The sequence below is a fragment of the Aythya ferina genome (genome assembly GCF_964211825.1).
Source record: "Aythya ferina genome assembly, chromosome: 3".
In the NCBI taxonomy this organism is placed as follows: Eukaryota; Metazoa; Chordata; class Aves; order Anseriformes; family Anatidae; genus Aythya; species Aythya ferina.
Genome location: NC_140298.1, coordinates 79,565,572 through 79,688,753, shown reverse-complemented (window position 1 = coordinate 79,688,753; position 123,182 = coordinate 79,565,572). Strand labels below are relative to the sequence as shown.

The window sequence follows — 123,182 nt, the reverse complement described above, 5'->3', positions numbered from 1 at the left end:
ACAGGGGAGAGGGTAGTGGTCTGTTTGGTGCTCCACCCTTCTTTTTTATCTAACAGCTCACTGTTAGTCCAGTGCTGCTGGATTCTCTCCTGGATTTCAAACCCATGACTTAGGAGGTAAGGTTGTTTTAATATAGTAAGGCAAAACTTAACTATTTAGCAATGAAGCTGATGTGCTTTTCATGAAGCTCATCAAGATTCCTGAGGGATTCCAGACTGCCAACATCACTGAACTTTCAGAGCGTGTTTCACTCCATGCTCACCCAATTCCTGTTCAACTTTTTGAAGCAATAGCACATCATTTTGTTATTAGTCAAAAAAAAAAAAAAGTACTTTCAATGGCAGATAGATAGTTAGGTCTTTTATAGCAACAAGAATAAATTTGCCATTACTAACATTGTGATTGTTTTTTAAAATGGTGTGAATATTACTTAGAACTTGAACAAGACCCTTGAATATTTTTATTTTTTGGGTGTCAGGCTATAAGGTCCAATAGCATATTCTGTGAACTGCGTGATATAAATTTGAAAGGGAGGAAACTGTAGCAGAAAAGCAGCCTGTTTTACTTGCGCATTTTGAACTAGACATATGCTGACAGTAAGCGTAACTTAGTATGTGTATCTACTGGGGACCTTTTTCCAGTTCAATCTGTAGGCAATGAGTTTACTTCTCATTTCAGCAAGTGCATTTCTCCAGCTATCCTCTCTGATTTGTATCAAAGCCAGTGTTTGCTTCTAATAACAGCACAAATAATTAACTGGTGCTAGAAATGGCTAAGACACTTTCAGAAAAGGTTACAGAAACTCATTTTGTCCTCTGATCTGTTGGAATCACAAACATACCAAATGCTGCTATAGGAGATTCTCAAGGTAATTATAGGTGTTTGTTTTGATCAAGGATTTTTGTGCTCAGCCAAACACTGTATTCTATTATTATTTTTTTTCTGTCTTAAAAGCAAGTGTAGCCCTTGTTATGAAAACCAGTCTAACTAAATTACCATGAGTGGTATTACAAGGGCTCCAGAGATAAAATGGAGTCCCATTTTAGCAATTGCAAACCTAACTGCCCAGTTTCATACATCACTGTATTATCATCTTACAGTGACAAATACCTGTAACCAGTGGCTAATAGGCATTTAGGCATTTATTTTATATATATATATATATATATATATATATATATATATACATATATATATTACAATTTATTAAATACTACAAGCTTCACTCTTTTGTTCCCCTTAAGAAATGACCTAAAACCAAACAAGCGCTAAATGCACAGAATGAATTAGAAATCCATGTTCAAAATTGATCCTCCCAGCCTCCTAATTAAATGGAGCGCTAGCTTTTCTATTTCCTAGGGGCTAGTTTGCCAGCTCCCTCCTCAGCAAACGAGGTTTCACATTACGTTGTGAAACGCCTGTCTTGTTCCTTGCCTCTGTGTATTGGGACACCCCGAGTACTTAATGGGGGTGTGGATTGTGAGCTAAGCGTTCAGTCGCCTGATACGGTCACGCTGGGGATCACTTTTAGCAATACTGATACTTTCCCGTATTTTTGCCGCAGGAATATACTTACCAAATGGGCAACCGAGGTGTTCTTCCTGAATGCGTGGTTTGCTGGGTGTTTTTTACTGTGCTGGAGGAGTCCTGTATCTGTAGCTATCTGTTCTGGAACTGAAGAGATGCAGTACAGATTTTATAGTATTTTAATATCCTCTTTCCTCTCCACTCTGCGTTTCTATAGTTATTTTCTACAAGTTGAAAGATCGTGTAATGCATAGAGTTACAGAAAAAGGTATAATGCAGTGTGGCTGTAGCTTGGCTAAAATAGAGAACAAATATCCTACTGATGGTAATGATTTAAATGTGAGACGGGAATTACTGGTTACTGTGTCTTCCTAACTTGATCTGGGGTGTGTATTTGCCACTCTGATGATTAGCTGTTAAGCACTTACCAGCCTTACTTTAACTAATTTCAGTAATTCACAGCTGCGGTCAGCCAGCAGGAGCCAAAGGCAGCATCATGGGTGTTCAGAGGTTTGCCTCTACTTTGGTCAAGAACCCCCATGGATAACCACTAATAAAATTCACTGTATGTTATTTGTGCTGAAAGTCCTCAAATTGAGCATATATAGCAAGTCTTGTATTTTGCATCTTGCTGTAACAGTGCATAACCTCGTGTTAAGTGAAATGCACGCAATTATCAGAAGCATTCTTACTGTGTGTTTTTACAGCACAGTTAGATTTTGATTAGAGCCATTGCATGCTAACTAGAAAGAAAAAAGGCAGGTGACAACTAACAAATGGAAGAAAAGACGATCTAAGTTCTTTCCTTCCAATCACAGTACTGGCTCATTTCCTTTTGGAACTATTAAGTGGTAAGAAAGTAATGCTCCTTATTCCATCTAAGCCTCCTGTGTCAATTCCTTTGTTCCCTGGACTCACTGTCTCACCTTGCGGGCAAAAATAAACCCCAGAAACTGGAAGACTTGCACAACTTTATCCATGAATACACATTTATTTCAGCCATTGTTATAGTAAGGAAAACATCTTAGAAGCTTAAGACTACCATTTTTAGCACCTTTTCTATCACAATTTGAAATAATTACGTTTCAGCTATTGGCCCTTTCTATTCTGGGATATATGCACTAAGAATTGGAGTTTAATTACCTTTGTTTTAAAGATTAAGCCAAATCAACAGATGACTGACCACCATTTTTCAGAATGAGAAATAACTGCCATAGGAAAAAAAAAAAGACATTGTACTCTTGACGTTTGTAGAAACTGGGAGATGCAGTATCCAGGATATGTATTTCTAATACAAGCCCACAATTATCTTTTCTGTGCTGTTAGTTTTGCTATGGAGAAAAGATGAATAGCAATGTATTCCTTAACATGTGTTCTTTACCTTGAAGTCGGGTTTGATTATTCATGCTCTTTTATTTCAATGTTTCTGCTGTTAATAAATAAGACTGTGATAGTTTTGTCTACCATAACAGTGAAGTGAGTTGATCAGCTCTTCAGCTGAGGAGCGTTAAGCCTGTGTAAACATTAAGCCTGTAACTTGGGATTTTCCTTTAGAAAGGCACACTCCTACAGTGTTGTTTGAGATACAGTCAGTCAGGGATGTTAAGAACTTAGATACCACTCAAAACCAATCCTCCCGTTCAGCAAACACAGGAAGCTGTTTCATGATGGTTTTCTTTAAAGTTCCTCCAGTGAAGTTCAATTAAACTGGAGACATATCTAAGATTGTTACTGGTAAAATGTAGTTTTATTAAATTATAAATTCCGTAACAAAAACGAGACAGATCAAGAAAGACCTCAAAAACAGAACTACAAGGACTAGATGGCAAAGCCCATGAAAATGCCATGAAGTGTATAGGTACGAATTTGCAACGAAAGTTAACAGCATTTTTACATTTCCATTGAAGGAAGGTAAGTGATTGCTCTTTGTCTAGTAAAAACACATTTTAACTCCAAACTCACATCTATTTTTTCTCACATTAAATTAAGCATCCTGCTCACACCCAACATCTTGCCTGCTCCCACATTGCTTTAGTGTTCTTTTCATACATCAATCCATGCAGAAAGTAGTAAGACACTTAATGCAACAGTCAGATAATGAAAACAATTCAAGTTGTACAGTAGATATACATTGGCCAAAAAGGGACCGAGTATCTCCAAGGGGAAGATGCTACAAAATAAACACAAGACATTTTCAAGAAAACTGGGTATTGCTAAGCAGCTTTCAAACCATTAACAGGATGACCCAGTTTCTTACACTTAGTCTTCCAGCTGAGACACGTTAAAGAGACTTAAGTTAGGCCAGATCTGGTTCTCCCCTTCACCCCACCCTCCCACCAAACACACTGCTAGGTTTGAGTGCAATGCCAATGTGGACAGAAAATTTACAGATACGGGACTGAGTTTTTCAATCGCATGGCTCCAGATTTAAACTTCAGTGACTGTGCACTGTCCATCCGGCCTTCTAGACCTTACGCTTGCGTTTACCACCCCTCCCCCTGCCACTGGTCTATCCGCTCCTGACTGGTTTGCGTTGGCATTCAAGTGTCTCTGCTGGGCAGAGGATGGCTGTTGCTGGAGGTGGGCAGACACATCCTCGCTATCGCTGCTAGCATCTGATTCGGTCTCCTCCACGGAGGCGTCAGGGGCCGGCACCCTACCAGATGATGACGATTCATGGTCTTCCTCCCCCTCTCCCCTATGGCTCCTTTCGGCCATACTGTCTCCATTTATTTGCAACTGGGCAAAAGAGTTTTCTAGAGAAGTGCTTGCATCAGGCGATGGTGTTGAAGGACTCAGCAGCTGACCATCGAGTGACGGCAGGGGCCTAGCAGAAACAGCTACCAGGGGCTGTACGGCTGCAGCCCCCGGGGTCGCTGTGCTGTCTGCACCATCAGCGGAGCTCTCTCTTGCCAGGTTGACAGTGTTAGCGTCACAGTCCAACCTAAGCCCAGCCACTCCCTTCTTTGGAATATCTATAATGTCCCGTTTTATTTTCCTGCGGCGTCCATGCTCGTTTCTCCTATACTGAACCATATTTTCAAGATCTGCTACGTATAAAAACCCAGCGATCAGCATTTCAGTGCTCTTTTTACCTTTGGAAAAGGCATCTTCCAGCTCTCTGCTGGTACGTTCATCATACTGCCACCAACCATTTCTACCTTCATAGTACCAAGCATATTCTCCGTTGCCTCTGCTTGCTGCTTTGAGTTCTTCCGGTGATAATAAGGTTGGCTTGTCAAGAAAATCCTCTGGAATCTCCTGCCGGCAGAGTGCACATCGTTTCCCAAGCCAAGAAGCTCCCTTCACACACAGATAGCAGAAGACATGTTTACAAGGCAGACTTACTGGATGGACACACGTTTGCAGACAGATAGCACATTCAGGGACTGTCAGGGGAGGTGCTGCATTAGCACATGACTCATTTGTCTTCCTATTTGTGGGAAGCATGTTGATCGAATGATCTATTTCACCACAGCCAGCCATCCTGCAGAAGATCAAAGAGATGTAAATCAGTTTACTGTGTCAACCTAAACTGGCACCTTACCTCACCATCCACAGAATGAGACACTTGCCTTGTGTTAAGATGAGGTATCATTTATGAAGCTCAACTTCTAAAGTAAGGGATAGGTTAACACTCTGTTTTCTGAGTCAACAAACTAAGCTGAATTTTGGTAGATTTCTTTTTTTCCCCCCAATCGCTGATCTTGAATCTTTTGTTTCATTTTTAACACAGTACCATGCCAAACTTTGGCATTTCCTGTCCTTTTTCTGAAGCAGTGCTCATCAGATAGCTTCATGCAGCCTAAAGGTACTATGAAGTGTCCAGCCAGCCTGTTATTTTGGAAACTCCTCAGAAAATCTGAAGAGGCTATGATTCTTTTCTCAAGAGGTGACCTACCCACAAAACAATCCATCTGTACAGTACTGGTGATCATCAGTTTGACTAGGGGATTACCAGAACAGTACTTCAGGCTAGGTTTCCATAGTACAAAATATGCCCGGCAGCAGAACCAGGCTGGAGTATTCCCACTTGCTGTTTCTTAAGTCACCACAGCGTACCAGCCCTCAGACAGGGCTCGTAACAACCACAGGGCTACAGGAGGAACTGGATTTGAAGACAGGTGGCTTTTTCAAAAGCTATCCTGGATTTCTCTTTCCTAAAAAACAGGTGAACTTGCTGATCTAGCTGAGGGTACCTCAAAAGGAATTGTTCCAGACAAGCAGAAGGGGCAGTGTATCTATCACAGGAGATGAAATATGCAGCCATGATCGTTTGTGAAGTCACTGCCTGTGCCTTTTCTGGCCATGTATTATCTCTGTTATTAAACAGAAATTTTGTAAGCAACTACAGTGTTACTCTGGCATTTTATAGGATTTCAATAGGCAAAATATTCTAGCCTAGACAATAAAAACGCCTGCTAGACTACATTCTACCTATGGCAATCTTTCACAGTCTTTTTCATGGTTATTTTCCTTTTATGTTCTCTTTTATTCTCATCAAAACAAACCAATAGATACCAAATGAGGGAGAAGAGCGGGCTTTGGGGGAATGGGGCCTAAAAATGTGCCTTTTTCATTTTAAATCTCCAAGGAATTTGGCAGCATGGTGCTGACACTCAGCAAAATAGCCTTTCAATATAACTAGTCCTCTTTGCACAAACAGCAGAGATTAGTTCATCCAAAGGCATCACAGAAGGGTGGGCCAGAAGGGACCATTAGAGGTCACAGGAGCCCAGATTCCAGCTCCACACGGCACTACCACCAGTATCAGATCTGATCAGTCATGGCTTTGTCTAGCTGACTTTTGTGAAACCTGCAAGGATGGTGGTATCACAACCTCCCTGGACAGCCTGTTCCAGTATTAGACATATTTCTAGTAAAACACGTTACCTCAAGAGAAAATCCCTCGTGTTACAGTAAAAGCCTCCACTGCTTTATACATCTTATGAACGCATGCTGGGATTAGAAAAAAAAAAAAAAAAAAGATTTATGCTTCTGTGTCTATATTTATCTTTACAATAATGTATCTCTATATGCTACCCATTCCCTTGTTACTGTAATTTCCCCTCAAAAGAGGAATGCCTTTCTTTAATCTAATTCTTTAATCAAGTCGTTTTTTTTAAGCTCTACTGTTCATATATTTTTTTCTGAAGTGGCATATAATTGTGTCCACCTTTGTATCTGAATTTCCTTCTCTGAGATTAAGAACAAATATGCATACTAGCTCTTCAGTCAGCATGCAGATACAGACAGCATTACCACCTGGTAATTGTCTTTATTGTGCACATCTACGTGTGAGACACATTCTAAAAGTGTTGTGAACTAGTTGCTCCCTGGCAACTTCACACTTTCGAGGTTATATTTGGAAGCAGAACTTTACACCAAAACTAGGTTTTTATGACGAGAAACTTATTAGAAAAAGGAGAGAAGAAAAGCTATTCAGATTTCAGAATACCCACGAACACAAGTCAAACGCTATCTCACAACAGAAGAGCTGAAAGAGAAATCCATGTATTGATTAATTTGTGCCAACCATGGCTGAGGAAAAAAGATCTGAATTTTCAAGTGTTCCCATAATGACATACTACTGTGCAGAAAGGCACAGCAGCTGAGATTTTTATTTCCATGCTACAGTTTTACAAAAGGCTTCTTTTCCCTAAATATGTTTTATAAGGTTATCCTCTTCAAAGAAAATATAAAAACAACATGAAGATAAGTAACTTCTATATAATTTGTGTATAATAATTAAGAATTTGGAGACTGCTGGGATTAAAATGAAACCCATTTTGACAAATCAAATTCTGGTATTGTTACTATTATGAGTAAATGTATTACGCTGTATCATGAGTAAACAAAAAGCAGTGTGAGAGTTCTCATTAATATTTGAGCTGTGCTAAATACGTCACCTTTTAATTTGAAGGTTCTTTGATTCCTTACTAGATCAAGCTAATAATGCAGCATATGAACGGAAAGGAGGAATAAATGCCTTATTTTGAAAGTCTTAACTGATTTTTAATGAATTAGAGGAAGACAGTATTTGTAAAATTAATACAGCTAGAGGAATACCCTTATCTCTAACCAAGCACTACCCGCAACATAAAACTTTTAATAAAAGACAAGCACAACTGCAGTTGCATGTGTTCAGAATGCAGGACAATTATCCATTTAAAGATTTAGATCAACTGAACTGAGGCTCTCACTTTTTGTTTCTAAAAGAACATACTAATTAATCCTTTATTGTTTATCTTTTTAAGTATCAAATCTAGTTCATAGAGTTTGTCTATAAATTAGTACTAGGGCATATATACGTAGATTTTTATCGAACAGGTAAGCCCTTTGGAAAAGAGGAAAAACATCTAGAGCTGCTATTCTGCTAAGTTATGGCTGTGGGAGCACATTCATTCCAGCTTCATGGCATTAATAACTAAACAAATCTGAGCGCAGAGTATTTTCCCTGAAATTAACAGTAATATTTTATAACAAGATTTAATCACAAAAGGATTCATATTTAAATGGTTTTCAAATACTAACCTCTGTTTTTTGGAGAGATGGGTTACTTTATTAATTTTGGCTAACAGGGAAAATTACATTATCGAATAAATTAAAATCAGTGACAGGTTCTAAAAATAAAATTATTTGAAGTATTTGGATCATCAGTTCAGATATAAAAAAGGGAACAACAAGCATCTGAATGCTACATTTTAACATAAATACAGCCTAAAGCCAACTGTGAAGGAGCTGGTCTACAATCTTGGCAGATCTCACTTCTATTATCTCTCTCTTTTTTTTAATTAATATTAAAACCTACATTTCATTTGGTAAGCTTAGGATGCATAGCCTAGAGTGCCTTCATCAACACACAAAGTATGGAATAGGTAATGTATAAAAATTATACTAAAATTCCCCAGGCCTTCTGGAACTCTGTCCAAAGAGCAAGTAAATTCCCATAACGCTACCCCAAAAAGTAATTTTTCAGACTCCAGATCAAATTCCAGCTACAACTAAGCAGTTTGTCAATGAGCTGACACATGCAAGACCATTAACAAAACAACAGCAGCTTACTTTCTCAGAGTAATTTCTACTGACGCATGCCACGAGACTAAGATGTCCTCTCTTCAGATGGCTCCAACTAGGATGGCAGGTCCTCTTTCCCAAGGCTGGCTCATTCCTTGTCTGTCCTGCCCAATGGTACACTGCAGTGTTTCAGCTTCTCTGCACGCTAATGGAAAGCAAACAGTATCACCATTACAACAGCACTGTACGCAGGTATGAGTGAACAAAACCCAATGCCATGGTCCTGTTACAGAAAAGAAATAACTATCCTTTAATTTACTTGATGCAGACACCATCAGACATTGTTGCGTTTTTTGCAATTGCCAATTTTGCCCTACAGTTTGATGTCTATTATTCTGATGTCTAACTTATGCAAATTATCTTTTTCTAAAGTATTATAAAAGGCAATTATCTTATTACATCTGAAGTTAATGCCTCATTTCCATAAAGTAACCATGTAGACAAAATGAGAAACAAGACTAAAGTTAGGAGTATGTTACGTTTGTGCATATTTAATCTCTAGTAAATGACTTCCTGTTTTCAGAGAGTTTAACAAGTAACAACAGCATCCTAAACCTGTATCTAAAAAGAGCCATATCATATTATTCCAAAGGCCTATCCAGCTTTGTATCTTGTCTGTAAACAAGGGCTGTTTTGGGATGTTTGAGGAGAAAACAATGCATACAAACAGGTGATTTCCCTAGGTCCTGTCCACATTTCAAGCAGTCTGCAGCTTACAGCCCTCTTTATGAAGTGCCAAGTGCTTCTGAGGTTCAATCCTGAAACAAATACGTGTGATCTCTGAAAAAGAGGACAAGGGTGTAGTTCAGGCTCCGCAACTCTGAGGTAACATGCCCCTCTTCAGGCTACCAGTTAATGTCAGCCAAAATACATTTTGCAGTATGTCACCAGCCAGAATTTGAACCAATTCATTTCACAAATACAGAACAGTCACTAGAAACCAGTGTCTTAACAATTACCTAAATAACTCTACAGTAGGCAGGTAGGAATCTGCAAACTGGGCAAGAGCAGGGAGACCACCAAGATTTCACTGTCCTGTTCTCAAGCTCTAAACAGGAAGGTCTTGACCTGAAAGAGCCACCCTTAGTTACAGAAAGTATTTTGGGAATCGTATGTAGGAAGACTGGTGAGCCATACAGCTGTATCTTCCTCTCTTCTGGGCTGTCGCTTTCAAGATGTTTCTCAGGCATTTTGAATTACAATTTTCAGTTGCTGCAAAATCTTACACTTACGAATGCTTTGAAGCAGACCCAAGAACGTCACGTATTTGATTTCAATTTGCTCAAGGAAAGAATCATTTTGGTGTAAACGTGGTGCAGATCAGATTTATGCACAGACTAGAGCAAAGTCAAGGAGTGGTAAGTCTCAGAAAGAACATGGAGCATTTAGTATTACGGTGTTCTGTGCTATGGTCCATCAAATGACTGAACATTTATCACGAATAATGTCAGATTGAAATGTTCAGATGACTCCAGTGTAAGATAAATTACTCAAAGGTGTTTTTTTCCTTATAGCTGAGCTCCACGTAGCATTCAGTCCAGCTATTTTTAGCAAACGTTCAAAAGGAAAAATGCAAAAATGAACATGCCTATCTACTTGTCCTAGCACCCCTTCAAAAGGGAGATGGCTCTCCCCTCATCAATCCAGCAACTTCCCCTTTCTTCACACATTAATCTGAAATGGAGAGCTGCAATCACACTGAAATTTTGGCTCTACTAATCCACTCAGACCAAATACCGTGTTTGCTACGATCAAAGAGATGGTTGCAACAAGCTTGATGCTGTGGGTGTGGTGCCCAGCCCTTCAGCTCAGACCCTGGCTTTCTATTCCTTCTGCAGGTTTTATCTGCTACCTCCTCTAATCCACTGTCAGAGGTGGAGCATTCTAACACCAAATGTTACGTGGGCATGGGAGAAGGACGCTGGGTCAGCTCTGACAGATTTCCTATTAAAAAAAATGCACGCACATATACGATGCATGTAATTATACTGGGAAGAATCCAATTAGGGCATAATTATGGGATTATGGTAAGGCAACTTTCTAAATGCTGCACAGCTCTTAAAAAGAACTAGTTCACAAACTGACTTCAGGTAACCTCTACTCTTCATTACGTTGTTATTTATGTAATAAGCCAGCCATGAAAACTTTACAAAACGGGATAAAAGACGCTGGTGGTTACACACACCCTTTCCCGGACTCTGCTCCTTTGAAGTTAAGTGGCTAAGAGCCGTGTTCTCTACGTAGCAATTAACTGCCTACGTTAGACGAGCACCTCGTACGGGGAGTTACGCTAACTGTGGCAACCTGCAAGAGTCCCTTCCCCTTGCGCACTGACTAAACCCACACGTCCCATCACACGTGGATTTGGAAACGTGCATTCAACACGCAACGGATGCAGGACAATCCCACCACCCAGGAGCAAGGGCTTCGACCTGGCACCGACCTGGCATCAGCAGCTGGCCAGCAGCTCCTCCCACGCTGAGGCTCAGGCGGTGTCTGACTGCTCTTTGTTCCCTTGGAAGTCTCCAGGGACGCTTGCTGGGAGAAGTTGTGCCAGCCTCTTCCATGCAGCTTTATGACTCCAAAGTGGCTGACCTCCTACCTGAGCTACCATCCAACAGTGACCCCAGGTCTTCTTTGAGAAAAACGTCGAGCTTTTACTAAACCAAGATGGAACAAAACCTTTCTTGTCAGTTAACTGCTACCCATCAGGTTCCCAGTAACCTATCAGAGCCCAAACTACTTTTTTTTTCCCCCATTTTTCTTTTGCTTTGGAGACCAGAGCGAAAAGAAAAACAGCAATAATAATTAAAAAAAAAAAAAGTACCCCAGAAATGCACATATTTAAGAAGCCAGCTCCTGAATGTAAATGTGGTGTTACCTACAGTCTTATTTAAATCCTGCCTCAAATGATAAATTCTGCAGCACTCTGCAGATTACTTAGAATAGTTACCACAAGCTAATCCTTTGTGTCCCCATATGCTGAAAAATCAATGGGTGCAGCACTACAAAATAAAAACGGTAAATGCTTTTATGTAGTTTAGTACTTGACTGTTTCCATCAAGCTCCCTATCTCATACCTCGATTCCTGGGGGCGGCGGGGTGGAAGGAGGTGGAAGCAGGGGATAGAACTCTGTCCTTCCCTGCCAGCCACCATTGGCCAAACACTGGGGAAAGAAAGAAGGGAAGATTTTTGCCTTTTTTTTTTTTTTTTTTTTTTAATAAGGTGAGGGAAAAAAACTCATTCTCCCAGCTGAAGGCCTGTTATCGTCAACGCAGTGTCAGCTAAAGGTACTGAGCCTTTCAGATATTTTTCAAACCATCACCAGGCAATGCACAGCAGATAAATAACCTGTCTCCTGTCCACGGTGACTTCTCTGTACCTCTTTCTTAAAGTTAGAGTATCTTTGAGAAATTAGAGATGTCATGAGGGCTCAACTTCCCTGTCATTCCTTATGCAGTGCCATTACACATTAATTAAAACAAAACAAAACACACCTTGTATAGATTTAGAACTAAACCACAGAAAAATAGTCAAGTGCAGAACAGTCAACCATTTTGCTATTGAACTGCTGCATATTTATTCAAAGTGAGTTTCTTGTCCTATGCTACAATTGGAGCACTGAATTTGAAGTAAATATTTCATTTTATTTAAGAGAGCAAAATATTAGCTTCTTTCTCAAACAAAACTGATAGTGTCAAAGCTGCCGTAGGGAAACAAAGCAAGAATGGGTTCATCTGAAGTTATCAATGCTTTGGAAACACAAAGTAAGCACAGGAACATCTCTAAACAGAGAGAGATTAACATGCACAGAAAAAGGAGGGGGGGAAAATCAATTCCAATAAAGGTTTTTACTTCCACCATTTCCAAGAGCCCACCATGCAAACTCCCTTGAAATCCTGCAGCTCCATCCCTCTCGGCAAATGACAACGGCGTGACCGACACCCCAACTGCTGCAGCGGGTTTGGGAGGAAACAAAAAGAACTTTTTTCTTTTCTCCCCGCACAGATTCGGCACTGTAGCGATTTAAACAATCGGCACTTTGATTCCCTCGGACAGCAACCACAGCATCAGCCACAGGGCGCTGCCAAACGGGCTCTGGCCAGCACAGGGGATTTAAGATTAACTCAAAGCGGCCAAATCGATCCCGGGGCTTCGTAGCGGGCGCTAGGCGCTGTCACGGCAGGTCGCTTTCGGCGACGCGTTTTGGGAGGCACTTCCAGGCCTGTTTTCAGCAATCCCCTGCGGTAGGGGAGGCTGCGCTTCTCCTACCACAGACCCGACAAAGGCTCAACTTTTCGCAGCGCCCTCCCCTTGCGATCACCGGGGGCACGGTTCACGGCACGGGACCGCGGGCTGGGCTCACAGCAAAGCGGCACCGGCACGGACACCAACACCGCAGCGCGACGGGCCGCGCAGGGCCCGCACCGACACCGGCACCGACACCGCCGCCCCCCCGGGCCCCGCCGCCGGCCGCCGCCTCCCTCCCCACGGCGCTGCCGGGCCCGGGGGGAGCCCCGCCGGCACCCCGGGGCCTGCCCTTTTGTTCCGGGCCTCGCACAGCCCGGCCCCGCCGCGGGGAGGAGGGTGGGAAGCGGGGGGGGGGGAGCGCGGCCGTTGGCGGCCGTTGGCGGCCGTTGGTGACCGTTGGAGCCCCCCCCGTCCCCCCGGGCTGCCGCCGCCGGGGACTCACCCGCACGGCCGGGTCGGGTCGGGTCGGGCCGGGCCCGGCGCGCGCCGCTCCGCCACCTGCCGCCGCCGCGGGACGCGCCGACGTCACGCGCGGGGAGGGGAGGGAGGGGGGGGCTGCCGCGCCACCGTGACGCCACCGGGAGGGAGGGGCCGTAAGGGGAGGGGAGGGGAGGGGAGGGGAGGGGAGGGGCGCGCGCGCCGGTGGCGTCACGGGGCGGGGGGTGGCACGGCCACGCCCCCCGCCTCCCCGCCCGAGGAGGTGTCATGGCGGCGGGGTCGTGTTCTGCTTGTGGGCAGCCACACAGGCGTTAGGGCTGGGAAAGACCCCCGAGAGCATCTGGTCCGACTCCACCACCGCCGGTGTTACTCACAAACCCACGTCCCTAAGCACCGTGTCCCTAAGCACCGTGTCCCTAAGCACTGTGTCCCTAAGCACCACGTCCAGCCTTTCCCCAAGTCGCAGCCCCAGCTCTGCCCCGTGGAGGGCTGGATGCTCCTCTGGCCTCCTGCCTCTGGGACAGGACCCGGATGTAGCTGGGGGCTGGGCTGACCCAAAACTGGGGCTGCTGCCTTGGAGGCAGCGTACGGGAAGGAGAGGCGTGTTTTCTGCAGGTACACCGTAAATAAACCATGATGTGAAACAATAATCGATGTATCACTTCAGATGGAACCACAGAAACATTAAGGCTAGAAAAGACCTTTGAGATGGTCTGGTCCAACCCTACTACCAATGTCACCCACTAAACCATGTCCTTATGCACCAGGCCCAACCTTCCCGTGGCTACAAAGATGATGAAGGGCCTGTAGGGGCCTGAAGACGTATGAGAAGAGGCTGAGATCACTTGGCCTGTTCAGCCTGTAGAAGAGGAGGCTGAGGGGAGACCTCATAACAGCATACAGCTTCCTCACGAGGGGCAGTGGAGGGGCAGCCACTGACCTATTCTCTTTACTGACCAGCGATAGGACCCGAGGGAATGGTGTCAAACTGTGACAGGGGAGGTTCAGGCTGGATATCAGGAAGAGGTTCTTCACCAAGAGAGTTGTTGCACGCTGGAACAGGCTCCCCAGGGCTGTAGTCACAGCACCAAGCCCCAGAGTTTAAGGAACATTTGGACTGTGCACTTAGTCATATGGTCTGAACTTGTGGGTAGAGCTGTGTGGTGCCAGGAGTTGGACTCAATGGTCCTTGTGGGTACCTTCCAGCTCGGGATGTTCTATGATTCTATGATTTCCTTCAACACCCCCAGGGACGGTGACTTGACCACTTCCCTGGGCAACCCGTTCCAATGCCTGACCACTCTTTCCAAGAAGAAATGTCTCCTAGTTGTTTTAACTGTTGAAGAGTAGTGCTCATTGTTCAATTCTTTGTTTTAATTGTTGAAGAGTAGGGGAATGACATTTTCCTTTTTCCACTCACAAGGGACATGGCCCAACTGCCAGTGCATTTCAACTATGATGGAGAGAGGCATGGCAGCTACATCATCCAGTTCCCTCAGGACTCTGGGATTCATGTCATCAGGTCCCATAGACTTGTACCTGTTCAAATTCATCAGGTGGTCTTGAACCTGCTCTTCACTTACAGCGGGTGGGACTTTGATCCCCCAACCTCCATCTGTGGGTTCAGGGAAATTAAAGACTTGGGAAGCCCGTCTACCAGTGTAGACAGAGGCAAAGAAATTGTTGAGTACCTCAGCCTTCTCCATGTCTGTCGTTGTCAATTACTCAGGTATAGAAACTCACTCCTAATATAAGAAATTAGCCACCTATAATTGCTTACACACTACTATTTTTACCCCTCAGTCTATTTTCACAAATGTTAAAGGAGCATGGTGGCCCTCAGGGACTCCTCCTGTCACCCCAGCACAGCAGCCCAAAAGAAGCTGGCTCCTCTCTCATGCTCTTCCTCAAGGCTCTGTGCAGAAGGGATGCCACCTCTTGCACAAGGGCTGGGGGATGGGAAAGAAGCACTCACACAACCCCTGAGAATTGGCAACAGAGTTCTTAATTGCCGGGACATCTTGCAGGTAAGCCTGCAGGATGTCTGTGGTGTTTGGCAGGTCCAAGCTAATGCTTGGGATGGAGTCTGCGTGACGAGTAGGGAGCTCTCCAGGCAGTGCTGCGACGCTGTTGGTGGGCTCGGATGACAGAGAGTGAAGACATGCTGGGGTAGCCGCAGGGCCAAGGTGGATCCACTTCAATCGGTTCCTCCACATCTGCTGGTGGATTCACCTGCATGGGCCCCACAGTGTTTGGCAGAAGGATAAACCACTCCTTGTCTGGGACTGCCCAAACAGGATGCCTTCCATCCAGAATGTTTTCAGGCCAGGGTGCCGAACCAGGGGGTCACCCAGTTCCACCCCTAGGTCCCATGCCACTGTCTGGCTGATTTCCATCTGTGGGTTTCATGCTGCTGTGTGCTTTACAGCCACAGTTGGGTCCCACACTGTGTTCTGGACTATGGGCAGGCCTCTGCTCCCTGTGGATGTCTGCCTGACACTTCTGCCTTCGCCCCACGCTGCCATTGTGCCACTGGGAAGGCCCAGGCCCCCTGTCACTGTGTGGCTGAGGAGGCGGTCTGTTCCCTGCATCATTGCAGTGCCAGTGGTACCGCTTGTAAATGTCTATGGGCTGTGTGCCAGAGGTACCTCAGGCACTGGTGTCAGTTGTGCCACAGGCGCTGCCCCTCTGCCCATGACACTTCTCGTTAGGTGCCTTCATTCTCGGTGCTTCCTTGGACTGCATTGCTGTCCTCTCACACCGAGGAGGCCTGCCTCTCGCCTTACTGCTTCTGGACTTCTTCCTGCCACACAAGCTGGCTGTCAGAGTGCCTAGAAGCTCAGCGAGTGGTGGGCCAGCTGCAGGGGTCCTGGTTTATAGGACCTGGATCAGGGGCGGGGCAGTGGTGGCCACTGTGACCTCAGCAAGCCTCTGTAATGGAGTGGCCCACACATGGCCAAAGGCAGCTGTGTTGGGAGCGGCCTGGAAGATGCCCTCACATGGACAAGGAGGAGGGTTGTGGGGGCTGAGGGCCCCTTTTCTGAGGCTGGCTCCCCCGGGCCATTTGGCTTGCCAGAGAGAAAGGCTGCCCCTCGCCCACAGGGACTGCCCTCCACCTCCCATCCTGTGCCCTGAGTTTATTTTTAACTTTTTTTTAGATAATTTAATTCTATTCTTTACAGAAAAGATCAAAAGTGAGGTGCAGCAATAGGACCCGAGGGAATGGTGTCAAGCTGCGACAAGGGAGGTTTAGGCTGGACATCAGGAAGAGGTTCTTCACTGAGAGGTGTGCTATCGCGCACTGGAACAGACTCCCCAGCTATGTAGTCACGGCACCAAGCCTGTCAGAATTCAAGAAGTGTTTGGACTGTGCACTTAGTCATATGGTCTGAATTTTTGGGTAGACCTATGTGGAGCCAGGAGTTGGAGTTGATGATACTAGGAAGAGAGGCCAAACACATCAGAGTACTCATTCCACATAAATACAAAACTAAATCTTTCAACATAACTAAATGAGCAAATTGTCTCATCAAATGCTTGCTAGGCCTAGAAGTGTTGTCAGCTGCACTTTTTCATGTTTTAACACACAGAAATCACAGGTATCAGAGAACACAGGATATCACAGATCTAATGCTGAATTCTAAATTTAATCAGTAATTATAAAACAAAAACATTTGGTTAAGCTGCTGAGTTATTTATAAAAGCCTAGAATGGCCTGGCTGTAATTCATACTGTTTTTAGGAAATGTGACATGATTGTATCTAAGGACAAACATCCATGTGGCAACCTGGCATTTGTGTCCTGGTAGCAGGGAATGCTGAGAAGGTGGAGATAGTGAATGCCTTCTTTGCTTCAGTCTTTGCTTCAAAGACTCCCCCTTGGGACTCCTGGACTCCTGTGACTAGCGGTGTTCCCCAGAGGTTGGTGCTGGGTCTGGTCTTGTTCAACATCTTCATCGCCGACCTTGATGAGGGAATAGTGTCCACCCTCAGCAAGTATGCTGATGACACAAAGCTGGGAGGAGTGACCAACACACCAGAAGGCTGTGCTGCCATTCAGCGAGACGTGGACAGGCTGGAGAGATTGGCAGGAAGAAACCAAATGAGGTTTAACAAGAGCAAGTGTAGAGTCCTGCACCTGTGAAGGAACAGCCACATGTATCAGTACAGGCTGGGGGATGAGCTGCTGGAGAGGAGCTCTGAAGAGAAGGACCTGGTGGACGACAGGTTGTCCATGAGCCAGCACTGTGCCCTTGTGGCCAAGAAGGCCAATGGGATCCTGGCATGCATTAAAAGGAGCGTGGCCAGCAGGTCAAGGGAGGTGATCCTCCCCCTCTACTCTGCCCTGGTCAGGCCTCACCTGGAGTATTGTGTCCAGTTCTGGGCTCCCTGGTACAAGAAAGACAGGGATCTCCTGGAAAGAGGCCAGCGGAGGGCCACAAATATTATATGGGGCCTAGAGAATCTTCCCTGTGAGGAAAGGTTGAGAGACCTGGGTCTGTTCAGCCTTGAGAAAAGAAGATTGAGAGGGGATCTTGCCAATGTGTATAAACACCTGAAGTGTGGGAGACAGAGGGATTTGGCCAACCTCTTTTCAGTGGTCTGTGGCGACAAGACAAGGGGCAATGGCCACGAGATGGAGCACAGGAAGTTCCGCACCAATATGCGAAAGAACTTCTTTATGGTGAGGGTGATGGAGCACTGGAACAGGCTGCCCACGGAGATTGTGGAGTCTCCCCTGGACATATTCAAGGCCCGTTTGGATGCCTACCTGGGCAACCTGCTCTAGGGAACTTGCTTTGGCAGGGAGGTTGGACATGATGCTCTCTTGAGATCCCTTCCAACCCCTACAATTCTGTGATTCTGTGATTCCGTAACCTATCCTGCTATTTAGAAAGGTCTTTTTGGTGCTGGGCCAAAGAATAGAGATTATAAAGGAAAAGTCCTTTACTGGCAGTGAGTTTGTTCACCAGCAGTAGGCTTAATCCTGTACCAAACCAGACCTTGATCCTGTGGAAGTTATTGAGGCCAAATTCATGTTGGTTTCAGTTGAAATCTGACCTGAATAAGGAGAGCAAGTCAGGGTTCTCGGGGGATATAGGAACTTAAAGCACAGCTACTGTCATCGCATACAGCTTCATAAGAGAAGCAGCACCTTGGAAAACTATATTTAGGGGGGGAAGAAAGTCCCTGCCTGTGTTCAGGAGGTTTGTGACAGTTTACTGCAGATCGACTGAGAAAATGTACTAGTGAATGCACAATTTTATTTTCCACTCCATGAATGGCAGTTAAAGGCAATAGCAGATTGTGCCAAAGCTGGTAACCAAAGACTTTTAAATGTGTTACACCTCACTGGACTAAAGGAATAAGGAACACAAAAGTATCTAGTTGAAGAGTTTGGAATAAAGGGATAAGAAATGATCTGCTTAAGATCTAGTAAGATTATACCTTCTAAAATGTTACCTACACTATAAACAGTCCTTATTACCAGCTTTTATGTCAGTCAGAGTGCAGATGGTATCTTTTTCTGTGCTAGTGCCTTTTGCATGGACACATCCCATCTACTCCAGTGATGGTTTCCTTAATGCATATTAGTTCATACCTGTTTGTTATAACACATGAAAACACCTCAGTTCTGCCTTTCTACATCTTCTTCCTTCACAGTTCTGTTCTCCCGTATGTGTCTCTTTGTTGTTACCATTGTCTACAGTGTCATCAATCTGGAATTGATGTCTGATGCTCACCACTAAATTATTAATGAATACAGTGGCTTGAAAAGTAGATTCACCAGATTAGTCTTTAAAAGACACTGCTTCCTCTGGTAAGTGTCTACACGCCATTAATATTTGCTGCTGCTTTGACAATGGAGAACTATTAATCCATATTTCAGTGATTCTTTTTATAAAAATTTGCTTCTGGTTCTTCAAATGTACTTGATACTATATAAACCTTTGCAGATATACCAATGTCTCATATTTACCAAGAGCTTGACCCTTGCTGCACTTGGCACAGTTAGAGACAGATGGGAGAAAGCATTTTCCTCCTGCTGTGGTTTTGAGTCAGTTTATATCAAAGCAGATTTGGGAACCTCAGAGTAGCTGTAAGTTATTCTAGCACTAAAGGAGTGGATGATGTATGGTATCATGTCCCCCTGTCCACACCCCTGCACCTTCAGCAAACCCTCTGTACAGAACAGAAGCTGTGAAGACTCCACTGTGCCGCTCAAGTGACAGTGAACCCTGGGCTCTTTGCTAGCGGCCAGAGGATGGGCTGAGGGTTGAATTCCAAAACACAACTATATTAAAAACAAATGCTGATTGCATTTTGAGAACAATTCTGTTCTATGAAGCCCTGTTGCTTATCACTCACTGCACTCCTTTCCTCTAAACTCTTGCAGAGCGTGGGATCATATTGCTGCGCAATATGGAAATCCAACTACTTTACCTTGTGCATTTTTTGTGTTTTGCTTACATAATGTAGAAATGTAGCAATGCCTGGCAAATACACTGCTATTTCATACGTTTGGAAGGATTGCGTTGTTTAGTCATGGGAGCATTCCCATTTTGCTTCAAAAAAAAGAATGTTGCATGATGCTGAGGAGCAGAAATGGGAGAAGCTGAGGGTGAGTTTCATTTCTCAGTTCTCCTGACTTGTGACTCTCAGTGGATCTGTACCCGTTCTGTCTGCAGACTCCCAGGGAGAGATCCGGATTGTTTTGCTTTCATTTAATAGCAATAAAAAAAAATCTACACAGCATACAAAAATTTATTTTATTGTCCCATTTGGCAGGCAAGGTAAAATTTTCTTCCACCAAGTAAACGTTGACTTTTTCCATTACCCCATCTGTCAGAATCCGATCACAGTATATGTTGCTGTTGAATTGAAATCGTCCGTATGGTGATGCAGACAAGCAGAAAAAACAAATAAACAAACAATAATGACAACAAAACAGCCACTGCCCTATAATTCAGTGTATTTAAATCCTTTAGTTTTCCATGCAGAGAGTTTCCAGGATTAAAGCCTGCTTTTCCCAGTAGTGAATCTTGTATCCTAGTCTCAAGACCACTAAGAACTCTTTCTCTTTGACTTCCTTCCCATCAACAGAGAATATTAATCTAGTATTTTAAAAAAATGATCTTCAAAATAACAAAGTTTAAAAAAAAATAACAAAATTAGACTTTGAGTTTCTTTTAAATTTGGCCCCTGAGTTTTACACCTTTTTAAAATGTATTTCTGTAGTTATAAAAATGACTGTTTTTACTTTAGTTGAAGCTGAGATTCTCATATAGTCAGACATCTTCAGAAGTTACATCTTGAAAACTAGCTGGCGTCACAAGATTTTTGATAGAAAATCTATTAGAGATAGCACTATCGTGACTACATTTTATTTTAATGGAAGGAAAGCAAAATATCTAAAATATGTTGTTGTCATCTTTCGTTCAAAGAATAATGAATTAGAAATTGCAGTTTCCTTTTGTATCACTAGATGGTATATGGTAACTGTAGGGAAGCTGAGCTCTTCAAAACAATGTTGATTAAATATAGGTACTGCTGCTTTCTCTCCGGATCCAGCTAATGCATTGAGCAGACTCCTGGCTTGCAGAGAAAGCACGTGCAAAAGCATTCCTGACAATGCAAACTAGTAGTTACACCAAAACCCTGGTCCTAGTGCAGTCAGTGGCAAAAACTGTCTGAATGGTTCTGTGCAGATGTTTTCTGGGAAAGTACATGCTACATAGATCTTTATTGTAGGGTTATATTTGGAAAGAGGAACTCTCTATTGAAATGCTTGAAAACATCCATGCTTCCTTGGAAAGTTAGCAAAGTCTTTGAACTGCGTGTATCGACCCCTCTGAACTACCTGCTGGTGAGCTCTCAATAGCTGTTAAAGTCCTTAAAAAGACAGAATAAATGGAAATATAGGCTTGTGATTTTATTTATACCTCTATGACTTATCGTATAATTGCTATGCAAGCAGCTAGTTTCACACTAAAGGATACATTATTCTTTTTACAGGCAATATTTTTGAATGCTACAATAACACAATCAAAACAGCATCTCCTATAAAAATATAAAAGAAAAAAAATGGATAGAATGTGAACATAGATGAAGCAAGAAAATAATAGAACAAACAAGCAAAGAACAGCCAAAGCAAACTCCATAATTACTTTTTTTTTTTTTTTTTTTTTTTTTCTCGAAATTGTAAGAGGTTGAATGTGAATTTTAGCATCTTGAGAAAAACTCAGCTTCTGAACCCTTTAAAAGGCTGACATGATTCAAGAAAGCTTCCTTGCCTGAGCTCATGTTAGGAGCTGATAACAGTGCAACCTTAGGACATAAAAGTGCTCCAGCAAATAAGATGGCAGCTAACAAACACCCCAGCATTTTGATTTATAAGTGAAGTAGTTTTCCTACTATTTTATAAAAGAACCAAGAGCATTTTATGCTGTTCTGTTCAGTTCAAGAACAGTTCATTAGCTTAAATGGAACCATTTCCAATTACAATAATGATATTTCAGCCTGAAAGTTTTTGATTAAAAATTAAAATGTCTCTGGATGAATCTGTCCTCTGGGCTTTACATGTGTGAAAAGGGCCCCATGGGTAAGATCTATGGACACTATTCTGCAGTTAAATCTTGCTTCTCTTGTTCCACATAGGAGTCAACATTTTCTTAGTGCTTTTTAGAAAAAAAAAAAAAAATAGAAAAGCCTAGTTTTCAGAGGCTACGTTGTGAGGTCATTTTTTCTTTTGTTTTGCTTAGGCTCTGTGACTTATTGCGTGAGACCCTTTCATTATGACGGGCAGTATCATCTGAACCTCTCATGTCAGTTTCTCACAATGTCACCAGTTTCCACAGCAGCATTAAGCATTCTGGGGAAGGACTCGCTGTGCTGAGGCTAGAAACACTCAGCTGTGGGGGGAAAGAGAGGCAGGAACCAGGTCTCAGGAGAGAAGGGAGTGCAGAGTGGGGCCATGCTGTGTTGTGGTTGATCCCCCAGCACTATACCAAGAAGGTGAAAAAAGAAAGTCCCTGGACAGTCAGTGTCATCTTCCGTTACAAACTCTGCAGTGGAACAGGAGTCCCCTAAAAGCAGGTTTCAGTTTCCAGCCTCAGGGAACAGACCAATTTTTAACTTAAAACCAGCAACAAAATACGTGTTCTGAAGACACACATAGAGCTGCGGTACTGAAAAGTGAGAGAAAGTAGTTATGGCTACAACAGCTAGCTATGTAGAGTGACAGCATCTCTTTGTTTCTTGAGGAAAGAATGACGATACAGTGCAAAGAATATTACTGGGGTAAATGTTCTTCTTTGAAGTCCAGTCTCTCTTTGTACACTCAGATCTTGCAGCGAGATGCATATGATGGCTGACATTACAGAAAATGCAGGATTAGTTCAGACTTGTAATGCATTTCTCAGATAGGCAATTGATAGAGTTCTGCTATGCAGAAATACTTCGTAATGCCATTTGAATCTTTAAATGTCAATAATGTTAACTAAATCAATGTCTGTAAGAAGGAGTTTCTTTTTATGTGGCTTCACCAGTCTTTTCTCCATAAAGAAGGGAAAGAAGACAGAGTTGTTATGACAAAATCTGAGTAGGAAATGAATCTCAATTAGTACTTAAAATAATCCCACCACTTTAGATGTTATAATTGCAATTTTAGTGACTACCACCTCTGTGAGCTGCACAAGGTGGAACTGTTAACACAAGGATGGTGTTGAAGACAGAAGCTATGCAGTATCACCTGCTTTCACATTTATTTTATAAAGCATTCTCAGAAAGTAGGATAGCAAAGAAAAGAACATTTCTTGGTGGCATGAACTCTGAACTGACAAGGTTTCACAGAGGACTTGAGACATGAATTGATCAGCAGTGATGCATTGCCTGTTATAATTTAGTATTTAATTAACAAATCAGTGAAGGGAAACAGCATCCATAAGCACTGATAATGGGATGTTCAGCATAGCTTGCAAAGTAACCATTTGAATATTAAGAAAGAATAAAGTTAAAGGCTCATCACACAGCTCCAACCCAGTACTTCCACACAACCTTATATTTATGTTTGCAAATAGTCTCATTACATCCATCAGGATAGACTGCCCAAGTGAATAGCCACGTGTTTTGCTGCCTGCTGCCTTGCAATCTCCTTACACTGTTCCAAGCCACATACGAAGGTTTTGTGCCTTCCCCTTCCTATAGGAAGGAACAAGAAAGGGTTTGGAAACAAGAGAGTGCTTTAAACCCTGTGTAGATCTTCCCTAGGGGGAGGAGAAGGACAAGTCGACATCCTGGCTGAATTCTCCAACAAACTGGTTTTAACACAGCATGAGCAGGCTCCCCTGCTAGCACTGTTCACCAGGAAGGGGTACTCCAGTAGAAGATAAATGACTTGCAATCTCAAGTGAAGGGAGGCATTTTCTGCAGCCCGGAGTGCAACACTCTTTCATGCTTTATGCTCAGTGCCTTAAAGTCAGCCACTTCCTGCTCATCACGATAGCTCTTGTAGTGCTAAATGTTCTGCTGGAGTGAGTCAGCTCTGTGGATTTCATAGGGTGACAAAAATCAGCCGTAGCATCACTGTGTTCCCTCGCTGAACCCAAAGGAGGAGGGTAGAAATAATAAAGTACAATGCAGGGAAGAAAAGTTCTCAGAAGTATCGCAGTGCCTTTGGGACTACAGCTTTCTGATATCTGCTCTGGCATCAGCTTTACCAAATCAGTAGCCAATTTAGCTTTCTGTGAGGCGGCTTAAAATACTTACCGGTCTCACTGGGGCCTTGTGAAGGTTCATTACTTAAAAACCTTTGCAGATGGAAATGCAAAATGGGCGCATTCTGCTGATGCCATAATCCTCTCCAGGCTTCAAAGCATCGTCAGGAGACCTTCTGAGGAAAGCAGTTGTTTCTCAGCTATGGATACTTGCCATGTATATTTCACTATGTTTGCTTGAGTTTGTAACTGCTTGGATTTTGTTTGCTGCATATTTCTGTTCAGTTTGTTTGCTAGAATCTCAGGATGAAATACATTTGTTCAGTTTGTGGTGATGCTTCTCTGGGGATTGCTACACCTGAGACAGCCTTTGTGCACATCAGTTCATAATTATTGGTCTCATGAGAAGTAAAGTGAGATAAACTGTTCTGTGGCAGGACTTCTTGAATTAGATCTCGTGGTGCATCTGGAATATTAGCTTGGAAATTGCTTGTGGTTTTAGGTCCGTTTTAATAACTCTGAAAAGCTTCTGATGTATTAATGCATCATTGATATGCAAGAATGCGTGTTCTTTCCGATGGCTCAGGTAAACAGATTCGGCATTTTGTTATTACATTCAAAGTTCTCACATGAGCTGCATGTCAAAAAGCTCTAATTACATGGAGTATTGAAAGCTGGGGGGAAGAGCAATGACATAAGGGGTTCTTGTATCTTGATTTACAGAACTGCTGCGAGGGGATCGTGTCACAAACAGATGAGGAGCCTCGGTTCCTCTTCCTGGCTTTGAATAGGATGTTACTCTGGGCTCAGTTCTGGCCCTTGTTCTTCTGCATAACACTTTCCCCCAGAATTAGTTTCACCGATTTCAGCTAATTCCTTCAGATGTGGGATAATCACTTCTGCCACTGCTGTCATCCCTCTCCAAGGAAGTTGTGATATAGTCCTTCATATTCGGGTACAGGCTTCAGATTTTCCATTATCTTTGAAACAAGCTCTGAAAAATCTCGTTCTGCGTGTCTCGGTTTTGTGTCACCATTTGGCACTGCTGACTTAGCTGTGTATTGGATAATGCCACAGGGACACGTTCATGGCTGGCATAGCTGAGTGCAATTCCGGGGAGTTTAGCAGACTTTCAGCTGCTTACATCAGCCATGAATAATGTGTAGCCTTTCAACCAGAGAGCACGTGAACAGCAAGACAACTCGGTTTCATCCATTCCCAGTATGAATTCCTAGATTTATACCAGGGCTAAATTTACGATATCCATTTACCTGAGCGCTCAAAGCTGTCCTCATAATTCATGTTGAGCAGTGTGCTGCAACTATGTTGTTCCTCTGAGCGTGAATTAGATTCATTGCTGTTATAAGAACACATAACTCCCTGAGCTCCAGTGAAGCGACATTGGGTTACACAAACTGAGTCCTATGACTTCATCCAAGGCTCAGTTAGAGGTAAAACAATTGGGTAGTGAAACAAAGTCGAATACATCTGTAATGTCACAAAGAGTGAGCAGTAAGGCTAGAAGAGGTGATTGGATATGGTTGAGTGAGTTAATTTACTTCTGATTTATAGTACAGACTCTGAAAGTTTAGAGATTTCAAAGATTAAGTAGTACATATTTAAGGAGGCATAGTGCTTTTGTTTGATAAAATATGATTTGCACTTTTACATGTGTTTCTATAGCATGAAAACTATCTGTATGTGTTTAAGGAATGTATGCAGTTGTACACATCCTCATGTATAGAGCTGTGGATGCTTCGAGGTCTGTGATCTGCAGAAAAATTTCTGAGATGCTCTGGCCCAGGAAAGGAGGCAGTCTGTGAAGGTTCGGATAAATTAGCACTGGTGGGTTTGGTTCAGCTAGATTTGATGTTGAGTAATTGCATTGACAGGGCAATTCTTTGCATTGTCAAGCTTATTATTGCTCATTACTCCCATATCAGTTGCTAGTTTGCTGCAAAATGACAGCAGGAGATATAAATTGCAAAGCTCTGCAGAGGAATGCTTTGGACACAGGGTATCTGTACAGATGTGGTGGATGGGTTGGGATTACTGAGTGAGCATGGAAGCTGGATATTTCTGCTGAAAAGTTTGGCAGAGGTTTGGTTACTTATTTTATAGTTTTACCTGATATCATCAGGCTTCATCCTTCAGCACAGTGTGAAAGGTCTTCAGGGCAGCTGTGAGCAAAGGAGAGGCTGTTGCTACCAGGACTGGTAGCTGCCGTGCTGTTCAGAGCTGCAAAGGTATTTTTGCCTTGATGGCAGATGCTGAAGAATCACATCACAGGAGATTACCCTTGTGATCTCTTTCATGTGTAATGAGATGCACACACAAATTCCCACAGTGTGATGGCAGCAGGGGGCTGTACAACATACACAAGGAGCACCAAAGTTGTCATCTTTCCACTGTCCGTCTGTGGGTAGAGCGGTGGAATAACACCATAATAGGATAATTACCATAATATTATTTGACACTGTCAGTCTTGCTGATAATTGAATGTGTTTAAATTAGGAAATGCCATTTCTTGAGATGCAATGAAAGACAGCATTGTTAACCACCAGTAGCCATAGCTTAACAGGTAATTGCAGCTATGTATGAGCCGTGCTTGTTTGATTAAATTGGTTTACCCAATAATTGAAGGCTTATTGTGATATAATTGTAATTGTAACATAGTGTGTTATTTCTGAACAATAGAAGAATAAAGGCTAAAGGGTATCCAGTGGAACAAACTATCTCCTGCATGCAAATAAATTATCCTGTCACTGCTATAAACAAGAAGCATTGTGTTCTGCCAGACTCGCAACAAAGAAATCATTATCTGTCTGGCTTTTGCATTGAAGAACAATAATCTGTATTTCCAAAATTAAAACCATAATTAAGGTATTATTATGAGTCCACAAAACAAGAATGAGGAAAATGATAGAGTTAGTCCCCTCTGAGTCTCACATCCCCAATTAGCAACCCCTGAATCTGTGGTTCACATTTTTCCCACATAAAGATAGCTTTGCCTGGCTCTCTGTTGGTTATGGAGGCATCACCCCGTGGGGCAGCCAAATCACAGCAGCACTTCTCTCATTACTCACCTGCCAATGAGACAAGGGACTCACTGGGATGTCCTTCAGATACTTTGGGATGGACATAGTCCCTGTTTGGTGCTGGAACCCAGAAAACTGCACAGCAGCTGTCTGACTGACAACTGGTCACAGATATTTTTGAGCCAGTGGAAATAGGTTGAAATCATTCCTAATGCCCTTCTTCAGGGTTGCTTTGACTCTCCTTTGTGTGTGGATGGAAGTCATGGTCTTAGTCAATGGGTCTATACAGAATCATGGCAAATAAGAGTGAAAAAAGACAAAGATGATCTTTCAAAGCTTTTACCACAAAGCAAGGCCTCTGAATTACAATTGAGAATACATACCTGTGTAAGTATGTTTGCCCATATTATTATTATTGTCAGAACAGGCCAAGATCTTCACAGGTGTTATATTTCATATACTATTAATTTAGAAAGAAGAAATCATTCAGCTCATCTGGACACGGTGACAAATATAAAAGTTGGGAAGAAGTCCCCCAGTCAGTCTTTGGTATCTCCTAAGCTTCCGCAGAAAATGAGCAAGTTACAACGCTGTAGCTAAGGAATTTGCTACATTACCTAAGATGGCTGACGGTGCAGAAAGAACTTCAGATTTGGAAACTCGAGTCTGCAGTGAGTCAGAAAATATAGAGAACAGTCTTCATTTAACGTGACTCACTCACATCCTGTCTCCAGATTTAAGGCTGAAACTGACTGAGCAAAGAGTGCGGAATACAGTGGAAGGCTAAGGTCAAGACAAAAAGCAAGAAGTCTTTTTTTTTTTTTTCCTTCCTGTAATAGAAACTTTCATGGAAAAACATGATCCAGAGCAAGTAGTAATGAAGTTGCAGGTAAACTGTGTTTTTTAGGGTCTGTTTTTGCCTCCTGTACCTGCCCGCTGACTTTCTCAGCACTGCTACCTTACTTGTGCCTGGCTGTCAGCAGCTCTGCAGCCCCGTCAGCTCCTGCCCTGCACCTCCGTGTTTTGCTGCTGAGCACACACAGCACTGCTCAAGCAATGAGGCCACCTGCGTGTCCAAGGGCTCTTGAAATAGATCTTTCTAAAGCAGATCTTCCTTTGCTTCCTGGCCATGTGATGCTAAGTGCTTCAGTGTGCGTGGTCTAAACGGGGACAGCTGCAGGTCAGGAGCACCGCTATGCTCACATCTCAGCTCTGAACTGGGCCACTGGGCTGTGACCCCAGCTGGCCTGCTAGCCCAGCGAAATGTCACCTGCCAGGGTTGTTCTGCTTGTAGTAGAGGCCTCTCCCCGTCCCTTGGCATGCGTCTTTAACCTCCCAGTCACAACACGTGCATGAAATGTCACCTGCTGGGGTGGACATAGGCATTGTTGCACCCTGCTAGGCATTTAGTCGCAGGTTTTGCTTTTTAATTCTGATGGCATTAGGCAGTTCTTTGCTCTGCTTTCTGAGAATTCCTGTAGGGACCAGGAGATGCTGTGGGGGAGCTTGTCTCAGTATTGACAAGTGCCATTTTTGACAGGGGAGAAAGGGGTTGGGTTTACAATCTAACCCTAAGGCTTCTGAGAAATCCAAGGCAGTCATTCATTTTTATTATTTTTGGGTATTATGTATATGTATACCATAAGATGTCAGAATCATTAAAATGATTCATTAAAATTTCATCTCACTACCCAGAAGGGGACTGTTGGGGTTGCTCTGCATTGCCATACCCCATACGTCCCTCTCCTGAGCGATACCAAAGGGCTGGACCCAGGAGTGGGTTTCCACAGGAGTCAGTGGGATGGGCAGAGATGTGTGCGTGCTCCCTCTGCTGTCTCTTCGTGCTTGTTGGAGCAAGCTGCAGCGCTCATCCTCCTCTGTAGAAGTCTGCACTGGAAAAGCTTTGCCTGAGCTGGACAGGGCTGCAGTGTGTGCATGGCACGAGCTGGGTACAGTTCAGCTGATGTGGTCATTAAAAAGGTCCTACAAAGCCTGCGGTCCTGTCTCTGGCTGTGGGGTGGGCATCTAGGTAATGTTAGAGAAGGCTCTGCTCCTCCAGGCAGTGTCTGTCAAAGTGCAACGTAAAGCAGCACTCCTGGCTGCTAACAGGTATCACTGGTCCTGTAGAATTTATTTTTATTTTTATTTTTATTTTTATTTTTATTTTTATTTTTATTTTTATTTTTATTTTTATTTTTATTTTTATTTTTATTTTTATTTTTATTTTTATTTTTATTTTTATTTTTATTTTTATTTTTATTTTTATTGTGTGTGTGTTAAAATAGTACTATCCTACTGAGGATTTAAGAAATTGCAATTTGGTTGTCTGCACCCTTCCTCTTCTCCTCCAAAATCGTGAAGACAAATTACAATTTTTAAGTTCAGAAAGTAAAACAAGTCACTGCATGAGCAACCAAAATAAGGAAGCCAATATTCCTTTGAATTCTTGTCTTCTGACCGCAGCCCTTCCCTTCCTGTCTTCTTCCCTTTTTCTCCGGTAGCCCTACTTTAACCGCTGCTCAAGAGCTCTGTTTGTGCTGACTGGCAGGCCAGGATATGTCTGTCAAATGCATACCTTGTACAAAACATATATATATAATTTTTTTTTATTTTTTTATTTTTTCATTTTTTGTCAGATCAGGATGAAACTGTCCAGCAAGCTGATAAGTTGCTGGGACCCGCAGCTGACAGATGCCTAGCATGACAGCATAGGTTTTGTTCCTGTAAGAAAGGGGATTATAGAGTTGATGTTTTGTATTTTTCTTCTGAACTTGGAGGCTTCAGTGTTCATTTGAGTCACTGAGAAAAGGGGAAAGTAAATTTAGTTTGGAAAGCAATAGGAAAAGCTGTGTGGTTTTATTTTCCTCAGTGTATGAATGTGGAAGCTAGGAGCATAGAGAAAAGGTAAAATTATAAACTGGCTGCAGATGGGATGGAAGCAGTATTTTAGTTTTACCTAACTAGGTTTCTTAGAGTGTTTGGCATGTGTTGCCTTTTCCTTTGCTCCCTGCCCTCAGTGGGTGTTATTGTTTATTATATCCAGAAAAGAGAAATGAGTTTTAGACTTTTAAGGAACCCCTTTAGTTCAGTTTCCTGCAGCTGTCCGCTGAATGATTCCCGTTTGTGGCCATACCCATCTCATCCTCGGCAGTGTTGCTATAAACATGTTATCTGCTTTATAGATAGATAGATGTGAGAGAATCATAACAAAAGATGGCAAAAGGAAACATTAAGAGATAATATAGTCCATCCCTCGGTTCTAATGCATCACCACCATACACCTTTGTTGTTTAATAGCTATTTTTCTAACTTGTGCTTGCTGAGGTTTATTGACAGAGGCTCCACAGTTTCCTTATAGCATTATTTCGACCGGCTCATCCCTTTTGCCATTCAGTACTGTTTTTTAATGCCTCATCCTGATATCCCTTTCTGTAGCTCAAAACCATAACATCTCTTTAGCTTGTGTGTGCTGAATGACCAATGGTACATACCTGAAATATGTCCATGTGCCCTCTCCATCTTCTCTTCTCTTGCCTAGCAGTCCAGACCCCCGAGTCTCTCTCCTCACGGAACGTTTTGCTGGAGCTCTGACCATACTCAGTGCTCTTACCTGAACTATTTCCAGTTACACCATCTCTTTCTTGAACTGTGATGCCTTAAGAGGACAGTGTATTTCAGCTGAGATGTTTAGCAGTACTGAGAACAGAAGAATTGCTTTGTTTGTATGTTACAGGCTACATCTTTGCTTGTGTGTGCCAGCATGATGTTGCTTGCTTTCTGACACTTGCTGACAGCTGTTACCACTGCTGCCTAAACGGCCTGTTCTCATTCCTCTGTGCATTTGTATATTCCTGCCTATGTGTGGTGCTCTGCATTTTTCTTCTTGAATTTCATCCTGCTGCTTCACAAGTACCCATGGGTACGTTCAGCTGTTGGCTGAGGACTTCTCAGAGACTTGTTCTTGTGCTTAACTGAGCAGAGACACTGCGCATGTTTCAGACCAGCCAGACACCAAGGAAGTGGTAAAGCAGCCCAGGCACTTATCATAGCCTGGCAGCAGAGCTCATGCAAGGCTGACAGCTTTATTTGGAGTTGTGCTGATGGCTTTGTATGGGATTATTAGTCATTGTTATTGCTTACATAAAAGTGGCATGAAAAGAAACCTTAACTTCAGATCTGTGTCACTATATTAAAAAAAAAAAAAAAAAAAAAAAAGTCAAGGAAAAGGCTGTTTGAGAAAGTACGCAGTGTTATCAACGTATCCTCTAAATAAGCTTCTATCTAGGTGCTTTGTGTTGCTTGTTGCCTTATAGCTCGCAAAGAACATCCACTTTTCAAACTGATATTGAAATTCCTCATGGTACTATCAGCCATTTTTCAAGCCATGGCAGTTATTGCTTTCCTGCAAGGGGAGATAGCTGAGGGATGATGAGGATGCTGCTGCAGCTCTAACTCTTACTAATAAATAATACAGTGCTATTAGTGCTATTAGTGTGATTTTCATGAAGTAACGTTTCCGTAAAAGCTGGTTACAATACACACTAAGTAGGATTTATAGGCCTGAAATTATAACTATCCAGCATTCCTGACCAATGACTTATTTATTCTTGTAGTCGGAAGACAAAGCTTTCTATATTGAAAAATAGTTGATACCTCTTTAATTCCAGCTTAGGTACAATGTGGACATTGTGCTTTTTAACCACCCGCTGACAGTAACTAAAGTGCAGTGGACCTGCGTTTTGTGATGTATGAAATTGCTCCTAGGATTCTGCAGGACCCATGAGAAAATTGCAAGGAATTCTTACTTATCCCTGGGCTGAATAAAACAGAAGTCTTTCTAAGAGCTTCATTCTTAAGACCTTATATTAAGATGGCCCCCTAATGGTGTACCAGAATCTCAGTTTAAGGTGCCCAGCTGACTTTCAAATACTTACTTTTAATTACCGTCTTTTCTTTCCCCAGGGATTATTTTTGAAAATGTAGGTCTCAGGGTGCATGTGCTTAAGAAATTATCTCATGTTGACATTTCTCCCTTGTACAACAAAGCAAAATGAACCAAAACAAGAAAATGATCTGTCAGGCAAAATTTCCACTAACTTGAGAAGTCTTGCTTCTCTTTTCTCCTTCCCTTGTGCAACGAGCACAATATGTCTAGACTTCACTAATGCATTAGGCACAGAGAATGCAAAGTTGTAGGAAATAGGATGTGAAAAGAAACCACAGATCAGAGATGCTTATTACAACATTTGATGCACTACTGGAGCTTAGATAATGCCAATTAATAAAAGAACTCTTGTAGGGTAAGATGTGTGCTTGTTCTTATCATCTGGAGAGCTATCAGCAAAAGATGCTCCTGTAAGATTTGTCCAGATAGAGAATAACAGACAATAATGCAGACCACTTCATTAATATGTAAATGCTCCCTTTCAGGATTTCAAGGTGTTTAAAACTGGTGGCTCATGTAATGTGTTTCCTTTTTTAGATAAGTGTGATCCGAAACCCAGTCTTTGCCCAGTCCTTCCACCCCTGACCCCATTGCACAACACACGCACATGGGGCTTCCAAGTCATGCTGTCAGCAGAGTGGAGTTACCTATCCTGCATATGACCCATCTGCTGAACAGAAGGTGTCTGAGGCAGGGGTTGGTGAGTAGGAATGGATTTTAGGGAAACGTAACTTGAATCTGGAAAAACTAGGTGCTCATCACACTCCAGGAAAGTCAAAGTCGCTCTTCAATGGAAGGGAGAGATGGGAAGAGCAGTAATATCTCAGGTACAGCATAGCAGCAACACATACACATCTGACAGAGGCATCATCACCAAAGGTGGCAGAACTGTGCCCTTATGCCAGTCTATGAGAGATCTCCTGGTTTAGTAACAGTGAGTGACAGCTCCTTCCCAGCTAGTGAGTCTCTTGTTTGCAAGAGCAAATACTACTCTCCTATTAGCTAGCAGACAATTAACAGTGGGGAGAAAAAGGGCTGAAAGGGTGAGCTTTGTTTTATTTAATATTTTGGGCATTTATTTTCCAATAACTAACAGTGGTACACTGACATTTGACAGTGTTACGTAGAGGCAAACTACCCATTTTTAGTTCCTTCCCACTGTGTGAGACTATCAGTTTTGTTTCAAAGAGCAGAATTATTAGAGTAGCTCTATGACAGATTTGCTGTCATTTACTCACTGGAGGTTTCTTTTATGAGCAAAGTGTCACAGTGGAGGAAAAAAAAAAAAAGACTATCATTTTTAATTTTATTTTTTGCTGTAAGGTGTTTTTCAAAGTTTGTTCCTTTGACAGCAGAATAAGACAACATGCCAGTTTTGATAAGAAAAGAACATACCCTTGCACTGGTTGTGTTGACTTGCCTATGAAATTTTATCTATCTTTTCCTTATTCATAGAAGCCTATTTTAAGGACTGAGATATACAGTGCATTAATAACACAGTAAGGATCAAACCATCAGCATGGTTTTTGTGATATTTTGTGCTCTAGCATAAGGTAGAAAGAGGAGCTACCTTCCTGTTTTTCAGTCATACATGCACACAAACAAACACAAAAAGGCAGTTCCTTCATTTCTTTCTCTGTGAGAAAACCTGTTTCACACGTTGGTTGCTCTACTGGTTCCCCCTGGGCAATGACTATACAAATGTCGCTAGAACTTCATTAACCTGCTCGGCCCTGGGTATGCTGGAGTAGGCTATGAATCAGTAGAGATCGTTTCATGCACAGATTAAATAATCATGAGAGTGTGTTTTACAGTCTCTTCCCTTAGCCAGTCATCCCTCTGTTCCTGTATCTGCCTTAATTTGCTTTTTTTCCATTTTTCTTCTATAGGCACATCAAGAATAAAATAAATAGAAACCTGTTGGTTCAATTTGGGGATCATTTATCTTTGTTCCTTATTCCCGTTATACAAGAAAAAAAAAAAAAAAAAAAAAAAAAAAAGGTTGCTGTTGCTAGTTTAATTTTATTCACATCATCCTTTTAAAGGTGCCAGACCAGCTCACAGCTCTTCACCCTCTTGTTCCTGTTATATTGCAACCTAATTTTTGTGCCTGCATTTTCTTCTGCCTCCACAGTACCTATTACTGAAAAAGTTGTGTGTAAATTTCATCCAAGAGAGCTTCTTTCCCTAGGATGAGACTCCTTGATTACAAGGAAGCCTTGTGTTGGAACAGTTTGGTTTTGCTTTACTTCCTAGCCTTCATAAGATGAAACAACTGAAGTAAGATAAGCATGAGAAAGGTGCAAAGAGAAGGAAAAAGAAAGAGGAGCCTCAGCAGTCAAATGCAAGGAGAGGTTTGTCATTCAGGTAGCAGATTTGTCTGTCAGGATACCCAAGGAAGAAGATGGATTAGAAGAAGGAGAGGATCAGTGTTAGTGCAAAAGAAAGGGAATAAGAAAAGGACACTTAGGATTTAAATGGAGGGGACAGAAGGAAGAAACAAGAACAGAGGAGAATGTGAGACCAATGACCAGAATGAGTGACCACAATGACCAGAGCTCCAAAAATTTCAGACAGGCAGGGAATCCAGAACGTATGTGTATGCAGCTGAATAAATGCCAATCAGAAAGGAAAATGGTTAAAGACCCACAAACGAATCCACTCACAAGAGTGGCCGTGAGCTAAGAATAATGTAGATGCACACACAGAGTAACTGCAGGCTTGTGTGTGTATCGAGAAAGCAAGTTGGAAATATCCTACCTTCTATTGTGTCCCATGAATGGCCCCAATTGGATAAGGTAAGGATGAGATGGAAACGGAGCCACAAGGCACTGGTGTACATTTCAGATGACTGCTAGGAAATACTTAGTACATTCTAAAGAGGAGAACCAGATGGACAATTTCAAAGTTCCTTAAAGGTCTGTTTTCTTGCTGACATGTGTATGATCATTCTCAGACAGCTTTATATCTAAAAAGATGGTTAACAAATGTTACCCAGGCAAGATGATCTTCCAGCCAGCCTTCTGCACGAGTGCAGAGAGTTTATTTTTAAGAAATTGAATGACTGTCTTTGAGTGTGAGGGATTCATGTGGACATTATTAGTATATTGAAATACTTTAGAGAATATTATCAAGAAAAGTTTCATCCAACCATGAAAAAAGATAAATTTCTGTGCCAAACAAATCAATGCATGCACTAGTTTCTCAAAGGCAGATACAATTAGCATTCTGGAGCTGAAAGAGCAGACCTAAATCCACTAGGAATATCACAGCTAAGTTAGGAGAGAAAGATGTAAGAGACAGATGGGCTATCGTAATAGTGAGCAAACACGCTGACTTAACATCTGTGCAAATGATAGCAGTTTATCACAGAATGCTAGGAAAGGGCTGATCCCCCTTTATCAAGAGGCCGTATAGGAGAATTATTTGAGAGTGTATACGTGCAGAGTATTCTTGCTGCCTAAGAATGCAAGATCCTTAGTGTTCAAACTTTGTTCTAAATAATGGCAGTGAGGTAGCAGATGTGAGCCTGGAAATGTGACAGTATCACCCAAGCCCTCCCTGTTGGATTTAAGCTACCCTGAAACTGCAGCTCTAACTGCTGCTTGCAGAACGTCACTGCAAGTAAGGAGTGACTCCCATAATCATCTCTTATGTCATGCTATGCAGATTTATTGGTTAAATTATTGTAACTTCATGTGAACCATACTGATGAAACCCAGTGCTGTCTCTGAAAATAACAATGCATAGCAATTAAGTACAAGACTCATTGTACATTCATGCTGCGTCACAAAGTCAAGCCTTCAATAAGCTGCAGAGCCTAAAACCACAGAAACAAAAAAGAGATGACAGTGACTCATGGGGCTATAGAGGAATACTTCTGAATTAATAACAATATTCATGTGCTGCTTTCCCATCAGTATAACAACCACAAATATCCAAAGGCAGTTGGTAGAGAGCATGACACAAGACCTTCATTGTGAGGGCTGGCTGGTGATGGTCCCACTCTGCTGGTGGGTCCTGCTGCTGCCGCTGCTACCGCACGCAGCTAAGCCCAGCTGAGCGGAGAGTCATTTATTCAGTGCTTTAATCAGCCCAGCAATTCTCCTGTGGTGGTGGCTGAGAGTAAAGCTGCTGGCACAGTTTCAATGAAGGGTTCAACAGGTCACAGCTTTAACTGTTCATGATGCCTTACCACTGGATTCCCATATTCAGGTCTTCACTAACATGGAGCCAGGTGAGGGAACCAGGTACAGCTTGGTTAGACAGGTCTGAAACCTGGGACATAACTGTGGCTTTTTGGAAATATTATCCCTTTTTGCTAATTATAATTCCCTAAATGGTTTTACTGTCAGAAACAGCACATCATTTGTGTTGTCCTACTGTTCATAACAGATACTTAGTATTTTATTCCAGAACTATTCTTTAATAATTAGCATACCGTGAATTTGGCCAACAATTAACACCTATTCAATTAGTCCCCATTTTGAGAAAATCAATCATAATCCTACCGTGTTCATAATGCGACTCTGGGAATTACTTAAAATTGACTATTAAGGTTTTGAGGTATTTTGTAACAATCGTCAGGAAAGAAATTTCCCACAAATTTAGTCACAGTTACGTGCAGCACTTAATTAGCATTTCTGCAGTAAGGTCATGAGACTCCCCATTAGCTCTTAATGAGTTTGCATGTAAGATCTTCAGCCCCCAATTTCACATAGTTATTGCTTGGTGGGCTGTGAGTGCCATTGCAATATATCTGACCTACAAAGACCCGTATTCTTCAGCTTCTTGGTAGTCCCAATGGAGCAGTTCACCTGCAGTCAGTGTAGTTTCCATTCAGTGCCAGGGCTGGAGAAACTCGTAGTTGCCCAGATGAGTTGGATGTACTTTTTAGTGCTTCACCATGGCTACAAGAAATATTATCAAACACTACTTCTTGTGGGAGTGAACAACATGACGGCAGCTTCCTCGATCATTTCCAGGAAAAGTTGTATCATGGTTTTTCAGGTACTCTTCCTATAAATTATTACTGCCACAAGCCAGATTCCTTTTACATTTGTATGCCTTGATGAAAAGTTGCAGTATTCCAAGTCTTGCTCTTGGTAAGACAAGCCGTCTCTCTTGTCACTGCCACTTGCGTAAGAAGGGAGAGGCACTCTGGAGTTTCAAATAAAGGTTTATATGGCAGTGTACAACAAAGCTCACATTTGTATCCTAACTTCTCTTCCTTTGGCCCTCTTTTTTCCTTCAACCTGTTGCTCCTGATACTGCTTTTCCAGTCTTCTGTCTGTCTTTGCTAGATACATAGCACTCCTTTGTTTCCTCCAAATGATGTAGCAAAAAACAACTGAGATCAGGGACATTCTTAGTTTGGCTCCCTTATTTTGCTTTTTCCTCTTTTTAATTCCCCTCTGAACACTCTTGTTTGTTTTTATAGGTTTTGTTCATAATTCTATCAAGAGACATTCTTCCGTTTGAAAGCCCCTTGCCATTTAACTCCTATGTTAATTAAGGAAGGGAGAAGCCACCATCCTAGTGGTCCTTTTTAAGGGCCACAGACAAAGCGCTCTTGGGTTCAGTTATTCATGTGGTCAAATTGGTGGTCTAGCTTGAAGTATCCGTAGGGATGGCTCATTTGGCCATCAGTCTGTCCCTGGAGGAAGTAAATTGAGCAGTATATTTCTCCTGAGCAGCTGAATATCCCTGTCTGCCCACCAGCACCCCAGATAGATGGGTTGCTACAGCTTGAAGCACTGAATGCTGCTTTCTGTTGCGATGCCAGTCCCTCTCCGCACAGAACTGCAGCTGGAACCTCATCTTTTGGTGGCAACATCTGAGCCTGACAGCAGGAGGAATTCCCCTTCCCTCTCTCTGCCTCCCCACAGCATCACCTGGAGCCTCATTGCAGAGCACAGGTCCTGCACCTTCCACTTCTCTGACACCAGCTTCTCCTGGGCTGGTGCCGCCAAGACTGGGAGAAGATGCTGGTGGAGGAAAATATCTGCTGCTGCCAAGATCAGTGGTGGGAGGTAGATGCCAGTGCACTGTGAAGGAGGGTGTAGATAAGTTACTTGGCGGAGGCACCTCCTTTCAAGTTTCCCACCACTGGGTACCTCGCACAGGCATTCAGCACACCCCACTTTTCCCTCATCTGTTCAGACATTGTTGTACACGAGGAGTGTTACACACGTATGACACTCATCTCTGCAAAACTCAGCCTTTAGTGTTTAGTTCTTCTCACCAGCAAAAATATGACATATGCACACAATCTGGGACCAGTTACACAAAGTTTTGACTAGTTCTCATGAAAGATGAAGCCAAGCTGTGGGAGCCTTAAACACCCGTGTTATTAGAGTACTACATCTATACACATATCATTAAGAGACAAAGTTCTTACAAAGCAAAATGTAGGAAACTATCCTGCATCGCTGGTTGGATGATTAGTATCTTCCTCCAGAAGTCACTGAAAAGTCAGTGTTGGGTAGGGTCGTTTTCAATGTCCAAGACAGACTGTCTAGGCAAAATCGTTGTGAGAAAGAGCTAATGAGTAGGGACAGGAACTGGCGAGGAAGGCTTGCCTGCCGCGTTTTCTAGACCACACACCACACTAAGCAGCCTGCTACCCTTATGGAATCTACCCTTGGGAGGAGTGTGGCAACAAAGCAAATGTGATGAGTTGGCTCCTCAGTGTTTTTCTGCAAAAATAAACCCATTTCTGAGCAGAGAGGCAGCATATAGTATAGCCTGTGCTTCTCTTGAGGGTCACTCTAGCCACTGAAATAACTAGAATGATATTCAGAGGTTTTGCTTGTTCCCTGAGCAATGGAAATTTTCACCTCTACTTTGTGAGAGAGAAGAACTAGGACAAGAATTTAAGTAAAATTGGACAAAAGTTTACCAATTCTTTTTATCAGTAGAGTTATGATTGTGGATACCCTTTCACTAGATGCACATCGTGGCTGAAGTTGTGTCCTTTTCTCCCTGTGAAGCTACTAAATTCTTCCCCCCACTCCCTCCAGCAGAAAAGGAGACAGCATCACTGTGAAAAACAAAGAGGGTTACGTGGTCTATTTCTCTGTTTTTTTATTAACTCAACATTGTCTCCTACAAATACGATTTGTCATTCACCAGAAGATTTGAAATGTAGACTTAAGTTACACATAGGTATAAAAAGCATAAAACAGCACACATGGTACCACTGTTTAGACCAGAAAACATTGTGTTGTCCCATAGATAAGAGCTCAAGCTCAATATTCAAGCTCAGCACCGTCACTTTCTACCTCAGGGATTCAGTCTTCAAAGCTGCAGATGTTTCTGCTTCTTTTCCCTCAGTTTTTGAAGCCCTGCAGGCTTTCCCCTGGTGTTTCTCACCCACATCTGGAGCGCGGACCAGGGAACCACAGGCAAACCCACTCTGCTCCACCAGAGGTTATAAAACCTTGGGTTCCTACTGGCTCTTCAGAAATGTTTTCCTCCTTCTCATAATATTTATGTACAATATATGAAGGGATACGATTTGCATCTTTGACTTAGACATATCTTTTGCCTCATACTTAAACAATAACTTGAAAAATATTTTACAAAGAAAAAGAACATTGTTCATCTGAATGTCATTCATTATTATATTGCTATATTTTATACCCTATTATTAATATATACAAAAATTCTTATTTGCCTTTTACAGATGCATGGAAGCATATAATATAACAGTTTTAAAGTATCCCATTTTTAGATTTTATTTCTTGGCTCATCTCAATCTCTTTAATAAACTATGGTTGCTTGGAGAATATAGGAAGTATTTGGAATGTTGTTTAGAGTTTAATAATAACTGGTAGCATTGTCCATTTGCAGCCTGAATGGTTGGAGCACCTGTCAGGGCGGTCTGGTAGAGATAGCAGCATCATAAGACTTAAACAATCATGGAAGGCTGTTAATGTGCAGTGTCGACGGGTGCCAGGGTCTCTTCTTTATTGGGGGCTTTTCGTTTCTTCGGCTGCGTTTTGTTGTTGTTTTCCCTCTGTTCTCGGTTCTGTCTTCGGGCTACTCGCCCTTTGCTTTCCTGTCTTGTCTCTTTACTTTCGTCTTTGTTGGACTTTTTTCTTTTCTCCTCCCTATTTTTTTTCCCTGAAATAAAAATTATGACACGTTAGAAGATTTGCTCAGGCTGCTGCAATTTCTGACTCCCTTGCCCGTAAAACCTGGGATTAGCACCTCCCGTTGGAAGCTGGACACCAGTACTAGTGCCTGCAAGTGTCCAACGCTTCATCAAACCACTAAATTCAGCAGCTGGCCTCACACCTCCCATCTGACTCTAAGCAAAGAGGTGGAAGTTCCCTGGAGAGTCTCAGTGTTTTAGAGCTGGTATAAATATATTCCTGTCTCTCACAGCCAAGGGCACAGCTCCAGGTACTCCACCAAAACACAGCAGGTTTGAGGACTTCTATGGCCTAAGCCAGGTTGTGCTAACTATTGACTGGTCTAACTTTATAAACAGCATAAATTTCAATAATACTGTAAATAATCTATCTCACTTAATTGCAGCACAAATACTTTTTGCTTTGAAATATCAGCAGAGATAACTCAGGCTTTCCTACACCAATGCTAGGAGAGTTAAACAAATTTGACAGTAGCTCTTGTGGTTGAGGATGCTGAATACTCACACTATGCCCCTTCCAAAACCAGAGCTGGGATTTTTTGACAGCTCAATGAGCTCTGCAGGAGTAGGCTGTAGTAGGGGAGTAGGCTCAGGGCAGTGGCTTGCTCTTAGAACAGATGACCATCCAAGGTCAGACAGAGTAGAGGTACTCTACCATCCAAGGTCGTGTACGTCAGATAAAGGGAGAGAGGTTCAAAGGAGGGGAGGAAAAAGCAAACAGCAAGAAGTAAGACTGAGATGTGAGGATACACCGCACCCTCTTCTTATCGTGTAGCATAGAATGGGATATTTTACAGGTTCTTCATTCCTGACCAACTCTGAGATCAGAGACCAAGGGAAAGTTTAGATGCAGCTGTTGAGTCAAGCAGGGACAAACATCTGATTTTTTCATCTGTTGCTGTTGAAACACACAGTAAAGCTTTAAATGTAAAATGGCTCCTCAAACTTTCAGTAACTAGTCAGATATGACCCCAATACACACACACACACACACCTGCATAGTCCCTCTCTGGATTTGGCAGTGCCACCTATGATACCCAGGGGTGAGCAGGGCAGACCTGCAGGATGGGCATGCGAGGCTCGGTGTAAGCTAGCCACCGCTGGGAGAGCTCCATGCGGCAGTGAGCACACGTCTTACTCCGCCATAACGCTGTCTCTGACTAATGGATAAATGACAGTATGGAATTTCATTCCAGTGGTTTGTAAATACAGTTGGCCCAAGATGAAATGTTACTTGAATGGAAACTGTCCAGGCATTCAGTGTTTGATATTGTTCACTTGGTGATTGGCCAAAATCCTTCAGCTGTGACGTCCTAGCCACAATTCCTTAAGCACGTTGGAAAAATGCTTAATGGTTTCCCTTTTTGTCAAGGATCAAGATGTATTTTATTATTTTTTTAAATCTGCGTGTGAATTTATAAAGAATGCACACGACTGTACGTCTGCAAGTTTTGAGGGAGACCTGACATCTAGCTAGACCCACCTAGGCATGCTTTTTTCTGTTGCTCAGCCTACATAGGATGAGCAAAACTGATTTCTGGTAAGTACTAAGAACTCAGTCTACTTTTCCTCTGCTCTGAGGATGACTAATGTGAAGTCCTCTGTGTGGTTTTATGTGTGGGTTAATGCCAATATGTCCATATTGATGAAGTTTGTGAAGGGTCTGCCTTCTACTCCTGTGCTGTTCGGGTAATGTGGTAGAACACTGAAGGGTCATCTTTGTCCAGGCTGGTTGTTCACCTCCTTTCACCACTGTCTCAAAAAGTGGGAGGTGTTATGTTGGAGTGATGCTACTCCATTTTATCCCACCCAACCCTTGGTTCAGCATGCACCCGAGGGAAAAGTCTCCCAGCAATGACATCTTGCCATGATATCTGCTGGCATCATGATATAGCCAGAGGCAAATCCCTGCATTTATCCCCCTCCCTGCTCTCCTCCGAGAGCATACCTATATCCTCTTCCCTGAGATTTGTTCCCGAATATTTTTTTTTTCTACGGCAGAGAAGCAGTGAAAACTCTTCCTAAAAGCGGGCGCTGGGCCGGGTGAGAAGCACAGGAACAGCACGGGCCGCTCCAGCCGCACGTCTGCCCCCGAGCTCCTCTACACGGAGGACGACAAGGCGAGGAGGGCAGGGGCCGGGCCGGAGCCCCCGGTCCCTGGAAGGGGCGGTCGGGGGGCGCGGGGACACCGCGCTGCGGCCGCGCGGGGGCGCCCCGGTGCCGCGCCGCGATCGCTCCCGCTTGGTGCGGGGACATCGCCGCGTCCCGGGGACTGCGGGGACCCGGGGAGAGGTGAGCTGCCCCTCCTGGCGGGTCAGCGAGCCCTTCTGAAACAGAAAAATGAAAAAAAAAAGAAAAAAAAAATAAAGGAAAAAATAGGGGGATAAATCTTTTTCAATAAGAGATCACCAGATGTTTCCGAGTGAGTCTTTTCCTCGTGGGTTCGTGTTGTGTGAAGCAGTTAATTCGTCATTAAAACAGCTTTTATTCCAAAACCGAAACTTTGGACGGCCATCTGTGCTGGAGGAATTAGTCTACAGGCACTGTGCTGTCTTTCTTTGTAGATCGGAGATGCTTTGCTGCTTCTAATGCTACAGCTTTGCATATTGAAGTAAATCTACAGACATGCCGTAATGTTGAGAAGTGCAGTAGTTCAAATTGAATGCAGATGGTGAAATTAATTCAGAGAACAATATAATTACATGTCAAAGCAGCTTAAAGGTGCTGAGTTCTTGTTAACCTAATTTATAGCCCACGGTCTCAGAAATCCCCACATCTGCATTTATGTAATCTGTGCTGGAATACATCTTTAAATATGCAAACCAGACCATTTCAGTGACATCTTTGCATTACTTCATCAGATGTGGGGTTTCCACTAAATCTATAAGCACATCTTGTCGACTAAAAGGAGCAAAGGTTGGTCACAGTTTGGGAGAACTTGGGACTTCAGTACATCCTAGAAAAAATCATAGCTGAAGTGGAATAACCACTACAGGTTCCAGATTTTGTCATCTTTAGGCATTGTCCCTTAGTCTCACCCTGTTACATTGGGCTACAGTTAAGACACATATTTGTTCATATCACAGAATCACAGAATTTCTAGGTTGGAAGAGACCTCAAGATCATCGAGTCCAACCTCTGACCTAACACTAACAGTCCCCACTAAACCATATCCCTAAGCTCTACATCTAAACGTCTTTTGAAGACTTCCAGGGATGGTGACTCCACCACTTCCCTGGGCAGCCTGTTCCAATGTCTAACAACCCTTTCGGTAAAGAAGTTCTTCCTAAAATCCAACCTAAAACTCCCCTAGTGCAACTTTAGCCCATTCCCCCTCGTCCTGTCACCAGGCACGTGGGAGAACAGACCAACCCCCACCTCACTACAGCCTCCTTTAAGGTATCTGTAGAGAGCAATAAGGTCGCCCCTGAGCCTCCTCTTCTCCAGGCTGAACAAGCCCAGCTCCCTCAGCTGCTCCTCGTAGGACTTGTTCTCCAGACCCCTCACCAGCTTCGTCGCCCTTCTCTGGACCCACTCAAGCACCTCCATGTCCTTCTTGTAGCGAGGGGCCCAAAACTGGACACAGTACTTGAGGTGCGGCCTCACCAGAGATGAGTACAGGGAGAATATATATTATATGCATATAATATACAGGGGGAATATATATTATATTTATATCGTATATATCATATTTGTTCACTTCTCCCTTCTGTGGGCACTGAAATCCCAAACCACCGTAAGAAGGCATTAGATCTGATGGTGCAAGAAGGCTTTGCTTTGGTGGGGGCTTGTCACAGGGTAGGTCCTATGGGGTGAGAGAGGGGTGAGAGTCTGGCGTCAGGCACTGGGGATAATTGTATTTCTTTTAGAGAGATTGCTTCTGTGAATAAATTTACCCTGGGAGAGAAGAAGGGACAAGAGGAGTCCCAGAGCTGCATCTGGAGGGATTGCAGGCACCTACGTAATAGGCCCCTATCAGGAAGGGTCCTGGCACTTCGACTGTGCATGTCACCACGGACCACAAAATCCTCCCCACTACACTGCTTTCAGCTGAAGGGCTATAATAAGAGACCACAAGCCACAGCTGTAACGTGCCACAGTGTTCTTTCACACTCCTCACAGCCTCAGCTGACCCCTCAGTGCTTTCCCTGCTGCTGGAGCACGGTTAGCACCCGCGCTGCAGCCCCTCACGACCCCACAGGGCAAGGGTACACACTCTGGGGGCCAATTGCTACTACTCCATGTCCCTGCTCCTTCCCACCTATCTGCATCTTTTTCAGAGACATTTTCAGTCTAGTTAGGGATGTCACCCCTTCCTCACCGCACTGCATGGACAACAGCATGATAACCTGGAAGAAGCTGTGCAAAGTGAGGATACCAGTAAGAGGAGCATGCCCCAGGCTTTAAAATCACTTACTACAGCTCTGTCCGTAATCCAGTCATGTTGTGTTATGCAAATGGACAGCTCACTCTCATTTCCATGAAAAGTGACACTTTTTTTTTTCTGGAACACGAGCTGTAGCATGTACTCATACTACTTGCCAAGATAACAAGCCTCCAAAGCTGCAACTGCCCAGTGATGCAGAGGACATTGTCCTTTCATTCACAAGCCATTAGTGGCTGATTCATCTGGTAAAGCTTCTGAAGTTTAAACAGCATAGCTTTCTTATCAGCGATCATTTCTTTCCTAGTATGGTGGCCCTATTTCATAATCACCACGTCTGCAGGTGACCAAAATGGCAAGGGTTACCAATTTCAGAATCACCTAGGTTCTACATGGCTCAGTGCATTTCCTCTCCTTGCTTTTATTCCTCTTGAAGATGAACCAACTGCTGAAGCAAGTGATAAAAAATTTAAAGGAGCTACGGTCCAAAGGCATTTAAGGAGCAATTACTTAACCCAGACATAGGTTCTCCTGCTGTTAGGATGCATGAGGACAGCTGACCTGGCCTCCGTGTACCAGTCCAGATGGGTACAGATCTTAAGGTACCTGTATGTTTATATCCACTGTACTTGGATACCTCAAGGTACCTCAAATGATGCAGACATACGGTTGAGCAGCTGCATTAGGGGACTTGGTGACTAATGTACTTGCCTGTCTCCTCTAGAAAATGGAAATAATTTTCTAGATGCAGACTGGAGGGGATGTTGGAGCCTGAGACCCACAGTAGTGTTTCCATGAGGTTTAGGGTCCTTGAACTACATTTGCCTCTGAAAATTTAATTTGCCTCTGGACTACTAAATTGCATTCACTTGAAAAATATACTTGCTAATGTTATGTGCGCTAACCTGTCCTTGCAAGGAAAGGACAATGCTGAGGCAGCCACATGATGGGGAATGAGAACACTGTGTCTAAATACAGGAATAGATCAGGCCTGCACAGAATCCATTTGCATAAAGCAGGCAGAGGGGAAAGGAAGGAGGCCGAGCAGATTAACGATGCTGAGGCAGGAGATGTCAGAAGTTGCTGCTGTAACAGATAAAGAGCAAGAGCAAGCTGCATCCCATTTAGGCATATAGGAAGTAAGAAGGGATCATTTCTTCCATGGCCTGCTTGAGAAATGGCACTGCTACACTCATGAGGTCATAAGCAATGCTTATGGAAAGTCCCTGGTCTGAACTGAACTCTGCAGTAGGAATGGGCTGGAGCTCTCTTTCTTGTGCCATAGAAAAGACGTTGCCAGCGCCTGAAAATACAAGAATATCCTCCAGTCAAAGAGAGACAGAAGAGGAGGATTTCTCTGATGAGTTCTGTTTGCTGTTTGTGGAGGCATTTATTGCTGTCTGTTCAGAACAGAGCCTGTAGGCATCCATTTCCTTTGCACTTGCCTGTTGGGACTGAGGAAGTTTCTTAGCAGCCTTGTTTTAATCAGCACTAATGTGCTAACAACAGCAATTTTATAATTACATAACAGTTTGCATCTTATAAGATCCCACAGCTTATAAAATCTCAACAGTGCTTCCAAAGACAGGAAACTCATGGCTATTTAGCAGAGCAGAAAACCGCTCCACATTGTTTAAGATGGGAAGTGACATACAACATGCTGGTATTTAGGAAAGTGGTGTTCTCCCTCTGACCTTTATGCTGAGCTTGCACTGAGATTTTTAACAGTGATTTCCGGATGGGATTTGATTTTTACAGCTTTCCTAAAACCTGTAAAAAGGTAGATGACCGTCCAAAACCACCATATCATTCTCGTTTAAGACTAATGCAATCAGATGACAACAGAAATATTGGAAATAGTAGTGATTGGTACCAAAAAACCTTACCCTGTTAAAGTTTCAGGATATTGGCAGAAATCTATAATAGTTGATTTTCCTTTTAGGCACCAGTAATCCAAGTCCTCCCACTAGCCCAGATTGAGGTGATAAATATAGTCCTTTTTAGAGACTTAGTTCAGATGGTGCAGGCTTTTGGGCAAACCAGAAATAAAAATGTGATGCTGCATTATGTCAGAGACTCATGTTTAGTCTGCCTCTCTAGAAATAATCAAGAAAAGTTATACATGATAAGAGACAGATGCTTGTGCCTCAGCAGACATTTGAACTCTTTCTAGTACAATAGTAAAAAGGAGAGAGAAAACACCCGAAGAAACTTGTTTCTTTAGTACTCAGATTTCTACTCAGAGTTTTTAGAAGAGAGGGATAAACAAGAGAAGCCTTTTTCCTTGGCTTTACTTATGATGATATTGCATTGATGTAACCTGACAATTCGTAAGATATTCATACAATTCAAATGTTTGGATGCATCCCTGCACAGGCAATGCAGAATGCCTTTTTCCCTAAATGAACATGACTTTGTACTGGGCTACATTGATGATCGATCCTAAAGTGGATTTGCTGATGCTGACTATAACACTTGGACCAGGTCATCAGTTCCAGCCACATAATGGGACCTTCATTTGTGGCTAGCACTGTGCGTGTGCATGCGAACAGAAAAGTGTGCGTGCAATACATATTTGTATAGATATAACCCTGCTGCTCTGAAGCTCATGTAAAGCACAAGAGTGCAAGGTGAGAAGCCCCAAAGAAGGGAGGTGGTTCAGAAGACCTCCAGAGGTCCTGTCCAGTCTTGAACACTGTGTAATTCTGCGGCTCTGCTCCCAGTGGGGAGGGCCAGGGCTGGCCAGGCTGGTGCTCATTGCCTGGAGCACTGCTGAGCTGTCAGAGGGGAAGCCAAGGAGGGGAAAATCCCACCTTGATACATCACTGGGAGCTCAGAAGTATTTCTAGCCTAGCTGTACTCCTAGCCATGTCTACTAGTGCTTAAACACAGCCGTCAGGAGGACTGCTTCTGCCACCTGTACTGTTGAGTGGTTGAAGAGGTCCCTGGCATGGGTCAGTCTCCAACATTTCCCTGGCGTGCCTGAGAGACAGCCCAGGCTAGGGATAGTTCCCATGTGGCCCTCTGAACCAGGCCACTCAGTTCTGGAAGCAGAGAAAAAGCTGTCTTTGGCATGCCAAATGGCTCTGAGTGCTGAGTGGCCCACAGCATGGATGTGGCCTGGCCATGCCATCCAGCACCAGTGCCAGGGAACCTGGGGATCTGGCACTGTTTCCTTTGCCAGGATAGGCACAGCCATGCGTTCCACCTGGAGCCCTTTCCTTACATCTCTTTAAGTTTCCCGATACCCCAGGAAGATGAAGGAAGATGGGGAGTCAACAGGATGCCACGCTGGCCTTGCTCTGCACGGTTCACTTGTCCCGTCTCCTCTGAGCTCCGTTTGTTTGCTTTCCCACCTGTGGTGATGCCTGTGCTGACAGGTGGATGGGCGCCCCCGCACATTTCGCAGATAATCCTGGCCAGCCTGGCTGATTGATCAGCCAGTCCACAGAGGCTGATATAGGTGCAGGAGGCAGCCTCTGATGGATCCACTCAGCAAAATCATCAGCCCAGAGCCAGGGTGTTATTACTTCAATTTGCCAGAGGCCCGATTCTGCCCTCTGTTCTACCTGCTCAAACACGCCAAGGTCACCAAGGTTGTTTTCTGGTGTAAGTGAAGGGAGAATTTGCTTTCAAGGAGATTTTTCACAAGCAAGGTGTTGAAAAATGACTGTTTCTTTCTGTTAAGTGCCTCCAATATCTGTGTACTATTTCAGTTGGCTGAAGCACCGATCTTCCCCTCTCAAGCAAGTGCCAATATTTCCAAATACATTTTCATCCTTAAAATGACAGGTCAGATTTCTAAATTTCACACAGATCAGTGACAGCAAAGGTCCCCTTTCAACAATAGTCATGAAACATTTAACTTTGACCACTCTACATTTTCTCACCTACCCAGAAGATACCTGGCAGCTCAGCAGGCAGAGAGCAGCTTGGGGAGAAGGGGATTGGGAACACCAAGAGTCCTGGGCTGCCTCTGAAAAAGGCTCAGGAATTTTTTTGTGCCAAAGGGATTCGGAGTTTAGCCCTATGAAGCTCAAGGAGCTCAGGTGACCAAGATGTTCTCAAAGGGATCTCAGGTTTTCAGGCTCTTGAGTCCTTGTCAGCCTGCCAGGTCGGCTGCCAAGGGCCCTCCCAACAGACAAACTGGCAGAACGCTAGACAGAAACCTAACACAAAGGCAAAGCTGTTTCAAAACCTGCCTGCTTTCCACTGGGACTTCCTTGAAATCAGCATATTTCTGGGAAATGTGATGACTTTGACAATTTGGTATTTTCCATTCCTTTGGAAAATTCAAACCTATAAAATACTAAAAACAAAGATTTCTAAGAAGGGGTCATGGAGGACATGCATAAAAAAATGAATGCAAATATTTTAACGTTGCCCATAAGTCTTCAATTTGAAATGAATCACAGATAGAAATTGTCCATGTAAATTTTATACAGGCCTTTTTTTTTTTTTTTTTTTTTTTTTTTTTTCCCAAGAATGTGATAAGTTTATTCATTTTTAATCCCTCTGGGAATGAACTGTGAGTCTAGAGCTGTTTGTAGTAACACAGGCTTTGCACACTGAAGTTAGCAGCTGGCTTTATGAGTAGCTTGAAGTGGAATGTGAAGAATGAGTATTGCATGTGGTGATGCATCACTGGAGTCCACTTTATTTGGTGTACTTTATAAACTGACCACCACGCCATTTAGATCCGGTATGAATGAGGTTAGATGGCCCACAGGCTAGATGAGATGCAGCTCCCACCGAGATGAGAAAGCAGCCTTTCATGACATGGGGCACCAGGCAGCACTAAACAAAGCCTGTAGCCCCCTAGCCACCCCACCAGGAGATCTGTGCTGTCCCCTCTGACACCGTTCCTACCAGCAGTCTATAATGGCAGCCCAGCAGAACTTGCTGCAGGCATGTGTTTTTCTGCTTGGTGCTCGGGGGGTGCCTGAAGAGAGCTACAGCAGTGCTGGTAAAATGGTAATAAGCCTGGGCCTTACACTTCTAAGCATGCCTGTGGGATGTGCGCTGCCTGTACTATAGGGCCAGTTACAGGCGCCAAACTGTAGGGCTGCTGAAAGGTTCTAGGGAACCAGATGTAAAAACAGAGTGAGTGATATTTTCTCTAGTAGGACACATGGCAAGAAGTCAGGACCTTTTCTAGACCCTGAAAACTGGGACTGTGGGGACCAGCATTCTCTTTCCAGCCACCTCCTTCCTCCATCTGAACTAGAACCTGTACACCAATCAACTATACTGAAGAAAATCTCATGCCTCTCTTTAAAACCAACTAACTAATCACTTTCCCACCTGCTCCAATAATATTTAAATTAGTCACAAACAAAACTACCCACTGTTTCTACAAACCTGACTGCTGCCAGTCTTTGATAGGAACTCCTTAAGCACTTCTATAACACCTGAGACCAACCCCATAGCCACTAAAACCAATAATATTTTTCAAGGTTCTGGTATGACATAGTCTGAAACACTTCAGAGACTGTCATACAGAAGTGTAGAAATCTCAGGGACAAAAAACAACAAAAAACAAAACCAAAAACCAAAACAAACAAACAAAAAACTAACAGTAAATACTTGGAGCGTACATACACAGTCAGATGTATCCCTGTAAGATATCCGTATAAAGATACATTACAGCATCCATGTAACACCAACAAACTCCAACACCTTAAAGTAGACTGTGGATGGAAATGTGATCCTTCATCTTGGTGATAGACTCTTTTTTCTTTATAGTACAGTCTTTATATGATTCTCTCATGTTCCACAACTGTAAAATGCAGATAACTCTTCCTTAATTTTAGTTAGTGTTTTTGGAGCTACAGATGAAAACCACTACTGGTATAAATCAAAGCCATTGAAATGGATGGAAAGGCTCCTCCTTACTTCAGTTAATGTTTTAAAGGACTGAACATCATGCTTCAATCACACAGAGAGCTCAGGAGCCTCCTTTAGAGTATCGTTTTCTTGCTTGTGCTTAAAGGTAGCACGGGCTAGATCTCCTACTGGCATTCTCTCCCACCACCCACATCTGTACAAGAAATAAAGTCAGTTCCTCTGGATTTAAACTGAATCCTTCTGGTTTAGCAATGCACATTTCTACTTAAGCAATAAACATCTGTCGTCTGCCATTCATTAATATTAATTATAAATGGTGACTAGCTCATGAGATCCAAGTCCACCAGCTGAGATTTTTCCAACTGTGACCTTGTTAGGGTTTGTATAAAAAGTGTTCAGAAGGGTCCTTCCGAGCCTGAAGCCAACAATAAGTGCAATTTGCAGAGTACATACAGCGTTTAGATTATGCACTTAGAACAAGGGAAGTTGGAAAGGGTGATGGGGAGTGGGGGAGGGAGGGAAGGAGAGAGTACAGGGTCTGAAACAGAGCTTCTTTAAATGCTTAAGTGTTTTAAACCTTTCTGTAGGCTAATGACAGGGAGAGGCATTGTCCATAACTAGACTGGGCCATCCATTAAACATTACTGTAAATGAAAGGTTGCGTGAATTAAAGGTTGTTCATCTCATGTTTCAGGAATGTAGCTGTGTTTCATGTCTGAAGCCTGTTTTCCTTTTAAACGGAGTTCTTCAGATGACAAATGAGAGAGAGAATTTCAGAAAGCAAATGGGCAGAAGTAAATACACGCTTAAGAACAAAGCAGAGACATAACCATAGCTGTAAATCTTTATGCTGGGGCTACTGTTTGCCATAGATATTGGGGAGGATTAGGTTAAAATCAATAAATTTCATTACTAGGTCATTTTGCTTATAAGCCAAAAAACAGTAGAAAAATCCCCCCAGTTAATCATTAAATTCTTGCCTGTTTATGATTCACTTGTGGACCACTGGTCAATTCTTTTACTATCATTTCTTGTTTCAAGGAACTAAAAATAGAAAATTTTGGAAATGCTTTTTCTGAATTTTGCATTAAAGACATGGCCACAGAACTGTTGTGACAAATGATCTTCTTTCTTCTCTTTATTTTCTTGCCACTGCAAAATTACTTCAACAGAAATTAGTGAAAAATATTGTTTGCATCAGTTCTTAACATTACCTCGTCCCTTTCTTTTTCTTTCTTCCTTTCTTTCTTCCTTTCTTTCTTCCTTTCTTTCTTCCTTCCTTCCTTTCTTTTTTTTTTCTCTTTCTTTCTTTCTTTCTTTCTTTCTTTCTTTCTTTCTTTCTTTCTTTCTTTCTTTCTTTCTTTCTTTCTCTCTCTCTCTCTCTCTCTCTGCTTTCTCACTTTCTCTTTCTCTCTTTCTCTCTCTCCTTCTCTCTTTCTTCTCTTTTTCTCTTTTTCTCAAGCCTAAACGTGCAACAATATTCTTCTCATGGGCCATACCCTCACTTGCTTTTAAAATATACATAGCTTCATTGACAAAGTGGGGCTAGCTTCCATCTCTGGTGAATTAATGTGATATGCCAACTGAAGTTTTCTCTTTCTATCATAATGATTCAAAGCAGGTAAATGCAAAGGGGAACATGGCAGATATACTAGCAATGCAGGATGCATACACCAAACAAAATGGAAGGAAAGTTGGTTTCAGTTCCCTGTTTCAGACCCAAAAGAAAATCTGAACTTGGTAGAGGCAGCAGGAGGCTTTATTTTGATGTCAATGAACAGAGGCACTTGAACTTTTGCTCTGTAAATGTACAATGTGCTGTCTCTCTGTGGAAGCCTTACAGAAGGCAATAGGCGTGAAGAAATTTCATGGACAATTTGTGGTAATTTCAGAAATGTAGAGAAGCCTGTCAAAGCATTATCTAGTCCCTTACTGGACTCTGTGGCTGGACTACTATACTCAGACTGTCTCTGATGGATGTTTGTCTAACCTCCTTAAAAATCTTCCATGGTGGAGATTCCCACAACCTCTTGCCTGATCTTTATGGTCTCTGATAATAACGCTGGATATTATCTCATTGGGAATAACCTGAAGCTCCTTTGGAACTTTATAATTTAAAATTATGGCAGTGAGTGTTTTCTTTTTCAGAGCTATGAGGCTGGAAGAGAGCTGGGAGGTGGCAGCTTAAGCAGACCAAAGGCTACAACAGGTGTCAGAGCTGGCAGGGAAAGTGTGTTGAGAGAGACAAGGAGACTGGAGATGCAGAGACCTGGCTGGGGAAAAGCAAACAGAGCTGCCTGGGTGGGGAAGAACAGACAAATATCTAGAAAGATGAGGAGAAACTGCAGCCAAAAAGTACTTGTTTTCACTTTGTTACAAAGGAATGTTGAAAATCTCTTCTTTACAGCTAGGTCCAAAGTATTCTGAAGTCAATGGGATTTCAGTGGGCCTTGGATCAGGCCCTTTAAAAGAATTAGGCAGCTAATACAATACTGAATGAGTGCTATTGCTTTCCACAATTTGCAATGTTATAACAGCATTGCTATACATGGAAGTGTTCCACAGCCCAGGATTTAGCTGATTAAACAGTGCTGTGAGTGTCACCATCAGGCTTGAAACACCCACTGCCTGATTTACTCTGTAGCTTGCATACCCCAAATGTTTTGCATTCTCAGACTAAATTCGATAGATGTACCAGCAAACTTCTTTCTTGCATATGTTCTTCTTTCCAGGTCATACAAGCCAAAATGGTGAGGGGTTTAGATCTCCAGATGACAAGGGCTGGGTGAGACTTGCTGTCAGTAGCCGCTTTCCTACATCTTTATTTTGTGGTAATATTGCCCTAAGACAAGTAAAAAGCTTGCTGTGGTCTTCTGCAGAGTCAAGAGAAAGAAGTTGTCAAGGTATTTTACCATGGCACGCAGCCTTGAAGAGGACGATTTCAGCTCTGATAAAAAAACATCCCTCAGGAAGAGCTCCTTGAATTGCTAGAAGTTAGGGTGAGGACTTTGGATGTATCAGCCTTGAGAAGTGAAGGGAAAGATGGATAAAGGAGGATATGCAGGCAGACCAAGGAAGTGATGTAGGGAAAGAGAGAATGGTATTCTGCTCTTTCACAAGAGATTTCCCCCCTGCACCTTCGCACCCACAGTAGCCAAAGTTTCCTATTTTCACCTCCCTGAAGCACAGTGATATGATGCTACCAAAGGTGAAGGTGCCATGGATTAGTAAAGTATGATGAGCAAAGGAAGAAGGGCAAAGAGCAGGCAGGCCTCTTTGCGTCTGCACTGGTGTGGGACTCTGGTCTGCAGCAGCTCTCTCTCTTTTGTCTCTCTTTCCCCAGACAAATCTGCAGAATAGCCCCAACTAGTCTGGATGCAGATCAAAAGATGCTCCTTGACCTTGTGGTCAGGGAATACACCTTTGCCTGCTTTTCTTTGGCAGCGTAGACATAGCTGCAGATTTCACCTTCTAAAACTGTAGCTACTCCTCTTGATCTCAAACATTTCTATTCAGGACAGAAAGGTGGGGGAAGTTTGGTGCTGAATGGATACCTGATGGGCACTTTGGAAGGGTGGAGGGAGAGGACTTGGTGACCTCCTGTTTTTTCTACAGAGCTCAGACTTCTAAAAGATAGCCTGCCAGCCACTTCTGGAGCACAAAGAGTCTCCAGAAGGGAAGATCAGAAAGAGACAAAGAGCTGACTTCTATCCCTTATTTGGTTTGGTGATCTGAGGAGAGAAGACCTCGTGTCATCCACACTTTAATAGAAGAATGCAGTCAGATTTTTTTTTTTTATTTTATTTTTTCTGATTTACTTTCCTTACAGGAACAGTTGACCACCCACTCCTTTCTCAGATTTGACAGGACTGCCACGGTGCATAGTAATGTATGTGCAGAGGCACACAGCATGTTTGTATTACCTGCTTGCACAGTGTATATGTGTCTGTCAGAACTGGGAGGTACGATGAGAATTTAATGTTCACACTAGCACAAAGTAAACGTACCTGAAGCAAAATGCAGTATTTCTATTAATTAGCTCAGATTTTAAGGTCCCAGTTTGCAGCTAGTTACCTAACATGACTTTCAGAAGTGCTTAACCATGATTAAATTTGGAAAGTGCTGTGATTAAAGTTTAGAAATAGCTTTTTCCTATCTTTTCAGCCCTTGAATTCTAGTGCCAGTACATCCTTGGATATAAGCTATTTTGGATTCACAAATCTCTCTGACTCATACCGATCCTCTTTTTCCCTTCTTAACCCTTCTCACCCTGGTCTCTTTTCTAGATGGCACCTATTTGTGCTGGCCAGTGGTGGTGGGCAGCCTTATGCTGTCCACATCCTGCCTTGCTCAAAGTATTTCCAGAAAGTCATTTCCCTTGATGCTGGAGGTAATGGATTCCCAGTCTCAACAGCCCTACTCTTGGAGGCTGGAAATGTGTTAAAGTTAAAGAGTCAAAACCCCTACGAGGAAAGGAAATGAGAGGTCCTCTTGGCAGGAATAAACAGAAAATAAACAACCAAACTCTTTGCAAGACAGATTCCTCAATTATAGTAACTCAGGCTTGCAAAGGCCAGAGTTATGACCCATTGGCGTATGCAGAATGTAAACACGGGGATGCAGTAATTAGCTTTGTGTTCATCTTGAAACTTCAGAAGTCCTGTGACCCGCCATGGAGTAAGGTCATTAACCATAACCACACGAGTGACCTTCACACAGGACACCCCATCTCTCACAGTTAGACTAGAGAACTGTGCACTGCGTTGTCTCTGTGGCTCACATGCTCCAGTCCTTCTGCTTCAAATGTCACTGAGCTCTACGTAAGGGAGTGGATTTGACTTTCAGGATGAGCTGTGATCAGAATATCTTACTTTCCCCGTGTAGCTATGCTTATCACAGAATCACAGAAGGGTGATTGGAAGGGACCTCGAAAGATCATCAGGTCCAACCCCCCTGCCAAAGCAGGTTCCTCAGAGCAGGCTGCCCAGGTAGGCGTCCAGACAGGCCTTGAATATCTCCAGAGAAGGAGACTCCACAACCTCCCTAGGCAGTCTGTCCCAATGCTCAATACTTATGACTTAAATATGGTTAGATAAAAATTTGAAGTATCAAAAATGTCTAGAATTGCCTTTTTTAATTATTATTATTTTAATGAGAAAAAAAAAAAAAAAAAAAGATTAAAAATAGTACACTAGGGAACTGTTAGCCTACCTTGGGCTTCCCTTGCCCTGGGAACAGACTTTTCTCTTTAGTGTGTGGAATGGATAGGACCAGACTACTTATAGCTTGCTCTGTAAACAAGAATTCACCTTTGAATAAGCAGGTGTCCAGCCATTAATAGATGTTTATCAACAAACACAACAAAACACTGCCTAACCCTGATTTTGCCAGCACTTAATGAAATGACTATTGCAAACAAGTATTTTTCAGTTCTACTTTTTGTTTTACTTTGACTGACCCATGGATCCCCTGACACACACTTGCCTTGCTTACTGAGTCAGCCTGGGTGAACCCTGGGTTAGATTTTGCAGTGTTACAAAGTCATTACACTGCAAATGGGGAAAATGTGTCATTTAATTAAAAATATGTAGAAGTTAGCAGGTAAAAGGCCACATCACTCACCCTAGACTGTACTTAGCTGAGGGGAAAAAAGGGCACCTTCAGGGGGCAAATCATTTTGCCCTTCTCCGAATGCATCTAATGGGGCCATGAATCCTCCTCCCTGGGTGCAGTATCACACATTTAACATGACCCATCTATAACTTGCTTAGACATAAACATCTGATTATTAGCATTTTTTTTTTCCTTTTTCCTTTTTCCTTGTTCCTTTTTCCTCTTTTTCCTTTCCTTCCCATACTAAAGGGCCTTCAGTGATTCATTTTTACCTGGATCCATATGGCATCAGAGTGTATACATTAGGGTGGGTAACTCAAGGAGTTTAAGTTAAGTGAATGTAATTAGTTTATGGCCTAATATTTTAGGCTTGTTAGTATTAAGTTACACTGTTTTCAACTAAAGTAAAATCTTGATAAATGGCTTGGAATTTTTAGCTGAGTGGTGGTTTTGGAAGTCTAATGGGTGCCTGATAGGACTCCTTCCTCACACCATAGACAACTGAAGACATTTTCAGACATAATCTGATTAATATGTTTGAAGCATTATGTGGACACATACCAACAAAGGGTAGAGGAGTTACTTCACAGAAACAACAGAGATGACCTGAGTATCAGCCTTCTTAGCTATTAAAATCAAAACTGCATTTTTATATTCACATTTACACAATAGAGTATAGAAACATTTTTTACACATAACTTTAATAGTTCTCCCAAACACATATGCTTCCTTCAATAAAACTGCTCAACACAAAATCCTGTTCCCTTAGTTCCCTTATTTCTGGCAGTGTGCATCTAGAAATCAGCTCCTCATCTCAAAGGCTCTGCTTTCTGTCTTATTCTTGCTGCACACCAAAAAAGAAACCACACTGTAACAATTATATTCTCCTTAGAGCACAAAGCACTTATTTTTATAACAGCATCCTGCTTTCAGACCATGTGGGGTGACAATTACTACACTCTACAGTGAAAAAGAAATGTATCATTCCACATTCATCTCAGCATTTTTTTTAATTTTATTTATTTATTATTATTTTTTCCACATCTAATGCTTAAGTTTTTGCCATTTAGGAAGAGAACCTTCCATTGGTTTGTCTTTGCACAGAATGGACACAGTTAGCATTCATTCTCTCCTTTGAACATACGAATGCCACCAACATACAAATGAGTGAATATATGAGCAGAAAACAACTGAAATATGTTATTTATTTTTTATAACAATATAATTGTGTAACCAGTGTAGCCTATTAGCCTGAATAATACCCAGCTTTCTAAGATATTCTCCCTTTTTCCCCCTTTTTTCCCTGTTTTTCCCACTTAGTCTTTTGGTGAGTGTTTTCAGTCTCTTCCAACTGATCAGAAAATGTTATCTGAAAGCATGTAAAGGTGACTACTCTGTAGGGGGGTTAGCTGAATATTCTCTTCCATTTGGATGTGGGGTCTTGGTAGAGTTACTTGTGCATGAAAACATGCAATTCCTTCCCCACGTACTTCTGGATGCAGTTCTGGCATTTGTCTTTTGACCAGTAAAAGTTAATCTCATCCCCATTTGCAGACCAAAAGGGCTGCAAATTGTTTGTGTTTGGCCAAGCACAAGTAATTCAACCAAGACCCCACATCCAAATGGAAGAGAACATTCTCCACATAACTTTCTGTTCAGTCCCAGCTAACCTCCCATTTTTACCTGACATTTATTAAAGCAAACTAATAATATAGATGGATAATTTGCAACATTTCTCCTGCTCTGAAAACTATGCTTTTCTAATGTATCTGAAAATACATTTGCCATTTATGGACATGGATACAAGAAAGAGTTGACTATCTATGTATGCCTTCTGCCAGTGCAGAAGGAGATGTTAAGTGTAGAAAGGTAAAAGCAGCAGTGCATTGTGCTGAGGGCACTGAATTATGGAAATATGCTGGAGAGAAAGGAATAAAAAACTGGAAATTGAAATCATAATCTTGTGGACTAAAAAGAACTGTACATTGTGAGTTTTAAAAAGGACAATTATGAAATAAGTTGCAGTGAGGTTTCAATTGGACTGAATTATAAAAGGAGCCTATATGGGAAACACATGCAAAGTACCATGTCAAAACACATTGGAATCAACTAATTTAGTGCTAAAATGAATAAGAAGAACCTTTTAGTCTAGTAAGGCTATTGGTAATCTAATTATTCCCATTTGTTTGCATTCATTCTGGAAAAAAAAACTAGCATCTTCTCCCAGTAAAACTTAATTTAATAGCCAGTGAGGGGAAAAAACGAGTTGTAGCAGATTGCACCAGCTTTAAGGACACACCAGCAGATGGAAAAAAAAAAAGAAAAAAGAAAAAAAAAAAAAGCTGTATTCATTTGTTTTATCTTGCTTTGCATAGCTGTTCCAGAAACATGTTCTTTCTTCTGTGAGATAGCAGCAATTGAACTGACTAACATCCTGTCTCTGGTCTCAACTTCTTGAGCAAAGTCATTGAGGCATCTCTGACGGACATACCCCATCATCATGTGGTCTTTGCCCTTACTCCCTCGGCCACAGACATGTATTCAACATGGAAACGGCAGAGGCTGACCAAGCTAACTGTCTTTGCTGCCGTGGAGGGAAGATCATTAGCAGTGCTGTCAGTAATGGCCAGCTCTGCTGCCAGACTTCAAGCCAGAGCTGTGGAAGCTGGGCTCCAAACCAACTCCCAAGTGGCAATGTGGAGTTATACAAGGCAAAACAGTATTTTCAAAATTAATTAACAGTAAGTATTTACTTTCCCTTCTCTGTCCAAAAGAGTTTTTGTTGTTAACTTGCCTTTCCTTCATTGACTGGACCAGCTAGCCATAAGAACAGAGCCTGGCTTGGCTTCTTGTGCCAGCGCTCTCATGTTCAAAGGGGAACAGAAGTTTCTCTTGGAGTAATATGGGACAGTGGCAGTAAGCAAGATAAGTTGCCTGGAGATTTAAGTTGGAAAGCTTCATTTCCCTACTTCAGTAGGAACATAAGGAAAACCTTTAGCTTAATTCTCGGTTTCCTGGCTTGTGTCACCATAATCTATCTCTTCAAGCTATTTTAACCTAATGTTTTATATGTGAATTTCCTTGGTTTTATTAATTTTTTATTATTATTTTTTTAAATAATAAATTCATCTCCCTCTGAAGGTGTGCAAAAGTAAGACATTTGTGGTTAATGTTACAAAGGATTGTACAATGGTGGATTTCAGAGCAAAAAAAAAAAAAAAAAATACTTCTAGCCATAGACATGCAAATCCTAAGGGTACAGGTAGTGTTGGAATATATGTTACATCTGGCTGCATTTGTTTCATAGGAATTGTCTACCAAGAGTAGAACAGGCTAGGATGTAGTCTGTGACTTGCTCAAGAGGAAGAAAAACAAAAGAGTTTTATGCATATTGCAGGAAAAAAGAAGATTCACAATTTTAAAGGAATTCTTGTGGTATGCAGCATTTTTCAAATATGGCTTGGCTCAGGTCCCGTAAAACAAGAATTGACAGTAAAATACATGAGGAGTTTCTTTTAAAGTACTTACTACACAAGAACAGCAAATGAAGAGCAAATATTTCTCAAAAAGAAATCTTTTGTCCAGTCTGAAGATGTTTCCATATTGCCATAACAAACACAAAACAACATTATCACCTCAAGGAAAAACAACAGTTTTCAGTTTCAAAATTAAAGTAAGTTCGGAATTATGTTTTCAGTTCTAGCAAAAGTAACTGGTAGGAAAAAAAAATACACTTTTTGGCCAGTTACAGTGGGCTAACAGGGCTGTGTTTTTCAAGCTGTGCTGCTGTACATGAGCAAAAGTGATAATCTTCATGGACATTTTGAAGATAGAGTCTTAAGCATGAGGGAATCTGTAAATAGTTTGCCTTGGCTGCTCCCTTGAGGCAGCCACACTGCTCTACCTCTCCAAGGCACTGCTGGACACAGGGAGGCTGAACCAACCTCAGGAAGGTGAAATCTGCCCCGTAGGTTCCCATAAATCAGTAGATCTAGCCAGTTCTTCAGTGAGGGAGAGGCACCTGAAGCTTCTGCTTCATAACATCTTCCTTCTAACATTTATTTCCTCATGAGGTATATTCTGAGGGAACAAGCCATCCTTCAAAAGGATTACGAGCTCCAAAACCTTTTCACATTTCTATCAGTAATCTGCAGCAATTCTAGTGATAATTTAACAATAGACACTGAGTTACTTCTTGCTGGCTCACACACATTCAGCTGCTGCACCCCTTCCACTCATCCTCAGAATAAAGCCTGCTTTTGAGTTTGAAAGGTTTAGGGGAAATAGAAGGGATGGAGAAACAGGAAGGGTGGGGAAAATGGGAGAGACAGTGAAAAGGAAATGTTCCCGTGGCACTCCTGTGTCAACCACAGTAACTGCACTGGAGACAGAGCAAGTAACTTCCCTGTACATTAAGGGGAGAATATCGAATAACAATCTCTATTGGGTAGAATTTGTATAAATTATTGTTTCATACACTTCTGAACCATCTCCCATTCTTAACATGTTGGATGGCATCCACAAGGTCCTGTGATGGGAAGTAAGCCCGACACGCTGGCTCATGTGGAGGGACAGTTCTGCTGGCATTCCTGATAACTGGGCAAAACCAGGTGGAGTGTCCCTTGGCTGCCAAGCAATGCTGTGGTCTTTCTCCCATGCTGGAACTCTGCAAGCCACATGTAGATGGCAGGATCAGGCCACATTGTTCAGCCAAAGCTATTATAAAGAGGTCAGGGTGGGAGAGAGGCCACAGCACTGTAACTACAAGAATTATGGGCATACCTGTAGGGGAGCATGAAATAGGAACCAGTTTGGAGGAATCCTGTGGTTGAAGCATAAAATTTGACTGCCTGATACCCAACAAGCAACTCCCACCATGACATGTTTTATGACAGACCTTTTTGCTCTGAGCTCCACATGCAACCCCTCATCTTGGCAGTTCTTTCAGCAGAACTTAGAGAGAATGTGCCTTCCCATCCAGCCCACCCTGTCCTCTCTAGATCACACAAAGCACATTTTTTCAGCAGCATTAGGACTTTATTTACTCCAGGCAAGGGCACGGCTCTCTCCAGCCCAAAGAACACCACATCAATGGGAACTTTGGTGAAACCAGCAGTCAAGGCCTGGGAATTCAGATGTGAATTATTAAACAAGCACAATACCAGTCTCAAATTATGATGATGATAATGTGGTACCTTTTCCTTCCTTCTGACATCTCTTTCTTTGTACAACACATTTTCTGCTCTCGCTTGTAGCTGGGCAAGGATTGCCCCTTGCTGACGGATGTTGTACGATCTCTCTGACCCTTATTTCATTTCCTCTTTTGAAACCACATGTTTTTCCTTTCTTTGTGCAAGGGCTCCATGGACTCCACTCACTAGCTTCACAGTGCACTGCAACAAACATAGGACAAGCTGAGCCTGGCCAATACCTTTTAGTATACATAATGCATATGGTACATTCATTTTATTCTGCATCAGCCAAAAGGCAGCAAAAAATAATGGAATTAATCAGGATTTACAGCAGTGAATTGAGTGAATTTGGACTGCTGAAGGTATATTACATAAAATAATGTCCAACAATCATGTCAGACACTCTTTTGTACCCACTGTTTTGTAATTCTGTTCCTGAAACAGGGCAACATAACAATTGCTTTCAGTGAAATCAGTTACTAGGTTGCTTTGGTTCTGTGGAGATATAGATCCTTATAACCTCAGCAGAATTAAACTTTGGTGTGACAGGAGATTGAAATCATTGTGTCAAGCTGCTGCAGTTGGTCTTAGAGGTACTGAATTTGGAAATAAATAGAGTTATAGTGAAACAACTAATATCAAAAGGTATTACATTAAGAGTCAAGCATCTTTGGTTATCTCTTGCTTGGTATTCAACTTAAATAATGAAAGAGCCAACATCTGTAATGCATATAATATTTAAGTAGGCAAAGCAGAGGGATGTAATCTTTTAAGAAAAGTACAGGTTGCCATTTCCAAACTACAGTGACCTGAACGTACATCCTGTACTATTGGGAACTCAAAGGTATGCATATGAACACTTGTCCTAAAAATATAGACAAAAAGGGGAGCAACCCTTGGAGCTTCAAAACATGCTCTTAATAGCTATGCTACTCTTGTGCCATCTCCTCAGTATCCTTCTCTTAACAAAAAGCAGTAAACACTTATAGTTGCTTTATATTCCCATGTGTGCTTAAGACTATAAACGTCCTCTAAAGAAGGAAAGGATTCTTGCTCCTCTATCAGGAGGATTTTGTAAGTCAACATTTTTCCAGCTCCAGAATTTACTTTCAAATTTTTCAAAACCTAAAACTATAACTGACCTCAGGCAATCTCTGAGCCCTCCTCCAGTGAATCGTCATGTGGCTCATTTTGTTTTTAATATTACACTGGAGCTCTCCTGTTAAAATAATTGGCCTTCACGTGCACAAAAAGGTTCTGTTTTTCCTCCGTAGCTTTAAATGGCTTTTCCGAGTTGAGACTGAGTCATTGTTAAAGCAGCTAAGTCTACGGCACTTGGAAAAAGCCACCAAGAAACAAAAATGATTTCTTGAATTGCTTTCAAAGATGAAAGTCTTTGCTAGAAAATAAAACCATAAAAACCATCACTGCCACCTGAACTAATAAGCGACAAACTACTTCACATTACTTTCACTCCTGCATTGCTTGCCCTGCAAAACAGGCCATGCCAGGGTGAGTTATGTGCACGACGCCGTGGGAGAGATTTCCATCGTGGCCAGGCTGCGCCTAAGTGCTCCCTGGTTGCTGGTGGCTGAAGAGGTTACCGCTCCCACCGCAGCTCCCAGCCCGCAGCCACCACAATTCACAGCCCGTGCACTAAAATAAGCTGAGCCCTGACGCAGCCTCAGCATGCCCGTGGCAGCGGATGTGAACTGCAGCAGCCCACAGGCAAACACATAACTCTTTCTGCTCTCTCTCAGCTGCAGGGGTGGTGGAGGGATGGAGCAGACAGCTAGGTGTGGTGACCTCCAAAATCACCCTGGCCGTGAATAATCGGAGCTTGTGAGTCAGAGGCTGAAGAGATACAAAAGCAGTTCTAGTCTCTGCAGCTGTGAGTCACTGCAGCAGTGCTGCCAGTCTCATTCCTTCGCTGACAGCGCTGTGCTATTCGGCATTTTGTTTTAATCCTCGCTGTCTGCAGTCAGGTGATTATACAAAAATATCATTTGGAATTTCATCTTTATCTTATTTTTTTAGCTTCTAGCCTTTGCTTCTGGGAAGGTAAGCTTCAAAATGCTCTAGCACACATGCTTGGAAGAGTCAGGTAGCCTAAGGGACTGAGAGCAAAGTAGTTAAGTAGTTAAGTCTTTAAACTAGGTGCAGGGCCTGGCTCAGGATTTTTGAGCCTTTGATGTTAGCGATGCTGCATAACGCTGTAACAGATCATGCTTGGGATGGATGTCCTTCTACCTCAGGGTAGGCCAAACAGGTGTGATGACATGGGCCATAAGTCCTGAGGCAGAACTGCTCTTAGCTTCGGGGCTGTGTTTTGGGGCACAGCCAAGATTGGCTTTTGTGAAATGTCATGAGTTTGCTGTGCTGAGGAATACACCTTGTGATGCAGAACTTGTCCAGGGCAGATTTAAGTTGCCCTTCCCTGGTGCCGTGACTGATCTAGCAGTTCGTGGCCTCCACTGACCCACCACCCCCCTGAGGAAACCGGAGAGGATCAAGCCGTTATGTGACGGGGCCGGACTTACCGATACTGGTGCACTCCATCGTGTGGTTGTTGGCTTCCAGCCCATCAGGGCACTTTTCAAGGCACTTTCCACTGTACAAGTAAAACCCACTTTTACACTTTGTGCAGAAGTTTCTGGTGAAGCAGGTTTCACAGTCAGCTTTACATTCTGAAATGCAAACAGACAATAACATTGATGCTCTTTGCCATGAAAAACCACAGGCTCTCTCACACACACTAGAATTCAAGGCAAAATCACTTCATATGAATCACACACAGAATCACAGAATCACAGAATTTTCTAGGTTGGAAGAGACCTCAAGGTCATCAAGTCCAACCTCTGACCTAACGCTTACAGTCCCCACTAAACCATTTCCCTAAGCTCTACATCTAAACGTCTTTTGAAGACTTCCAGGGATGGTGACTCCACCACTTCCCTGGGCAGCCTGTTCCAGTGCCTCACAACCCTTTCAGTGAAGAAGTTCTTCCTAACATCTAACCTAAAACTCCCCTGGCTCAACTTAAGCCCATTCCCCCTCGTCCTGTCACCAGGCATGTGGGAGAACAGACCAACCCCCACCTCTCTACAGCCTCCTTTAAGGTACCTATAGAGAGCGATAAGGTCACCCCTGAGCCTCCTCTTCTCCAGGCTGAACAAGCCCAGCTCCCTCAGCCGCTCCTCATAGGACATGTTCTCCAGGCCCCTCACCAGCTTCATCGCCCTTCTCTGCACCCGCTCAAGCACCTCCATGTCCTTCTTGTAGCGAGGGGCCCAAAACTGGACACAGTACTTGAGGTGCGGCCTCACCAGAGCCGAGTACAGGGGGACGATCACCTCCCTATCCCTGCTGGTCACACTGTTATGACTCTAGCATTGCAAAACAATCTTCAAAGGTAGCAAATTATTTTTAGATCTTCCCTATGCCCTGTACACGCACTGTGGGAAGCAACAAGTGGTCTTAGTATGAGTCGGATTTTAATAAGGATGGCCTGATGCTGAGTGGTCACACACTTCTTGTATTCTTGCAGACCTGTTCAAACTGAAAACAGAGCACAGCTCATCAGAATAACAATATAGTACTTATGATCTACCTTGACATAGCACAGGTAGTAACTAACTCCACCAGCTACATGTACTGGACCCAGTTCCACGCTATTTATCTCCATCCATCCAGAAGAAATAAAACATGTTTTATGTCAATGTAATTTTCATATTTTAAGTGACTTTCTCATGTTTGACCAACAATCCTGTAGTATTTCACACATCCTCTATATGATTACCCAGAATGGCATTAACAATATATTTTCCAGTTCTCAAGTATTTTTAAAAGACATAAGCAAAAACTGGTGCATGACATAGCTCGTGTCTTATATTTAAGGCCACACACTGCTAAAAAGTGAGCAAGTACTTACAGTGTCAAGTTACTCTGTAAGATTTTACTCTGGGGTCTGTTCATTAAATAACTTTTATTACCAGGTAAAATCTGGGAGAGTGGCTTGGCTGTCGCATGTATGTTTTTATATTACCTGTGGGGTTAAAAACTGAACTCAACAACAAAAATTACAGGAGGGAGGGCAAGGAGGGGAATGAGAATGCTATTACAATCTTTTCCAGTTCATTTATGGTTCAAAATACACAGTAGGGTCAAAACGTTGCCCAAATGGTAAAGAATAGAATTGAGTTCTCTGTCTCCCAGCCCAAAAGCAACATGGATTGTTAACCTCCCCCAGATCAGGCTGAGACCTTGCCAGCTGGTACAGACATTTACACTGCTTGTGAGGCAAGCTATAAAGAGACCAGGGCAAAGCGCATCTCCACAGAGTGCCACCTTGTCTTCACATCTCGGGGGAAAGGCCAGGAACTGCCCCAGTCCCTGAGGCTCAGTGGCCTTTAGCCTCTGCTTTACAGAGCTGCAGCTGCTCAGCCTTGCTGCCCCAGCCTTTGGAGGGCAGTGCCTGTCCCTGCTGCTGCCCTACTTCTGCATCAGGGTGTAGAGACAGAGGCCACCTCCCAGCTCCTAGGCAAGTCACTCAAGCAGAGCTGGGACCCTTGAGCATTAGGCACTTTTCTAATTTTTCAACTTAACTCCTTGTTCAGGTTAATATTTATTGCACTACTATAACAGAACTGAAAAAATAAAACTCGGCCTGTCCTCCTGCTTCTCTGTTGACTCGACTCCTAAGGAGCATTCAAAAGAGGACAAACAAATCAATGTTCTTCCCCTTTCCCCAGCACTTACTTGCACACTTATTAATATCAGGATACCGTGTCCCATAGTATCCGCTTGGACACGAGGAAAGACATACTCCAATCTGTTTCATGCCAATCCTCTCCAGAACAAAGAAGAGTCTGGGCTTACATGACAGGCATCCGTTGTAGTCCGAACACGTAGCACACCCTCCTTGGCAACCCTGGCTCACGTTAGGATGCACTGCAAAGAGAAGTATTAAAAAACAAGGTGGAGAAGGAAGAGAATAAGAAATTAGAAAATTTCTTTCCAAAGAACAAGAGCATAATGGTTCCTCTGTACTTGGAAGGGCGGACTACCCTCCTCCCCTCTGACAGCTCTTTAAAGATTGTTTTGTGTTTTTTTTTTTTTTTTTTTTCTTGCATCTTTTATTATGACCCAACATTTCATTTCGGTGATTACTTCACCTGCATAAAAATGAGAAGCTTAACTGACATGCTCACATCTTGCAGAAATAACAAAGTGCAAATTAAATTTAAAATAGATTTTGTAGAACAGCAGCATCCTAGAGAAAAATTATTTTTCTTCTAGTTATTTCCAGTGTTTTTCCTGCTGCTTCTTCAGTTAACCTTGTATGCACTTGACTCAGCAGATAAATACACATTCATATATATTTGCTTTTCAAACCTGGATGATTAAAAAACAACCCAGTATATCATTTCCTTCATTGACTAAATGTATTTTGATTGAGTTCTGCTGTGCAGAATATGCCCCTGTTAGATCTAATGCTAATTTGCTCTAATAAAAAGACACAGGAGAGCCATCCTTCTCACCCTCCTTCTTCCTCTGGAATGTTCTCTCTGGCATGTTTTTAATCTCTAACAATTACAACCTGATGTTCAGACTTAACTGTGGCATTTACCCTGCTCCAATCCCAGCATGGAGCATAGGTAGGATTATATTTTCTTTTCAATTGGATTGTTATAATTCTTCAGACAACGAAACGAAACCTTAGTACACTGACTGCTTAAGACTATCCAGTTTTTATTTGGAAGTAGCAGAAAAACGGGAGATATTGCAGGCTGTATTTTCAGCAGCAGACATTAATCAGTGAATTACTTCTCAGTGGTACAGAGTAATGTTTTGTATCTCTCAGTATTGCAGAAGTTCTTACCTCCTTCTAATTCCTTCTTGGCTGCATTCTTAAATAGGAGTTTGATAATTAAGCATCAAGTAGCTCTAGGCCTGTGTCACTGTTTTTCTGGCCTCTTCTTGTATGACAAACCCAGACGTTTTTCTAACTGTAAACTTTAATTAAGACATCTGATTCTATTTTATATGTAAGATAAATCCAGTCCTCATTTATATTTGTAAATCCAATTCGTAAATACTGCCATCTTCCTGTTCTGCTTTGTCATCAGGCTTGTGATATTATTATAAATATGCATGTTCCATACTTTTATCACCTATTTTAGTGTTCTGAACTTATTTTTATCTGCAGACGCTGATAAATAGTTCCCATACACAATGAACTTGCTTTTGTCATCTCCCTTCTGTGGATCCCTTGGAAGTGGACCAGAAGCCCATATGAATCCATGGCTTACAGGTTGAAAAGCACGACTCTTGCTGCTAGCCTGGGGGAGTTTGCCTGGTGGCAGGGAAGTTTGGGAATACCCCTGTACATTCACTTACAGCTTTGGTAAAAATACATAGCTCAGAAATGAGAAAGGCACTCCTTTATACTCTGAGATTTCAATGGCCAGTATCACAATCTGAGAAATCTCAAAAGGAGTTCAAATTCACTTTTCCTCTTCAATTAACAGAATACAGAATGAAGGTTATTTCTCTCAGTAGGGCTGAACAGGTAGGAAAAAAGAAATCCTTGGCCCTGCTTAGGACAAACAATTTCAATGAGAACATAAGAGCCTAATTCTCTGTGCCCCTAAGGCACTCTGTGGAACAACCACGAGGGAAGTGTATTTACCACCAAGACACACCACTACCATAAGAATAAACAGCATTCTGCATAGTGAGAAGCTGCAAGCACAAACCATTTATCAGATATGTTTTCACCAAAGTAGTGAACTCAAAGTACCAAAAGTAGTTTGTCACTTCAAAGTAGTGAATGCTCTCTAAATACAGGACAATGTTTTGCTGAGAAGATTCCAAAGGTACAGAGTGTATTGATTCTGAAATTAAGAGCCAGAAAAAATTGCTTTTAAGAGTTTACCATGTGAAAATGTCCTTGTCTCTCTCAACCCTGTGTTTTGGTTCTTGCACGAGGCTACTTTCAAAGGCAGACATCGTAATGTGATCTAAGAAGCTGACATTATTTAAAAACTATCCATGACTTTCCTTCATTAAGTCTGACAGAGGGAAGAAAAAGCAGCTGAAGTACAAAATATTTGTCATCAAAGCTGCTATATAAAATATGGATGATCACTTTTGACAGGAAACATATTACGTGTGAGCACCTGTGACAGATCATTATGAATACATTCACTTGACAGAGAAAACATTACGTGCAACTGCTCAGAGGTCAAGCTTTGTGTGTGAGCCCTTAAGACAGGCAGTGCTTTATTGCCAAGAGAAGATAATTCTCTACAGCTAAAATCCATCACATGGCCAATTTCCATCTCCACTAACTTCAGCAATATTAAATATAAAATAACATGTTTGCATAGCCATTTTCACACTTTCTCCTCTTTTATTCGTCTCAGATATATCTAAAAAAAAAAAAAAAAAAAAAAAAGCACATAGTTTCAAATGGAGAATCATGTTGTTAGTGTTACGGAGGAAGGAACAGGTTAACATATGTAAGTCAAGCTCCATTTAAAGGTTGATTTCATGCCATGTTATAACACAACGTGTGAAACAAAACAAGCTTCTGGTCTTAGAAATGCAGAGCAAACGTCTCATTGAAAAGTTAGAATTGATATTTTAAATTAGGAGGAGTATTTTTTTTTTCTTTTTATTTATTTTTTTAATCTTAAAAGCTATTAAAGGGATTTTTTTTTTCTGATTGTCTGTTGTGCTGGACATTTCTTTGAGCCTGATAATCTGTGTAATGAAACTGTGTCTCATTAAGCTTGCTTCGAATGCAAGGTAGGCCCCTATGCTGGCTCAGGCAAGGAGAAAATCAGGAACAGACAAGTGCTCCAGAAATTGGTACTGTCTGAAAGCCCAGCACTGTGTTTTGTTAATGAATCTGGAAAAAAAAAAATTATGGGTGGAGGGAAAATATTTGTGTCTAGAAAATGAGGGAGCATGCTGGAAAAGGGTCATCTCCAAGATCTATCTGACAACCTTACCCTCCATAACTCTCAGCCTCCACTCTCTCCAGTTTAGGGCTAGGCACTTGCCCGAGGCCTGCAACACAGTGAGCAGTGGCTGCTAGGGCTGGTCCCTCCTGTTCCTAAGGAGGCCAAAACGAAATGGGACAAACTCATGCTTCTGACCACCTTTGTGCCTGGGGAGGGACCTTACTGCTGCAGGGCAGAGAGCTGGCCTTTACTACTTCTCTCTTGGTGCATCAAGCTGCTGAAGCCTGGAAATCTCAAGCATTTCAGCAGTTGCACACTGTAACCATGAGGAAGCAACCAGAAGTGGTGAAATCTGGCCAGTGGTGAAATCAGGCAATGCCTGGCACAGGCATTGCTTCAAATTTCTATACTTACTATACAGTAAGTAAATACTATACGGTATTACTATACAGTAGCAACAAATAAGTAATGTAAAGAAGTGCTTTGAGGTCTACAGGTGAAAAATTACTAGGAGAGCAGCAACCGCTCCTGTTAGCCACAAGTTTTAGATGTGGTAGCCAGGCAGAGAGAGGGACGGTGCCTTGGCAGGGGGTCAGGCACTGTGTCCGCACAGATTAGGCCCTGGCTGTACAGCCAAGTGGTCAGGGTTTTAGCATTCCCCAGAATGCTCTCACTTGTAACCATGTGGCCTTTGGTGCAACCTACTTAATTACAAAGACATGATAAAATAAAATGTGTTATAAAAATTCCTCCATAACCCTCAGAACAGTTTTTTTTTTTTTTTTTTTTTTTTTTTTTTTGTGACTTAAAATGGAGGTATGCTGTGAGCAGCCTGCTAGGAGCAGTGCCGGCAGTCAGAGGTGGCCCAGCAGCAATTGAGCAAGCCATCCTCTTGTTTTCCAGAGCTCTTTGAACACAGTGAAATCCTACACTCTCAGGGATGGAAAATACAGCACAACAATGGGCAAAGCAAATGGTGGAAGCACAGAGACCCACAGAGATATCCTTACCCACCTCTTACACAAGGATCAACCAGGACTGCTTACTTGCATCAGATCCAAAAGTATGTGTGTGCAGGCTCATGACTGGTTTTAGGTCCAGAATCCATCCATTATGTTTTTCTCTTTAGAAAGCCTAACTACTAGAGATCAGAGAAGACACTAAGCTAATCTTGAACTATTCCCAGCCCCTGTCTGTCTTTAAGCTCTTTTTGGCTTGAATGCTGTTTTCTGTTTTTGTTTTTGTTGTTGTTGTCATTGTTGTTGGTTGGTTGATTGATTGATTGATTGACTGATTTGTGTGTGTACACTGTTTGTCCAAATATTAGTTTTCAGCCTCATTAGTGAATGAAATCACTGGGGATTTTCCTTTCTCAGAATATTTTCCAAAGTACTTCTCTGAAAACAATGAGTTGTGATCTCCCTATTAAAAATAGAAAGTTAAGGACAAGGAGCTGAATTTGAGTCTGAACTTTAAATCCTGGGATGATAGGTGATTTTGATGGCACGCAGCAAACAAATTCTAACACCTTTGGCGATGAAATTTTGCGCTTAGTTTTACTTCATATACATATTGAAAGTGATGGTATTAAAAAAAAAAAAAAAAAAAAAAAAAAGAGTATACATGAGAAATCCAGGAATCCAGGCAGGAGTATATTTTCACAGCCAGGGGAAAAGCTTGGGGTAAAAGAATATTCTTTTCCCATTTGCTGCAGCTGAGGTGCACTGTCTTACCATCAATCTTCAACTACAAGAAGTCCATTTAGAGGGTCATTCTTGAAATGGATGTGCTAGACAAATGAAATCCATCCGTGCTAGGAAGCTGTTGTTACTTCTGGTTTCTCAGGCCTGTGAGTGCTCACAGGAAATATTTTCACAGCAGAGTTACTCTGGAATTCAGCCTCTCCTGGGTGGACCTCGCTGCAAGACCTGAGCCCTGCTTCAGCTTCACCTACCAAATCACACCCCATGGGTACCAGCCCTGGTGATGGGAGATTTGTGACAAGATATCCCTTGAGTTCTTGTAACACTTATCACTCTGCAAGTTCTTTGGCGTCTGTTTTTCTCTCTCTTGCTTAGTGTGAAGCAGCTGTCTGTGGCAGTGGCCTGAAAACAATACTTCGTGTGAAGCACAGTTACTCTTAATCATGTGGACTGTCCTTTAGGCAAAAGCAAATAGCATTTGGCAGTGAGCTCTTCTAATGAGAAAGTCATTAAGGAATTCAGTTTGCAAACCACAGCATATTTCCTCATACTCTTTCTTGGACAGCATTTCTCTGTGTGCAAAATACATTAGAAATGGAACAGACAATTGTGGGGCAAAACCACTGAACCAATGTGTAGGTAACATACAGTGCAGAGCATGGGAAAAGCCCAGGGGTGGTGGAACAGCACTGGGAGAATAAGTACACATGGGTTTGATTAGCTTGTATTATCACTGCTAAAGAAATCTCTTCAGCCAGCCTGGGCTGAAATGAAACCTGAGCTCAATCTTACAGGCTAAGCTCTGCTTGATAGCTTGGCCTTAAATCACCCACACAGAGGCCAGGGACTTGATGTGTTGTGATGGGGCAGCAGCTGGGCTCTGTAGGGGAGGTAGACCCATTGCACAGTAATTGCTACGTTTGATTGGCCATAAGTTTTCTGGGATGCAACGGAACCAGTGGTGATGCCTGAGGAATGTGAGCTCTCCATCCAACCTCCCCTGGATTTAGAGTAGTCTGAGGAAACCTTGAAAGGAGAGACAGCCACAAAAAGAGCAAACAGGAAAACCAGTCTCAAAGTCAAGTGTTAAACTCTTAACATCTTCTCTTCCGCTTTGTGATTTGTGCTTCACAAACACTTTTAAGATTTCTTTCTAAGAGGATGGCATCTCTTCCAGATATTTGTCCTCTTCCAGATATTTGTCTGACTTCAATTTTGCTTCAGAGTATTGCTACCTTCTGTAGTACACAACATATAAAAAAGATGATCGTCAAGTGTTTTGAAATAAAAAGATCCCATAAGGACTGAAACATCTGCCTGGCCTGACAGAACATTTTCCTCCTCCCTCAGTTACATCTGAGGATAAAGAAACCAACCTTTTTTGTTCACCAAGTGTCAACAGTTCTAAAGAGGAACAGAAAGATGAGTATGGGACTGTCCCACAGTCTGAGGGAGTATCCGTGACCATTTTGTAGTGGTGTCTACCAGCAAGGAGGCCCTCATCACAAACAGCCAAGATCTCACTGGGGGATGCCTCATCTTTATTAAATACATGTCTGGCAAAGTGATCCTGAAAATTAAGTACACTGGCTGCCAGAACACATTTCCCCGGAATTTAGTTAGAAAGAGCATCAACAGACTGAAAAATCTCACCAGGGGTACAGAGTTTTGTGCAGTCTCCTAGCATCTTCAGTGCAACAGAAATGAGCCACAGCAACCACAGATGGCTCCTTCTCATTCCAGAGAGTTTTGTAAATAAACTGAAAAATTCTTTTCATGGAGAAAGAAGGGAAATTGACTTTTTTTTTTTTTTTTTTTTTTTTTTTTTTTTTTTTTTTTTTTTCCCACGTACTATGGAGCACCACTACAATTCAGGGATACAGGAAGATTAACCACTATAGGGAGCAAAGAGGATTCCAAAGGCAAGTTGCCTTAAGCACCCTTGTGATGATGGAAATGGTAGGATCAGGTCATGCAATATCTGTTTACATCAAGTTCTAAATCCTATAAGCAACTACAGATTTTACAGGTAGAGCCAGCTATATTTATTTCCAATAGCCAACCTTCAAGACTACATTATGAGTCTTCTATAAGGGTAAGAAACTGAATGACATTAGCACATCCTTACTGTCTAGATAAGATTACATGTTACAGAAGGAAATGTATAGGATCTATAAAGAGTAGCAGTAAGAAACACCTAGTAGCTCTTTAACCAGTGTGTCATGACATATGCTAGACTCGGCTATATGCAAAGCAAGCATCTGTGCTGAGGAGAAAGAAAGAGACATGAGTTTTGGGAAGAGATTATACTTTCTGTATGTATATTTGGACAGTATTTTAACAGTCTAAACCTGCAAGATGACGTCATGAAGCTCTCCAGTTGATTCTGCACTGTTTTTATGGGCACAGAACTCCAAAACCAGCGGTTTAAAAATTGTCAAATGCCACCGTGACCCCCATGACTCCCAGATCTCTTCATTACAAGAGGTGCAGACTTTATTCAGGTAAGAAAAACATACCCTTATATTGTACATGCTCATTCTCTCAAATATGCAGGCACATTTTCTGCCTTATGCTAGCCTTCCATTTATTATTCATATGTTTCTAACAAAGCTCATTGGTGATAAGGTTGTCGTGCTGGCAGCAGAGACTGTCCCCCCAGTTTACCTCTCTTTTTTTTTTGCTGCTCCAGCATACTGGAGACTTTTATTGTTGCGTATTACACAGATGCTCGTGCACTTCCAAGCTGTATAAGGATCACTCAGCTCATACTGTCAACATTACACAACTACAGTAGCATTTGCAAGTTTCCCATTTCCCACAGGGTCTTTGGAGACCAGAGTTTTTCTCTCAAAGTTTTGTTTCAGAAACCACAGAAAGAACAGCAGGATGTAACAGATTTTACTTTCCGTGCTGGGGACTAGGGAGAAGGGTTTAGACAGCAAATGCCTGTAATCCCATGTCAAAGTTATGATTTTTCTACTACTATGTTTACAGCGTTAAAAAATTAATAAGCTAGACAGCAAGCCAGCCCACTGCCTTGGCGTTGCTCAGATGTGCCTTTGGTCAATTACTTAATATCCTCTCAATTTTGTATATTTTCATAAGTGGCATTGATCAGAAGTTTGTACTGAATGAACTAATTTTTTTCTGTGTGATGATTAAATTCATACCACGCTGAAACTAACTGGAAGCCCCAAATTATGTTGTTTGCAGTGGAACTATTCTGGATCGATGCCTGCAACCATTGAATCAGAACCTGTCTCTTTAAATTCAAGTCTCACATCAAGATTTGGACCCAGAGTATAGATACTAAGAAATATTGCAGTGCTGGAAGGTCTCTAAAAATTGGGTTCTACAATTTGTAACAGTGATAATGATCTCAAATTTTCCTAGAGGAAAAAGGGTAAATTCTTCAGGCTGACTGGCCTATCAGTGACACAAGATACCGTCCAAAATTCAAGTTTAAGTTAATGGCAAAAATACTAGAAGCAGTCTAGTGACTGCTTCTCTGCTGCAGCATTGGGTAGTGATGCATACGCTATCAACACCTAGCAAATGAAGACACAACTATTTTCATCTCTCTCATGCCACTGGGACCTGTGCCAGTTAAAAAAAAAAAAAATACCAAAGGTTTCTGAATGCAAAATGTGAACAGTAACGATATGAAATCAAATTCAGCTCTGGTAGAAAACAGACAAGAGACTTCACCACCAGCTGGCTCAGACTCTTTGGCTGCCATCCTGGCCCACCAAAGTCAACAGCACAGATCCTCTTAAGAAAGGGGGACGAGGATCTCACTCATTTGTTAATCAACAGCTTTTGGGTAGCCCATGATTTGGAGCGCCCTTATCTGATTTATAAAGGTCAGTGTGATTAGATGGCCTGTTTTGAGTGGGATTAAGCTTTAGGTTGGGTGAGATTTAAGTAAGTGTCTGATTCCTGACAAACTGACTCAGTTCAACAGCTCTGCAAGTCTGGCCCTCCTTGTGAAGTAAATATGAATGGCACGTAGTTAGGGCTTGTTTCATCACCCTTTGTGCCTTCTGCCCTCCCTTTGAAGTCCGAGCCTCCCCCTCCCAACCTTCTCTGCTGCCTCACACACTGGCCCACATGAAAGACATTTCGCACTCACACCAAGCATCCTTCTCTTCCCTAAGACCATAATAGATCCAGCGTCACTGCCCTGATACGCAGCAGGCAGCTTACAGCCAACCCAGAGCCATGCTGGGCAGTATTTGAGCTGAATTACTGGGGCACGGGTGATGAAATCAAGGCTAATATCCACTCTGGGCATGAGCAGGGACACAACTCATTTGTCACATGGTGGTGGTGCACCACCACTGCCTGAGGATTTGCACACCCATCTCCTCCGCTGAGTGCAAGAGAAAACAAAGCATCTTTTTCATTATTGTTACTTAAATGTGGCCTCTGTAAACATACGTCCTTCATCCCAAAACTAATTAATGGCATAATGCTCACACACCAAGCTCCACAGACAGTTAAATCAATCAAAAGCATGCAGCAATCCCATTGGGTGCTGTGGTGGCAGGAAGAGGCCCAGGCAGAGGCCAAGGTACCTGGAGGCCAAGGCGCCCGGGGGGAGGCCAAAGTGCCCAGCTGCCTCCTTGCTGGCAGGGTGGAGGAGCCACAAGCTGCCCAGGGTGGGGGTGGCCTGGAGAGGAGGCCAAGCACTGGGAGTTCGGTTCTGGTGGCTGAAGGGCACCCCTCATTTGCTCTGATGCTTGTCCCTATGGATCAGCTGTGGAGCAGAGGATGGGAAGGCTGTTTCACAAGGTTTTTTAAATGTGGGATTCATGGGAAATTGTCATAAGAACCAAAAAAATACAAAATATTCCATTTAAAAAAGATCTATTTCACTTTGTTGGAGATATTTGGCTTCAGTTTAACTTTTTCAAAATTCATATTACATATAATAAATCCAAACGAAGCATTTGATATGAAAAAACAGTTCAGAATATCTCAAAAAATCAGTTCCAGAAGATGTTACAGGTGTTTTTTTTGTTTGTTTGTTTTTTTGTTTTGTTTTTTTTTTTTATGGTACAAAATGCTTCTTATTCATTCTCAGACAGAATTCTGTCAAAGTTGTTTTATGAAATATTTGAATTTTTAGAGAGTGGCATGTTCAGTTGGAATGTTTTTCTGTAAGTGATTCTCCAAGTGGCTTTAATTTGTAATAACTAAAATGGTATGGAATGGTAAGATATAACATTTTAATTTGCAAGAAAAAGGAAATTCTAAAGAAAAAAAAATAAAAATGAGACCACCTATTGACAAGACTAGGTAAAGAAAAAATAACCAGAAAGGCATACAATTGTATATGAAACTGGTAATTAAATATCTAGAAAAATTTGGGTTAGCATTATGAGTCTGATTAAATATTTTCAAGTAAGAGTTATAAAATCAAAGTTTTTTAAACTGCTTTAATGTTCTTTCTTCAATTGGGACAAATTACCCCAAAACCAACAAAAAACAAACAACAAAGAAAAAAGAAAAACACAAAAAACTTGTGTCTTTAAAATCAATTTAACCTAAAGTAGAAATTAAAAGAAATAAATTAAAAAAAAAAAAAAAAAGAAAAGATTATGAATTGTAGCTTCTAAAGGTGGCTCGTTTTTTATTTGTCAGATATATTATTTAACATTGTTGTTGAACAGCAAATGTGACGTCCAACACTTCTAATTGCACAAATTGTCTTAAAAATATACTTTTGCTAGTCTTTCGCCTACAGCAGTAGTATGTGTCACATAATTTAGACTGAATCACAGCAGCATCCTGAGGGCATGTCACCCTACACTGCACAAGTACAATTTGTGAAACACCTCTTCCTACCCAACTTGCTTCACAATGAAGTGACCCATTTGCTGAGATGGCTGCTTTTTCAGGTGTCAGATGCCTTAGCCAGCTTGAAAAATATTCTTGGCACTTTGCAACAGTGCTCTGTTGAAGAACGTTTTTCTAATAACTATAGCAATGAGGAAGAGAGGACTGTTCTGTTCTGTTTTGTTATTCTGTAAAATAATTAACAGGATGCAGAATAAATTATAGAAATAGAAACCATTGCTGCAAACAGAACTGTCTAATATAAGCTATACCAACAATTAGTCAGGCTTCAGTGAAAACCAAACATCCCCCAGATATTAGAAAAACATGAAATCACAGCAGTTATTTTTAAAGCATCCAATACGATGAATATTTGGCAGCTCAACTGGTGGCTAGTGGCTTGCGGCTCCACGTTAGGCTGCCATGAGCCAGGCGTCAGATATGAAATGACCACAACAACACCACTCCAAATGCTGGGCTGCTGCAGCAAAATTGTGATAAAAAATGACACATGCGGATGCCAAAAAGGACAAAGTGAAAGGAAAGGTTGAACTGTGCCCTAGTATGAAAACATCCGCTTTAACTGACTCCTTGGATTTGTGGAGTTGCATGAAGCAAGTCAAGTGACTTGCTGTTACAAAGAGGTATCAGCTCCTCACCAGTACAGTATCTGGAGACAAAAATTCAAAACAAGCCAAGCTGCAGGTTTAGGGGATGCTGTTCTGATGCAGAGTGATGGACCAAGTCATCAACCTGTAATCTGTAGAGCACTAGAGGTCTGCATCGTTTTAGGTATTGAAAAAAATGATTGAGATGGTTTTGGTTCCCAATGCCAAAACAAGTTTCCATACATTTCAGTACAGAAAAAAAAATGAAACAAATATTGTGGAAGAAAACAAAAGGAATAGGTAAACTTTCAACATCTAGCCTACTATTTCCATATATCTGAAGACCCTCTAGCAGCACCACAGATTTTTGTACTTTTTGGAGAAAGCTAGGAATTCTTGTATTTGAAGGTTGATGAAATTACCTCCATATTGTCTGTTTCAGAAATATTTTCTGTTTTCTGTCATTGGAAAGCTGAAACTATTAGCATCAACATTTTCAAATCCAGGGCCTTCAGTGAGACAACTAATGCCCCCACTTCATTCCTGAACACATAACCTGATTTTCGACATGCCTGTGGAAGATGCAAATGGTCAGCAGTCTGAAAATGCAGCTATTTATTTAGGATGTTAATCAAAGGGTTGTTGCTTCACTTGTAGAGCCAAACTTAAAAGTTTTGGCCTTGTCATATTTGGGCTTCAATTTCTTCAGCTGCAAAGAAGAAATGATACCTATCTCTTAGGAGTGTCGAGGTGTTTAATTCATAGATGTTTACGATATGTTCTCAGCTTTGGCTGAAATTTCTGGCTTCTAACTTTGCAGATGCAGGCCTTTATATGTAACTCTGTGCTTGGCACTACATTCTGCCTTGCTTTATATGGGATTCTCTTATATACATCAGATTGTTACGAAAACATCTACTGAGTCATGGGTGCAAGTGTGGTAACAATTTATTCTAGTTACTTGTATGACGTTTCCAAGCACAGATTTCAGAGGCAGATTGAGACAAGTTGGGAAGTCATTTCTTTTAACTTTCTGATTTCTGCTCTTTGACTGAGGAGATTAGATTATTGGAAAACACGCTATTAGCGCTGGCTTGTGACCAAAGGATCTGCTTTGCATTCTGCAAGGGGTGCTGTACTTGCTGTAAATGAAGGAAAAGAGCTGGTTAAGTTACTCCAGCAAGGAATGTTCCCTTTGGGAATTGTCCACAGAAAACTAGAACTGTGGTTGGTGAGCAAAGAGCAACAAGGAGAAGAAAAATAACAAAAAAGGTCAGAAAATTCAGGGAAATAAAAGGCCCTTTTTCTTCTCTATACCGAGCACCAAGTTAACAAGATTTAATGTTTGTTGATCTGTTTTATGCTGCTTTCTGCGTACCCAGACCCAACAGAATAAAAACCTAAACGATTACCATGTCAGCCCATGCTTAAATTCCTCCCCATTCAAAAACTCACATCAGCATATGGTTACCTTCACACATGTGTTACAGACCCCTTGACTTCAATTAGACCTAAATACCTGATTAAAATTAAGGACACATTCTTGAATAGAGGCTCTTGTGCTTGGAGCAGACACATATCTTCCTGAAGTAGGCAAAAGCCTGACTGTTAACCCGAACTTTGAAAAGAATGCATAGCACTTCTTATCCTTTAACTAATTCAAAGATTCAACTTTTTTTTTTTTTTTTTAACTTTTCAATATTTTAGATAATTTCATAGTAAAGAACAAAAAGCTTCAAATATTTGCAACATGACTGTGTTTTCATTTTTCTTCAGAGGAGCAAGAATATTATTCTTCTTTCTTTAACAGACAAAAAATAAAAATAAAAATAAAAATAAAAATATATTTTTTTCCTTATTCTACAGAGAAAAGCATGGCTATGGGAATACAAAATTTCTTATTAAGAAAAGGGTTTGGTACTATTTTAATTTATTGGCTCTTTAAAATTAATGTTCATGCTTTTAAAATCACTTTCATAATATCTGGGAGTAAGATTCCCCTGGTGCTTACAGTAAGTAAGCAGCCCTGTTTCTTTGTGACTGCAGGAGACAAAGCACATATGATAGTTCTGGTGCTTTTCAACATAAAGGTTTTCAACTTTGAGATTATCAATTAATTTTTTCAAGTAACTCCTGAACTGTATTCTGGTAGGAAGGAAATCAGATTGCTTTGATTTCAGTAAGAATCAATCTGGTGTCCTAGACAGTGTCTCTTTGTTAATCTTTAAAGTATCTTTTTCAGCTTGAATCTGCTGTTTACTGTGTAATACTTTCCATACCAACATCATATGTAACACTTCACATGGAAAAAAGCCAGTACAACAAAGGTGTTCTCACAGAAAATTAGAAAGAGGTGTTCAAAGGGAAACCAAGTGAAAAGGAGGTCAAATGATTGGGGAAACTGATTACAATGTTTTCCACTGATGTGAAAATGAGAAAAAGTATAATTATCACAAATCATATTGTGATTTCAGCCATCCTTAAAAAACCCTGAGAACACGATATGATCAAATCACAGCAGCAGCAGTAACAATAACATTCCAGATATATGTGCAATTCTATAGGACCTGTTATCCTGAGGTCCTTAAGGCAATCAAGTAAGATCCAGTTCTGTGATGTAAGAGCTTTTACACTTTATTCTTTTAAGGGGTCATATTACTTTTTAGGTCACTGAAGCAGCTCTTTAGTAGCACATGGTTGGAAAAGAAAGAGAATGCGTTGCCTGTCTGATAACCACCATAACCAGTCTGAACTGATTAATTTTGGGACACTCTAGAGCTGTTGGGCTCTTACCAGAAAACGCAACAAGGTTGCTATATTGGCCTCATTATGCTTTATATTACAGTGAAGAGATGTGGCTGTCCCAATGCCCATGATGAAGCAATAGTCCAGTACTAGGAATTCAAAAGGGCCAGTGAATCACCCTGCTGCTGTTTTCTTCCTCTGAAGAACTTTAAGCTTTGAAGTATCTTGATGGCACATAATTCCTGAGAGCTGCTGAGGCAGGGCACAGCATTAGGCAAGCTGCACAGGGACACCTGCTTTCAGGCTACATCTTCATGGCATTCACTTAGATCAGGAATACAATTGCTTGGTCATGACGCAGGAAAAATTCTGTGCTAGACCTGATTCTTTCTTCTGTTATGACATTTTAAGCAAGGAACAACTCTATGAAAGTTTAACATCAAAAAAGCTATACTGGCACAAAACAGGTGTGAGAACAGATACATTAATGCCTCAATCATGCTTGCTTTAGAGATAAAAACACAGTAAAGTCTGTATCTAGGTCAGAGTGTTTTCTTTAAAACCAGCCTCACCTGAGACTCCGGAACAGCACCTCTTTCTCTAGGTGGAAAAAACAATTAGTGTGTAATTAGGAGTTCCGCCTAAAAATATCTGATGTTATAAAGCTACTTGTTATTGTTAGTAAGATACAGCAGATCAGTGGTTGGAAATGGGAATCAGTGAGTCTCAACCACATTATCCAAAGCCAATTCAGAAAACCTTGCAAGTTAATCATTGCAGTGGTCTCAGGGGAGGCAGTATAATCTCATTCATATGTGTGCTTCAAATAAGAGGTCAGACATCTTTGTAAAAGTATGCTGTACCTCAACCATAAATTATTATGCCTGAGAAAGGAACCATTGAGTGGATCCTAGATTTTTGCTAAGCAGGTGGTCATGTTACCCTCTCCCAGCAGGCCCTCTGGCCTTAAAACCCACAAGATCTCTCAGGTAACACAGTCCACAATGCACTGCAGATGTTGCAAGTGCCAGAATTGCTTCTGTGCTCTCAAGTGTGCAGTTGTGTCTGCCTGAGGAGCACCTTCAGGCATCCATCCCTGGTTGCATCCTCTGACAACTCGGCAGTGTGTTAACATTTTATCTTTAGATAGCATCAGCAATATCATCATTTTCTTACTCACAGTGAGTTGTGTTATGCTCATCAATCTGATTTTGATGACATAGAAAAAGAGAATGAAATAATTGTGGATAAAAGCAAATAAAAATGCCATATTTTTAATATGGGGTGATGATCCAATATTTTCTTTGTGATTTGAGAACTACTTGCTTCACGGGAGTTTTCAGAAATAAAATAAACTTCAGTTTCCTTAAAACAAACTCCACATTGTTGCCTTATGAACAAAATTGGATTTTTATGTCTCATAAGGTTTCAATGTAGCATATCTGCTGGATGAGGCATCAGTGTAAGCAAACAGATGGTAGAAGACTTGTTGATTTTACCACAATATATTTGTGCAGGATAGAGAAGCAGAGAACCTCAAGAAAGTATCCTTTTGATTTCAATTAATTTTCTCTTATTGTGTTGTAGCCACTTATCTAATGCAGTTTAACATTCATATGAAATTACTGACAAAACAAAAGAAAACAGACAGTACCTTTTCATTTTTTAAAACCTAAACATTTATCTAAAATTCTTCAACAGTATGGTCTCTTCCTCAGTTTGTTTATTCTTTATATCTGAGAAATTTAAGAAAGCACTGATAAATTAGTATTCTAAAGAGAATGTGAAAACGGAATGTTGTTTCATGTGTAAATGGAATGAAATGATGAAATACTCCCCCTCTTTCAAAAAGCAGAAGGGATAACAAGCCAAGTTATTCACTGCTCCTGTCTTGTCTGAACTATGCCATGCATTCCACTTGGTTTCTTCAAACCAGCATCTCTGAGGCATGTTTAAGGTGCTGTCTTATATAGAATTTGTAGACACTGTTACCTTAAACAGTATAGCTCCTCATCCAGCATGGCTATGAGCAAAAGAAAAATTAACTACTTTATTATAATCTCTCTTTTTACACTTTTATTTCTTCCCCAGCAAGCTGGGGCTCCTGCTCTGGAAGTGTAAGGCTGGACCTCTTGCTGATCCTGGAGTAGTCATTCACATCTGGGCTAAGTGTCTGTAAAGTGCTTCTATTCTCAGTCACTGGTGTCACACTGAAATTGTGCATGCTTATGCTGTGACCAACTGTATTGTAACAGAATAGCAAATTTTGAGAAATTGCTTTCATTGTGATCACAACATCGAAAGATAAGCGAGAATGGCTCACAGCATCACAAACTAAAAGGAGACGATATCCCAAGAATTCTGCTGAAATGCTGTATAATTAAAAAGTCTGCTGCCCTTGAACATTCAAGCATGACTCTAAAGTAGAAATTAGGATTTCTGGAGGTTCATTTCCCTGTCAACTACATTGTAGTACCTCTGCAAGATTTTGTCCAATTTTAAAAATCAAAGTGCCTGCACTTATGGACCCATGCTGGGTATCACTTTCCCTTTTTGTAGGCCGTGAAGATTCAGATATCCATGACTAATCCAGCAGTCCAGTCTCCTCAAATGAGTCTTGATGGGTTTAACTCTTCTATGGATGGAGAGAGGAGATCCTCTGGGCTTGGGGACAGAAGGCTTTGTAGTCACTGAAGGCAATAGACATTTCTAGAGCTCAGTATATCTGAACTACCTTAAACCTCTAGCTAGAGATGAGATTGTCCAGTAACTTCCATTTTATGTCCAATGCCTAGCTTCTTATTGGTGTTTATGCTTTCAGTTCCTGCAGTCAAGGAAGATGATCAAATTAGTTAATTATTTGGGTCAAATTTTCACAGTCTTATCAACATCAACAAAGCCCTACCAAATTATCCAGTGGAAGTTTTGTTCCTTGTTTACTGAAGAGGTATGACCACCTGGGCTTCAGCAAGATTTGTCAGTAATCTGTGTCTTTAAATGCGATCACTACTGTTGACTGGTCTTAGAAAATAACTTCTCTATCTCCTTTTTGCTTTACATATAATCATTACAATGGCTTATTGAAAAGTTGTCAAGAGGATGAATAAGAAAAATGAACTGATATTTGTACATTTGTATTTGGTTTTGAACGGTGCATTCTTACTGCTGCTTCTTATTGATATTATAAGGAGAATGTTTACAGAACTGCTGATGCAAGTGGAGATATGTGTGAAACTAAGCTCAACACCTAAATTAAATTGACTATGCTATTAAAAATTTTGCTGTCTGTAATTCTAAGAAAGATTCTGGATCATCTTGATCCAACAATATCAACATGTATCAGAAAAGAAGCTATTTCTCCAGACAGAAAATCAAAAATTGCCCTCAATTTCAGATCAACAGTTCCTTAGAGGAATTTTCTGCAGAGCAACTCCATTTGCTTTCAGCTATCCAAGCCCACTAGCTTAGAAACATTCCTTACTAATGTTCCTCTTCCTTGAAGAGACTGTCTAGTCTGCCCTTCTGTAGCTTTTCCAGGGCATGAGCATTGATTCTGTCTGACTTCCCAAAGCTCCCACATATGCACACATGGAGGTACAGAAGAAGATAATTCCCCTTATCTCCTACCTGGCATTCATCATCCTTGCCACTGTCAAAAAACAACACAGCACCCTTGCTCTCTCCTCCTGCTTCCTGCTGGCTCTTGAGGTGGAAGAGTCTTGGCACCTGGAAGCCTATGAACAATTTCAGAAAGACCACAGCCCAAACAAGACTTCACGACTTCCTGTTTCCTGCTTTTGGATGTGAATGATGGCCAATGATAGTGAAAAGCCAGAGCTCCCACCAAGACCCAGTCTGCAGCAGTCATTCTCTGACAGATGGCTACCGACTTCAACCAAAAGTCAGAGAGGGCCCCGCCTCAGCAGCACCTTGAAAAATGCACTGCACCCACTGAGTCAGGCACATCACCACCTATGCTTCGAGTCCACCTCATGCTTGGGAACCAGTAATAACAACATGTTGCTTTTTTTGTGCTGGGTACTAGTTGACTACACAAAGAGGAAGCTGGAGCAGACATCACCCTCCTCCTGAGTCTAGACAGCAGCCCAGCATCTGAACTAGTGAGGAGGGTGTTAATTACTTCTTTTGCTATCTCTCTTTCTGTTTAACTTGCTGAGGCTTGCTTCAGGTCATCAAAAGCATTGTTTCTTCTCCTATCTTTTCTCTGGGCAATGTGCACCATTAGTCTTTACCTTAACAAGTTTCATACTTCTTCCCTGCTGCGACACAGAAGCCTGTGGCTCTGTAAGCCACAGCAAGAAGTGATGAGAGAATCCAATGAACCAGCATGTTTCTGCTCAGCAGCTCTCACCCAGCTCTACATATGATGAATATTTGGCAGCTCAACTGGTGGCTAGTGGCTTGCGGCACCACGTTGGGCTGCCAGAGACAGGCATCAGATATGAAATGACCGCAACAACACCACTCCAAATGCTGGGCTGCTGCAGCAAAATTGTGATACAAAATGACACATGTGGATGCCAAAAAAGACAAAGTGAAAGGAAAGGTTGAACTGTGCCTTGGAATGAAAACATCTGCCTTAACTGACTCCTTGGGTTTGTGGAGTTGCATGAAGCAAGTCAAGTGATTTGTTGTTACAAAGAGGCATCAGCTCCCCACCGGTACACTCCCCTGGAGACAGAATTCATGACAAACCAAACTGTGTGTTTAGGGGATGCTGTCCTGATGCAGAGTGATGGACCAAGTCATCAACCTGTAATCTGTAGAGCACTAGAGGTCTGCATCATTTTAGGTACTGGAATATATATATACCTAATATTCACCTAGTCCACTGGAAAGTAATTTCTGTCAGCGTTACTTAAGTATCTTACTGTCAGGCCAGGAACACCGTTGGTGTTCATTCTTTCTCTGCTATCAGTATCACTCTGCACAGTGAATGCTTCAGATACCGTACAGTCAGGAGAATTTTGCAATATGAAAAAAGTTAAAAACTCCACCAAAGTGGTGCTTGTTTTTTCCCCTTTAACATATGACAATACTACAAAGCCTTTTCTTGATGCACTAGACTTGGGGGAGGGCTTGGAGTTGCGCTTTTTCATTGGCAATGGTGGTTTGTTTTGTTCTGTTTTGTTTTGTTTTGAATCTATTTTTCAGGGGCAGGCCACAGAAAGACAAAAGAGTCCCAACTAGGGCTTTGAGTACTTTTGCAGCCTGATACAGATCAGTTAAAATACATCACTTAGGATACTTTCTTAGCATACTCTACCCGTTGCTGTCTAGAAGATTTGCAAGCATAGTGCACACATTAGAGAATGCTGTCTCTGCACTGATTATTTATAATGATAACACACTGACGCTCAAATTACACTGCGTTCTGCCTGCTGCCTTCTATCTTGTCATTCCCTACAAGCAGCCCAGAGGTAGGTTCATATGTGCTTGTAAAGTGCCTATTGCTGCAAACATTAATAAGAGCTATCACTTAGGAGCAGTTACTTACACTTTGTTTAATCTCTAATGGATTCTTCTAAATATTTACAGTAGAACAGTTGTCAGACCAAATGCTGGAAATCACTGGCATCTTCCCAGAAGCCAAAAGGAAGGAGAAAAGAAAAGAAACCCACTCGTTGCATTCTTCTGTGGGGTTTTAGCAAGTCAGGGTTTGCATTCTGTAATGTGGTGGTGCTGAGCACAGGTACCTCTGGACAGTTGTATACACACCAGCCTCGAGCACTACAGCTGTGCTTCAGCCACATAAATTTGCCTTTACTCTTTCTAATTCTGAGGGAAGTGGCTGTTTGTTTTGCAGACCCTGAAGTAAATAAACTGTCTGAAAGGACAGTGTCTGCTACAAGAGATGGAGGATCTCCAAGCTGTTTGGGGTGTTGAGATAGGACAAGATACTGTTTGTTCTTGGTTGTGCTGCACACCACACGTGGGGAGTATCTTGGCTGTTAGATTTGGAGCCTGCATCGCTGTGAGGGAGGTGTGCAGGAGGGACACAGGACGGGGCAGCAGTGAGAGTGTGTGGCTCCTGGGAGGGACCTCTGTGCCAGGCAAGTGACCGGCACGTGGGGCCCTGGGCAGGCAGTGAGGAAGGGAGGCAGGAGCAGAAGAAGGATGGCAGTTGCACCACTGCCATAAAGATTGCAGAAGTGCCAGCACGTTGGAGGGAGACCTGAGACAGAAGGTATTTGTGCAGCTCTTCAGCTCCCACTGTGACACAGCAGGTCATAAAAAGGCTCCAATGGTTGTTGTCTTGCTTTGGAAAAAAATTCAGTGATTTTAAAATGAGAGCTTTGCCTGAGTAAAACTCAGTATCTGTGATACTTGCCCAGTTATAGAAGTTTTCTGTAGTATTTGCTATTGTAAGGGCCTGCCCTCATTTTGAGATGTGTATGTGTGTGTGAATGTGTGTGTGTGAATGCATGTGCGAAAGAGAGAGAAATCTCACTGCCTAAAACGGTTCTGCCAAGATAAACTTTGGAGCATTTTATAAATTAACTCTGCTCTATGTGTTTATTTTTCTTTTGGAGATTCTAAAAGGAGACTGTTCAACTCATCTTATTAGGGGCAGCATACTTTTTTAAAGAGAAAAATAAGTTCCTGCTCTGCACTGGAAAGTATTTGCTATTTTCAGCTAAAAGTATTCTTTCCTTCTGACCTGGCATATTAGATAAGATTTATATTTCTGACCTGACATTAGGTAGTTAAGATTTATTCTTTTATATTAACTTTACTGAGCTTGCAAGCTATTCATTTACAGCACAGGGAATGTATTTATGGCAGAAGCAAAGAAAGTTCACTACAAAGTAGTAAAATATGTTATTAGGAGTGTCCCGTAGACTGATGAAAATTGTGAGTACCCTTGCAGCTGGCTCCCTTCTGGATCTTTTCTCCTTTGTTATTTCAACTTTAAAATTTGAATTTGAAGTCAGTTTCAACGGTGAATAACTTAAAAGAGTCCAGATGATTCTAATATATCCACATATATATATGTGTGTGTGTGTGTATGTTGTGATTGAGAGGTGCAGGGAAGGGGATAACAAGTGACTTGAATTCTCTCCGTGTTCTGCTGGCAATGACCCAGGCATAAGTAACACTGGACCTCGCTCTCCTGCCAGTATAAATCAGGAGTAACTCCACTGAGGTATGAAGCTGGTGTGTGAGTGAGAGCTGAATCAGATCTATAGCTCTCCTATGTCCAAAGGTGTGGGTCCAGGCAATCTGTTAATGTCCAATTTACTTAAAGAGGAGAACCGCAGACTATGATGGAAACCTGGAAGCACTTCAAGCCTCTATAGACAGAGGCCTCCTATTGAAATCAGTGACAAAACCTCCCATTAACTTCAATACGATCAGAATTAGGCCCTAAAAATGGCTGGAAGCCAAAGGACTGGATGGCTCATGAAATAGGTAATAAGAGCTGATGACTCTCACCGATAAATCACCAATGCAAACCTGGCTGTGCTTGGTTTAGACTCAAAATTGCTTTCATCTGATGTTTGTTTGAAACTGTCCACATTGTAAAACCTTCAGGAAGAGCTGGCAGTCGTGATAGCTGTCTCAGCAAGAGGCTGGCGGCTGGACGGGGTGTGGTATCTCTTCCATCCCCACGTCATCAGAGGGAGTCCATCTTACAGAGAAGCGAGACACACTGGCCCGCCCATAGAAAAAGCAGTGCTTGGGTTCTGTCATTAACCAGAGGTTTTCGATTTCAGAAACTGTCAGGCTAGCTCTGTAAATCCACTTAGGCTGAAAATATTGGGGGAGGGGGTTACTGTAGCAAGCCAAGGGGAGGAGGAGATATTTCCATTTGTAGACATTATTCAACTGCTGTCACAAGAGAGAAAGAATAGAGATGTGCAGAGCTTTGAGAAATTCAATGTGTTGAAGAAAGGGCTTGGCATACTGAAAGCTGGGATGATCAGGCATTACGAAAGCTAGGAATAGCTTATAGAGTACAATGCGTTGCAGTTCAGCTGAAGAACTGCACTGCTGACCCCTTCCGTGACACCACACTACTCTGCAGCTGAGGAGAGTTAGTAGGGCTTTTAGTAAGAGCCCTACTAAACTGAGACCCGTTGTTCTGCTATCTGGGCATCTAGCAGCACTCCCTGACAAAGTTTTGGGGAAATGCAAAACATTATGGGAAGACTTTCAACTTTACTCCCCCTTTCCCCCAAATATTTTTGCAATCAGTAAACTTTTTCTGTTGGTCCCTGAAGGGTCCTGCCCTACTTCTTGAAGAGCAGTAGACAAACTGGGTGAATATTTTGGTACCTGTGCTTGGCCAAACAGCCCTAGAAGTATTTGATGACAACTGGCACATTCATAATGGTTCACCACTTTCCAAACAGCACCCTTCATGATCTTGTATTTGATAGCCCTCAGGGCTATGTACTTTATTAGAGAGCATGCAAGTTTTTCCATCTCCCTCCTGACTTCTACCAGGCCATGTCAGACAACTGCTCCAAGGATTCGTATGTTCTTTCTGTATACGCAAAGATTCATGGATTATTTTTACAATGCGGCTTTGTAAATCAAAGAAGCCATTCACTGCTTATTTTTTCTCACCCAGAAACCCACTGCTATCATCAAGTCATCACACCATGGCTCAAGGGCATCTGCTCTCTTTCCACCACTTCTCCTCAAAACGCTGAGCTCAGAACCACGAGTTGCAATAACTTGTGGCTTGGCATCAAAAGGAAAAAGTATGCCAGGGGGCAATCTGCTTATAGGTGCTAAGTGGGAGTAAGGGTAAGGGAATAGTAAGGGAGAATTCCTTTTGGGTGACACTAAGGAAGAAAAGGAATCGATAGTGATGGGAATATTTCAGGGAGTTGTTTTAAAAAATCATATGAGACACAATATGAGGCACAATATTTATATCCTGCATAACTTTGTTACATGTTAATTCTGTTTGGTGTGTCTACTCTGGTTCACTGCATTCACCTGCTAGTTCTTATTTCCAGTAAGCTTGAGTTGGATACAGGCATACTATGGATAATGCGGAGGACATGGAGCGTGTCTGTATTATATCAGGCAGGATAACGGAGCTGATCTACAATTCCTCTATCCCTTACCACTTCTGAAAATGCAGCACTTTGGGTCTATCCCTGTGCTTACTCTTTTTAGCTGGCCACTATTCATGCTAGTACGGCTTGGTGTATGTTCTCATTCTCTGAATCTCTCCAGTCACTACATTGAAAAGTAGTGCCAAAGTTCATAGATATAGAAAAACAGGGAAAGAGAAGCTTGATAACTGTAACTGAGGGGATAATACAATAGGAGAAAGCTCATGAGATCTGGATGGGGTGAAAAAACATGGGGAACACAGTGAAAGTATTCCTCCCACACTTTTAAATGGCAAATTACATCTGTTCTTTGACAAAAAAGGGTGAAATATCCTCACTACCCTTACCAGCACCTCATGAAGAGAAGTGGAGACCTCATGGCTCTCTTTTGCTTGGTGAGTGAGAACAAAAATCCCCCACCAACTATCATGGTCTTTTTTAATAGCCTATATAGACGTTTAGGCTGTATTCTGAGAATATGCAAATTTCATGTTGGCAGAGCTCTGCGAGTTATTTGCTTCCTGACACAAGCTTTAACTAGAAGCAGAATCAATCCGTTAATTTTTGGGAGATGCTTATTCTGCCTAAACCAATTCCCAATAAAAGCAATGCCAAGACTCTAATTGAAAACCTTGTGCTAATCTGGCATAGAATCACAGAATTGAAGGGGTTGGAAGGGACCTCAAAAGATCATCGGGTCCAACCCCCCTGCCTAAGCAGGTTCCTTAGAGCAGGCTGCCCAGGTAGGCGTCCAGACAGGCCTTGAATATCTCCAGAGAATGATCATGGTATTTTTGTCATCTAATAAATGATATGAAAATCAATATTCCCTGATGTTTCCTCACCACGTACAGATACAGATACACATGGACACATGAACATACCCCCTGATAACGTTACCAGCAGTGATGCTGAGTTATCACAGGGGAACATGAAGATCCTTCTCCACCACCACTGATTTCCCCTGCCCAGAGTCCATCCAAACAATTGTTTTCTTTCTCCTCATTGACTCAGGTGTCCAACCTGGTGATACATGCCTCATGAAAAGCTTTGCCTCAGAAAGTTTTACCTGTCCACAACCAAAAAAGGAAGGATATATTTAACTTTCTGGTGTAGTTTTAAACATACCAGGCTAAACAGAAACAGAAGGGGATCCCCTACCAAGCTTCTCATTTATTTTTTGTTTTAATTTAGTGTTTGATTTAAACTGTGCAGCTAAATAACAGACCACAAAAACAGTGGGAGAAAAGGTGGAGTTTTCAGATAGACCAGAGTTTTGAAACAAAATTTATTGTATCTAGGGTTATCTGTCCTTTATGTCTTAAGATGATTTCAAGTGAGAACACTTAAAGAACCTGTCAAAACCTTTAATTCTTGCTTGAGTCTATGTGAATTTGTATGCATATATATTATGTAAACTGTATATAGATATGAAGGGCAGGGAGAAAGGGAGAAAGACACAGTTGACTAAATATATGGACATGCATAAACATATTTTCAAACAAAATTGTGTATTTGGGTAATATTTTGTGAATGGCTTTAAACACTATCCTGCATTTTTGGTAGGTGTGTGATTTTCTGACACTTTCATCAAGTGTTATAAATGATGGACAAAAAGATCTTTTTAGGAGATCATAGGCAAATGCTGCATAAAGGGTATTTTTTCCATCTTGAGGATGACAGCTCTAGGCTTGTGCCTTGTGTGATTCTAGGGGACAAAATATGTAAAAGAGAGGTGGGAGACAGTGGGCATGAGATGGAAGACTCTTCTGAACAAGCTGTCTTATATGCAATACTGCAATTTCTGTGGCTGATCTATATCTTTTGGACAAGATGTACCCAAGGTCTCTGCATATCCCAGATGAAAAACACAGGCCCTTTTTGGTGCCCACAACAGTAACCACAGACAGTCAGGAAACCAGGATGGAAGACTCAAACAAGAAATTCCATAAATAAATAAGTTATTCTTCAAGAAAATAAATTATACAGGGCTTCAGAAAGGATCATGGCCTTACTTTTGTACTGTTCAGTGGTCTTTTAGTGGTAACTGTATTTGAAATCCTTTTTTACTTAATTGGTAAATCTGGGAAATGCAAGAGAAGACAACTCTTTTGATTAATCTATTTTATCTGGACTCAGCTGTGATTTACACAGAGGAAAAAATGAGCTTCTCCTAGCACTGGTTAGGTGGGAAATTATATGATTTCAGGAAGAGGTGAATGGCGGCTTGTTTTCATCTTGGAAGTGTACAGTCTACAGTTTCCTTTGTGGCAAGTCAGATCTCAGCAAACAGGACTCAGACCCCCCATTCACATTGCTCCATGCCTCCATAAAGTTGGGGAAGACTTGCATTCATCAGAGCATCCAGCCACAGCACACAAATAAATTGCAAAAGAAAGCTTATGTGAAATCTCCTCCATAATTTTCTTGTTGATGGAGCCCACTTTGGCCCTTAAGAGATCACATAATCATAAAACATGTCACCATTTGTTACATTATTTCCTTAAATATACTTAACTCAGAGTTAGTAATGTAACAGCTTCTTCTTTCTGAGAATTACTCAGATGAAAGGACATGGTGCCCATTTATGGAAGAGAAACAGCATTCTCAAATCACATAAATTCTGTAGGTTGTTACCAGAAATAGATGATACCAACAGAGAAAGGAAATTATTTTTGTCCACAATATATACAGGGGAATTTGTTTTTACATTTACCTCTTACTTAAAATAACTTTAGTCTTGGAATTAATACATGACCTAAGCAGCCATACAGATGTCCTCTTGCTGATATTCACTCATACCTAAATCCTACCAACAACTTCTTACATGACTGAAGCTTCTCCTCAATGGATAATTTAAACAGCACATTTAAAATATTATATCTGTAAAACCGGTATCTTGGGCTTAAAAATACTTATCCAGGATGTAGCACCAGTTATATACTCTATGCTCTCATACAGAATTGCATGTTCAGTTTTAATACATCCTCAACTCTGAAACTCATTAAGTGCTCAACTCTTCATAAAACAGAAACCTAAAAGACAAATGTGTGACTTCACTTTGGACTGCAAAACATAACCTATTTCTTTGCAAAATAAAAAACTGTGTAATTTATTTACCTTTCCTGACAGTAAGATCTTGTCTATTAGATTTTATGACATCTGTGGACACTATGCCCAGTGCCTCATCTTAGCCGATTATTTTCAATGCTGTGTTATACTAAAACATTCTGGAATCTTCATCCATCTCCATGTGTTTGCTAAATTCATGCACTTAACATCTTCTGACTCTGACTTCATGTTAAATAAATATTGTTTGGTCCCCCTTGGTTCTATTTTGCAGAGGTAATTCTTCATTCAGCAGTGTAGCATAAACTAAAATAAAACCAGCAACCCCTTTTTTCAGTGGCATAGAAAAAGCATAGTGAAATTAATTATGAACATTCTAGGAAAAGGAAACAAGGTTATGAAACACTTGCCGACACTGGTATTTGTAATCTTCATGAATAAGCAATCCAATAATGCAGGGCAAGTGTGTGTGGGAGGCATGCTCTGAAGAAACTGGCTGTTTTCCTCTCTCTGACCAGTGGAGCTGTTATGAATAAAAAATGTTGTTGCTAAAGGAACCTGTAATAAATCCTGTTGGGAGTATTACATGTGCTGATAACACATATAAACTTTGTAAACATATTAAAGTGTCAGGTTTTAGTAGCTCTGGTTCATGTGGATGTTTGTAAATGTTAGTCAAGAAATGCAATGGAAACCTTGTTGCACCAGCTGTTTGCTCCTATGTTTCTGGCTCACATGAGAGCTTTCTCCTTTTCCCTCCTCCAAGGAATGCTTTTCCTCACTTCATAGGGGAGATGAGGAAAAAATGCTCAAATCGTACATCTGCTGTAGCTTCCCACTAGAATGCTATCACCAGAAAAGCTGCTCCCTGGTGAGTTATTTGGAGAGAAGTGGGGTGGATGAGCTAGTGACTGATGAAAGATTAATGCTATTCTGAACATTGCTGCTTTGTGCACACTGATGCCCTCAGTCGATGCTTTGGTGAAAGTACTGTTAGCAGCCCTGAGAGCAGCATCCAAGTTGCCTTTTAATACGTGGAAAGCATTGGGCACCTCCAAAATGGACTGACAAAAAAAAAAAAAAAAAAAAAAAAAAAAAAAAAAAGAGCACACTGAGCAAGGAATTTTCAGCTCGGGTCAGAAACTGATTCAGATCCTGGCTATCCATGGGGTTTGGTGCCCTAGCAAAAGTGCACAGCCCTGCAAGCTACTGTGTTCTTTAGCAAAGCAAAGGAGGCCTCAGTCTTGTCTTGTGAAACACACCATGAAGGAGCAGCAGCCTTGCTACCCTTAATGTATCCAAAAGCTTAGCAGCAAAAATATTCAGCTAGAAGTTGGAAAACTAGAGTAAAGTAACTCTTCTGTCTCACCTGACTCTAGCCCATGTCATCTGAGGTGCTTTGCTTGCACCTATTAGCACAGGAGAGGAGCTGGCTGGTGAGCCCACTGTCAACAAGCAATTGCCTGCAGTGTGTGGAGACCTGTGCTACCTTTGGAAGAAGTGTAGTTTGTTATTTTTTTTAATCGTTATTCTCTGTTTGCTGCCTTTTTACCCAGGGTTTCTGTAAGAGAAAATGTTGAACTTTGCAGAAGAGACCTGAGCTCAGAAGTCTCCTGTGCCGGGTGAACGCTCAGTTGGCAAGCTGACATCTCATGGCAGAAACAAGAAAATGCCTGAGAAATGCCCATGCTTCAGGAGTGAGCTGTCAGTTAAGCAGGGCTTTGAAAGTAAGGGACTCAGGTGTTTAAATCCTGCCCCAGACACACCTTAGGCACCTAAGTCCTGTTCTTGGATCTGAGCCTTGCTGTTTCTCCCCTAGCACTTTACAGGAAGCCACAGAAATCACACATCATTGCTATTCCAACACCCATCAATGAGCTCCTGTTTTATTTTACAGTGCCCCAAAATCTGCTTTACCCTGCAGGAAACATCAAACATCTGAAATCCCATCTCGAACCTTTTAAGTTTAAACATGAAACATGTCAGGACGCAAAGCTGACACTCTATAAGGAGCTTGAAAGGATAATGTTTATAGCAGCACGCTACCATAGCTCTGTATAGACCTGTGGTTCAAGGTTTTGCTTTCATTTAAAAGTATCACTATAAGCATCCCTTTATGTTCTTCCCGAAATTACTCTGCTGTGTGGAGCAGAAGCATCGGCGCAGTGCAGGGACCTCGGTGCCATCCCAGTGACAGGCGAGATTCCCCTTCCCGTCTCTCGCCATTCAGGTCCGATCCCCAGAGAAGTAGCGCTGGAGCCGTGTAAGTTTTGTGGCTGTTTTTCTTGAGCAAGTGCTATTTTTAATCACACAAGTAAATAATAACATTTAAGAATGTGTGATCTGTAGCTTACAAGCTAGAAATCGAAACACAGACGTTTGTTAGTCAGCTATCCTATAAGTAGCATTGCTCATTGCACTGTTCATGACTAGCAACAAAAATATAAACCGTTAATAAATCCTGTTGGATTTTATTATGACAAAGTGTCCAATAAGTAATTATTATGTCACTGCCAGTAATTCAATTATTTATGAAAATGTTGTAGATCTTTTTTATTATTTTTTATTTATTTATTTAATTTTTTTTGAGAGACAGAATGTGTTTTGCATGAACAAATGCTCTCTGAATATTTTTATCTGTGGCATTGTTCGTGGTAATAGCAGACAGACAGACTTTTATATAAAAAAGTATATGGTTTCAGCTGCCTTTTGTCATCTGATAAGATTGCTTTGTTATGAATTATTTTGGTGAAAAATTGGCAAAGTGATTTTGAGTTGTTCAGAGTCCAAAATTAGAAATTAGACAAAAATATTAATTTTTTTTTATTAGCCTTTATATATCTTTCACCAGGCTTTTGAAACTTTTAAATTTATTTCAAGAGCAAAAGGGGCAACTTTATTGTAGGGGAGAGAAGTTCTTAAGAACTCCTACAGTTTTACTGGATGAGTTTTCTGAGTAGTCACTGTCTATAAATGACTGAATATGAAATGATAGACAGCTTATCAACGTTAGTGGATAACAGCAAGAGTTAAGTCAATGGTTGCTTTACTAACCAGAAGGGAAAGTGATCAGGATAAACAACAGATATTGAGTACATCTGATTTTTAAGTTTTCACTCAATTTTTGTTAATTAGATGTTAGAACTTACATTATCTTCAGGAAAAACAAAAACAAAATTTTTACATCAAGAAGGAACAGACCAGGGATTTGCAAAGGCTTGGTACACTAATTACAAGCTTAAAAGAAAATAATCTCAGTGTTAACTTCATTGACTTCAGTCGGGTCAGTAGGTGAAAATAGTAAAATAGCTGTTCTTTTCGTATGCTTAAGAAGGAGATTGCCTCCCAAGCAGATGACATATCAGAGTTTTGAAAGGTACGGGGCATTGTTTTTTCTTACATAGGTATCATACATAATTGGATTGTAAAATTTTGCAAGTACTCTAGCACAAGACTTCTATAATCAAAATCTTCCCTGAGAAATCTTCCCTGCAGAAAAAGAACCCTCTCCAGTTCCAGGAAACTCCATAGGACATTCTCCACTGAAAACTATGGAGGCAGGTTCAAGCTCTAAAATCACCACATTAATACAATTTTGTTCTTTCTGCAAAGAAATATAGGGCTTTTTATATATCTGCTGATATGCATCCTATATCAATGGTTTTGAGAAGTGGTGGTTATATATCCATTTACAGTTTAACAGAAATTTTAAATAGTTTAAGAAATGCCTTCAGCAGCTGAAAGAAAAAAAAAATCACCATTTCAGATATGAAATGGTTTGAACTGAACTCTATTGTTCTTTAGTCTTGCATGCTAAGGCTCTTGGGATAATAATACACATTGTTCCACAAGCAGATGGTATACTTCAAGCACGGGTCTACATGCACATATAGTTTAAAAACAAAATGAGATAAAACAAAAATTAAGCTAACTACTTTGTAATTCTTCTAAGCAATGGGTGGTGTTTTTCTGATATTTAATTATTTAAGATACCACTACTATGAAATATGTTCACAGTTTATGAAAATACAATGAAACAGTCCTACGGCTGCTTTTGTTTCTAATGACTGTAATAGGAAATTTACAGTCTATTTTGAAACAAACAGGATCTCATCCAAAAATGAGAAATACAATTTCATTGCAAAAAAAAAGATGCACTTGTCACCAGCAAAGCATTTACTCTGACAATAAAAATATGCAATCATCACAGAAAAAGAAATGTATCATACAAATACTTTGAAAGAGAACTAACAGTGAAAATAATTTAATCTTGCCCAAGGACAGAATCAGCTTACTTGATGGCTGCTTGCTTGGTTAACTCCTGCCCTAAATTATTACTAAAGTATTTCCTTTTAAAAAAAAAAAAAAATAATGTAATGAACACCTATTTTATGTTTAGAATACATTGTATTACTGTCCGTGCTATGCCAACCCTATATACATATAGGTACTAGAAATATGTATTGATGGTGAACTATTAATAATTAAAACAAACAAAAAAAAGTTTCCAAAATGTAACATTATTTTAATTAATAATGTAATTCCTCTTTTCCTGTTGCAAAAGAAGTAAATTTTAACTCCATGTAGATGACACCCTTCTTGAGTGTGTAAAAAAAATGAAGGCGTAATTTTGCCAGTTTGCATTCTGTCATTTCTCTTCTGTTTTATTTCATACAGCCGTCTTTTCGGTTGCACAGCCATACACTAACTTAATTGTGGACTCGTACGCGTCTGTGCGTGAGGTGAGACAGTGAGGCAGAGAGGTGGCCGGGTGGATCTCTCCACTCGTGACCATGACCAGGAGTGGATGCTGTGGATACACTGTCCTGTAGCGGTGGAGGAGCCCATGCAGGGGCAGCCGAAGGAGCAAACGCCTTTACGGTGACGGTGCAGCTCTTTGGGAGCCCCGGGACAAAGGGACAAAAGCAGGATGCAATTGCCAGCATCAGGCCCCAATGGGCTACCAGTATCAGGCATCATGGCACATTGCAGCTCCACTACATCGTGCTGACAGTTTTACACCCTGGTGTAGGAGCCGCGATACAAACACAGAACTTTCTATCTATTTTCTGTCACTGTGTTTATTCTGGTGATTCCCAAATTTAGCCCCCGGCTCACTCACAGCCCACGGGGTCACAGCAAATGCTCTGGAGGTCATTCACAGAGCCGTATCAAATAATGCTTCATTTCCAGCAGTTAAAAGGTCAATGAGAAAGGTGTACAACTGTCGGTAGTGAGTTTTGAGGGTTGCTGGTGATCTGCAGAGCCAAAATATTTTGGAGCTATTGACTTAATCCTACATCTTTTCTAAGAAAACTGCACTCACTGGCAGGTATGTAGAATTTCTCAATTATTGGTATGCTACTCTATACTTGCTGCATATTAATCTCTCTTGTAGGACCCAAATGAGTCACTCAATTTGTTAATCTTAAGTGCTCTTATCAGAATAAAAACACAAATCTCTTTGCTAATGGCATGTTTGCTTTTGAACTTTTATTGATCATGTCTGCTGTGCCTAATTATGGACACAATCCCCTGTCTGCACTCTGCTGTTGACTTCGGACAAGTTTCACCTCTCTACAGCCAACTATGTGTTTACCATATGAGACAGAAATTTAGGATGCTCAAGCTAGTAAATACAGTAGGGATTTGGGGAATGAAAGATCAGACTTTGCTCCTAGTAAAGATTACTTTGACAGTAGGTACAAAATAAGTAATACTTCAGGTCCAGGTCCTTCCACTGGGGTAAATTAAGAAAGAAAATGGCATTTATATGAGTTGAGAGTTTGGCCCAGCATATTCTGAATTAGTCAGTTCAGGCTTTGCTATTCTTTTCTCCTAAAATACGGCAGCATGCAACATGATAGATTCTATACAACATAGAATAGGCCCTCGGATATTTAACAAAATGAAATAACACGAGCTCACTGATTCACTGCTTGACAGCAAGTAGTTTGGGCTGCATTTAAAAATGCACAGGTAGAATGAAATTTTGAAAGCACTTCTCAGCAATGGGACTAGGACGTATGCTTAAAGGAAGCTGATGAGGAAAAAAGAAATGGAAATCCAGAGACAGCCTTCCATGTAGCAGACAGAGGGCTCTGACAGGTGTCTTCTTTATCTGCATCCTACCATTTTTTCAAGTTGCAGTCTTCACGAATAACTATTTATAGATTTTAAAAGCCAACACTCAACACCCAGTGGTTACACCAGAGCATCTCTTACAGCCAGCCTGATCTGAAGACCTCAACCAGCGGATAAGGTGCACCATGCCTAGGTGAGATGTTCTGGTGGTTATTTACCTTCCCTTACAAAACAAGGAGACAGCTTTCCATCCCGACTATTTCTATCTGAGATTTTTTATTTTTTTTTTCCGCCACTTATTCCACTGTGGATTTAGCTCAACTTCCATCTTTTAAGCAGAAAACTGTGAACAGCTTCTTGGTACCTTCCCTATGCACCAAACCAGCATTATTATTATTATTATTTTTTTTTTTTTCAGCCAGCAATTCCAGCTGTCATTCCCGAAAGTTACGCAGCTACAGAAGGGGAGCTAAGAAAGACCCGGGCCGGAGCAGGCGAGGAGCACACACATGCACAAGCGTTCACACACACACACGCTCACACCCGGCAGCCCCGATGCTAGCAAATAGCGGCTGCTCTGCGCCCAGCAGCCCGGGGCAGCACGGCGGCTGCCTGGTCCCCCATAGGAGTGGCCTGGCGACCTCCGCGGGGCAGCGGCCGGGCCAAGCCGAGCCAGGCCAAGCCGGGCCGAGCCGAGCCGAGCCGCGTCGCACCTGCCGCCGGCTGCCCGCCGCGGCACAGGACAGCAGAGGTCGCCGCTGGCCCGGCTCTGGGCACGGCGCGCACAAGGTGCTCCGGGGCTGCCCCCGCTGCGAGTCCCCGCCGCCGGGACTCCGCGGTGCCCCCTTTTGCCCCCCAGGGGGGTCCCGTCCCTCCTCTCCCCCCCGGCCGAAGCCCTGCACGGCGCCCGTCGGGGGCCGTCGGGGGCCCCCCGCGCGTTGTGGGGCGCGGGGCAGCCGCAGCTTGCGGGACGGCGGCTGCCAGGGTTAAAGGAGAGGGTGGGAAGGGATGGAGGCTGCGGGGCGCTCCCTTGCCAAGGACAATAAATCGGCCAACCCTGACGTGTTTTGCTTAGCCCCGGGTGCTCCCTCCGCCGTGGGGAGCGCAGGATCGTGCTGCGCCGCGCTGCAGGGGCTCCGTGGGTGAATCGGAGCTTGTGCGGGGAGGCGAAGCGCACAAAGGAGCTTTTCAGGAGCTGGCAGCGGCGCTCGGGGGAAGGGAGCGAAGGCAGAGCGAAAAAAAAATAATAATACTAACAGCACCCCCCGCCCCCTCCCCGAGGAGGTAACTCGGCGTACCCCTCGCTGATTAAATGCAGGCTGCCGTGTTTTCTGATACTGCCCCGGCATCTGCCGCCGGCAGGCGCAAGCAAAGCGGTCCCGCCGCCGTCGGTGCGCGAAAAGTGTCTGCCCCGAGCTGCCGGGGGTGGCCGGGCCCGGGGCACGTCCCAACAGCGGAGCCCCCCCGGTGCCCCAGGAGGGACCAGCGCCGTCCTGCAGGCGCCTTTCCCAGGGACCCTCCTCATCTCGGGCCGGAGCAGCGTCCCAGCCCGGCAGCCCCGGGTACTGCCCCGGGACCCCCTGGTACTGCCCCGGGACTCCCGGTACCCTCCCGCTGCCAGCCCGGCCCCGGGCGGCTGCCTGCTGCAGCGGGCATCGGGGCCGGCTGGGTCAGACGGTCAGACTGCCTCCGTCCCAGAGGCACTAAAAACTGTCCGAAATCTGGGGTCGCAGTCCCCGGGCAGAGCCGGCGAGCCGGGACGGTGCCACCGCGGTGAGTGGAGGCTGGAGGATCCCCTAGCCCCCCCTCACCCCGTCGGTGGGCTTGCTCTGCAGTGTTGGTCCGTCCCGGGGGTTCTTGTGGAGAGGGCTGCCCTCTCCGTCCTGCCCCGGATCGCTAAGCGGTGTCCGAGGGTGGAGAAAGGCGCTCGGGGCATCGCGGCCAAAACCAAAGTTACCTGTCGCGTCATCCTGCTTTCCCTTTGGGAAGTGCTAAGAAAGGCAGAGCTCCCCTTTACCGCACATCATTAAAATTAGAAGGAGCACACGCAGGTCTTCCCGGAGCCGGCGCTGCTCATCCCGGCGAGGTGAGAGAGCAAAGCAGAAGGGGCTGGGAGCTCGCCTCCATCACCCCTCCAACTCAACCAAACTCCCGTAGCAAATCCGCTCGGGCGCGCCGCGGGCGCGGGACTCGCTTCCTAGCGCTAGCAAAGGCGCCGGGGGCACACGGAGCTCCCGAGCAGGTGAACGGCACAACGAGAGGAAGCAGAAGTTATCAAAGTATAAATCTCTTCGCACTTACTTCTTCCCTGTCGCCGTACCCTGGAGGCGTGCTGGCTGCCAATGTATTCCATAAAGTTCAAAGTGATAAAAAACCAAGAAAGCAGTCGCAATTGCATAGTAACCCTTTGAGAGTTCGACTTCTCCTTTTCGTTGGTTTTGTTTTTTCCTTTTCTTAAAAAATAATAATAATAATAAAAAAAATCGGGGTGCTAGGCGGCAAGGGATGAACACAGCAGCAGAAATACCTGCACTGAGATCCAAAGCTTGGCTTGGCTGGGCTGGTGGCCTTTGCCTTTTTTTTTTTTTTCTTTTTTTCCTTTTTTTTTTTTTTTTTTTTTTTTTTTTTAATCCTTTTCCTCGCCCCTCCGCTTTTCCCTATTGCACTTGGAAACCGTCCGGCCCGCTACCTGCCGCAAACCTCAGGGGGGTCTCAGCAGCGGAGAGGAGCCGTGCAGCCGCCGCCGGGGTCCATGCCGTGCCGGCGGCCGGCAGCATGATGTGGGGGCGCCGGGGGGTTGCGTGCGTGCGCCGGGCGGGCGAGGTGCCGACAGGACGGACGGACAGACGGACGTCCGTGCGAGAGAGAGGAGTGTGCGAGGGCGGGAGCGCCGGGGGGGGGGCAGGAGGAGGACCCAGCCCCGCCGCCGCCGCCGCTCCGGAGCAGCCTCGCTCTGCGCTGCGGGCACCGCCAGCCGCCGGGCGGGCGCAGGTGGGCCCGGCCCCCCCCCCGGCGCTCCCGCCCGCCGCCGAGCAGCCCCCGGGCCGCCCGCGGGAGCCGCTCCGCTGCGGGGCCCCGGGGGAGCGGCCCCGGGGCGGGGCGGGGCGGGAGGAGGCGAGCCCGAGGCGCCCCGCACGGCGGGGGGAGGCTCCCCGAGCCCGGCCGGGCCCCCGCAGGGCGGCTGCGCCCGAGCATCCTCCGGCGGCGGGGGCGGGCGGGGGGCGGCACTTTGCCGGGGGGGAACCCGCACCGTGCGGCGCCCCGACGCCCCCACGGATCGAAATGGGGATGGGGAGGATGGTGGGGGTCTCCCGTCCCATCCCGTCCCGTCCCGAGCCGTGCCGACCCGAGCCGTGCCCCGGGGGTGCCCTCCCCGCCGCCGCCGGGACCCCCAGCGCAGCCCCGGCAGCAGGGGCACGGCTCAGCCGCACCTAGGCGAGGCACGGCCGGCTGTCTGACAGAAGGGTATCGCGTTTCCTTTCTGCGGCAAGGGTTTCTTTTTTGGGGGGAGGGGGGACTTAGAGAAGGGGGAAACTGGCTGCTTGGCCGGACCCAAGCTCGACTTGCCGCTTATCTCAGCGGCTATCGCTGGAAAAGAGGGGGGAAAGCCGAGTAAGACGGCGCTGATGGCATCAGGAGCCTGGGCGGTGTGAGGAGCAGCCGCTCGATTTGTAACTGTTTTCCTCGGCCTCTCCCCCCGTGCCCCTCTCAGAGCTGTTAAATATCTGCACCATAAAATGTGGGGGATTTAAAGGTCTGTGGGAGGCTCCCTTTGAAAAGGACTCTGGGGAAAGTCTTTCTAATCCAGGATACTTGAGCCGGATGGGGTGGGATTGCCAGAGAGGCATAAAATAAAAGTAATTCGGCAGACAAGCTGAGGGGCTATGCTGACACGAAGAAAGCCCGTTCGCCTCGCTGTCGGGTTTTGTTTTGCTGGAGACTGAGACTTCTTGTGTGCTGGTGCGTGTGTGGAAACGTCGGAGCGAGCCAGGCGAGTGGCATAAATAAACAGGGCTGCGGGGAAAGGACGGGACACGCGTGTGAGCCAACCTGCAGCCAGCCAGACGGCTCGCTCGAGCAGCATTAGCACCAGCGGGCAGAGAAAGCATGTCAAAAAATAAACGCTCGGCGAGAAACATAAGGAAAACATTAAACAAGCGGGGAGTGCACTCCCTCCCCTCGCCCTGACAAAGCGCGGCTGAGAAACTCCGCTTGCTGCGCCCCCGGCCCTGCCTACCCGTGTGTCCCCACCACGCGTGGGGTGCAGAAAGGGAAGAGGGCACGGGGGACAAAAATCCCTGCCTTGACCCGAGCTGGGCTCTGCTACAAGGCGGAGCGAGAGGATGCCGGAGGGCTGGGCTGCCTCCTGCAAAGCGCTCCATTAGGGGAAGGAAAGCAGAAAGCAAAAATAAAAAAAGCCAGCGGCAATAACAAACCAAACCCATAAACAGTTACTGCAGCCCTGCAATAAAAAGTGAAGATTTATATCGCTGAAATGTGTGGAAGAAGCTCGTTCCAGAGCGGAGCTGTGCCTTGGTGCTGTGCTGCCCATGCTGGTGATGAGCGATGGTGGCCAAGTCAAGGCCGCCAGCAGCCCAGCCCACAGAGGCCTTGAGGGTCCTGGGGTCAGAGCTGACTAATGGGGTGTTTCCGTAACTATCTTGGGGCTTTGGGCTGGATGGCAGAGGTGGGGAGCTGGGGGATCAGCTGGTGGCCCAGGGCGGCTCCAGGAAGCCAAGGGTTTTGGAGCCCTCTGTTTTAATGAACTGCGTGCAGCCAGAGACCCTAACATCAGCTAGGAGAAGTTTTTGAAATACTTTTTTAAAAATAACTGTCTGTTAATCAAAGTGCATGGTTCTTTCACTATTGCAATAACTGCCCAGTGGTTTCCCTGTCCAACTCTCCGTAGCTGGAAAATAGTATATTTAATTTTCAGAATAGCTAATAACTTGGTGGAAAAAAGAGGTGAGCTCACGTTGCTTGATTATGTCCCAGAAAAGACTTTAAGATAATTATATTCAATTAATAGCTGTTATTGTGCTTGCTTAAAATGGCACTCTGGTCATAAAAACTAGCCATGTGAACAGGACAGCTGAATACTAACCCTTTGTCATTCTTCTCCAGACTGGAGAAGTTTGTCTAGTTTGTCTAAGTGAACAAAAGGGTTGTTAATTTGCCTTTTCAACTTGGGAAGCATGGTAAAGAAATAAAGGTGTTGGATTAGTTCTGATACATAATTTGGAAATGGAACAGTGTCAAACATGAGATCCTTATTTTTCAGGTGCTGCTCCTGGTGCAGATTACACAGATAAGACTCCCAGCACTGAGCATCCCAGTAGATGCGGGTCAGTAATGTCTGCTCAAGTGAGAAGGGCTGGAGGATTGGAGCCCTCATCCTGCGTGAAGGTTGCACAATCCAACGCCTTCACTGTTTGTTAATCACTAACAATATTCTTGGCACTACCCAGGACCCCAAAACATTACAGCCTTTGCCCCAGATTTTATTTTTATTTTTTTTCCCATACAAACTAAGAGGCAGGCATGGAGTGGGGAAGACATGCAGGGAGGCACATATACAGAAGAAATAACCCAAATCACATATACACGTATGTGTATGTGTATGTGTGTGCGTGTGTGTTTGTATTACTACTCTTTTCCACATTTCCAGATCTGACAGTTGTTGCATTTCTCTGTTATGTTTCCTAACATAACCCATTTGTTCTTTAGTCAAATTCAATTTAGGAGGTTAATCTTCTGCAACATCATGAGTGTTCTCAAAAGCTGTTAATATCACAAACAGAGGATTATAATTGTGTAGTCTAAATAAACCAAAAGAAAGGAACGATGTGAAATTACTCACAGTAGGTTAAAGCTATGAGAATGTGTTGGGGTTTTTGTTTTATTGTTTTGTGTTTGTTTTCCAAATAAAGTTGTTCCTAAGGGTCCAGTCCCAATATTTTTAATAACACCTTTATGCTTTAAATATTCAAAAGACATAATGGCAGAAAGTTAATAAAATGTGCAATAGGGAACAATCCTACATTGGCAAAGAATAGACCAGATGACCTAATTGATTTTTCCCATCTCCGACTTGTGCAATTCTGTAATTGTAATGAAATCTCAGCGTAATCAAAGCCTGCAGGATTGGGCCCTAAATTAGCATGTCAGTCTGGGCCAAGTCCAAAGCTTGTTGCTGTCAGCTTGACCCTTCATCAATCCAAGAGAGGTTTGGATCTGGTCCTCTGGATGACACTGAAAGGGAGCTGAAATGTCATTTTATTGTACAAAAGGGAAAAAAAATAAATAAATAAAAGGAGAATTGTTGGGAAAAACACATGGGTAAATTCTTCAATACAAATCTTCCAGATGCAATTCAGTTAGGAAAGTCCAACAGGAAGGCCTCAAAATGAAACTGAGAACTTTTTTTTTTTTTTTTTTGGCATAGAGAAAGCTTTAGCAGTTAACATGAGGATGATCAAAACCATGCTAAGTCATTGTTTCCCTCTACTCATCTATCAGTTTGTCATCTCTTGGTCTTGCAATCAGATTGTAAAGCCTTTGGGATGGAGACCAACCTCTTGTTCTGTCAGAAGACATAGCTTCTTTGCAGAAGCTATGCCTACAGCAGCTTTGATCTTCCAGTAAAAATTTCAGCATTGCCATGGGATTCTTCATGTAGTTTAGGTGTAAATACTCAGCCTAGAACAGAGGTGATTAACAAAAACACTTTCATGATATATGATACATTTAAAAAAAATGCTTTTGGTCTAGAATAACTAACCACTCGGAAGGCAACACCAGAATAACAGCACAGGTCTAAATTCATGCACCAGTTTACACAAGTGTACTTTTCCTGTGGTGACGGCCCATGAGGTAAAATAAAGCTGTGACTGGGTAAAACTGCAGGATATGAGTAACGAACAACAAAGGTTTCACAGGACTCTGACACATTCTTTTGTTCAGGCATTGGCTTCTCTGTGATTCCAGTAGTTGGGAGGACGACTCATGGCACCTAAGTTAGAAGCCTAATTGCTTTCTCACTTTGGCTGTGGTTCCAGTGAGATTCTTTAGCAGGAATGTCCCCCTAGGTAGATCCCACACTTGCCCAAGTGACTCGCTTGTTCCCACTTCCTGGGCTGTGCTGGCCCAAGCGTTAGCAGTAGCACACTGGATTAGGGAAATATCTGGCTGGAAAAAAAAAGTGGAATCCCACAAAAATAAATAAATAAATAAAAATAGAAATGGTTTTGTTCCAGCACATTTGGTTCCCTGATCTAGTTTAGCATGACAAGCCAGGAATAAAAAGCCTGATGTGTAAAACAGACAGTAAGGGCAGCAAGTGTCTCAAAGGGGTCTATGAAGCAATCACACTACTGAATTCACGGATGTAGTGTCCTTCAGAAAGGCAGAGAGTAGAAAAGAACCCTATCTTCTCACGTATGTGCTCATCCCCTAGCAGGCATGATATGCATATAGTCCTGTGTGCACGCAGACGAACAGACAGGCCTGAAGAAAGATGATGGTGCATGGTGCGGAGCTCCTGTGTCCTCAGCCACCACATCCACTTGCCAGGAAGTCCTGAGGCAGTTCAGCTCAAGCTGATCTGAAGGCTCCTCTTCTGAGCTTCTGAGGTTGTTCTTGCCCAGGCCCAGCACTTTTCCACCTCCCTAGGTCCCAGGCATGGACAATTCCTCTGCCAAGTCCCCTCACAAGGAACAAGCTTAGAAACACAGCAATGAAATTACTCTGCCTACAAAACACCATCTCATTTTCTTTTAAAACACATAGTATTCACCTGGGAGGAAGGGCATCAAGGGCATTGAAGTACAAGGACAACCCTTGTACTTCAAACAGGATGAGCAGATCCCAAACTCTTTTCATTACCTGCTGTCATGTTATTGACAGCTCCTGACTCGTTATCCTGGGCTGTCCTGTATGTAAGTAATGGTACATATGACCTGGAATCAATTGCATTAGACAGGAAGGTGGGACTATTTTCATTTCAGACTATATTTTACAATATGGTGTCACTGCATCACACACAGTCAGGTACTGCATCTACAAGATGTCTGTATGGAAAGGCAGCAGTGATACAATCCTTGCCCTCAGTGGGCAGCCACTGTCATGACATGAGGCATGGAGTGTGCAAATATGGGGTGCCCTGCCCTGGGGTAGCTCATCTGTATGGTACCAGGAGGGGCAGCAGGTCTGCCTGGGGTACTGGGTCTCTTGTTAATAAATATAGGGAAACAGCAGCAGAGTCCCTCTTAAACAAGCATGTCAGGGTTGGCAGGACTGACAGCTCTCATCACAGCTTCCCTACACCCTCTACCTCTTCAGCAGCACCACCACCCAAGCCTACCTCTGGCTTCTTTCCTCAGTCACAGAGACAACACTCTCAAATGTAGTGCATGAAACATGACCTTGATGTACCTGATGCTTCCTCAGTTTCCTCGTCGTACTTTACAGGGAGCTCTTTACCTCACTTACTGACTTAATATGCCAGGCACCACTGGTGGATGTGCTGCCTGCTGTGTTGCAGAGCACTGCGCTGCAGTCAGGTAGTCCTTCACTAAACGTTGGTAAACGTGTCACTGATAATTATTGTGTGATATTTCAGTAACATATGACTGTATTAGGGAGATAATGCTAAGCAATCAAGAAACATTTCTGTACTTAAATGCTCTTGATTCATATTTCAAGGCGTAATCTGAAGGTCCAGAAAGACTGCAGAATAGTAGTCTTGAAGAAGGATGTTCTCTGCTAACCCCTGATGCACCAGAGACATGGTCCTCTGTTGAGAAAAACTTATCAGCGTGAGCTGATGTCTGTGCCTGTGCCTGAAGAGCAAGAAGCAGATACTCATATTGCAGTGGCATCATCTGAACTGAAATAAGCCCTTGTACCTGTCATGAAGAGACCTGCTTTCCTCAGTCAGAGCATCACCACTTTGTGTACCTTCAAGCATATTTTTGACTGCTGTTCATGACTGGAAAGAACTTCTCTGTATTTCAGTTCAGGACTTTATTCTTCTTCATATGGTGCTGATGGCTGGCAGTGGAACAGCAATCATTTAGTGATGTGGAGCTTCTGCTGAACTATCAACATTTACTGCATTGAACAAGCTACAAAACAGACATCAGTTACAGCTTGAAAGCCAAGATTTAATGAAACATACAGGCACCAGCAACTTAGGAGTAACATTTTTAATCTTTTAGGTGTATGAATTTCCAAGTGACATTAAAAACTCAACAGTTAGAATCATAGAATCATTAAGGTTGGAAAAGACCTTCAAGATCATCTGGTCCAACCATCACCCTACTACCAATGTCACCCACTAAACCATGTCCCTAAAATACTTAAAAGCCCTGAAAAAAAAGCATGAATAGGCACACACCTCTAAATTGCAATGAAAACCAACATTTACCATGAACTGAAAGACAGCAGGAGCTGGCTCTATAGAAAAACTTAGCCCAACAGTTGGTTTTTTTGTTTTTTGTTTTTTTTTTTTTTTTTTTTTTTTCCTTGCTGGTTATCCATCCATGCCCAATCCAGCCAGTCTCCCCATAAGGGCAGAAAGCTGCATCCTTTCTTTCAACAAATTGAGTTTGTTTTCTCCTTTCTTCCTGAATCCACTGACAAGAGATTGTCCTTGGTGGCTATGACCCTTGGCCAGGGGGTGAAAGCATGCTCTGTGTACACCTTCAGCATGAGCTACAGCCTGCACCCCTAGCTCCTGGTTATGGGACACTTCATTTGGGGTCACTCCTCCTGCTGCAGCCATTCCACTGCATGGCAAAGGAAACCAAATTCACCGCGTCAAACCATTAGAAGGAGACAGTTTTAAGGCACATGAAGGGAAGTCTTAATTCGTCTCTCTCTCTAAGATTGCTTGCACATTTCACATTAAATGAAAACAGTCCTTATGAGCAGAAAACTGGTATCTCCTGGCTGCGTGTCCTAACCACTAAGTAAAAGCATTCTCACTACCATTTTTTTTCTGTCCCTGTTTTATAAAGAAGTTATTGCACATAGCTTGTTGAGAGGGGTCCAACCGGTGGCTGGGTCTAGCTCTGCAGAGCGTTTGTGCTCTGCCCTGCTCAGCCTTGGCCCTCGAGCTGCTCACCCAGGAGTCCTGCCTGGGTCAGCTCTGGGTCTCCACAGGGCTGAACACCGAGGAGCATTCACCCCAAACAAGGAAGGATGTTGTGCATTTAATTGGGTGCTTCTAGACTAAGCTGCTGCTGAGGATGATTCTTAGATCGCAGTTTTCCACACAGCTGTCAAAGTCCCTGTTTGGATCCAGCTTCTCATACCACCCACTTTATGTCCTTGCAGAGTGGCACACAGTAATAGTATTCAGGACATAGCAGAGAAGAGTTTCATTGCTCCTTAGATGATAATACCCCACCGACCCACCTTCTAAAGGTGAAATAAAATCTAAAGGTGAAATAAAATCTCCATCTGCTTAGTCTGCAGGTTACTTATCTTTAATAATTAACTATTTGAGAGTGTTATAGTACCCACAGATTCGTAACAAGGCATCTGGAGCTGAGTTTCATACCAGGACTTAAAAAAAATCTTTGTTAAGAAGTTGTGTCTTCCTGGACAAATATTTATTATAACGTACGGAGCTCAGAGTGTTTTTTATCTACAACAGTAGCTTCTACAAGCATTACTGCCAGGCTATTTAAAGAAAACCAGGCTGTTTAACCATGGGGTACGGATACAAAGAGCACATGTATATGTATTTCAGGAACTCGAAAGCTAATTTTGTAATATGGAGTCAAGCAGGGCATATGGTAGATAACAGTCCCCTTTCACATTCTAACACAGGATAGAGATTTCTTAACAAAGGCAATAGAGTTGCAAAACAGCATGACTTTGTTGCAGTTAGTAATTAATGAGGTGCTAAAAGTGCCTAAACAGAGGATCCCAGACAGAGAATGCATGACTCAAGAGGATAAGAAGCCCCCATCCTTTCAAACAACAGTGTCATTTAAATAAACAAGCAGCAACTCTCTGGGTTTGGTGGGGTGGGAAGGGTGCATTAGCAGCCATCACAGCCCTTCGCTGCAGCAGCATGCAGAGGAGCCAGTGCTCTCCTGCCCTGGGAACCCAGTTGTGCTTTCCTTTTCCAAGTGGAGGCAGAGAGCCCTAAGGTGTGAAACATTTGTTTAATCCGTTACTGGGGAGGGGGGACATCACAGGCTCATCACTGCTGATGCTTTTCCAGCGGGATATCAGTCAATTCGAGTCATAATCAAGCAAAGGTGGTTGCCCTGAAGGCTGTTACCAGCTACATACTATGCAGGATGCAGTCTACCTGGCAGGCCCTCTTTTTTTTTCTCTCGTAAAATACATCATTTCTATGTTCTCAGATGAGGTATAAACCCTTGTTTTATGCTTTTTGATTTTTTTTTTTTTTCATTTTTGCGTTTTAACAAGCGTGGGAGATTTTGTGCCATTCTGCACAGCAGTTCAGGATTATTATTATTTTTAAACAAAATCAATTCCAGTTCGAGTATTATATTAAAATAACTAAGGTTTATAAAGTGTTTGTCTCATAATGTTTACTTTCTTTCCAACCAAACATTTATAAATAGATTGAGAGAAATGTGGCAAAGCACCAAAGCTATCCACTAAAATATTTCATAAGAAACTATAATGTGAAAGGGGAATAAAGGAGCACTTTTGGAAGTGATGTTTGTTAGTGAATTCTTTTTCGTGTAGGGGGATATGATGCAATATGTCATGTTGACCCTTTGGAGTCTATGGCATACTGATCCAAATTTATTCCTGGAGGGCCTGCAGTGCAGTACAAGAGTTGTAGTCAGATTGAATTTATCTACACATTTCTACAGCTAAGATTATTTTTTTCTTTTAATGCTTTACAAAACTAGTAACTGAGAGTTCATCACATGCTGAGAAGTGATGGAGTTAGTTTCTGAGAAATACAGTTTCTGTATTTTCAAATCCAAGCATCTACAGCACACTTTTTTTTTTTTTTTTTTTTTTTTTTTCCCCTCCAGGTAGGTACTTTTCCATCCTAGTGCCTGGTGAAGAGAAATGAACAATCATGCATGTCCTTCATTCTCTCTTCCTTGTTACATATGAAACTTATGGAACATATGTGATGTCCTGTTGTTTTTCATTAGGCATGTTGATATAAACTCTGGAAGAGAGGATGTTGTTTCCACTATGATCTTTCTTGAAAACTGAGTGGCTTTTTTCTGTGCTACCTTTTCTTCTGTTGATTATCTGACTACTACTTAATCCTTTGCAGCTCCCCCAGAGTGAGCAGTAGTGGGATTAGTAGCAGGCACAGACCATGGCCGAACACTTCTGGTTCTTGTGTTGTGTCCAACAGATCTGAGGGAGTTCAACTGAAATGGTTGTGAAGACCTCAGTAGCTACAATGATAATGTTATTTTTGAACTAGATGAGTGATCTTCCTTTTATAAAAGTACACATGTGGGATCTGCAGATGTTGCAGTACTGTATTGAGCTTGTTTGAATCTCCAGTGCAGGAGATTTTTGACCCCAAGGGTCAAAATGAATGATGGCTTTGTCCCACAACAGGTCCCCTATAGACATGGGTCTACTGTGGTCTGACTCATCAGGACAGACCAAAGGAAAGCAATCCTACTGTTGTTAGTTTATAAAGACAGGAGGGATTTGATTCTCTTTCCTGAAAATGTAGCCATCCACTGCTATGGCTATTTCAACTTTTATTAAAAATGAAGATCTTCCTTTGTTTTTCAGTCTCAGTGACATGGTCTGAGCCCTGCAAGGCCTGGCTTCGGCTGGCACCAGGAAAGGGCTTTGCTGAAGAAAAGCTACTGGGCACAAAGGGGCTGCACTTAGAGAGGATTACATCTCTACAGGACTGCCGTGGGCGAGTTTCTGCAACAAAAAAGTTATTCCCGTGTCAAGCTTTTCCTTAGAAATACTCTAGAGGGAGTCAAATCTAAAAGTTTATTTATCTTTAAAGTATTTCAACTGTAGTTCCCTCTTTTCAAACATTCTGTTTGCTTCCTGTTTATTTATTTTAGGCCTGTCTATTAATGCGGCATTTTTGTTTGAATGTGTTTGTACATTTTCAGATCAGATACGTGCTAATAGTACTTAAGAGGCATTACTTGGAGTGATGTGTCACTGTCACAGCAATAAATAGCCTTTGAAACTAGCAAATACCAGTTTTAGCTTTGAACCAAACAGAGTCCTAGGAAACAAAAGCAAAAAAAAAAAAAAAAAAAAAAAAAGAAAGTAAAAGAGTTTCACATACCGAAGAAATGGAAGTATGGCTTGTATTGAAGATCGCTTTCTACAGTGTTTTCTATGGCTTTGGTATCTGGTGACACATTAAGTCCCTTACATGAATAATTTGCATTAGAAATGTAACTTTGAATTGGATGTAACATCCCATCAGCTATATGCTACTATTTTGGGTGAAGGTTGTGGATGCATCCTACTTTAAAAAAGTGAGTTCACTTTTAACATTGAATTATTATTTGAATATCCTATCTACTATCCTTGCTCTGCAGTGGTCATTAGACTGTTTTTAAACATATTAGACATATTTAAATATTTATTTAAACATATTATTTAAACATATTATTAAACATAAGAATTAAACGTATACAGAGATGGAGGGGAGGGAGGACTGTGCTACTTCAAAAATTATTCAGTGGGACAGTCTCTCCTGGGGCAGAGCTACCTCTCTTTAACCTCACTTTGCATACGTATCCAGCATAGCAGCAGACTGGAAACTTTTCTGCGTTTATTTAGCTTCCACTGGTTACAGCTGCTAAATGTCTTCTGGCTTTCTGACAACAGCAGAAAACAAGCATTTGTCAGACAACCTATGAATTTGATTTTTTTTCCTCAAAAGAGAGAGAGGGCAATGCTCATGAGGTTCACTTCTAGAGATTCTTCCACAATCATTGAAGGAATTACACCCACTGCCTCGCAGAAAAGACTATCTGGTATCTGGCAGCCCAGAAACTCCACAAATTCCCTGAGATCTAAACACCAAGCAGAGATAATGAGTGGGAGGCCAGAGCTAGCAGTTGAATTTCAACCTGGTTTCACTCATCAATGAACACATCCTGGTGTGACTCTGCAAGCAGAGCCCAATTTGTGCTGAGCCTTGTGCTTTGAGGGGATCTGTGTTTTGTTTTGTTTTTTTGATGGGGGAAATGGGAAGGATGTAGAGGGAGTAGTCACCTGTGGGTGGAATTGATCAGACCACATATCTGCATATGAACTTGTCACCTGGGCAGCTTTCATAATAAGAGAAATAATAAGACGGGATTTCTACAAGTGATTTGTTCATCTAAAGAGCTAGACATCTAAAAGAGCTGAGTTGAATCATGCTTTAAAATGTGTAGGTGTCTGAAGTTAGTTGAAATAATTTCCCTTCTGCACTGCTGTGTACAAAAGAAAGTGCAGAGGGGAGTTGAGGAAACTGGTAGAGCATGGGAAATTCCATTTTAGCTCACTGATATTTCCCAAATTATCCTTATTGCCTTTGTTTCACAAAGGCCTGAGGCAATCTGAAGAAGCCCCTGGAAAGCGCTGCTCCCCTCCTTTCCTATGCCTGTGCCTCTGGAGGTGATGAGGGTGCATGACTGTAGTGTGGAAAGACCGTGCTCATGTTTCTCTTTGACATTACATTTGCTATTGAGTCTGTAGTGAGAAACTGAATGGGACATCTCTGACCTAGCCGTGTTCATCCATGTTGATGCAGGCTTTTGCAGCCTATCCTTTGTGTCTTGCCATCATTGTTCTTCCCAGGTTTTGAGCTCCAGAGAAACTCTGTGTCTCCCAGCCAGCTCAGGCAGCTCTGGCTGTCTCTCTGATGGGCCCCAGGGATGGGTAGCTAGGTCTCCACATAGCATCTGAATGTCTCTGTCACTGAAGGCTGGAAGATCTCTCTTCCCCTGTGACAGTCTCCTTGCTGGATAAGTCCCAGGTGGTTTGGGAAAGGGCAAGTTGTTGATCAGAAATCACTGGCTATGGCAGGGGTGGGCCACATCAGTATTCTTGTTTCATGCCAGGTGGGACAGGGGTTTGATTTCTAGATCTCTGTACCCTCAGAAGATGCCCTGGTCTAACCTAACCTAACCTAACCCAGCCCAAGGCAATCCAGTGGTTTCTGTCTGGGCCTTGCTGGAAATTCTCCCGTCTTTCCTGATAGCATCAACCATAAATAAATAAATAAATGTTATTTCCATGAGAAACTTCAACTTCAATGCATCCCCTTTTCTTACAAAGCTGCCAGGTTGAAAAAAAAATGTTTAAATTCCTCAGCAATATTTTTCCTTTAGCTCTTTCTAACCATAACAATGAGCTTCCCTGAGGAACACCATGGGCCATAGGACTAGGTATAGCTGTTTTTCGAAGAAGTCAGCTGGATGAAGAGGAAGCTGGGGTTAATATGAAACATCACCGTACACCTTACATTTGCTCAAAGAACATATTTTCTTTCTCTGTTTCTTTCTTTCTTCCTTCCTTCCTTCCTTTCTTCCTTTCTTTCTTCCTTTCTTCCTTTCTTCCTTTCTTTCTTTCTTTCTCTCTTCCCTCCTTATTTTTTTTTTGTTACTACATGAGATGGATTAGTTTTTCCAAAGCTCATTAAGAGGAAGTGCATCTCTTGCTGTCATTGTTTATGTACACTGATTGACTGCCCTCTCTCACAGTCAAAACCCAGCATTAGTAAAACATTATAAAAGTATGTTTTACTTAGTTTAAAGAAAAGGCAGCATAGCTGCTGTCTTTGCTGCATGTACCCCTTTATAATGAAATAGAACATTTCATACTCTTTTGCTTCAAAACACTTTATAAGCATTTGTTCATTTGTCTCTATAGTAACTTTGAGAAATACCATTATTTTTATCATCAAGTCCATGAAAAAAGCTGAAACAGAGGGTAACTGTCCACAGTTATTCTTACAAGCTGCCCACCAGCAAAACTTGCACTGTGGTACTGATGCTGGGAGATTTGGTATAGACAAGCCAGCAGTAGCCACAGTCTCTCCTGGGCCACAATTAGACAATATTACTGTTCAATTAGCAGGGGTCATTCACAGCACTGCTGCAGTTGTTCCTGCCTACTGGTGGAACTGCAGCAGTGGGAATGTTCTTTGGATCAAAATCAGTACAGACACAGCAAAACAGACTTGTCCACAAGCAGGCCTATTAGCTATTGCAACATAATTCTTGTGTAAATACTCCCATTAAGTTCAGCTGGAATTATAAACTCTTAACTCAGGATGCTCTGCAAGTCATAGCTAAGTTGTGGAGAGGTGAAAACAGTAGTGCCAGTAATTTAGCTCAAACAGATTTTTTTTTTTTCTTCTTTCCTTCTTCTTTCCCAAACCAGTTGTTGATCTTGAAAGCAGATGCCTTCAACTTGTCTCCTCCTGGAGGAGTGTGTGGCAAACATTTTTACATGGCAGTGGAGCCTGCCTTTCACAGTACCTTGGAGGAAGAAAAAGGCAGAAGATGTGACAAAAATTTAGGATGGTTCTTGAAGGACACTGAATAACATTATAAAACCACAAGATGCTGGCTAACCATAGAAATGCATTGCTGTCATCAGAAGCACTGTGGCCCAGATTTGTACTCTCAGGTGAGCCAGCCTGCAGAATCTTTCCAATTGTCTGCCTCAGGACACTTATATGTAAAACCATTTAGGGATAGCTAATTAAATTTAAATTTATAACCAGTCTTCATACAGATTATTTTGCAATAATCATCAGTCCCCAGCATTTTGGCTTCACCTAATTTAGCTAAATAGGTGAAGACAAACCTATCCAATTCCCTATATAAATATTTTTATTTCCTTTTTTTTTTTTTCATTTCTTTAAACTAGCTCATTTTAATTCACTTAACAGCTCTTCCTGACAAGTGAAAAGGCATTTGAAAAGAGACATGACTACCTCATCATTCAGGATTTATGCTACCTATTAAACCCATGGAGAATACTGCAGCGAGGGAGAATATGTTGCATCTGTCCTGCTGGGGTCTCTTGTTCCTGTCTCTGCAGTGCCTCTTGCACATTATTGCCAAAGACAGACACTGAAGTATTTGAACATTCAGGATGGTTATGCCTCTGCTGCATCAGGAGTCCTGGCTCAGCTAAACCACTTACATTCAGCCTACTAAGAGTTTGCGGCATGCCCAAGCTTAAAGAGAAAAGTTCTCATTTTTTGTCCTCACTTTTCTGACTAATCACTAGAAACACTGAAGAGCTCTGCTTCTGTCCTTTGCAAAACCTTACTTAAGCACCATGAACTGTAGGAACTAGTGCCTGTGTGAAAGGGAGAAACACATGTGCACAGAACTAAATTTTTAATTTTTGATTTGTGCACAGATCAATTTTTAAGAAGAGGACTGGGGGGTAGGAGTTAGGGGGTAGGGAGAAGGAAAGCATATGCAAACTGAGCTCTTAAGTAAACTCTGTTCTTACTTGTGGTATGGACTTTTCACAGTGTACTTTGTTGGAACTGGGTCTTGAATGAATAGAAGATGGGCAATAGATGTGACTGCAATCTCACATGTAGTTAGTCAGCGTTAACATCTGTGCAGTTATTTGTCACCGGTGTGCAGCTTATGTGGGCAGCAGGGTAAACACACCATATATAAATAGGCACACAAGCAAACAGCACACTAAAGATTTATATCTCAGGGGTGATTTCAAGAGAATAGAGCTTTACTGCCTCCATTGCCTGCTGGGATCCAGAACCAAAGAAACTGGTTTATTGAGTGTGAAACCCAAGCTAGGAGGCCTGCTAGGCCCGGTCTGGTGCTGTGAGAGGCAGCTTGGAAAGCTTCATGCTGTCCCAAACTGCAAGAGGATGTGGTACCACGTGGACGTGGTCACTCAAATGCAGATGCTCAGCTGAGGCGTAAAGGCCCTTGTCTATTCTTGTCACCCACATACCCTGTGGCTCATTTCAGGATGGTTGGTGTGGCCCTGCAGGACCGGAGCTAGCTCTGCATCCCATGGGTGTGCATGTTCTCACCAACCCCACCTTCTCCTGCTGCCTGAGCATCACCTGGGGCCTGGTGTCGCTGCCCTCCATGGCCCTGCCTCCCTGCTCCCAACCACATGGGGTTACACAGGTCTGTTGGAATGATGGAACCTCTGTTTGGGTTTTCTTGTGCCAAAAAAAGGCTGCAGAAAGGCTTCGGTAGAGGTCAGCCCTACTATGAAAAGAGGTATCCACCTGGAAATGAAAAAAAGACGAGAAAACAAGAGTAACAAGGCTGTTTCACTGTGCTCAAGACTGTCTAGGTGGCAGCGAGTGCTGAGGGTTAATGGAGTCACCTCTCACCCCTGGAAACTAGTTTAAATCTTGCCTTAGGGTAATAAAGGGAAATTGCATCTGATGGTGTCAAATTAGTCCCTAGAGGACTTTTCTCCACATCACAAATTCACCACAAATTTCACACAATTTCTCATGATTGGCAGGATCTGTTCAGAGAAGCTGAGGATGGAATAGCTGGGGTTTTGTAGGCCAGAAGTCAGGGGCTGTTTGCAGATGGCTTCAGCACTATCAGGCCAACAGTGTTAGAACAAAGCCTCAGGTTCATCCCTGCTCATCAAAGCAGGGGAAACAAACAGAGAAGCCATCATCTCATGACAGGGCTAAACTATTATTCACCTCTACAGCCAAGGAGGTATGGCAGAGCAAGCTCTGACCTATTATTGATTTACACCAATATCTCACTGAGTTATAAACCCCACTATTTGGGGTTTATAACAGTCTAAATGAGATCAAAAAATACAGCCATATACTTACTGGACTTTAAAATATTCAGGTATTTTAAAAAATATATTTTATGTATTTTAAATATATTTTAAATGTATTTTAAAATATAGTGGTCTTGGCATAAATAAACATGCAGATTCTGATGAAACTGGGCCATTTCATGTGGTTCACAATGTGTGAAATACTAGTTTGAGAGTACCCTGCCTGAGGTGCCAGGTGTGTCTCTGCTTCATGCATTCATGCACAGCACACATCTATGTCTCACGTTTGCTTTGTAGATGCAGTATTTGAGAATAAATAAGAGCATTTTCTGTGCATTAAAGACAATGTGAAGTCAGGTCCTATCTCCTCTTGGCTGATACCTGTGCAAGAACACATCGGATGGATCCAGGCCTGCTATGAAAAAAGATGGAGAATTAACCCCAAATCACTTTGTTCAGTGGTGTCATTTGATAAATAATGGATGTCATGAGAAAAAGGCAGCGTACAGTCATTCTGATGCTGGCCCATTTGGCTCTTGGAGTAATAACCTGGTCGATCTGTGCAGGCTGGTGTTACTGTATGCTGCCCTTGAAGCATCACAGCCCCTTTCCATGTCACTACTGGATGTCCTCACTTCAGCTCAGAGGACTTTTCAGATGGCTGCTTTCCAGATTTATTGACTTTGTTCATATACTGTTGAAAATTCTTTATAACAGTGATGAATAGAATATAAACATGTGCTTAATGGTTTTGAAAATGAAACCTGAGTACTTTGCAAAGAGTAGCTGAAATAGGTGGCAATAACACATGCATTTTCTTTCAAACAACAGGCAGCAGTTCTGTGCCTTTGTTTGATGAAGAGTCTCTTGATGAAAAACCCTTTAGAAACCACGAGCTGCCTCATCCTGCTGGTCATTTTGGATGGTCCCCACCAGTCTTTTTCCATGCTGGTCAAGCACTGAGGCAGTGACACATCCAGCCCTTGACCCATTCCATGTCCCAGATGAGGTACAGTTTTGGGGCCAGCTCGGGGAGCCCTTTCTCGCTGCTTTTTCTGCCTGTCCTTCCCCAGACTGGCACCTCCAGATAGAGTTTGGAAGTTCTGGCTGAAAAGTAAAATTCTTGCATCCATTCCCACATGTTAGCACACTTAGCATCTCCCTTCGAATGACTAATAGCAAAACCTTGCATGCATTTAGCAGTCTTTTGTAATGCAGATCCCTGTCTAGCTCTTTAATATAAGTGCTAACATTTAAATAAAATAAATCTGTGTTCTGGTGGAAGTAAGCAATGACAATAAAGAGCAATTAGGTGGGCCAAACTTTAAAGGAAGTGAGCTTTTGTAGCTCTAAAGACCAACTACAAAGCTGAGTTAAGTACACTAAGGTGAATGATAGGTGCTCAAATCCCCCCTCAGCACTAGGAAGGTGAGGAAGGGAGAACACTTGGAACTGAAAAAATATGTAAATTGTTTATAAGTTGTTTTTTTTTTAAAAAAAAAAAAAATTTAAACAACTTTTTCTAACATACTCTCTCATTTCCTGTTATTCTAAAACAAAAATCCCCAGAGTGCATTGGTTCACATTAAGTCCTCCATTTGTCTCTGGTTAAGAGTAAAGATGACTTGAAATTTGACTTTAGCTCACTTTCATGTTCCATATAAGTGAAAGAATAATCTCTCTTAATTCTCAGTGCATGAATAGAGACACATAGATGAATACAGATATATCTACCCTTCCCACATTTAGCCTCTCTTCCATCCCAATCCATTCAAATAATACTTTAATCAAAAATAATTATAGAAAAAAAATACTATGGGATATGATGTGCAAAGGGTTGCTGAGGACAAACAGAGACCATGTCACAGGCAAGATCTGACAGCAGAGGAAGGATACAGATCTATACTTACATTAGTCATGGTTTCTGTACAAATCTGTGTAGAATTTTTTTTTTCCTTCAATAAAATACATCCCTTAACTATTTTAATCTAAAACAGCACTCTGTTAGCTAGTAAAAACAGTGAGGTCTCATCTTTTTTCTGGCTACTCACTAACAGCATAAATTAGACTTAGAAACTTCCTTCTGCTGTGGAACGTCTGATGCATAAATAACACCATATGTTCAGCAGCAGTTTATATAAAATATCATTCTTACCTTGACAACGACAGTTTAATTTAGGAGCTATGTCTGTAATCAAAAATGCAAACTCTAAAGTGTTCTGCTTAATCTTTGTAAAAAAATGTATTACTTCTGTGCTGCCCTGAAACCATAGAAAATATTGCATTATATGCAAGGGGAAACCCCCATCATCTTTTAGCTCTCTGCTGCCAATGTATACCAATCAGAAAATCTAACTGTCATCAGGAATGACCAAAAGGGTAAAAAACTTGTTCCTAAGAGCATATGGACCCCACTGGCCTCAGGAAATATTTGAAGAGTGCATACACATTTCGTCAAGATTTTTGAAATCCCAAAGGGAGAGGAAGGAATAAAAACACGATGGAGTACTTTAAAATGGCAGGTATTGCACTTTTCTTGTTCAGCACTGGAAATCAGATGCCTAATATTAATAGAAGCCATTATTTTTATTACTCCTATTAAAGAGGCTAACACCTGCCATCTCCCAGATTTCTGAGAGTGATTTAATTCTTCCTTCCCCTCTGCAGTTGTGATTATATTATACAGGATGGGGAGGCAAATGCCATCAGTTTAAACACTGACATTGACTTTACCTTTCTAGGGAGGCTGTACCTGGAGCAGTCCATTCAGAACACAGGGAGAGGTAAACCCTCACAGCTGGAGCAAAAGTGGCCAGCAGAAGCCCATGGACCCAGGAGGGCCAGAAGGTCCGGAGGCATGTCCTTTGGGGAGGATGTTGCCCTGCTGCTCCCTGTGCTGAGGACAAGCCGCCCTGCTGCTGCCTGGCTGCTGGAGGTGGCGGAGACACATCCCAGTGCTGCACCATGGGGATCTGCTTCCCCTTTGCTTTCCCGCCACCCTGCAGCTTCACTGAGGGCAAGGCACATTTTGTGGGGTTATTTGGATGGCAAGGGATGAGTTCCTTTTTTTATTCAGGGCTGAGCAGAGTATTTTAATTGTTTTTGTTGTTGTTGTTAATTCATTTCCATAAATAAAAATGGAAAACAACTTACAATTGGTGACAGCTAGTTGAATTCCTCCTCTTCCTGAGTACATTTCACTGCCTGCTCCAGTCACTTTGCCTGCCTGTCCGTCCCACATTCTCAGGGCCCAGATGCAGAATAATTAATTTTTCTAATGCTTGTTTCATATTAGTCCTTTACCAGCCTCAGAGATTGTTTACTCTCCTCTTAGTAATTTGAACTGGACTTTTCCAAATTCCTGCAATAACATTTTTAAACACTTCAGCCAGAAAATTACAGCATCCTTCTTTTCAAGGCTAGATATCATCATCATCTCTCTCTCTCTCCATTTATATAGACAGACTTAATACACATAGATAACCTTCTGACTGTATGCAAAGGTGATTTGGGAAGTCTGATACAAGGCCTGATACCAGGCAGGTTTTGCAGTTGTTGCTGTTCCTGTAGTCTCTTGACACAGGCAGGTAGCCACATAGGATGTTGGTGAGAAATATTCTACCAAACCTCAGCCGCAGGATTTTCAAAGGCATTGAACATATTTTTCAGGCTACTGCATGGAGCATTCCCTTGAAAGCACAGCAGGCTTGGATTTACTGCTGCTGGCTCAGGGTGTGTTGCGCTCATGTAGTTGGAGTTTTCCCTATGAATCACATGCAAGTTACCTACTTTTGCCTTTGTAGCAAAGGAATGAGAAGCCTGCCCACAGTGATGCATGGCTTAATATTAGATGCTTTCTAGTAGTGTGTAGCTGAAACATTGTGAAGTTGGAACATTTTACAGAGGTGAGTTTACTGTGTTGGTATTCAATGCCACAACACACTGGCACTGCTTCCAAATTTCTCAGAGGTTTTCACAGCTCATTTGCCCTCAGGTTCAAGCACAGGTGAGTCATGCTGATGGTGATAGGGTTCACCTGGAGGCTGCTTCTTCACCTAGGCTTGTTGTGTGACCAGTCAATGTTGCAAACACTGTGAATAAATGACATCAGTGCCTCTTGTAGGTGGCTGTGTGCCTATTTGAGAAGGTCTGGCCAGCACATGCAGGAGGAAGGAAGAAAGGGTGAAGAAGAAATACGAGAGAGATGTTAACAGGCACAAATCTTTGCTGCATTCATCAGGCTCTGGGTTCAGAGACAGAAGTCCAACTTCAGCCCTTCTGTGGAGGCGTATGGTTAACCCTCCCTAGTTTTTAGCGGATTCATAAGTAGTAAAAGGAATTAGAAATGTGGACTGGTAATTACTGTTCATAAATTTCACAGTTAACACAAGTCTGTGTGAGGAGATATGGTGCCAGATGTCTGGGCTGGCAGTGGATGAGGTTGCTGCAGGAACAGAAGTGGCGTCACCACATCGGTATGGCACAGGACCCAGGCAAATGAGCCGCACTGGGAGAGGCTGCTCAGTGCTGTACTGCACTGCCACGGTTGTCTTCTTTCTGACACCATCGCTCACCTCTTTGCATGGTGCCATGTAGGAACGAGAGTGCATTCTCAGACAATGTAGGGGCATAAGGTCTTGCTGGAAATGGCCATTCCCAGGGCAGAATTGTAGAGGAAGCAGCCCTCATTTCTGCCAGTGCAAAATCAGGGTGACTTCAAACAGCCTTTGCTGTAGGGTGCAGAAAGATTTGTTTCCTTTCTCTTCTTATATTCTTTTTCATTTTGCAAACCCCAAATCTCTACTTAGTAAGTTTTTGCTTTTCAGCACTGTTTCACCACGTAGAGCAGGGATGCCCAGCAAGAGGCTTGCAGGCAGAATCAGGCCTGTATGTTTGATCCCAGAAGAGTGAAAACTAGGCTGACACAGCATGTACCAACGCAATCCCTTCCTTTTTCTCAAGGAAGATATATGCCTGGAGAGGAAGCATATGCTGCCCGGCTGTCTTTTTTCTCTCAACCTCTTTCTCTCATATGCCGAAGGAATTGTGCTGCATGCTGCACATCCCTGTACTAGTACTGAAGGAGACTGGGGAGGGGGGATGAAATACCAGGAAACTGCTGAATAGGAAGGTAGATATAGCAGATATTTGAACCATGTACTTCTGACCTCAGCAGCCTTTATCTATGGATGGTTTGTGTAGACTATTAATTAGCTATGCCATAGGTACAGAAAGACTAGAGCAGACCTAATGCATCACTAATTGCAATCTAACAGGAATCAGGCTCACTCAGTCAGGGTTTTTACATTAGCTAGGGAAATCCCAGCTTCCTGGTCATCCTGTGACACTCCTTGCAAAAGAGAAAAAAAAAAAAAAAAAAAAAAAAAAAAGAAAAGAAAAAAAAGAAGAAAGAAAAGCAGACACCAATTAGTTATATAAATAGTTTCTTCTGTATTGGTAGTTCTCCCATAGTTAAAACCCACTGCCCAGATATTGGATTCCCAGCAGAACAGTAGCAGTTCCCAATGGCAGAGAAGTGATTTTAAAGGTAGGAAGGAGTCTCCAGAGATACAGAGCTATTTATACTAAAGAAGGCTTCTTGCTTGCTCAGAAGTCTGATCCTGAACCTTCCAAGTCTTTTGATTATTTCTTCTGCACATTCCCTGAAAGCACTTTGGATAAGGATGGTTTGCTCTCTGCACAGTTGTAGCTTATTGTGCTTTATGAGAGTGCAATAGGACTGGTCCATATGCACATGATTTTAGGAACTGGGTGGCAAGAACATCCAGCGCACGTGTACTGTTCTATACAGGTGATAGAGTACTCTTGTGATGACAGCACTAGATTTTCTTTCTGTTGGCTTAAAATTTATTTCACATATGTTTTGCTTTCTTTTTTAACCAGATGATGATTTCATTGATTTGATTGTTATCTTATGACCTCATACATCATCTTATATCACCAGGACTGCCTACAATGAAACAGCTCTCCCACATGATGAAGAGAGTACCATGTCAACTTGTATGCATACTGGTGATAGTGATACGTGCAGAAAAGAATAAAACAGTGTGAGCAGGATAGCAAGTCTTCAAGTGACAAGAAGAGTTTCCAAAGGTC

General features: G+C 42.5%; 2 protein-coding genes across 11 annotated transcripts; both read right to left on the bottom strand.

Annotated features, from left to right (window-relative positions):
* Positions 1-3,252: 3,252 nt before the first annotated feature.
* On the bottom strand, positions 3,253-13,409 carry RNF146 (ring finger protein 146). Of its 10 annotated transcripts, none has more exons than XM_084515927.1 (5): positions 13,299-13,383; positions 11,685-11,771; positions 8,593-8,749; positions 4,876-5,014; positions 3,253-4,788 (listed from the first exon to the last, which is right to left on the bottom strand). In XM_084515927.1, exons 4-5 carry the CDS (start codon positions 5,011-5,013, stop codon positions 3,955-3,957), a joined length of 972 nt encoding a protein of 323 aa, XP_084372053.1. In that variant the 5' UTR covers position 5,014; positions 8,593-8,749; positions 11,685-11,771; positions 13,299-13,383; the 3' UTR covers positions 3,253-3,954. The 10 variants fall into 10 exon arrangements, with proteins under 10 accessions (XP_084372053.1, XP_084372054.1, XP_084372057.1 ...); XM_084515928.1 differs by adding an exon at positions 9,269-11,264 and having other exon boundaries at positions 3,253-5,014; positions 13,299-13,379; XM_084515931.1 differs by adding an exon at positions 11,048-11,264 and having other exon boundaries at positions 3,253-5,014; positions 13,299-13,379.
* A 25,651-nt stretch (positions 13,410-39,060) lies between these two features.
* On the bottom strand, positions 39,061-101,092 carry RSPO3 (R-spondin 3). Its single transcript, XM_084514735.1, has 5 exons — positions 100,605-101,092; positions 65,944-66,135; positions 63,726-63,872; positions 61,189-61,386; positions 39,061-40,118 (listed from the first exon to the last, which is right to left on the bottom strand). Exons 1-5 carry the CDS (start codon positions 100,699-100,701, stop codon positions 39,925-39,927), a joined length of 828 nt encoding a protein of 275 aa, XP_084370861.1. The 5' UTR covers positions 100,702-101,092; the 3' UTR covers positions 39,061-39,924.
* Positions 101,093-123,182: the final 22,090 nt, after the last annotated feature.

Bases quoted from the DNA above. Each gene is read 5' to 3' on its own strand.
- RNF146 (XM_084515934.1), bottom strand. From the start codon at position 5,013: ATGGCTGGCTGTGGTGAAATAGATCATTCGATCAACATGCTTCCCACA.
- RSPO3 (XM_084514735.1), bottom strand. From the start codon at position 100,701: ATGCAATTGCGACTGCTTTCTTGGTTTTTTATCACTTTGAACTTTATG. The intron at 63,873-65,943 runs GTAAGTGCTGGG...TTTGCATTTCAG, and splicing joins TGATATTAATAAGTGTGCAA to AATGTAAAGCTGACTGTGAA. The intron at 61,387-63,725 runs GTAAGTCCGGCC...TGTTTGTTGCAG, and splicing joins GATGGAGTGCACCAGTATCG to TGCACTGTGAAGCTAGTGAG.